The sequence below is a fragment of the Micromys minutus genome (genome assembly GCF_963924665.1).
Source record: "Micromys minutus genome assembly, chromosome: 1".
Taxonomy (NCBI): domain Eukaryota; kingdom Metazoa; phylum Chordata; class Mammalia; order Rodentia; family Muridae; genus Micromys; species Micromys minutus.
In genome coordinates, this window is record NC_137969.1 from 77,992,368 (window position 1) to 78,136,546 (window position 144,179).

At 39.1% G+C, this 144,179-nt stretch overlaps 2 protein-coding genes across 2 annotated transcripts; both read left to right on the plus strand.

Annotated features, from left to right (window-relative positions):
- Nucleotides 1–26,467: 26,467 nt before the first annotated feature.
- MROH9 (maestro heat like repeat family member 9) lies at nt 26,468–84,241 on the plus strand (the record flags this gene model as incomplete). Its single annotated transcript, XM_080931275.1, has 21 exons — nt 26,468–26,492; nt 27,267–27,313; nt 38,119–38,198; nt 38,798–38,933; nt 39,540–39,626; nt 43,073–43,177; nt 51,186–51,321; nt 58,457–58,578; nt 60,076–60,225; nt 63,367–63,521; nt 64,573–64,738; nt 65,747–65,892; nt 67,720–67,857; nt 69,725–69,845; nt 70,081–70,218; nt 71,097–71,273; nt 75,267–75,419; nt 75,513–75,629; nt 76,401–76,503; nt 82,218–82,280; nt 83,976–84,241. 21 exons carry the CDS (start codon nt 26,468–26,470, stop codon nt 84,239–84,241), a joined length of 2,631 nt encoding a protein of 876 aa, XP_080787401.1.
- A 31,337-nt stretch (nt 84,242–115,578) lies between these two features.
- Nucleotides 115,579–138,797, plus strand: LOC308427754 (flavin-containing monooxygenase 3). The gene is made up of 9 exons (XM_080925958.1): nt 115,579–115,628; nt 116,981–117,118; nt 124,529–124,717; nt 125,403–125,565; nt 126,290–126,432; nt 129,538–129,737; nt 133,790–134,145; nt 137,179–137,251; nt 137,907–138,797. The coding sequence occupies exons 2-9, from the start codon at nt 116,987–116,989 to the stop codon at nt 138,247–138,249; spliced, it is 1,599 nt and encodes a 532-aa protein (XP_080782084.1). The 5' UTR covers nt 115,579–115,628; nt 116,981–116,986; the 3' UTR covers nt 138,250–138,797.
- Nucleotides 138,798–144,179: the final 5,382 nt, after the last annotated feature.

A 144,179-nucleotide genomic window follows, 5' to 3' on the forward strand; every position in this document is an offset into this window, starting at 1 on the left:
ACTAGTTGCAATAAGCGTAAAGTACATGCAAAACAAAACGCAACATGGAAATAGTCAAAGTCTTCTTGTTTTGTGAATATATGTATAGTTTTTGTTTTCTTTATTTCTTGGACTTCATACAGTCTGTGAGTTGAGAAACTACCATTTTATAAACTCTAACACGATAATGGAGGTGATCAAAGGTCATCCATTAAAACATGAGCTGCAAAACTCATGGAGAACCTTGTAGTAGACGGCTCAGAACGGCAGTGTCCCTGCCTGTCCTGGAAATTTCTGTGCAGATCAGGCTGGCCTCAAACACACAGAGAGTACTCTGTAAGCACTGAGATTAAAAAATGCATGCACTGCTGGTGCCTGGCAGAATAGCAATATTTAAGTTCATGTCTTATCGTGCAGAAAAATTACTAGGCATTTAGTCACCACAGTCTAATCATGATCGAATCTAAATCCAAACCTTTTTAAGCTTCGAATATATATGAATGTGAGGTCCAACGCAGCTTTGGAGATAATCATTCATAATATCACAGGAAATGGCGAGAGTTCCCCACATGTGACCTCACTCCAGAGAATGGCCACAATTTCTGTGGTACATAAAACACCATTGCTTCTGATCAACTGGATATGAATTGGAGGCTTCAGAACACTTTTGGGTTCCACAATTCACTAAAATGATCCTCCAAACAAAGGAAACTGCTACATGTATAATTCACATTTTATAATGAAGTATACAACTCAGGAACAACCAAAGAGAGCCAGCCAGAGAGGGAGGTGTGCTGGGGCCATAAATGTGAAGTGTCTTTTTTTCCTCAGGATTTGTTAACCTCTTAGTCTATCAGTGCGCATCCTTAGTCAGGAAGCTCGCCCTACCATGACCGTTCAGAATTTTCATCCCCTAGGCAAGGTTTATGGAATCATTACTCTTTCGATCAGATGTTATCCTTATCCTTCCGTCCCTTTCCAGAAAGATAGGTGATAATCTCTATCTCTGATCACATAGTCAGTCTTTCTGAGATGGCCAAAAATTTTGAAAACGACACTAGGAATTTATTTATCACAGGTGCCTTACTTAGATTTCAGCTGCCTATCATGAAGAAGAATAAATAAATTTTATAAGTTAGGAATTTCCAAGAGTTTTAGAAGCACCTGTTCAGAAAGCAAGGCAGAAATGTAGCCATTTAAAGTGATGACTATATAATCATTAAACTGATATAACCATAGGTAAGCTGAATTTTGTAAGGGTGTGACAATCCGTGAAAGAGAACAGGGCTTACAGAAAAGGTGACTGGGTGATAATGTTTGTAATGGTACCAATCACAATAGCAAGGCTGTGAAATCAAATAAAATCAATGGAATATAGGATAAAGAAAATGTAGTATATATAGAAAGTGTGGAGTAGTATTCATCCATAAAGAGGAATAGAATCATGTCATTGAAGAGAGATTACCATGTTATGTGAGACAAGCCAGATTTTGGAAAGATACGTAGCTTATTTTTTCCTCGTGTGTATAATTTGTAGCCAAAGTAAAAAGAAAACAGAGATAGAGTATTTGAAGAGGCAGGCACTCAGCCATGAGAGTAGGGAAGGGCAATGTAGAGACAGAAGTTAAAACAACATAAAAACCATTTCTTATAATTCATCTTCACTAAGCAAGCTTTCCCCAAAAATGTTAAGTGTGTTAATGTTTAAAATATGCTCTCTATTTGATCTGCCCACTTATTATAGGAGAAGACTAAGGGGTTTCATTTAAAATCTCATTGCCTGCTACCTGACTTTGGAGGTGAACTTTTTCTGTATCACTGAGATTGATGCTCCAGTTGCTATCCAATGCTGCAGATTTTTACTCGTCTTAAGTAAGGAATTGTCATTTATACACTATAATAACTTAGACTATTTTCTCAAATTTATTCAGTGAAATGTTAAATTAAGTCCTTTTCATTGTTGTGGGGAGAATTTGTACTTTAGATGCAAATTTCTTTTGTTAAGTTTTAACATTAGTCTGTACTTGATTTTCCTTTATAGTATTCCTTTATTTTATTAATGAAATAATATGCTGGTTAGTTTTGTCCGTCAATTTATCACAAATTGAAAATGAAATAAAACTGGGAAAAAAGTCTTAATGAGTAATTACCTAGATTAAGTTGACCCAGGGGCATGTCTATGGAATATAGCCTTTATTGTCAATTCAATAGGAAGATCCAACCCACTGTGGGTAGTATCATTCCCTGGGCAGGGACTTCTGCACTGTGTAAGAGGATAGAACTAGCTGCAAGTGAGTAAGAATAGTAAGAACAGATGCATTTGTTCTCTTTTACTCTGGAAGTGGTGTGACTTGCTTGAGTTTCTGCTTTGACATTACTTGAATGATAAGACTATAATTTTTAATTGTAAACCAAGCAAATCCTTGACTCTACTATATTGAAACTAGAAGAAGAGAAAAAAAAAGTCATTTAAACATACTCAAAAAAAACCTTTAAATATTTTCCCACTAAAAGTTGTTTTTTACATAATTCAGGTAGATTAAGATTCTCTCCTATTTGAATTCAAGCTAATAATTTTCTTCTCAGTGCTTCTGTATTTTTTATCACTTTATTCTTATTTAAAAAACATATATAGCAGGAAGTTAATATAAAATCAATATTACCCTATGGGTAAGCGTTTTCATAGTGTTCTCAGTAGAAACCTAGGGACCCCAACATTTTACCAAGAGGTCCATGAGACCAAATCTTTTTTTCATACTCAGCGCTGATGGGAAAACCAGAGCCGATGTATCAGACTGTACTAGCCATAGTCTTTATTGTCACACATGAAAACCAACAACAGACAGATGTAAGCAGCCCTGAGTCTAATAGTGTCCTTAGGTAGAACAGCAATGGGATGCATGCCGACTGCATGGGGAAACACGACAGCATCACACACTTTCAATGGAAAATGCTAATAAGATTGTTTAAGTTGTGAGTTGAGCTCTCTGCTCCAGCCATGAAACATCTTTTATTACTTGGAAAGAGTGACAGACTGTGGTTATCCAAACCAGACTACTTGGCAGATGTTTTCTCAAAAGTGAACAGAGTCTGTTACTGCAGGGAAAACAATTACCTGTTGCCAATAATAAAATGAATGTTTCAAGAGGGTCTAGGAAATTTTTATACACCACTATGAGTTTGAAATTTTTCCAATAGTTAAAGACCTTTCAGGTGATATTGGTAGTCATGTTGATAGAAGTGGTTGTGTGTCACTATCTGAAAGATACATGAAGTAGAGTAAGCTAATATGTTCCAAATTACTAAGATGTAATGTTATAATATGGGCAAGGTAGAAAATTAAATTTTAATGTAACAAAGTGTGGAAGGTTAACTGGTATAGTCTAAAGTTGCACATAGCTATTAACTATTGATAAATTATGGCTTATATTTTTGTGCAATAGCTAACAGTAGCCACAAATATAGGTAAGGATGAGGTATTGAGGAGACAAGGGACAGATCAATAATTACTACTATAGTGGAAGCATCCTTCCTTTCAAAACTGTTTCTGGTTGCAATAAATACTTAGTTTATACAAACACATTTTTAGAGGTATAACTGCTTCTCAGTTGTTTCCTATCAACAGTTTCCATGATGAGGAAGGATCAAAAGGTGTTCACAAACTTACTTGCAAAGGCCCATTTGACCAAACAGTTTTTAGAAGCTTCAATTTTTAATTCCCTGAACCAGTCTATAAATTAGCTGCTGAAATATTCTAAGGAAAACAGGGCAATTGAAATGAGTTTGAATATGGTATTGAATGTTCTTTGCTTCCCCAGCTTCTCCCAGGTGAAAAACTGTTTCGTAGGCAATTAAAGAAACAAAAAAGGACAGTCACTGGAGGTGGGTGCTGGAAAGAAAAGTGCTTGCTTTGGATGTTCCTCTGGGTAGTCAAGACACAAGTAACACATTTCCTCATTTTAAATGCTTATTAATGGCAGTTTCATAAACCTCCAAAGAGACCTCAAAAAATCACCCATACTACTGTCCTTCATTATGGACTCATTGGTGTGACCACTCACAAGGATCACACTGCACATGAGAAAGCATATGAAAAGATGACCTGGAGAGCTAGATGTGTGATTCTAGGAACCACTGGTGAAATACTCACTCACAAAGTACTCTGGAACACTGACTCTGGTGAAGTCTTCCTCTGAAGAGTGATGGAGAATGACTCTGTTTACCACTAGCCCGGGATTCATGTCTAACTCTTGCTCCAACTGTCCTCTACTAACTACATCAACATCTTTCTGTTTCTCAAATGTTTTAAATCTCAAAAGGATGTACTTCACATTTGTAATCATAATTGCTTTCATGAGTGAACAGAAAGAAACTCGAGGGAAAGGGAGGAAAGTAAATGATTGTAGCTATAAACTCCCGCAATTTTGTGTGTACTGCTGAGTGATTGATTTAGAGGTTCTGTATAGATTATTCCTGAAAATTTGTCCACACATCCACTCCCCTAGTCCTTTCATGCCTATATGCATGCTGCATTCTTCTGTGCTTGCTTGTAACTCTGATTTTGTTCAAGTATATTTTATATGTGATGCTATGAATAATCTATGAATAATCAGCAATAGGTCCTCCCAATATTGGACATTCATATAAAATTTTGGAAATCTTTGTATATACAATAGATTAATAATTTTTACACTACAGATGCTCTGTGTAAGCAAAGACTGCATTGGGATGACTGGTATTATTCAGTCCCATAGCATGTCACAATGTGAATAACAGTCATATAGAAACTATGGGTTTGCTTCTATACCTGGGAACACACACTATGCTATCTCTCTGGTTTAACAAACCAGGTTTTACTATATCAGAGGAGCTATGCACAATATAGGGAATAAAGCTCCTCAGGAAAAAGCTTGACATGGTTCAGATTTGTATGAGTCCTGAAGGAGATCTTCCCAGAGTGGGTCTCAGTGAGAGATCACATGACAGGATATGCCTTTTGGTAAAGAGATGACTTGAGGTTCTTTTCCAGGTAGTTTGTGGTCTTTGCTAGAAGTACATCTGATTGGACTCAGCAAGTCAAGAACTGTCTCCTCAAAGCATTGGATGAGTAAGCAGGAACACTGGTGACCGAGCTACTGAGCCATCTTGAGGATCTGCCTTCCAAATTCTCTCTTTTTTTTCTGGTCCCAGATCCTGTCCCATGGGATACCAACAGGAACCCTGATCCAAAGCCTGACCACAGTTAAATGTATCAGAACAGTCATTTCCACACTCTCTTCCTTTATGATAAGTATTTTATTTCTAAGATTCTCAGCTATAGTATCCTCTGCTGGTGCACCACACAGAGGTTTGGGTTTCCCTGAGTCATAGTTCTTGCTGGCTTCAAATTACTCAACCTATAGGCTACAGCTTAAATATTATATACATCAGAGTCCTTCACCCATCCACATAACAACAAAAAGTTCTCTTTTCAGCCTCTGAACTCCGAGAGAGATGTGTGTGCCTGGTGTTATCACTTTACCAAAGTGACACCACTATATTGAAATATTGACATATGAGTACACTGTAGCCCTCTTCAGAAACACCAGAGGAGGGCATTGGACCCCATTACAGGTGGTTGTAAGTACCCATGTGGATGCTGGGAATTGAACTCAGGACCTCTGGAAGAGCAGCCAGTACTCTTAACTGCTGAATCATCTCTCCAGCCCTTAGAAAAATGGATGGAACTAAAAAATATTATCCTGAGTGAAGTAACTCAATCACAAAAGAACAGGCATGGTATGCACTCACTGATAAGTGGATATTAGACCAAAAGCTCAAAATACCCAAAATATAATCCACAGACCACATGAAGCTCAAGAAGACCAAAGAGTGGATGCTTCAGTCCTTCTCAAAAGGAGGACCAGAATATTCACAGGAGGAAATGCAGAGACAATGTGTGGAGCAGAGACTGAAGAAAAGGCCATCCAGAGACTGTCCCTCCCTGGGATCCATCCCACATGCAGTCACCAAACACAGGCAATATTGTAGATGCCAAGAAGTGCATGCTGACAGGTGCCTGATATTGCTGTCTCCAGAGCCTGACAAGTAGAGTGGGATGCTCTCAACCAACCATCGGACTGAGAATGGGACCCCAATGGAGGAGTTAGAAAAAAGAACTGAAGGAGCTGAAGGAGTTTTCAACCCCACAGGAAGAACAACAATCTCAACCAACCAGACCCCCCACTCCAGGGCTCCCAGAAACTAAACCACCACCAAAGAGTACACATGGAGAGACCCATGGTTCCAGCAGCATATGCAGCAAAGGATGACCTTATTGGGCATCAACAAGAGGAGAGGCCCTTGGCCCTGTGAAGACTCAATACCCTAGTGTAAGGCAATGCCAGAGTGGAGAGATGGGAGGGAGTGGATGGGTGGGGAGCACCCTCATCGAGGCAGAGGGAGGAAGGGATAGGGAGATTCCAGAGGGGAAACCAGGAAAGGATAACATTTGAAATGTAAGTAAAGAAAACATCCAATTTTTAAAAGTGAGAATGCACCCCACCCCCCAAAAAAAGAATATACATGGAGGGACCCAGGGCTTCAGCTGCACATGTAGCAGAGGATGGCCTTGTGTGGCATCAATGGGAGGGGAAACCTTTATGTGAAGATTTTATGCCCCAGTGTATGGGAATACTAGTGTGGTAGGGCAGGAGTGGGTGGGTGGGGAGGCACTCTCATGGAGACAGGGGGTGGAATGGGGATTTTCCAGAGGGAAAACCAGGAAAGGGGGTAACATTTGAAATGTAAATAAAGAAAATAGCCAATAAAATTATATAAGCCAGGGGGAAAAAAAAGAAACATCGATATAAAAACACTTGCCATGAATAGAAACCTTGCCTTCTCCTCACCTTACAAAGATGTTAACATCCCTATGCTCTCAGTGAGGTGTTTATCAAGACAATAAGGGGTGGTCAGATACAGCTTTATTTAACCCTTCGATAAAATAACTTTCACGTGTTCATAATCTTTGAAGTAAAATGGTCATGTAAAGATATTTTAGTTCTGAAGGAATTGAAGCAGACCCCTCAGAGCTCCCAAAGACTAGACCAAAACCCAAGAAGCATACATGGGCGGGTTTGTAACCAGGGCACACGCGCAGCATCGTCTTGTATCGCCCCAGTGGGAGAGAGAGTATGCAACTTAATCCTCTGGACACTTGATGCCCCCAGAAAGAGGCATGCTGGTGGGGGTGAGGTGGGGGTAGGCAGGCAGCTGGGGGAGCACCATCTCAGAGGTGAGGAGAGCGAGAATGGGTTGAAGAGCTCAGGAGGGGGGACTGGGAAAGGTGACAACTTTTGGAATTTAAATAAATAAAATAACTTAATAAAGAATTAAAAAGAAGTGCCACAGTCTCCTCCCACCCGTCCTTCCATCTGTTTGGGATGCCCTCCCCTCAGTAATGTGCATGGCTCATATTCTCCCTAGTGTAAGTGCCACTTTCTCACTGAAGCACCTACCTGTGCACACACCTTAAGATTGCAGACTCCACCTACCCCTCCATGCTTACCAAATCTCTCCCACCAACTACAGAACACAAGGTTCTCCAGCATCCTATACTTCCTCTGCCAGTCTGTTTTGTGTCAAAGCTCCAAGGGCAGGCATGCCATGCCTTCTTCTCACTGACTCCTCTGCCCCAGCTTCTGTTCTTAGTTGCATCAGAGCATCCCCTGAGGTCTCCACAGCATCCACTGTCATAAAATACAAGTGCAAGCATTAGCCTATATCATACAGCCTAAGCACTAGAGCTGATCATGTGTTTAGAGGGTTGTTTTTGTTGCTCATTTTCTTTAAGTGGGATTTTTATCTACTTTTGAAATTTGGTAACGGGAAAGTCCAGAAACGTTATTATACATCCTTGTCCTACATATCATATGAGTCTTTAAAAATAACTTGATGACAGAGTCCTGGGACCATTACAGATGTTTTCTATTTGAAGGCTGCCGGAGAAGAATCTTGAATTTCTTTGCAGAACTTCTCAAATTTTACTACAAAATATAACGTAATAAAGTGCATTGCATCGTTATTTATAGATGGTCCTCTCTATTTCTATTTTCCATTATAAGATTTTTATTTTAAATTAAATAAGTTATCCTAGGACTCACCATGTCTAAATATAAATTCAATACTTCTAGTCTCCTCCCTGCTAAAGTTTCACACTTCAGAAGTGTGACTACTTGGAAAATGTCCTTTAATGTAAGGGTGAAAAATTTAGGGCACAATTATTTAACTGTAGTTTTAAATAAATTTTAATGAAAAGGTACAAATATATCTTTTAATTGTATATCATTAAACAATAATCATAATTACTCACATGTTTTAAAGTGTAAAATAATTACATATAATTAATGATTGATTTTATATGCATATATGATTTAATACAATGGGAATACATTTTAACCGATATGTAGGAAGTGGTCCAACATCCTGCCTCCTCCCAGGGTTTTCCATCAGTTATGGCTTCCCATTAGGAATTGCTTCTAGTGGTGTATACTCACTGTTAATTTTCTTAACTATTAGGTAATAAAAGAATAACCATGGTCCCTACTCATCCCAAACACACGCTTAAATTTTAATACATAATGAAATAAGAAAAAAGAAAAAATGAGCAGCCTTGGTTAGACAGTTCTGTAGAAGAGAAGCTGCCTAGCATTCACATGGTCCTGGATTCTATTCTTAGCCAAAAGGAAACAAATGAAGGATGGGAGGAGGAGGAAGAGGAGGAGAAGGAAAAGAAAAAGAAATAGCTTCTTAACCCATACATGGACACATAATTTTAGAGGAAAGGGAAATGTAAGAGAAAACAATATGCTTTCTTTTTTAAAAAAGATTTACCGCTGAACCATCTCTCCAGTCCCTAACAATGTGCTTTTTTTGGAACAGTTCATCAATGTAGGAAACACAAACAGGCCAGTCCTTCTACTTCTCTGATTAATACAGCCCTGGAGACTAAGTAAGTTATGAAAGAAAGACATCTGTTTTGGTCTGTAGTTCTGATTCAGGGCTATGAGGCCATATCCAGTGCTGACTAAGTCTTCAGGCCTTCTTGAGATTCACAATAAAATGAGTCAAACATATGTTAACAACAGGCACAAGAGTAATTTTCTAACAACTATGGGATACCATATATGTAAATACAAAAACACAGCCAAAAAAATCTTATCTTGGAAAAAATTTCATAAAAGTGTGTGTGATTTTCTGTTTTTAATTTTCTTTTCACTAATAATTCTTATCATTGCTTACTTATTTTGTCAAACAGACAATCAATGGCACTGATCTGCAAGAAAATATTATGAGTGAATAGTTTTAAAGAAGAGAAATTCCATTCATATCACTGTTATCTGCAAGCTTAGACAAGGTTTCCATTCTCAGTGATACTGAGGTCAAGCACAGAGATCCTGGCCACAGGAAGCTGGGAGAAGCCCACTACCCAGGATGCAACGGGTGCTCCGTCAGTACCTTAGGTTAGTAGCACAGCATCACTCCATGATCAAACTGGGATTGGAAAATTATAAAATCCCTATACTAAGTAATACAATGTCCATTTCTTTACTTCGGGATAGTCAGCCACTTGGCAATATAATCCTTTGAAATATGCGGTCAAACGGGAGATCGCAGGAAAGCATTCTCTAGTCACCCGAGAACAGGACTTTAGGAGAAAAATTACCCCATTATGTTTTTTTTTTTTCATAATGCAGCATATGTAAATAAATTCATATAAACAAAACAGGTCTCTAGAAATTTAAGCCCCCAAGTTTTATTTAGAGTGACACCTAGTGGTTCCATGTTATAAAAGAAATCTCTGGAAGATAATATGTAAATTCTTCCAGCCCTTGAATGATACTGCAGCTAGCTCCCTTCTCCTCAAAAACTAAAAAGGGTTACAATGCAACCCTGGGCAGTGAGGAGTGGGGTAGATGGGTAGCGGGAGATGCTGTGGGCAGTTCCTTCCGCTGGCTGGAGCACAGAGACCCACACTGTGGAGGTTTCAGAGGAAGAAGCCAACAATTCACATTTTTCTCCTCTGTTTTAATTTATGGTTATTTTTATAAAAAAGCAGAGTGAAACCCAGAATGTAGCATTCCATATTGCAAAGCCGTTTCAAAACCATCGCTCGACAAATCCAACTGTGGTTCATCAGTCATGTGTCTTATTCCACTCTCTGTTTTCCTTCCACTCATAGATCATAAAAAAAGAAAAATTGGACAAAGTCAAAGGAATTCCCAGAGAACAGAGGGCGTCAAGCCAATAAAACTTTCTTCTTACATTTTTATATACTGAAAATAATACAGCAAACATTCATGTGTCAAGATTTTCTTCACTAAAAGAATGAAAATATTATGCTCAAAGTTGATCCTGTTTGGTTTTGAATTTTGTCTAACCCCATCAGCATCACCAATATCTATATTGTTTACTTCCAACTTAATTTTGACAAAGTAATTTATTTCATACAAAATTTATTATTTTGCACCCATATTATTTAGGATATATTTTAATTATATGCTCTATATTACTATACAGTATGATTCTTTTGCCTGCTGAATTTTGCTGTAGAGAGAACAGTTTGTCTCCTGTAGAATGCTTTTTCAGTGATGTTTTCCAATCAAAAACCATGAAATACCTACCTCCTAGTGGCTAATGGTCTTAGTGCTGTCCTTGTTTGGAAATATGGCTCCCTGTGGCTCCCTGGCTTTGAGCAGGCCCACTATCATTGTTACAGGGATATTCTGCCCTTATTCAGAACAAGATATTTGATCCCTCCACACTCTGGTCCCTGGTGTATCAAAGTAAACATTTGTATAGTCAACGCATGCTACTTTCCTCTGTCACTTTCTCCCTTTCTTTCTTTTTCATTGCTGATGGTGACATTGGCTAATCCCCTGACCTTCCCCCTGAAGAAGCAACATTCACATCATGTGTCTTTATCTGCTCTGTCTCAGAGCTCATTCCATGCAACAGTTCTGTTGCTACAGAGTTTGTTAAAGCAGGCCATGAGAACTGCTTGGTTCAGCAAAGGCCTTGGAAGACATGACCAAGTGCATCGAGTGAGCAACTGACCAAACACAAAAGTCAAAGGATGGAGTGTTCATAGGATGCCATGAAACTGATATAATCTCAGGTATCCCAGGCTATTTACAGGCACAGGGCTGTACACACACCAAAGACATACCTGAGAAGGCCCAGACTCTCACTACATTCTGTTCTTGAGACTCTGCATCCAACAAGGAAAAGTCAAAGCAGAGTTATGAACTGCTAGAAATCTTAAGAACATTTGAATATTATAGACAGACAGACACACAGACACTTACACATATATGCAAACACTCACCTACAGATACACATTCATACACTCATATACTCACACACACACACATACACACATGCACACTCAGCAACTTCATGAAGGCTGGAAGACTACTGATTTCAAGCCCTTTGAGGAAGTCTGTCTATAGCAACAGAGGTCTACTAAAGTGAAGAGAGACTTCAGTAGTCACATATGACAAGTATTTTTGAATCAGCAGAATAAAGTGAGGAAATTTACTATGTTTATAAAATAAAAATTCATCTACAACAACAGCAAGTACAACAACAGACACTGCATTATAGTCTTTAAAAAAATCCAGGTTTTGGTGAAAATTTTAAGCCTGACAAGAAAAAAGTCATACACAGAGAAGAAGTGATTAAGTGTGTGAGTATGTGGTATGTGTGTGTTGCATGCTTCTGTACATGTATGTGTTGTATGTTTGTGTACATGTTTGTCTATGTGTGCAAGTCAACGTCTTCCTCTATTTCTCTTTTCTTGAGTTCTCGATACTAGGTCTCTCATTGGACCTACAGCTCACTGATTGACCACACTGGCTCCCACCAGGCTCCGAGGTCCATTTTGTCTTTGCCTCTCCAGCACTAAGAAAACAGGCAGATGTTATCGTGCCCAGCATTTTATGTGGGTGCTGGAAATTCAAACCCAGGTTCCTATTGTTGCATGCCCCTAAGCAAAGACTTCTCATAAATTATTACACGAATAGTCAACAAAAAGCATGTATAAAGAACTGAAAGTACAAAGACGATATCCAACAAAAGCTATTAAATAATTAAATGCTACATGAGATCCTGTCTATGATAATCAAATAGAAATCATAAAACAGAGAGGCCAGCTAATGTAAGTGAAATGTGCTGAGGTTCTCAACAGAAGATTTGAGTAAGAGGAGGTTAAAAAATCAGTAAGCTTGATGGCATGTTTATTGCTAGCCGACTAAAAGAACAGAAATAGAGAAAAATGAATAGAAGCTTATTACTGTGGGGTACCATGAATCACACTGACTTATGCATAACACAAAACTCAGAGAAAGAAGAGAATGAAGGATAGAGAAAATATCTGTAAAGATAATGACTCAATACTCCCCAAATCTAATGAAAGTCATCAATTCTAAGAAGCTCAGCAAACTTCAAAGGGAATCTCTGATGAATTCTAAAGGATCTCTTAAAGGAACAAGGAAAAATCACCATATTAGAACAGGATATCATCAATCAAGGTAACCTGATCTGTGATCAGAAACCATGGGGGACTGAAGACAGTGGGATGCCATTTTCAAAGAACCAGGGAAAAAATCAACCAGCATTTTTGAATATAGCAAAATCACTCCCTGAAACTGGAGTACTGAAGACATTTGGACAAAATCTTTGCTTGCTTGATTTGGCAGAACTTCTTATAATAAAACAATTATAATAGATCTATGAAGGGATACTATCCAGTAACTCAGTAACATGACAAATACATAGAATGCAGAGCTAAAATTTGTAACAGCCAGTGTAGTTACCAGGAAAGAAGATGGCTGGTTTGTTGGTGCAGACCTGCAAGTCCAGTTACTCAGGATGTTAAGGCAGGGTGCCACAAGTTCAAGGCAAGCCTGAACAATTAGGAAAACCTCTGTCTACAGAACGTAGATATATAGGTAGGGAGACACGTAGATGATAAGTGATAGATAGATAGATAGATAGATAGATAGATAGATAGATAGGTGATAGATAGATAGATAGATAGATAGATAGATAGATGATGGAATGGATAGATGATAGATGATAAATACAATAGACAGATCGATTGATTGATAGATTTAATTTAAAAAACTTAAATTTTAACTTTCATTGTTGAAAATTAGAAAAATAAAATTTGGTAATGTGATGGTTTGTATATACTTAGCGCAGGGTGTGGAACTATTAGTAGGTATGGCCTTGTCGGTGTAGGTGTGAGCCTCTTGGAGTAGGTAGTTAACTGTGAGCACAGAATTTAAAACCATCATCAGCAAAGCTGCCTGGAAGCCAGTGTTCTTCTGTTTGCCTTCAAAACAACATGTAGAACTCTCAACTCCTCCTGCACCATGCCTGCCTGGAAGTTGCCATACTTCTGCCTTGATAATAATGGACTGAACCTCTGAACCTATAAGCCAGGCCCAAATTAAATGTTATTCTTATAAGAGTTGCTTTGGTCCATGGTGGTCGTTCACAGCAATAAAACCCTAACTAAGACAAGAAAGATAATGGCCAAGGAAGACCCTCCAGTGAGAATCTTTCCAAAAATTTGAACACTGTTCACATACCAACCTACATTAACAATAGCAAAAACAACCACGTGAGAGATCACATTACCTGATTTTAGCATGGTCCAATAGTTTCATTAAAGATAACAGGGAAGAAAGAACTATCCATGTGATATTTTCCACAATTCCAAGTTCAATATGGAAGTAGACACAGAAGAAGGAACAAGAATGAACAGCAGGCCTTGGAACCTAGTATGAGGGAAACTACTATGAGGCCTGACAGGATGCAGCTCTCATAGCTCCTGGCCTATGGCTTATATGGGGGACATTTATGCCCAAGTTAGCCTGGTACCCAAGGGATATTTTCACCACCCATTATGCGAGCTCAGATGTTGTCATGTGCACAGGAGAATCCCAGGCAGGAGCTATGTGGAATGCAGAAATGAACAGAAGACTTTAAGAAACCCAGTGTTAGGTTCACCACTGTGTAAGGAGAACCAGAGCTGCCGTGTAAAAGGGCCAAGAGAACACAGCCCAGAAGGCTGCTCAATTAGGTCAAGAGTAGCCAAGATGGAACATAGAAATTAGGAAGTAATAATAGGGTTATGGATAGAAAATAGATCTAACAGCGTGGAGGTTAGGCAGTTGCCCAGCTATTGTACTGCTCACTGCTCAAAGCATATTAAAATATAAAGGCCGTGTGTGTGTGTGTGTGTGTGTATGTGTGTGTGTGTGTATGTGTGTGTGTGTGTGTGTGTGTGTGTGTGTGTGTGTGTGTGTTTCATCTGGGAACATAAATTGTCTAAGTGGAAGAAACCCTGCACCAGGATTTAAAAATATTCTTACTACAATAGGCTCCATTTTGCCATAAACTGCTGCATGACTTGTTTATATCCATTTGTGCTCCTACAAATTACTTAAGAAGCCCTGCCAATATTTCAAATGAACCATTTTTAATGTTATTTTTAATTTTATTTTTAATTTGCTGGAAATTAATAATTAATTGGTTTGTATTTCCGCAAAATCAAGTATGATCAATTCTTATGCCATATACTTATTCAACACTCAGTTTTCAGTGAATCTTCTATCAAAATCTATCTAACTTCTATTGAACTGAATGGAGAACGTCCTTTTAGTAATCAGAAAGTTCCCCTCCTCAGAGGAGACAGTGCAAATCAGCAACCCTATGCATGCATTAGCACAAGGTAGCCAGGTGCCACATACATTCTAGAATGGAATCTTTGAAACTCACAGTTGCCATGACAAGTGTCAACATTTCCAAGGAATTTCTATGGTTAAAAATGATCCAAAAGGACCTTCGTGTGACATAGTTTTTCTTTACTACTTCATGTCATCAGAAACTACAGAGAAATTGTAGAGAAGTAAGTGGCTGTTTTATTATTTCGGTATGCTGCTAAATGTCTGCTCTTTCTATATCTTCTCTTAAATTTACTTACTGCTATTGCTTTATTACAAGAAAACCAACTATAAATAAATTAGGAAATTACTTTGCCACAGATTAGTGACAGAAAAGTCATACAATCTGCAGTCTGGACAGTGGGAATACAGAAAACCAAGGTTCAGCCAATAACCGGTTATTTGAAATTCTGTGAGCCAGAGAACTGATACCATACAGTCCAGCCAAATTCTAAATGTGTGAGACCAAAAATGTTAACATGGGAGAATACCAGTGCCCTAGCTAATCAATCAGGCAGAAAAAAAAAACTGGAAACCCTGGGTTTGCTGTGCTCTTTGCTGGCCTTACAGACTGAGTGATGCCCACCCACACTAGCAACAGCCGTTTTCCTATAGAGTTTAACAACTGATATGGCAGTCTCTCCCAGAGACTTTCTCATGGTACACCTAGCTCCAATTCCAGTAACAGGCAAATCAGCATACAAAATCCACCACCATGATACCTATCTTCTTTATAGTTTCAGTCACTTATCTCTTCCCTTGCAAACATGTGGGGCCATTTATGTTAACTTCAAATTAAACCACCAATAAGCAGGTACCCACCAGAAAATGTCTTCTCTAAACAGCTCAAGTTCCAAAATTGCATTTCTCTTCAGAAAACATCTTTTTCTCAATATAGCTATATTTTAATAAGTCAGGAAACAGAGAAGTTTCAAGTAGAGAAAAGCTTGTAAGTCTAGATAACACAAATAATAAAAGAGCTAGGTATGGCAGTACGTTCCTATGATTCCAGCTCTTTGGAAGCGAGGATGGAAGGATTCCAAGCTTAGCACCAGTGTAAGATGACAGAGACACGTTCTCAAGAAAATCAGTGACTATACAGGTCATTAATTATTAAAAGTAAATCATACACATAAATAGGATAGCAAATATTATATCATGGAGAAAATTCTAAACCTATACTAAAATTTCTTTATGTGAAAATTTTGGGGAACAAAGTGTTCCTGAAGCAAAGTCTTAATTTGGAACTAATTTCTTTTATTGAAACATGGAACATTTGGAAATAAGAAATGCATACATTTCTGTTAGAGGAGGTAGAAGGGGATTTGAGAATCAATATGACATGTTTAAAATGAGACTTTATCCACACAGAGGTCCATGGCTACTGCCTGTAAATGGTGACTTTACTTTGGATGATGGGAACAGTGAGGAAAAGATGAACAGCTTAGACAGAGAAATTAAACAAAATGAAGTCATTAGAAGACCATCTATGGCTCAATACTGAACTAAAGGGAAGCCAATGAGACTGGACTAAACAGAAAACACCAGACAAGTTATAGAGACAGAGAATGGGTAGGGAGGCCAATTCTCTAATATTCTAGGGCTGCCTGTAAACTAGCAGGAAAACAGTAAAGCTTGAAGTTATGAAATAAGACTAGTTGCCCATTAATAAATTAATAGATAAAAAATTAAGACAAATACAGTGTAAAGTATTAAGGTTTTGTTCTGTAATATGGTATTAATTATGTTGTGTACAGAAAAATCTGTAGGACTAGAGATGTTCCTGTTAAGCAAAGTAGGGCAGACTCAAAGACAAATATCCCACAAACCCTCTCATGAGCAAAGCCTGGACTTTAAGACATGAAAGTAGGCCACGCGGACCGCCAGCTCGTGAGGGTTGAAAAACTGGGACCAGGAACAGAACTTTGGAACTTCTGGTTCCACCCTGCGGCAACTTCAGGGCGCAGAAGAGAGCCCGGCCCATCTGCCACGCGGACCGCCAGTTCCTAAGGGTGGAAAAACTGGTGAGTAGGAGATCTGGGCAGCCAGGGAGCAGAGAGATCTCTGCGGAGTGTGCGCGCGCGCGGGGCGCACCCTCCGACCTGCCTGATCCAGGGACAAGGAGCAAAACTTTGGAGCTTCTGTTTCCATCCAGCGGTGACTTCAGGGTGCAGAGCAGAGCCCAGCCCGTCTGCCATGCAGACCACCAGCTCCTGAGGATTGAAAAACTGGGACCAGGAACAGAACTTTGGAACTTCTGTTTCCACCCGGCAGCAACTTCAGGGTGCAGAACAGAGCCCGGCCCATCTGCCACGCGGACCTCCAGCTCCTAAGGGTTGAAAAACTGGTGAGTAGGAGATCTGGGCAGCCAGGGAGCAGAGAGATCTTTGAGGAGTACACACAGAAAGCGCACCACCCGCCCTGCCCTCCCTGATCCAGGAGGCAGGAACAGAACTTTGGAACTTCTGTTCCCACCCGGCGACTCTGAGGCATAGAACAGAGCTCGGCTCATCTGCCACCTGGATCAGTGGAGATCCAGGGACACAGACCAGATACAAGGGAAAGGCGAGAACATATCACTGACAGCAAAATGGCAAGAGGAAAGTGAAAGAGTATATCCCAAGGAAACCCAGACAACCTGGCAACACCAGAACCCAGCTCTCCCATAACAGCAAACATCGGGATGCCAAACACTCCAGAAAAAGAAGACACAGACCTGAAATTATACCTCAAGATGCTGATAGAGATACTTAAACAAGAACGGGCAAAAAAGCAAAAAGATTCAGAAGCTTTTAAAGAGGAAACAAGAAAAACACTCAAAGAACTCAAAGAACTAGAGGAAAACAGAACCAAAGAAATGAAGGAATGGAAGAGGGAAATTAAAACGAAAATTGACACAATAAAGAAAACACTAAAAGAGATAACCCTAGAGGTAGAACACCAAAAAAAGAAATCAGGAGTCACAGAAGCAAGCATTTCCAATAGATTACAAGAGATCAAAGAGAATCTCGGGGGCAGAAGACAACATTGTAAACATAGACAAAACAGCCAGAGAAGATGCAAAAAACAAAAAGCTCCTAACCCAAAATGTCCAGGAAATCCAAAAGACAATGAGAAGACCGAACCTAAGGATAATAGGAATAGAAGAGGGAGAAGAGTATCAACTAAGAGGCACAGTAAATATCTTCAACAAAATTGTAGAGAAAAACTTCCCTACCCTCAAGAATGAGATGACCATGAGCATAAAAGAAGCCTTCAGAACTCGAAATAGATTGGACCAGAAAAGAAATACCTCCCGACACATAATAGTCAAAACACCAAGTGCCCAAAGCAAAGAAAGAATACTAAAAGCAGTAAGGGAAAAAGGTCAAGTAACATATAAAGGCAGACCAATCAGAATCACAACCGATTTCTCAACAGAGACTATGAAAGCTAGAAGAGCCTGGACAGACATCATGCATACCCTAAGAGAGCACAAGTGCCAGCCCAAGCTGCTATACCCAGAAAAACTATCAATCACCATAGATGGAGAGATGAAGATATTTCAAGACAAATCAAAATGTACACAATATCTGACCACAAACCCAGCACTACAACGAATTTTAGGTGGAAAACCCAATACAATGAGGGAAAATACAGCCTAGTGAAAACAAGAAAACTAAACAAGAATACCAAAAGAAGAAAAAAACACAGACACAACTCAACCCACAAAAGCTATAATAGCAGGAAACAGAAACAACTATTCCTTGATATCTATTAACATAAATGGTCTCAACCCCCCAATAAAGAGACATAGGCTATCACACTGGATACATAAACAAAATCCAGCCTTTTGCTGCATACAGGAAACTCATCTCAGAGACAAAGACAGACACTATCTCAGAGTAAAAGGGTGGGAAAAAAACTTCCAAGCAAACAGCTCCAAGAAGCAAGCTGGAGTGGCTATTCTAATATCGAATAAAGTAAATTTCCATCCAAAAGTTATCAAAAAGGTAAAAAAGGGCACTTTTTACTCATTACCGGGGAAAACTGTCAGGAGGAACTCTCAATCCTTAACATATATGCTCCAAATAAAAAAGCACCCACATTCATAAAAGAAACCCTACTAAAGCTCAAAAAATACATTTCACCCCAAACAATAATAGTGGGAGACTTAAATACTCCATTCTCTCCAATGGAGAGATCATGGAAACAGAAACTGAACAAGGACACTGTAAAACTAGCAGAGACTTTGAACAAACTGGAATTAATTGATATCTACAGAACATATCATTCTAAAGTAAAAGAATACACCTTCTTCTCAACACCTCTTTTCGAAAATTGACCACATCATTGGACACAGAATGAGCCTCAATTGATATAAGAAGATTGAAATATTCCCATGCATCCTTTCAGATCACCATGGTCTACGGCTGGTCTTTAACAACAACAAAGACAACAAAAAGCCCACATAAACATGGAAACTAAACAACGCTCTGTTAAACGATAGCAGGGTCAAAGAAGAAATAAAGAAAGAAATTAAGGATTTTCTAGAATTCAACGAAAACGAAAACACAACATACCCAAACCTATGGGACACAATGAAAGCAATACTGAGAGGAAAACTCATATCCCTAAGTTCTTCCAAAAAGAAACTGGGGAGAGCTTACATCAGCAACCTGACAGCACAGCTAAAAGCCCTAGAACAAAAGGAAGCAGATATACCCAAGAAGAGTAGATGGAAAGAAATAATCAAAATTAGGGCAGAAATAGACCAAATAGAAACAAAAAGAACCATTGAAAAAATCAACAAAACCAAGAGTTGGTTCTTTGAGAAAATCAACAAGATTGATAAACCCCTAGCCAGACTAACTAGAGGGCAAAGAGAGAGTATACAAATTAACAAAATCAGAAAGGAAAGTGGCGACATAACAACTGAAACTGAGGAAATTCAAGAAATCATCAGATCCTACTACAAAAACTTATACTCCACAAAATTGGAAAATCTGGAGGAAATGGACGAATTCCTAGACAGGTACAAGATCCTAAAGATAAACCAGGACCAAGTAAACCATCTAAATAACCCTATAACACCTAAAGAAATAGAAGAAGTCATCAAAGCCTCCCAACCAAAAAAAGCCCAGGTCCAGACGGGATCAGTGCAGAATTTTATCAGACATTTATTGAGGATATAACACCAATAATCTCCAAACTATTCCAAAAGATAGAATCAGATGGAATACTACCTAACTCATTTTTTGAGGCTACAATAACCCTCGTACCTAAACCACACAAAGACCCTACAAGGAAAGAGAACTTCAGACCAATCTCACTTATGAACATTGATGCAAAACTACTCAAAAAAATCCTTGCAAACTGAATCCAAGAACACACCAAAACGATCATTCATCATGACCAAGTAGGCTTCATCCCTGGGATGCAGGGATGATTTAACATAAAGAAATCCATCAATGTAATCCACCATATAAACAAACTCAAAGAACAAAATCACATGGTCATCTCACTAGATGCTGAGAAAGCATTTGACAAAACTCAACACCCCTTCATGTTAAAAGTCCTGGAAAGAACAGGAATCCAAGGTCCATACTTAAACATAATAAAAGCAATAGACAGCAAATCAACAGCTAACATCAAACTTAATGGTGAGAAACTTGAAGCAATCCCACTAAAATCAGGGACTTGACAAGGCTGCCCACTCTCCCCCTACCTATTCAACATAGTACTGAAATTCCTGGCTGGAGCAATTAGACAGCAAAAGGAGATCAAGGGGATACAAATCGGAAAGGAAGAGATAAAAACATCACTCTTTGCCGATGACATGATAGTGTACTTAAATGACCCCAAAAATTTCACCAGAGAACTCCTACAGCTGATAAACATGTTCAGCAAAGTAGCTGGATACAAAATTAACTCAAACAAATCAGTAGCCTTCCTATACTCAAAGGACAAACATGTGGAGAACGAAATTAGGGAAAAGATACCCTTCACAATCATCACAAAAACTATGAAATACCTTGGGTGTGACTCTAACTAAGCAAGTGAAGGACCTGTACCACAAGAATTTCAAACATCTGAAGAAAAAAATTGAGAAAAATCTCAGAAAATGGAAAGATCTCCCTTGCTCATGGATTGGAAAGATCAACATTTTAAAAATGGCCATCCTACTAAAAGCAATCTACAGATTCAACGCAATCCCCATCAAAATTCCAACACAGTTCTTCATGGAATTGAAAAGATTAATGTGCAATTTCATATGTAACAACAAAAGACCTAGAATAGCGAAATCCATCCTCAACAACAAGAAGACATCTGCAGGAATCACTATCCCTGACCTCAAGCTATATTACAAGGCAATTGTGCTGAAAACTGCATGGTACTGGTACAGAAATAGGCATGTGGATCAATGGAATAGAAGAGAAGATCCAGAAATGAGCCCTCATGTATATGGTCACCTGATTTTTGACAAAGGAGCAGTAAACATTCAATGCAAAAAGGACAGCCTATTGAACAAATGGTGCTGGTCCAACTGGCACTCAGCATGCAAAAGAATGAAAATAGACCCTTTCTTATCACCTTGTACAAAGCTCAAGTGCAAGTGGATCAAAGATCTCCACATTAAACCAGATACACTGAAACTATTAGATGAGAATGTAGGGAAAACTTTAGAACATATAGGCACAGGAGAAAATTTTCTGAACAAAACACCAATGGCTCAAGCTCTAAGGTCAAAGATTAACAAATGGGACTTAATGAGATTGCAAAGTTTCTGTAAGGCTAAGGACATTGTCAAGAAACAAAATGGCAGCCAACAGAATGGGAAAAGATTTTTACCAACTCCACATCAGATAGCGTCCTAATATCTAAGGTATACAAAGAACTCAAAAAGCTAGACACCAGAGAATCAAATAACCCTATTAAAAATGGGGTAGAAAGCTAAACAAAACATTCTCAGTTGAGGAATATGGAGTGGCTGAGAAATATATGCGGAAGTGCTAGACATCCTTAGCCATCAGGGAAATGCAAATCAAAACAACCCTGAGATTCCACCTCACACCAGTCAGAATGGCTAAAATCAAAAATTCAGATGACAGCAGATGCTGGTGAAAATATGGAGAAAGAGGAACACTTCTCCACTGTTGGTGGGGTTGCCAACTAATACTACCACTCTGGAAATCAGTCTGGTGTTACCTCAGAAAATTGGACATAATACTGCCTGAAGACCCAGCTATTCCACTTCTGGGCATATACCCCAGAGACACCTTAGTACACAAAAAAGATATATGCACCCCAATGTTCATAGCAGCTCTATTTATAATATCCAGAAGCTGGAAAGAACCCAGATGTCCTTCAGAAGATGAATGGATACAAAAATTGTGGTACATTTACACAATGGAATACTACTTGGCCACCAGAAACAATGACTTGACCAAATTCTTAAGAAAATGGCTGCATCTAGAGAATATTATTCTGAGTGAGATAACCCAGTCACAAATGAACAGATATAATATGCAGTCACTGATAGTGGGATGCTAACCCCAGAGGCTCACACTGCCCCAGAAACAACTCACAGACTGTATGAAGTCCAAGAAATAAAGAAAACAAAACAAAACAAAACAAAAAAATCTTTACACAACAAGAAAACTTTGACTATTTCCATGTTACATTTTGTTTTACATGTACTTTATGCTCATTGTAACTATTAAGTTTTCAATGCATACTATCAAACCTTTAAAAAAAATCAAGTAGTGACTAAAAAATATATTCATATAGTTTTATGTAAAAATTATTTTTAAATCTGAAAAAAATTACTGACAAAAATGTATTGTATAATTTTAAGCAAAAATGCTTAAAATCTGTACATTTATCTTTGTTTTGTAAAATAAAGTTGTTAAAGAAAAGACATGAAAGTAAGAGGAACATTGTAAAGAGAAGGATCATCAGGAAGGCATAAGAGCATGGGTAACGTGGGGGTGAAGACAACGAAAACATGATGTTTATGCATGGAACACCACAGTGAAACCCCTTATTTTATACAACCAGCATATACAAATCAAAGATAAGCTTAATTATCAAATTCCCATATTCACATCTGGCACAGAAGTATGGGGACTCTCCATAATGCAAAGCATTTAATGTGAGAGTACCATGTCTTCATTATGAATGTGTAATAATTACAAAGAAAGCAAGATAAACAGAAATTCTGTTTTAAAATGGAAGCATAACAAATGTCAATTAAATAACTTGAAAAATATTGTTAAAGAGTAAATAACCTAGATCTCTACATTTAATGAACAAATTTTATCTATATAAAGTGGGTTTCAAAGTAGAGATGGAAGAATTTAGAGAACAAATGTTGCAAGTTGGGAAAGCAAAGAAGAAAATACAACAAGGATCATGCTAGAAACAAACCAAGCACAACCCATGCTCCTAGAAAGATGCTAAACATGCAGGAAAAACTGGGGAAAGCTAAAACAACCTGCAGAATTTGCATTACCAACAGAAAAAAGTATATGAATTTAGACACTTAACTAAAATCCACCATAAATAATAGGCTGCAGAGCCCACTGTGCCTCTCGAGAAGTTAAAACAACCAGTGCTGCCTCAAACCCTCTTAAAGCTATATACGTACTTATGTGTATACCACATACAAGATAAACAAGTAACTCTTTGAAAATCCAGAGCAAAGTTCTATACAAAATTAAATGATAAATGAAGCCATTCTTTACCTCTTCCACAGCAGAGCTAGAGGACAACGGAGTAGCATCAAGGAACCCCTCCTGGAAAATATGGTACCCTGTGTGTGCCACAAACCACCAATATTTTTGTTTAGCAAAGTAAAACAAACAGTTCTGAACATGAGAATAATTAGAGGAATGTAATTGCCAAGAGTTTTTCAATAAGCTCATAGAAAAGAAACTTTATTAGCCAATAAGAAACGGCCAGAGAAACCCTGGTCCTGTACAGACTTCATTTAAATATATAGCTGAGCATAAAGGAAAGGGGAGGGTACCATTAGCAAGCTGTATGAAGATGATTATATAAACGACTCGCTAATAGTGATTGCTTCCTGTTAATACTTGAAGATTATTAGTTAATCAAAAACTAGAAACACAAGGCATAAATATTTTATAAAGTAACTTAGTCAAATATAATTTTATGAGGAGTGAAGAAGAAAAAATACAAGTGAGAGTTTTTTATATTTGCTCCTATTTGAGGAGCAACAAGTTCTGTCTAAAGTTTATTTGACTTAAAACGTCATTGTATCAAATCTAATTGAACCAAAAACTAATCATTGTATCAAAAATATAAACCCTACTAAGAACCAGCCCCAGCTTAGGAGAGAGTTCCAAGGAAAAGGTGTTTGGGAGCTATGGATAAATGACTCAAGTCAGTGATGGATGGAAGCTGATACCTCTGTGTGCAGCTCTCTGCTCAAGATAGCTCTCTCCTGCAGACCAAAGTCAAGTCTTTATTTTGTATAAGCTACTTCCTTAAAAATTGCATAACAATTCACTCATCCCAGGTTCCCTTTTGATGATCCCATTAATCAACATTTAATGACGTTAGCTCCTGTCTCTAGAGACATTATCATATCCAAAACTACCAGTTGCTGAAGATAGAACATGGAACCCATTGTTCTATTACTTTATTACCTGTTTTCCAACTCCTTCACTGTCCAATCTTAGCTGTTCTGGAACTTGCTCTGTAGACAGACCTTGAATTTGGAGCTCTGCATGGCTCTCTTTCCTGAATGCTGAGATTAAAGGTGTATACCATCACACCTGGACCTAAGCTTTGCTTAGGTTAGCCTTGAACTCAGAAATATGCTTGCCTTTGTCTTTTGTGAATAAAGGAGTATACAACTATGCCTGGGCCTAAACTTTTCATGGTCACTATTTCTCAAGATCCAGATCAAAAGCCTATGTCTTTCAACCTCAAAATCTGGATCACAGGGATGCCCTCCATTTCTGGATTGCAATTCATTCCAGATTAAAAGTTCAAACTATTTCTTGTTCAACTGCAAATACAAACAATAAGCTGGGTAAAATCTTGCCCTGAGATCACCACTCCCTAAATCTCTTTATCTCTTTCTTTAATATCTTTCTGACAAAGCTCATTCATTAGTAAAACTACCTGTTATTTCAGGTCCTCATACAATTCATATTGCATCCTTATAATTTGCATAGTTGAGAAATCCTATAAAGAACAGTTTTACATTGATTTATATAGTCTTGAACTCATGTTTTCAGAGTTGTTTCCCACAGCCTTAAAGGTTGTCCTGAGGACTACACCATTTTGCTAAGAAACATGATCACCTTCTCAATTACTGGAATCATGTTTCTGATTATCTTGGAGTCATTAACCTTGGCAGGAAGAGCATCCCCCAATGTAGGAACATAAAGTAAAATATATACTTATTATACAAACAAGTCTTGTGCCTACAGCAATTGTCAGCACTCAAGACCCATGGTCCTGATGACTCTGCTCCAGTAGCAGGAACTGTGCCATACCTTCCCTTCTAAGCCATGCTGGGCCTGGCACCTTTCTATTAAAATAGCTCATGAACACTGTCTGTCTGTCTATCTGTCTGACTGACTGACTCTTTCTCTCCCTCCCTGCTCCCTCTCTTTCCCTCCTCTCTTCCTCCCCCCCCCCTCACACACACACACAATGTAAAAAGCATAAGAAAAAATTTTAAAATAATAAAAAGACATAGCCTAAGCTGTGGGGACATTCTGCTGCATTAATAAATGGGTATGAATTGGATATAATAAGTAGGTGTGAATTAAATAGCTTTAAAAGACATGAATCTGGTTAAATCATAACTACATTCCAGCAATACAGTTTACAGTGGTAGCATTTACAAATGAAATATTTCAAAGAATTAAAATTAAACAGGTTGAAAATAAAAAGACAAGGAAAACCCAACTGGAAACAGAACAGCAAGGACAAGACTGAACAGAAGAGTTGAGTTGAACTAAGGAGTATTATATATGGATTTTTTAAATTTTATTTAAAAAATTGCACATTGGGAAAATACAGATTATAATGAGTACAATTATAAAAAGCCTGTCTATAAAAAAATTTAAAAATAAACCTTAATATTCTTGACCCCAATGTTTCTGCCTCATAGTTAAAATAAGAACTGAGCCTCTGAACACAAAGGCTTTCATTTTTATTACATATTGAGGTAAAAAAATTTCATCTATAATTAAGGGTGATAATTAGTTGTCTTTGAACTAATCTAGAGAGAGATTATCTGAATGAGCCTGGCTGAACCTCAGGAGCCCTGTAATTCCATCTCTAGTTTGTTGGAAACAATACAGTGTGATCAGCCCATGGACAGGGACTTATGATGTGAAACTGTGGGTGGGTTCTAGAAGATCAGGAATGGCCTTGTCCTAGAGTGACAGCGAATAATGCAGAAGTCTGATGGGCTCACAATGTGTTATACCAAAAACCTAAGTGATCCTGAGAGAGGATGCCCAATATTCCTGGCCCACATGACTGTGGCTGGGGAAAAGGGCCTCTGAGCAGAGGGTATAAAAAGCCTATGCTCAGCTTTGCACCTACAGAAACTAAAATGACAAAGGGTAGGTGTTCATTAGAAAATTGAATGTGCAGTACTTTGGAACGTAAGAAGGAAAATTAATTTTGCATTAATGCCCCGCATTCTCTTGTAGCATCATCGGAAGACTAATTTATGTGGCAGTATGGCCCAAGAATATTCAAACACAAGTAAGAATTTAGGGTCCATATGTGTATGTGTATCTCTCTGTGTGTGCGTGTGTATGGGTGTGTGTGTGTGTGTGTGTGTGTGTGTGTGTGAGAGAGAGAGAGAGAGAGAGAGAGAGAGAGAGAGAGAGAGAGAGAGAGAGGGGAGAGAGAGAGAGAGAGAGAGAGAGAGAGAGAGAGAGAGAGAGAAGACAGACAGACAGATGATTTGTTCTTGTTTCCCAGTAAAATATTTACAGCACTTCTATACCACTATATATTATGATAGATGTTTTTGTATAAGTTCCATAAGAATAGAAATAACACAATTTTTTTCTGGTCATATAGAAAAAATAGAAGTGAAAACCTCTAATATACAATAACATTAGTTGTATTCAGGATAGCCAACAAGAATACATTGATGGCTTATCAGGAAATTTTGTCATAATAAAAATTATTATGAACATTTTTGTTTTATTAAAGGTAATGCTGAGATTTGAATCATAGGTTTGATCTTAGGCTCCAGAACACCCTCTACTTAGAATAAATGCCTTTCAGTTTTGGCACATTGCTCCTGCATGAGATGACCTAGTGTTTGCTACTTTCTGTTAAGTGTTGCTCTGGAATATACATAGTGTGTGTGTGTGTGTGTGTGTGTGTGTGTGTGTGTGTGTGTGTGTGTGTGCCATCTAATTCAGTACAACTTGAATTCTAGAGATAATATCTAGCTAAGATAACAAGAAAAAAGAAAATTATTTTCATTGGTCTTTACATATTCTTTTTTCTCCTCCTGCCTAGTGACTCGTCTCCAGACTCTGCAGTCCTCTGTGACATGGTACCATGTGGTATGTGATGTTCTAAAAGTGCATCTGAACTCTCATCAAAGGGAAACATTATACTCACAGTCTTATTGCAGATTAAAATGAAAACTTACCAAAGAGCAGGGAGGCAACCTAGTGGGAACCCAGTTTTTACCATAGTCTCCCTACAGCATTACAATCTCATTCATTTAGAAATTGCCTTCACTAAAGACACTTTTAAGAGAACAAAACGGCAGCTAACAGAGTGGGGAAAGATCCTTACCAATCCCACATTTGATAGAGGTCTAATATCAAATATATACAAAGAACTCAAGAAATTAGACACCAGAGACTCAAACAATTCTATTAAAAGATGGGGCACAGAGCTTGAACAAAGAATTCTCAATTGAGGAATATTGAATGGCTGAGAAGCACCTAAGGAAATGCTCAACATCCCTAGTCATCAGGGAAATACAAATCAAAACAACCCAGAGATTCCACATCACACCAGTCAGAATGGCTGAGATCAAAAACTCAGATGACAGCAGATGCTAGCAAGGATGCAGAGAAAAAAGAACACTCCTCCACTATTGGTGGGGTTGTAAGCTGGTACAACCACTCTGGAAATCAGTCTGACGGTTCCTCAGAAAATTGAACATAGTAACACCTGAAGACCCAGCTATTCTATTTCTGGGAATATACTCCAAAGAGGCTTCAACATACAATAAGGACATGTTCTACCATGTTCATAGCAGCCTTATTTATAATAGCCAGAAGCTGAAAAGAACCCAGATATTTTTCAGTAGATTAATGGATACAAAAATTGTGGTATATTTACACAATGGAGTACTACTCAGCTATTAGAAACAATGACTTTATGAAATTCCTAGTAAAATGAATGTATCTAGAGAATATCATCCTGAGAGAGATAATGCAGTCACAAAAGAACAGACATAATATGCAGTCACTGATAATTGTATACCAGCTCCAGAAAGCTCTAAATACCCAAAAAACAACTCACAGACTATATAAAGCTCAAAAAAAAAAAAAAAAAAAAAAAAAAAAAAAAAAAAAAAAAGAAAAAGAAAAGAAAAGAAAAGAAAGAAAGAAAAGAAAGGCCAAAAATTGGAAGCCTCAGCCCTTCTTAAAAAACAAAACAAAACAGAAAGTGTGTATCACCCTCTCAAAGTGGGGTACACCTAGACCTTAAAACATTACATAAAAAATAACTCAAGAGCTAAGAAGATAACCTTGTGTCAATTTTTGGTATTTAAAAATCATTATGTTTAATCTTTACACACCAAGATAACTTTGACTATTTCCATGTTATGTTTTGTTTTATATGTACTTTATGATTATTGTAAATAGTAAGATTTCAATGCATACTATCAAACCTTCAAAAAATTCAAGTACTGACAAAAATATATTCTTATGGTTTTCTGCTAAAATGCTTTCAATAATCTGTACATGTACCTCTGTTTTTTTTTTTTTTTTTTTTTTTTTTTTTAAAGTAAAGTCTTAAGGGAAAAAAATGAAATGGCCTTCAGCATCAAGTTGAAAGGATCTAGCCCAATCCTGCTGACTCTCAATGTCTCCCACACCCTGATGGTTCCACAATTCTCAGCACCCTGATACCATTACTATGCAAATCACCAAACTGTGCCACCCTCCCTTAGCTCCACAGCCTATGACGTAGTTTCTCTGTTCGGAAGCCACCCTGCTTTTCATCTCTCTTTTTTTTTTACTTGTCTTCTATGTTTTTCCCTCAGGCTTTTTTTTGTCTCTTCTAGAGATCAGAGAACTAATTTTGTACTTTGGTGCTCTTCAAACTGTGTAAGATACCCATTGTTTTAAGTTGTTATTCATCCATCAGTTCATTTTTTTATAAAGATGGATTGAAATATTGAACCTTCAACAAATTCTATCACCATTTTACTATCAATATTTAATTTAAGTCAACATTGGTACCAAAAATTAACACTACAATAAAATGTGTAATATTACAGAAGTAAATCAGAATAGTTATTAGAACATTTCTAGTTAGTTTTATGATGTCCTAGGGATAAAAAAATACTGATCATTAAAATTAAAACATTGGCAACAGTTGATGGGCGAGTATAATTTTGCCAGCTAGGACATGAGGTCATTTGCCAACATCTGTAATTCAAAGGAAGGAAAATTTAAAAAAGAAAGTGTTAGTATTTTATTCACTCACTTATTCATTCATGTATCTAAAGGTAGCTTTTAAAGTGTCTGTGATATTCCAATATCATGCTGGAGCTCTGAGATGCAAAACAACGAAATGCAAAATCTAGTTTCAAAATGCCTATAATCCAGTAGAGAAGTGAATTAATTAACACTAAGAAATTTCTATAACTTATATAGAAGGTACAGCAGGTGGGATAAAACAGGCACATGCTTGAAAGCAACTTCAAATTTGCCCATGGCTAGAGAAGACTTAGACAAACTTTGTAAGATGGGTGAAATATCCAGTTGAAAGAAAAGTTCATCCCAAGAAGAGGGTGGAGCATGGGTATGAAAGAAAGAAAAGCAAGCAAGAAAGCCAGGCAATTATGTATTTTGGGTAAAGGTCCTTAGGACACAGATTCTAAATTGTATTTTTACACCTATCAGATATTTGAACTTTCAGATTATAGCCCTGAGGATTAGAGTTGGGTGTGGCTGGAGCATCTGAATTGGGCAGAGGAGAGAGATGCAATGCTATTAGGTTGAAAAATTTCTCAGCTGGTGGAAGAAGGAAGAAAAAAATCACTTCTAAAGCTACAATGAGTGAAGGGAACAGGGAAAGGGAAAGTATAAGACCTACAGACAGAGACAGAAAGAGAGCAAACTTCCCTGTTCAAATAACAACTCCAGCTAATATTTAACACTTTGGGCATATCACTAGACATCTCCAAGTGCTTAAAATGAATAATAATCATTCAATCATCATAACCATGCTATAAGGGAAGTTCTACTGCTATTCCCACTTTGTAAAGAAGCAGATGTTGGCAGGAGATAACTTGCCTGTTGAGATATAATTATTTGAGGGACAGAGCCAGTATGCAAACTCCAAGTCTGGTGGTAGAGTTGGTAGCCTAGCACTATGACTGTTGGTACTAAAATAAAACTACTTACCTGCACGGGGAACTGAGAAAAGTTATTGAATGAATAAATTATGATGTTAAAGAATTTAAATAAAATAGACTCAGAATTAACAATGGTAATGCCATTTTTTTATTACTGAAATTTTTTTCATGCAATATACTGTTGGTTTGCCCTCAGCTAACACTCATACACACACATGTAAAGAACCTAGCATCAATGTGACAAGAGGCCGTTAGTCCAAGGAGGGCACATTTTCCCAATTTAGGGGAATGCCAAGGTAATGGGGTGGAGAGGGTGATTAGGAAGGAGTGCACCTTCATGAAGAAAAGTGGAGGAGGGAGAAGGGATGGGAGTTGGGTGGGGGAAGGAGATAACATTTCAAATGTAAATACAGAGAGTATCTAATAAAAAAATAAAATTGAAAAAAAAATTCCAAATGAAAGGGAAAGAAAGCATGGCATGGGGAACAAATGCTCAGGCCATCTGCCACCAGGAAAAGTGGAGATCCAGGGATACAGGCAAGGTATACAAGAGAGACAGGAACCAATCACTGACAACAAGACCGCATAAAAGCACAGACAAGAAGATGGCAAGAGGAAATCAAAGAACTTGCCCAGTGGAAAACAAGACAACCTGGCAACACCAGAACCCAGCTCTCCCGTCACAGCAAACAGCAGAATGCCAAACCCTCCAAAAAAAAGAAGACTCAGACCTGAATTCATACCTCAAGATGATGACAGAGATCCTTAAACAAGAGCAGGAGGAAAAGCATAAAGAAATAGAAGCTTTTAAAGAGGAAAAAAGAAAAACACTCAAAGAAATCAATGAACAAAAGGAAAACAGAACTAAAGAGATGAAGGAATTGAAGAAGAAAATTTAAATGGAAACAATAAAGAAAACACTAAAAGAGACAACCCTGGAGGTAGAAAATCAAAAAAAAAAAAAAAATCAGTAGTCACAGATGCAAGCATCTCCAACAGACTACAAGAGATGGAAGAGAGAATCTCAGGGGCTGAAGACAACATGGAAAACATAGACAAAACAGTCAGAGAAGATGCAAAAACCAAAAAGGTCCTAACCCAAAATGTCCAGGAGATCCAGGACAAAATGAGAAGATCAAACCTAAGGATAATAGGAATAGAAGAGGGAGAAGAATATCAACTAAGAGGCACAGTAAATATCTTCAACAAAATTGTAGAAGAAAACTTCCCTACCCTTAAGAATGAGATGACCATGAGCATAAAAGAAGCCTACAGAACTCCAAATAGGCTGGACCAGAAAAGAAATTCCTCCTAACACATAATAGTAAAAACCCCAAGTTCCCAAAGCAAAGAAAGAATACTAAAAGCAGTAAGAAAAAAAGGTCACATAACATATAAAGGCAGACCAACCAGAATCACACCCGACTTCTAAACAGAGACTATGAAAGCTAGAAGATCCTGGACAGACATCATGCAGACCCTAAGAGAACACAAGTGTTAACCCAAGCTGCTATACCCAGCAAAACTCTCAATCACCATAGATGGAGATTCCAGAACAAAACTAAATTTACACATTATCTGACCACAAACGCAGCATGCTCTACAACGAATTATAGGTGGAAAACCCAATACAAGAAGGGAAACTACATCCTAGTAAAAACAAGAAAACTTCTAAGCAAGAAAACCAAAAGAAGAAAGACACACAGGCACAATTCTACTTCTAACAGCAGAAATAGCAGGAAACGGCAACCACTATTCCTTAATATATGTTAACATAAATGGACTCAATTCCCCAATAAAAAGATATAGGTTATCAGACTGGATACATAAACAGAATCCAGCATTTTGCTGCATACAGGAAACTCATCACAGAGACAAAGACAGACACTATCTCAGAGTAAAAGGTTGGGGAAAAAAACTTCCAAGCAAATGACCCCAAGAAGCAAGCTTGAGTGGCCATTCTAATATCAAATAAAGTAGGTTTTCAACTAAAAGTTATCAAAAAAGATAAGGAAAGACACTTTTTATTCATTACAGGGGAAATTTGTCAGGAGGAACTCTCAATCCTTAACATATATGCTCTAAACACAAAAGCACCCATATTCATAAAAGAAACCCTACTAATGTGCAAAAAATACATTGCACCCCACATAATAATAGTAGGAAACCTCACACCCCACTCTCATCAGTGGACAGATCATGGAAACAGAAACTGAACAAGAATGTAGTGAAACTAGCACAGGTTATGAACCAATTGGAATTAATAAACATCTACAGAACATTTCATCCTAAAACAAAGAATACACCTTCTTCTCAGCACCTCACTGCACTTCTCCAAAACTGACAATATAATTGGTCACAAAAAAAGCCTCAATAGCTATAAGAATATTGAAATACTCCCATCCATCCTTTCAGATCACCATGGGCTAAGGCTGTTCTTTAAACAAGGACAACAGAAAGCCCATATATACATGGAAACTAAACAATGCTCTATTAAATGATACTATGGTCAAGGAGAAAAAAGAAATAAATAAATAATTTTCTAGAATTTAATGAAAATAAAAACACAACATACCCAAACCTATGGGATGCATTGAAAGCAGCACTAAGAGGAAAATTCATAGCTCTGAATGCTTCCAAAAAGAAACTGGAGAGAGCATACACTAGCAACTTGACAGCACAGTTAAAAGCTCTAGAAAAAAAGGAAGCAGATACACCCAAGACGAGTAGACAGCAAGAAATAATCAATCTTAGGGCAGAAATAGACCAAATAGAAACAAAAAGAACCATTCAAAGAATCAACAAAACCAAGAGCTGGTTCTTTGATAAAATTAACAAGATTGATAAAACCTTAGCCAGACTAACTAGAGGGCAAAGAGAAAGTATCCAAATGAACAAAATCAGAAATGAAAGTGAAGACATAACTGAAACTGAGGAAATTCAAATCATCAGATCCTACTACAAAAGCCGATAGTCAACAAAGCTGGAAAATCTACAGGAAATGGATGAATTCCTAGACAGATACCAGATACTAAAGTTAAACCAAGACCAGGTAAACCATTTATATAATTCCATAACACCTAAAGAAATAGAAGCAGTCATCAGAAGCCTCTCAACCAAAAAAGGCGCAGGTCCATATGGGTTCAGTGCAGAATTCTATCAGACATTTATTGCCAACCTAATACCAATACTCTCCAAACTATTCCACAAAATAGAATCAGATTGAACACTACCTAACTCATTTTTCGAGGCCACAGTAATCCTCGTTCCTAAACCACACAAACACCCTACAAGGAAAGAGAACTTCAAACCAATCTTACTTATGAACATTAATGCAAAAATACTCAAAAAAATCTTTGCAAACCGAATCCACGAACACATCAAAATGATCATTCACCATGATCAAGTAGGATTCATTCCTGGGATGCAGGGATGGTTTAGTATACAGAAATTTATCAACGTAATCCACCATATAAAAAAGCTCAAACAAACAAACCACATGGTCATCTCACTAGATGCCAAGAAAGCATGACAAAATTCAACACTCCTTCATGTTAAAAGTCTTGGAAATAACAGGAATCCAAGGCCCATACCTAAACATAATAAAAGCAATATACAGAAAACCAACAGCCAACATGATACTTAACGGTGGGAAACTTGAAGCAATCCCACTAAAATCAGGGACTCAACAAGGCTGCCCACTCTCCCCATAACTATTCAACATAGTACTGGAAGTCCTGGCCGGAGCAATTAGACAGCAAAAGGAAATCAAAGGGATACAAATTGGAAAGGAAGAAGTAAAAACATCACTATTTGCAGATGACATGATAGTGTACTTAAGCGACCACACAAATTTCACCAGAGAACTCCTACAGCTGATAAACAAGTTCAGCAAAGTGGATGGAATATTAAATTAACTCAAACAAATCAATAGCCTTCTTCTACTCAAAGGACAAACATGTGGAGAAAGAAATTAGGGAAAAGATACCCTTCACAACAGTCACAAACAATATGAAATACCTTGGTGTGACTCTAACTAAGCAAATGAAGGACCTGAATGACAAGAACTTCAAGTCTCTAAAGAAGGAAATCAAGGAAGATCTCAAAAAATGGAAAGATCTCCCATGCTCATGGATTGGAAGGATCAACATTGTAAAAATGGCCATCTTACCAAAAGCAATCTACAGATTCAATGCAATCCCCATCAAAATTCCAACCCAGTTCTTCATAGTTTAAAAGAGCAATGTGCAATTTCATCTGGAATAACAAAAGACCTAGAATACTGAAATCCATCCTCAACAACAAGAAAACACCTGCAGGAATCACTATCCCTGACCTCAAGCTATATTATAAGGTAATTTTGTTAAAAACTGCATGGAACTGGTACAGAGATAGGCATGTGGATCAATGGAATAGAATAGAAGATCCAGAAATGAGCTCTCATGTATATGGTCACTTGATTTCTGACAAAGGAGCTGTAAACATTCAATGAAAAAAGGACAGCCTATTCAACAATTGGTGTTGGTCCAACTGGCACTCAGCATGCAGAAGAATGAAAATAGACCCTTTCTTATCTCCTTGTACAAAGCTCAAGTGCAAGTAGATCAAAGATCTCCACATTAAACCAGGTACACTGAAACTATTAGATGAGAAAGTAGGGAAAACTTTAGAACTCATAGGCACAGGAGAAAATTTCCTAAACAGAACACCAATGGCTCGTGCTCTAAGGTCAAAGATTAACAAATGGGACTTAATGTGATTGCAAAGTTTCTGTAAGGCTAAGGACACTGTCAAGAAAACAAAACAATAGCCAACAGAGTGGGAAAAGATATTTACCAACCCCACATTTGATAGAAGCCTAATATCCAAGGTATACAAAGAACTCAAGAGGTTAGACACCAGAGAATCAAACATCCCTTTTTAAAAAATGGGGTACAGAGCTAAACAAAAATTTCTCAATTGAGGAATATCAAATGGCTGACAAGTATCTAAGGAAGTCATCCTTAGCCATCAGGGAAATGCAAATCAAAACAACCCTGAGATTCCACCTCAAACCAGTCAGAATGGCTAAAATCAAAAATTCAGATGACAGCAGATGCTGGTGAGGATATGGAGAAAGAGGAACACTTCTCCACTGTTGGTGGGGTTGTAAACTGATACAACCACTCTAGAAATCAGTCTGGCGGTTTCTCAGAAAATTGGACATGGTACTTACTACCTGAAGACCCAGCTATTCCACTTCTGGGCATATACCCCAGAGACACTCCACCAAACAACAAAGACACATGCACCACAATGCTCATAGAAGCCCTATTTATAATAGCCAGAAGCTGGAAAGATCCCAGATGTCCTTCAGTAGATGAATGGAAACAAAAATTGTGGTACATTTACACAATGGAGTACTAGTCAGCTATCAGAAACAATGACTTTATGAAATTCTTAAGAAAATGGATGCATCTAGAGAATTTCATCCTTAGTGAGGTAATCCAGTCACAAAAGAACAGACATAATATCCAGTCACTGATAATTGGATACTAACCCCAGAAAGCTCCGAACATCCCAGAAACAACTAACAGACTATATGAAGTTCAAGAAAAACAAAGGCCAAAAAAAAAAAAAAAAAAAAAAAAATGAAAAATCATTATGCTTAACCTTTACACACCAAGAAAACTTTGACTGTTTCCAGATTACATCTTGTTTCATATGTACTTTATGCTCATTATAACTATTAAGATTTTAAGGCATACTATCAGACCTTTTAAAAAATCAAGTACTGACAAAAATCTATTCATATGCTTTTATGCAAAAGTGCTTTTAAAATCTGTACAATTATTTTTGTTTTTTAAAATAAACTTGTTCAATTAAAAAAATAAAGAAAGGGAAAGCATACTAAAAATGTGGTAGATTGGCCAACTACTCCTGAGCATGAGGTCTACTCTAGAGTGTCTTGATATACCAAATGATGCTCCACTGAAGAAAACTGATTTTCCCTTTGCCAGGAGTTATCAACTACGAATAACTCCTTGGTTAGGTGTTGGACACTGTGTCTACTTCCCCTTCTCACTGCTGGGACCCCATCTATCTTGAGCCTGTGCAGGTCTTGGGCTTGCTACTACAATCTCTGTGAGTTCATATGTACATCTGTCCTGTTTTGTCTAGAAGGCATTCTTTCCACGATACTGTTAGCAACCAAAAGTGGTAGGTAAATCTTTGAAATTGAAACACTCAGTAAGGAGACAGCCATCTAGTCGGGAAGGATGTGTACTTTAGAATCCCCTGGAAGACTTTTAAATCCACTAGTGTCTGTACTTGGTGACAGGTATCTAGAAGTGTAGCTCAACAGTCAAAATCTATCTTTTTAGCTTCTTAATGCACCACAGAAAATTTTTAATATTTCTAACTGATTTTCCAGGGCACAAGGTCAATTGAAACTTGATTTATGAGAAAAACCCTTGACTTCTCTAAAAAATAACTGTTCAAAGACAGACTATTAGGTTGGCCAATGCTAAAGGGACTGAAGCCAATAGATTTTTGGCCCAGTGGAAAACAGCTTCATATTATAGTGAGGGTTGTCTTCAGGGTTAGATATTATGTCCTTCCAGAAGTTTGTGGTATGCTAACAATACATTTCACTAAGAATCATTCCTTAATGTTTAAATTTAAATCATAGTTGATACTGCAGGAGAAAAAAAGTATTTTAGAGAAAGAATAATAACTTCTCTGTATCATCCAGTCTGAGCACTCTCTAGAGAGGTGGGGCTAGAGAATGTTTAATGTACTGTGTCTGAGACAGAGTGCTAGGCCTGGAGGGGAATGCACTTTCTTAGTTCACACCCCAATTAGGAACTTTCTCTAGTTCTAATAAAGAAACTTTTTATTCTAATTAAAACTTGACTGGTATTTTAATGCCACAACTAAAAGAATCAATGTCAGGGCCAATTTTGGGGGAACTATTTTCTTTTCTCCTCAAGAGTCTATGCTTTTTATATTACATTTAATTCTCTAGTGGATTATGACTTAATTTTCATATACAGCACAAGACAAGGGTCCAACATTGAGGACTCCATTCTTCAGCCATTTCATGTTCTTGGTACCATAGCAAGGTACCATCTCTGGGTAACAATATTCCTGAAACCTCCCTTGCACTTTGCTGATATTTGGGTTTGTTTCCCATCCTCCCTCTCATCATGGTATAATGGGTGATACCTCCACTCTTCTCTCTCTGCATTAGTTTGGCTACTTGGAAACTAGTTTTCCATTTTGGAGGAGTATTGCATATTCCTAAAGAGCTCTTTAATTCTCACATGTAGCAGCCACACGATTATGTCTAAGAACTGTGCACTAAATGGCTCTTGGTCCTCATTCTCTACTGTGACCTTAGGTGCTCTGTAGTAAGACTTGATTTCAATTACCCTGCTGGCATTTTCCTCAGTTGACTCTCCACCCATGAAATTGCCTTTGTCTACATCTATAGATTGCACTCAACTTTTCAGTGATATATAGACATATACCTGGTAAGGACAGTCAGACAAATTTAGTCTGAAATGCACCGAAAGTGTAGTAGCTGGCTGCAAAAAGCCACTGACACTGTGGGTTGGACCACAAAACCTATAGCTTTAATCGTATGAACCCTGCCACTACAATTCAATTTATTTTATTCTTCCATTATTTTCTGTTTTGGGAGATCATCACATGATGTTATGAATATCACTGAACTGTGATTATTGATTTCTTGGGTTTTATTTTTTCTGTGGTCCTTAGGAGTTTAAAGCTGAAATCCTATTGGATACATACTCGGGCCTGTTAAGTGAACAATCCATGATTTTGGCCATGAACTCCAGGTATGTAAACTATAATGTTCCCTGATTTCACTAAATAAATAATCTTGCAAATGTTACATATTTAAAACATAATGACAAGGAGTTAATTATTCACAATTCACTCAGCCTAGTTCATCAGATATAGTTTCTCTCTTAGGGTCTCTCTTAGAGCTTCTGGATTGCATGGATAATTAGATAATTTTTAGCCAATGGTGGTCAAGTTTCCTTTACAATCAAGTTGAAGATGCTTATTATTATTAATACCAGAAATATTGACATGTGTAAAACATAGTACCATTGGCTAAAGAAATATAGTAAGAGTACTACCCAATTACCTGAGGCACAGTGTGGATTTGTAGATTTGTCTGGACATGTAATCAGTCTACAACTGTATTTCTAGGGAAACATATTCTGATTTCTAAACAATTGCATACCATATTTTCAAAGAACTTCATTCTGTGGTACTTAAAGCATCATTGTTAAGAGATTATTGAAACTCGTGTACCATATAAAATCCAAAACTGTATCGCATGCTTAGTATTTTTATTCTAAGAAAACTCCAGTGAAGTTAGGTTGCATTTGAAATCTCACTTAGTTATTCTATTCCTTTTTCTTATCAGTTTTGTTGATCCTCTGATGCAGTTTGAGTCACAATTGAGGATAATAGAGCTATCTTTCAAAAAGGTATTTTCCATGCCAAGTCTTAGTACAGTGAAAGCAATGGGGCAGACCTCTGAGGACATTGAGGACCTGGAGGTAGGCTCTTTCTTCCTTTATTAATGACAAGGTCTTGGCATACACTGCAGTAACCAGCATAGTGTACCTCTGTGCTTAGAATTTTCCGTATCTTCATTGTTCTAACATGTAATATTTTCTCTCACTTATCTGTAATTCCTGAACTCTTCATGCCTACAGCCACTGGATTTAACAGATAGTACAAGACTTATAGGAACAAATGAGTGAAGACAGTTTGACTTAATTGGCTTAGCAAGACGAAGGAGTTTGTTAGGAATGACTGAAAACAGGAAGGGAGTAGACAGAAAATGCAAGTAAGAAGCATCCTAAGATCAGCAACACTTCTGGTTTCTGTCTTGTCTACATTACTACATCATGCATGTGAGCCATAAACTGGAGCTGCAACTGATGAAATATGCTAGTGAGAGACAGAAGATGCTAGTGAGAGATAGAAGATGTTAGTGAGAGATAGAAGATGCTAATGAGTGAAGTCTTAGCATCAGAGCCACTTGCCCCTTACCTTTTTCACACTCAAGTTTATAGGGAGAAACTAGGACCCTTAAATGCAAAATTTGGTAAAATTTTATTTTAAGCTGGCTGATTACACATTTTTGTCTTGTATTTCAGAATTTATACCAAAATATTTTCAACATATTTGAAGACACTCTTCTTATTTTAGTGTCTAAAGACTTCTACAAGATACAAATCTTAAAGGTAAAAGCAAAGCACATGGTTTCATTACAGATATAAACACCTTAGAGCATTCCACTTGTCTCTTCATCTAATACTGGAATGTTGAAATCTTTTATTTCAAGATTTCCAATAATGTGAAATTGCAGAGTTAACCATTTCCTTCATTTAAGTTGTTAAAAGAATAAGTTTTATGAAATAAGATTGATAGTCAATAGACTTCAACTGAGAAGTCAGGTCTTCTGCAGAAATTTGGGGGAGCAGTAAAGAACAGTATTGATATAAGTTCCCTTCCAGTCTATATGACAAGGGCAACTCTGTGATGATGCCTGGTTGTGTTATGTTGACCACTGCTGGAGCTAAGGACTCTGTCATAACTTGATTTCTGTTGCTGTGCTAAACACCTTAACCAAAATCATCTTAGGAGAGGAAGGGATTTACTTGGTTTACAATTGAAGGTTATAATCCATAATTTCAAGGTAGTCATGCTGGCAGGAACTCAGACAGATGCTTACACCATATCTGCAGACAAGGGCAAAGAGAAATAAATATGTCCTGGCTTCCTGCTTGCTAGGATGCTTGTGTTCAGCTAGCTTTCTTCGTTTACATAGTTCAGGACCAATTGCTCAGGGGATGATGTCATCACAATGGATTAGACCTTCCTGTATGACTCATCAATCAGATCAGTTCCTTGTAGACACAGCCAGAGGCTTAGGAAACATCTCAGTGGGGTCCCTTTTCCAGGTGATTTGAGGTTGTGTCAAGTTGACATTTAACAGGAACCAGCACACATGTGCATGTACAGCCTGTCTTCGTGTAACCCCTTCCTATGCCTTACTATATCTATCAACATTCACATATTAGCATCTCAATTCTCTGATGCAACAGGGTTAAGAGCTTTAAAAGTTGGATGGATCATGAGAAGTATTTCCTCACCAATTAATTAATACCAATATCATGAGACTGTGCTCTGGATTAAAGCAGGAACTTGTCTGCTTCCTTCTCTTTTTCCTTTATTCTCTTCCACTTCTGATTTCCTCAATAGGATGTGCAGCCAGAAGGGCTCCTTAACCCTGAACTACCTCATAGCCCCAAGAATTGGAAGAATTTCTAAGCATACTTTATTTTTAAATCACCTAGTCTCAGGTATTCTGCCATAACTTGAAATGGACTTAAACAGAAAATTGTTACGAAAAAAACAGGATTGTTCTTATAACAGTACATGAATATATAAAATCAATTTGGAAGGTGGGTAATAAAGATGAAAGAATCTGGAGACCCGGGATATACATAGAAGTTTAGTAGTCATTGTGAGAGCCAGAAGATAAGTTATAGTGGAAGCCTACATCTAAATTTTCTTATGGACTACTTTTATGGTCTCAATCCGGACACTGGTAGAAAGATGTAAAAAAAGACCATGTGGATAATGTCTCAGAAAGGAGGAACAAGTGCTGGAGTCTCACATGAAGGATAATCTTTTAACACATCTGTTGAGACTTGGGGAAAATGTGCCTGTGTTTTAGAACTTCAGGAAATGCAGACTTGAATGTTAAAATTCTCTTTTGGAAGAAGACGATACCAGTAACTCTATCTTGTCTGTTTCCATTCTAGAACTAGGTTATCCAGAAGTTTCTAAGTTACAAAGTATCCATTCCCCCACATTGTTTCTTTTGGTCAGTTACAGTAAAATGAGTAAAAGGAAACAAATTTAAATATTAAATGTTTAATTAAAAGTGTTGTGCAATACATATGTATGGATAACTCTCACCCTGCCTTGTAAGCTGTGGCAAGGTTTGCCTGAGATGGAATGCTAATGAACTGAAGGTCAGTCTGCACTTACTCAGGAGATGACTTGCATAGAAGAGAGCCAGGTTCTGTCAGCATTTGGTCTAAGCTCTGCCCCACAGTTACCTGGCAACAGCTACGTATGCCTGACTCACTATAAAAGGGGTTGTTTGCCCGGTTGCTGCTCTCAGCTCTCTTGCTCTTGCCTTCTTGCTCTTGCTCTGTCTCCTTCCCCTCAGCCTCTCTCTCTTCATTCCCTTCCCTCTCTCTCTCCATGTGCTCATGTCCAGCCTCTACTTCTCTTCTCTTCTCCTCTCCTCTCCTCTCCTCTCCACTTCTCTTCTCTTCTCTTCTCTTCTCTTCTCTTCTCTTCTCTTCTCTTCTCTTCTCTTCTCTCTCCTTCTTCCTCTCCCTCTCTCTATCTCCTTCTCCCTCTCCCTCTCTCTCTCTCCCTGTCTTTTCCTCTACTACCTTCTCAACTCCCCTCCCCATGCCCTGAATAAACTGTTCTGTACTATATCACTGTCTGTGGCTGGCTGGTCTCTCAGGGAGAAGGGATGCCTCAGCATGGGCCCTCGGAGGCACTCCCTTCCCCCATATCTGACTACACATCCACCAAAACATATTTCCTCTCTCTTTATCTTGTTATAGACAGAACACTGTCCATCAAGTGGACAATGAGAAAAGGATCCTGAAATCATTTCAGGGACTTTTTTGGGGCAAGCTATGTCCTCAAATACACAAATACATGGTTTCTGGAGAGGTACTCAAAGAACCACAGCATTAGCTGATCTGCAGCATTTGGACACTGCTCATGAATCCCAGCAAATAATACCTCCACTGTCCTGTCTATGACTCAAGCAGGTCTGGGTGTAGCTCCCCCAAGACTTAGAATGTACAATCCATAAATCTTAACAGTATCTTCTGCCATGGTGGCAGTTAAGTGGGTACACAGACCTCATGGTGCTGTCTCCAGAATATATAGATCAAGAGGTAGAATAATTCTTGGGTAAGTGGACATTTCTGAATCAGATACATGTTTAGTTCTCTCTTAAAAGCAAAATACAAAATCTATGCCTTTTAAGGGGAAAATATAAACTCAAAACAAAGAGGTGACATAGCATCATAGCCTCATACATTTAATAATACCCAGAAATTTGGATTATAGTGAATATCAGTAACTGTTGAACAAAATTAGTAAAACATAAATGCGTAAGTATAACAGTAAAAGTTGTACAATTGTTGCAAGATTGGCATTTGTTATAACTTTAGATAAAATGAGATCAAGTATGGATTAGTCAGTAAACAATGTTGCCTCCTGGGTAAAGTCAGAAACTACAAAAGGGAGCCTTTCAGAAGTGAAACTACGGTGGTTCGAAAGCAGCTGTTATTACATGTACTGTCTGCTCATTGTAACAAAAAAAAAAAAAAAAAAAAAAAAAATCTTTACACACCAAGAAAACTTTGACTATTTCCAGGTTGCATCTTGTTTACACGTACTTTATGCTCATTGTTACTGGTGGAATCTTTATCACACTATCAAACCTTTAAAAAAAAAAAACAAGTACTGACAAAAATGTATTGTATAATTTTATGCAAAAAGTGCTTAAAATCTTTACATTTATCTTTGTTTTGTAAAATAAAGTTGTTAAAAAAAAGAAAGCAGTTGTTAATGTTTCCAACAGGAAATGGCCACTTGGATGAATGAGAATAGTCTGTACCAGCAAGAACGAGCAATGATGGTCATCACCAGGGTGTTAATCTTTGCATCCAAAAGAGTCAAGAAATACGTAAGTCACTGACTTCAGTATTACTGCCAACTCAAGACTGCATTTCTAGAGAGCTGTTTGACAGGTCTTAGGTCTTGAGATCACTGATGTTGGCTGAGTACTAATGGACTGGGGGAGGGTTTTATGGGGTCAACGGCCTCCATGACTGTAATCAGTGAGAGCAGTGCTTTATCCAGTGATTGATTCAACTGTATTCTGTTTCACACACAAGCAATGGGCATGTCAAAACCCAGATCTTTGCTGACTATTTAGACTCATGTCTGCTGACCCAGTGTTATTTGTAATATCACAAATATTTCATTCTTACCTTATTTCCTGTCTTCTAAAATACTCGATTTTTTTGTTTTAAATGCATACAACTAATTGTGAGGGTTCTCAGCAAATGCTGTGGCTTACAGAGGAACAATCCTCAAGGGGTTAAAAGGAAATCTGGTTCAACACAACTCAGTAGCCAGAGTTGGTTTAAATTTCTAGAGTCTGACCCTGGGTAGTGTATTATAAGCATATTTAAGCACAGAAAATTTTGGGAGTCTTCTGGTATAATTCGTAGGATTATCTAGATAATTTGTATCTGATTATCTTCTGTGCACGGGAGGCATAAACACACCGAAACTCTTCTCAAAGTATCATTACCTCCAGGAAGATGGGTTCTAGGAATAAGCTATATGTGCCATTGTAAAGGCTTAGGGAATTCTGTGTGGTCTGATCACACAGACTGTAAAGGTCATTTATGCTATTAGCCATCTCTGGCCCTTGTTTTGGGAGCTTGGGGCAGCTCCTGGCCAACACAGATAACACAGTGGTCACCTAGTCTATTATACATCTTCCTCTAGTTGTACTTGTGGAAGCTTGAGGGAGCCTCTGGCCATACAGAAAGCACCAAAGTCACCTAGACCACTAGCCACCGCACTGTATCCCTGTAAGTGTGATATGCTTTCTGTTAAGTTACATGTTCATTACCCTTTCTTTACTAAAATTGCATCCTGTTTGCCTAGGTATCTTCATTGGGATTTTAAAACACTGTGTCCCGTTGATGTCTCAACACATGTAGCTTTATTGTACTCTCCTAAGGGAGATTCATGTCTCATAATTCTGTTAAGTTATGATCACCATTTCTACTTCCCAGTTGATTTTAAGTTTTCTGCTTCACAACACAAAGTGATCTGGACATACATAGGGAAGTCACTTTCAGAAGAAAAGCATGAATAGCTAGGGTTCATAAACACATGGTCTGCAGTTTTAAAGTGTCCATTTTTCTACAGCTTCACAAATACTGGGATATCACTACACTTGACTGTTAAATTTCTTATGGAAAGTAAAGAGATGTCCTATTTGTAAAGTTTGGCTGAAGCCTTCTGCTTTGAGTACATCATTGCTCTCTTTCTCAGTAACCTTACACTGTGAACATTTCCCTCCTGTAGATGCTTAAATCAAGAGTTGCTTTTCCAATTTATTCTCTAAGTAATTTTCAAATGTTCCCAACTAATTGTTCATTTAATTACCTAGCGGAAGCTTAGAATTAAGAATAGTTCATCTCTGTTATATTTTCTGTGCAGCTCCTAACATGTTATCCACCCAGCAATCATTTGATGCCAACCGCTTGTCTGCTCTCTGCCTAATCACACACTTCACTCTAAATATATTGGTACAGTCTACTAAGTCAGACATTTGAAGTTTTGTCTTATGTGACCAGTTCCTTCCCTCTCCCTTACTGTAGCCTAGGACATGCGCTCTTGTCCACAGGACACTGCAGGTGTGAAAAACACAATCTCACACATTTTGGTGTGAATCCAAAGTCATACATTGTTACTTTCAACACTGGAGAAAACCCGCATGGTTCGATTTATTCTTTAATAGTACGTAGCTCTGGGGTGGTTTGCAGTGGTTACTTGGGCCACAAGGTGGCAGCCCATCAGCATTTTTTGGAGCATTGCTAGTTGTCCTGGGGCTTGTCCTGAACATGAGGACATAAACATCCTTAAGTCCGCTTTGTTTTAAAAGTAATGTTGTAGAAAAATGGTTCAGTCAGGGAAAAATATAAATCATATCATGTGTATATAGCTACATAATCCAAACTACTGATAATAGATTAAAACCTGGACTTCCTCCAGGTCTGCTATGTCCGTCTCAGTATCTAGCACAAAGAATATTTGTTCTGTCCTCTGATTAAGTTATTAAGAAAGCTACACCTTCTGTGTTACAGTGCTTTCCAGACACTAGACATATACTTTATTTTATAAACCACCCTTGCCTAGGTCATTCCAAGTTTTAGAGGCTCTCAGTCTGTTAAAGAGCCTTGACTACCATTTGTCTTTTACTAAAATATTTTTTAAATGGTAATTTCCCTCACATGACGATGTAGAGAATACCCTACACTCCATGAATTCCTGTTCATTCAATTAAATGGAGCAGATTCCTTCAGGCAGAAACATGTCATCCTAGATCAGCTACGACTGTCATATTGTGCTGTTGATAGAAAGATTGCTCCGTTTTTGTCCCTTTGGCACATTGAAAGACGGATGTGTTGCTACTGGCCTCCTAAAGGGATAAAAATGAGAGAACAGAAGATAAGACTCCAGTGTGCAAAATGGCCAATGTAAAGAGCAGGTCCTCGTCAACTTTAAATGGAGTAAAGACTGTTCTGGCAATGATCAGTCAGGGAAAGTCAAAAGATGAATTAGGGCTAGGTTTTATATATTTGTTATTTCTTGATATCTAACACATTATCCTATTCTCGGTATTGTCTATAAACTACATAAAATTGCATATTGGCAGTTTTAGACAGCAGATATATTTATCCAACAGTTTCTGTTGTCAAGAGTCTAAGTCTAAGGACTAGATGCCTGTGGTTGGTAAGGTTCCCATGGGGTGGAAGTTCAGTTCTCAGCCTAAAGGCTGATTGAGGTTAAAGGGAACTCGATGTTTAGCTCACTGAATTTGTCCTTTGTAGGCCTTCATTATTGCTGATTTCTTTATCTCTCTAACACTGCCAATGTGGATTTGCCAACGTGGATTTTTTTATCCCTCTAGAACCATAAGCCAAAATAAACATCTCTTTCTTTAAAAAAAAAAAAAATGGGATCAGGGTTTTGAGTTCCTGTTGGCACATTGTCCGTGTAACTTCCTTCTCTCTAGCACCCTCACCAGATGTCTGTGTGCTAATCAGTCAGTTGTATGTATACACAGAAATACAAGGAACTGATGAAGGATTTTCCCTGCTGAACTTCTCAAAGGCAGAATAAATAGAAAGTGATGACTAGTGTTCTGGAGAGAGGAGCCCAGTGGCCGTAGCAACGGGTCCTGAGATTGCACAGTTGTAAAAGAGTTCAGGAGGGTCTAGAACCAAGAAATGTATGTGCTGATTGAAAGGAGTCAATGGAAACCTATGCTGAAGACCAGTCTTGGCACAAAATGAAGCTTACCAACAGGCATGTGTTAGGACTCCCTTTTCCCCGAAAATATTTGCTAAGCATTCTGAGGAGAAGTCATTCCTTAAACATGCCTAAGCAAAACATCCAGGTGATGAGTTTTGCTTCTAGTTAAACCCCACATTATGAATCATCATTAAGTTCATTTATTCAACTTTAGAATTGTTTGACAATTTTGTATACATATACAGTGCATTGCATATATATGTATATATGTATGTATGTATGTGTATGTATATATGTATATATATATATATATATATATATATATATATGTTTTCATGTTTGCAACATGTTTTCATATTAGCAACAGCCATGACATGCCAAGGAAACAGTCCTCTGGATTTTGTAATCACTCCATTTCATCATCCAAGAATTCTTGGGGCTTCAAACAGGGGAGGGAGTAGATACAAATGTCCCGTTTAGGGCAGGGTTCTCAATGGTCATTTGTTAGCACTCAGGCCAGTTAAGATATTCCATGTTTACTGTTGCCTGATGCACAAAGAAGGTCCTCCACTGCACAAGGCTAAGAGCAGCCCCCTGACATGGACATACACATAAATGCTTAGAAGATGGTTTGGTTATCGTGTATTTAGCGATATATCAGTGCTGAAGATTCTACATAGGGTCTGCAATCTCCCTCACCATTTGACCTGATTTCTAGCACTAGGCCTATATTCCCTCCTTTTGGGGTCTGGGGGCTCAAACCCAATAAAAGTGTTTGGTTACCGACTGCACCAGGTAGTATGTCATAATTTCACCCATAGGCTCATCTTGCCTAATAGATCAGTACCAAAGTGTGCAGGGTCCACAGATTGGTAAAATATCGAATACTTTTCTCCTCCAGCATCTTGTATCATGTCTTCTAGCATTATGGATGCTAGCCAGCAGGGAGAAAGATTCTCCTCCAGTCCCGACTTGACTTCTCTCTGTATTGTATCCAAAGTATGTGGGGTCCTCAATAAGAGAGTCTTATATTTTAGTTACTATTACATTCTTAAATATGACTCGCTAATCAAAAGTGACCAGATATTTGAGAAAACCCTACAAATAAAACAGAGAAATTAAAGCAAATAAAGAGAATTTTTTATCAAAATATATCATTCAGTGTACAGATGAGAGCCTTCCTCCACCCCAGGGATGGTGAGGGCCTATGTATGTGTCGAGAAGAAACACCAGTAAAGCGAGTATAACTCTGCAGCAGACGTTTTACTTATTCCCAGACTACATTTTAATTTTAAACTTTAAGGTCAAACATTAAAACACTGAAACTGCTTGCTGAATATGATATAAATGCTATGAACTCAGCAGAGAAAAAAAGAAATGCAATGTCCATATCAGTTTTGCCTGAAAGAGTTCATTGCAGGAAAATTCAAAATAGCTCTGTAGAACCAACCCCAACATCACCAATTGATGAGTGGACACACAAAGTGTGACATAGTCATACAACAACATGTCACTCAGCCAAAGCCTCACACCAAAGGAGAGGCGACGAGCCGGGAACAGCAGCGTCATATGGAAGATCCCCTCTCTGTAAACAGCATAGCACGGTATTGTTAGACATAAAGTAGGTAGATGGATGCTAGAGCCCATGATGCAGGAATATGAATGGCTGCTCTGTGGGTGAAGGATGCCTACATACTTGAAAACACTGTGGTGCTAGATGCTTGCAAATCGCTGTCAGTGAAATTCATGCCACTAAATTACATATTTCACAAGGGTTAAAATAACAAGTCTCACATACACACATTTTGCCATAATGAAGATTGCAAATGTGTAGTTAGCAGAAGGAAGATAGAAGTAGCAGAGAAAAGTTGGGGGAAAATAGCAGGCCTCCCAACTGCTTGTCATAAACGAGATGATCAGCTGAGCATCTCTGTCACGTGAAACAGGAAATAAAAGTACAAGCAGAAGATACAGCTTAGTGGGTGAACGATGTTTGCCTCCAGGCCTCATGGCCTGAGTTCTATTCCCAAGACCCATATGGTAGAAAAAGACCCAAAGGCTATTTCCTGTCCTCCACACATGTACTCTCTCTCTCTCTCTCTCTCTCTCTCTCTCTCTCTCTCTCTCTCTCTCCCCCCCCCCCCCGTTTCTCCTTCCCCCTCTCCCTCTCTTTCATCCCCGTCTCTCTCACACATACATACACACACAGTGGGTTCTGTACCTTGGGCACTCTGAGCAGCACAGTAGGGCTGGCCCAGATCAAAGGGTTATGGGTGAGGCAGCCCTAAGGATGAGTGTGCCTGAGAGCTCTCCCCAACGTCCCACTTGCAATAGCCTGGAGAGCCGCTCCTGGGGTCATGAAAGTGGGGGAGCTAGCCCTGCCCCCTCACTGGCTGTAGCACTCAGGGCAGTGGGTCCTGAACCTCACCTGGGAAATGCAGCAGAGCTGACCATGATGGAGAAAGCACCGGTGAGCCAGCCCCCAGGGTGTGAGAGTGGAAAAGCTGGCTGAGGCACTTAGGAGAGTGGGTCCCACCCTTGACTGGGAGGCATAGTAAAGCCATCTCTGGAGGCACAGATGTAGGTGTAGGCCCCAAGGGCATGAGAACAGGACAGCCAACCCTGCCTTCTGCAGATGGAGATAATGGGTAGCCTAGCCAAAGCTGTGCTTACCCCAGTGATGCAGATAAGGGAGAGCCAATGGGCTGAGCAGCTCAGCTACCACCCAGGCCAAACTCTAGAATTCTGAATTGCCCTATCCCTAAATCTATATAATCTGAAAACAGATGGGATACGTGAAAGGGCCAATCCTGCTGTCCCAACGTCAAAGGACCTTCAAGACACAAGGCAACAACAGGATACCTGGGAGAAACCCTGATAAGGACTCAATATTGATGGTGTCACAGAGGGCAGAAACTCAAAGAGTCACTGCAATGAGCATTTATAAGTGAAGATGTGTAGACAGACAGTGTACACTGTGGGACACACTGTGACATACTCCAGTTTCAATGATGAAATGTTTTCTGTGCTTTAGTTTTTGATGTTGTTGTTAATGTGTGTGTGGGGGGGGTGTTATTTGGAGGGGCTATTTGTAAGGGCAAAGAGTGGTTACTAGGGATGGCAAGATGAATAGGACCAAAGTACATGATGTGAAATTTACCAAGAATCAATAGAAGTTCAAAAAATATATATAGGCTTCTGCTATATACTTGTAGATTATGGGTTAGAAGACTCCTGAAAATGGAATGTCCTAGGACAGTATCATACAAAAGTGTAGGAATAAAGGCTGCCCAAAAAAGGAGATGCATTGTCTCCCCTTCTCCCACTGAGACCATCTTGCTCAGCATCTCAATTCAATTATGGCCACAGGTCATGGCTCAGGTAATATCACTAAGATTGCAGAGAACAGAGGCAAAAAAAAAAAAAAAAAATGGCTTAAGGAATGCTAGAAAGAATTTTTCCAGAAGGTGCATTTGGAGTCTAAGTTCTTCCATCAATCCTTGCTACAACAGACACCAAAACCAACTTTCTATGCTAATAACCACTCATCTTAGTAACAGGAATATCTCACCAGCTCTGCAAGATGGAGGTTGATGAGCAGTTTATCCTTAAACCCTATCCCACAGGTATGAAAAAGGGTACTCATGTCTTCACAAGTAACTTCCATCTCCCTTTATCTTTCTACCCACTTCTGTAATTGCATTTAGTCCAATCAGATACATTATTCAAGACAAAAGTCAAAATATTCAATTAGCTAATGTGTTAAAGGAAGTATGGGGAGAGATACAAAAACTATAACAATAGTTTGAAAATTTATTTTTTTGTGTATGAGTACGCTGTCACTGTCTTCAGATACACTAGAAGAGGGCAGCAGATCCCATTCTAGATGGCTGTGAGGTACCACGTGGTTGCTGGGAATTTAACACAGGACCCCTGGAAGAGAGAGGTTTGTTCTTGCGGGGTTAAACTATAAGTTTCTCTGGTAAGAGTCAACCAACTTTAGGAAGAAAATAGTTCACAATTTATTCATAGATTTATTTCCAGTGCTTTGCACAGGGAAATCGAAGCTTTACAATAGTTTGAAAATCTTCAAAGTTTTAGTCCTGAGCTGAACGGCAGCAGGAGATCCCTGTGGGTCTCTTGTTGATTGGTGTCTCAAGTCCTCCACAGAGGCCTTGCTACCCAACTATTTCTACTAGATTAGAAAATATAGGCAAAGGTTCAACTATTATTACTTCAATAAATTTTCTAGAAACTTATCCCAACATTATCTCTTGTTTGCTTCCTTTCATTCTATAGGACAAGACGTTGAGAGTCATTAGCGAAGCCAGGATCTGAGTCCTGGTTTTAAGTCAGTGGTTCTGAACACTGCAACCCTTTATTAACACAGTACCTCATGTTGTGGTGACCTCCAACCACAAAATTATTTTCATCGCCACTTCATAACTGTGATTTTATTGCTGTTATGAATCATAATGTAAATAATTTTGGAGCTGGAGGTTAGCCAAAGTGGTGGCAGCCCACAGATTGAGAATGACTGTGGAGTGTTACTCTCCTACTTCGGAGAATCCAGTGTAAACTTTTAATGCTGATTACACAAAGCTAATGCACTTTGCCTTTTGTTTTCCAATTAGCCGAGTATCGATGCTCCGTGTTTGGGTCTCCTGGCTGCAGAGCTCTCCCTCTTTTGTTCCCATGATGACCCTGAAATCGTACAACAAGCAGTAGCTGGGATGAATTACATCCTCTACATCGCCTTGTGTCAGAACTGTAAGAACAGATCTCCATCTTTTTCTTCTATTAAGAACTTGTTCAAATTATTGGGCTTTTGAAGAATACTCTATGTCTATGTTTCATTTGTAAATCCTACTTCAAGATCCATGAGCTCGTTTTCTAAAATATGGCTTTAAAAATTACTTAACTATTGTCAAGAAAAATTTGTAATTAAAACGTTGGTACTTCAAGATCTTTACAGCTTCAGATACAACTACACTTCTTTGTTACTGTCAAATAACGGTGGAGAAAAGAATGCTGGGTAGTGTCAGGAAGAGAGGGGAAGGAGAAATTTTGCAAATGAAGCATTTAAGACAGGCATGATTCCCTCCTCATGGCTCTCATAGAGAAAGATTCAAGGATCTGACAGAGGCCATACTGAGTGCCCATACAACTATAAGCCAAAATCTAAAATCTAATAGCTCACAAGAAATTTGGAAAGGTCTTACTGGAAAGGAAAAACTATCCTTAGATTGTGTTATTATTTAAGAAACACAAGCTAATTGGAGGAACTAGTTCCAAATACTTTAATTGTATATCAAAGCAAACCTGAAGACAGCTTCTAAGAGTAAAAACAGCCCAGCATTTAACAAGGCAAATATAAGAATGTCTGGCAACCAATAAAAATTACAGTCCATCCAGGTGCAATGGTGCACATGTATAATCTCAGCGCTCAGGAAGCATAGGGAAGAGGATTTTGAATTCAAGACCAGACTGGGTTATGCAGTCAGATCCTGTCTCTATGAAAAAAACAAGTAAGAAAAAAATATATATGCACATATATGTATATACATACATATATATGCACACACACATTTCATGCATGAAAAGAAAGGGTAAAAATACAACCTACCACTATGAGAATAAAAAACAACCAAAACTAATTTTTAAAAAATCTAACAGATAATGTAACTAGTAGAGAGGAATGTTAAAAACAATTATTACAAAAATTTTAAAAAGACATGTAGTGTCCCACTACTAAGAAGTCTGAAGCAGGAGGATTGTGAGTTTGCTGCATACTAGGTTGTATAAAACGGAAAGAAGAAAAGAGGGAAAGAAGGGAAAAGGATGGGGGGGAAAGAGGAAGAGAGGAATCCATGAATGCATACTGAACTTTTAGAGGATAATGGGTTATCTAAAATGAAAAAAACTTGGGTAAAATTAACAGCAATTATACAATGCAGAAAACATAGTCTGTGACTTACTGCAATAGTGATTTTCAATTGTTAAGTGCAGAAATAAGACTAAACAATGCACAATGATTAAATTATAAATTCTATAAAAGCTACACCTTATATACTCCACCTAAATTAATAAAGTAGAAAATGTAAAGAAGGCACAATAAAGACACATCAGTTAAATTATTTATCATTAGAGATAAGGATTTGAGTTTTAAATTAGGAACTAGGAGAAAGAAATATTTATTTACCTATAATAGATTTCTCATTAGAAAGAATGAAAGTCTGAGGCAATAAAACAGAGAAGAAACAATTAATATCTTATCATTCTCTAATTAAAAATTCCTTTCAAAAACAAATTCAGTAAAGATATTTTTCATATATACAAATGTTCTTTATCAGCAGATCTTCATTGCAAGAAATGTTATAAGAAATTCCTCAAGAAAATAAACCCATGGTGTGGAAATTTAGGGGTTTTTTCTAACTAATAAAATGAACTACTAGAAATTAAAACTACATAAATAAACAGTTAACATAACACAAATTTATATTTTTCTCTTATTTAAATCTCTTTGAGTGATACCCAATTATTTATGACAAAGATAAAAATAATTTAAAAGCCAAGTGAATAAGATTAAGTGAATTAAAGTTTGAAGGAGATAATCATATTAATACTTTTAAAGATTTTCTTCTAGGCACAAAAGCAAGAAAAATCCCATGGAAATAAACTATGGTATGTTAAGATGTATCATATAAAAGTTAACACAGCAAGTTGGATAATATAGGAGTTATATATAACTATAGAGGAGATAAAGTCAACTCAGAAGATATCCTTAATCCAAATAAAGTCTATAAAAAAAATAAAAAGAAAGTAGAACAAAAAAAACAGAAAATTCCAATTAACTCAAATAAAATAAATAAAAATGTTTAAACTATCCCCAAATAAAAGGCAGAGATTGTTGGACTAGAAAAAAATGCAAGACTCAACTATATATTGTCTACAAGAAAGTTGTTTAAATAGAAAAACACAAATAATTGTTAAAAATAACAGAACATACTAATAGCGATAAAAATCAGTTAGGGGTTATATCAATATTAAGAGAAATTTCAGAGCAAGAAAAATGTTTCTGGAGGAGAAAGAGCTATGTCGTAATGATGAAGTAATGGAATGGTTAACAGATATAATAGCTCTAAACATGTGGGTGCCTGAAAACACCAACAAAATTGCTTTATCATAAAAATAGAAATAAGCTTACCAAAAGTAGAAGTGTAAGAATAAGCAAACAGTTCCATAATTTCAGCAGAGAATTCAACAGCCTTCATTCAGCAGTCTTTAAGCACACAGAAAATTACTAAGGGTATAGACTTCAACCATCATGACTTATCTGACATTAACAGAAGTCTGCACCAGCAATAGAAAAATGAACCATGAAATAGACCCTATTTTAAGCTAAAAGAAGAGGAGGAGGAGAGGAAGAATGGGGAAGAAGAAAAAGAAGGAGGAGGAGGAGAAGAAGAGGAAGAGGATAAAAGGAGAAATTATTTCCTGAAGAAAAAATGGTCCTACGTTAAAAGTCAAAATAACAACAACAACAACAACAAAAAAAAAAAAAAAAAAAAAAAAAAAAAAAAAAAAAAAAGGAAAGAAAAAAGAAAACAAAAGGAAGTCCCAGAGCATTTGGAAGCAAAGTAGTGTGCTCCCAAAGAACCTGCAGACCAAATACAAAAGCACAGGAAATGCATTAGAGCTAAATGAGAATTAAAATCTAATGTGCCAAAATGTGTGGCATGCTGATAAAGGAGTCCTGAGTAGCCCTCATCCAGAAAAAAAAAAAAAAAAAAAAAAGAACAAATAAAGCCAAGGCAAACAGGAAAAGGAAATCATCAAAAACAAGAATAAAATAAAAAATACAAGCTTGCAATCCCTCCAACAATGGAGGAGTGTTTCTCTTTCTCCACATCCTCAGGAGCACCCACTGTCACCTGGGTTTTTGATCTTAGCTTAGCCATTCTGACTGGTGTGAGGTGGAATCTCAGGGCTGTTTGATTTACATTTCCCTGATGACTAAGGATGTTGAACATTTCTCTAGGTGCTTCTCGGCCATTTGATATTCCTCAGTTGAGGATTCTTTGTTTACCTCTGTGCCCCATTTTTTTTATTGTCCTAATTATTATTCCAGAATCTCACACCATATGTGATTCCCCTGGATTTGACAGTCATTTGATTAATGAATACACACCATAACCTAACTTTACCATGTCTGAGTTTAGCAAAGCCTGGGCATGAGTGCTGTCTGTAGTCTAGATTAGCCCTCATGCCAGATGTGGTACTTTCTTGGATTAGGCAACTTGACTTAATGACATATTTTTAGAAGACTAGAGTTATAAGTCAGATGACCTCAGATAATCATAGATGTTCATGTATTAACTTTGCTGAGTGTGTTATTTACTTCTATTAGCATCTATCTGATTTTCTTTCTCATTAGACACATTTCACTTTACCTTCAATTTAAAACTGCATCAAAAGAATATTGATAAGGGATACAAAATGTTTACTGCACTTCCTACCACATAATAATGTATAAATTAATATTGAGCTCTTATTTTGCACTTCTTTTTAAAATCTATTTATTGAACATTTTATGCATTTACATTTCAAATATTATCCCCTTTACCCACTCTCCCATACCTTTGCTTCCATGAAGGTGCTCCCACTCTTACCCACCCACTCCCACCTCATTGCCCTGGCATTCCCTACACTAGGGAAGCAAGCCTTCACAGGACCAAAGCCTCCTCTATTGATGCCAGACAATGCCATCCTCTGCTACATATGTGGCTGCAGCCATGGGTCTCATCTACTTTTTAAAAAATTTATTAGATGCTCTGTATTTACATTTGAGATGTTATTCCTTTACCCGGCCCCACTCCCATACTCCCTCCCCCTCCATGTGCCTTCACAAAGGTGCATTCCCTCCTGATCACCCTCTCCACCCCATTGTCTTGGCATTCCCCTACATTGGGAGAACATACCCTCCCTGGAACAAAAAGCCTCTTCTCACATTGATGGCAGACACTGCTATCTTCAGCTACATAGGCAACTGGATCAATGGGTCTACTCTTTAGTTGGTTTAGTTCCTGGGAGCTCTGGGAGGTCTGGTTGGTTGATATTTGCAAAACCCTTCAGCTCCTTCAGTCCTTTCTCTGACTCCTCCATTGGGGTCCACATGCTCAGTCCAATGGTTACCTGCAAGCATCCTCATCTATATTAGTATGGCCCTGGTAAAGCCTCTGAGAAGGCATCCATATCAGGCTTCTATCAGCAAGCACTACTTAGCATCAGCAACAGTGAATGGGTTTGGTGGCTGCATATGGAATGAGTCCCCATGTGAGACAGTCACTTGATGACCTTTTCCCTGATCTACTCTTTGTCTCTGTATTTCCTTCTGTGAGTATTTTGTTCTCCCTTCTAAGAAGGACTGAAGCACCCATATTTTGGTCTTCCTTCTTTTTGAGCTTTATATGGTCTGTGAATTGTTTTATTTGGGGGTTGGTATTCCAGACTTTTGGGCTAGTATCCACTTATCAGTGAGCTCATACTATGTGTGTTATTTTGTGATTGGGTTACCTCACTTAGGATGATTTTTTTTTGTTCTATCCATTTGCCTAAGAATTTTATGAAATCACTGCTTTTAATAGCTAAGTAGTAGACCGTTGTGTAAATGCACCATATTTTCTGCATCCATTCCTCTGTTGAAAAACATCTGGGTTCTTTCCAGCTTCTGGCTATTATAAATAAGGCTGCTATGAACATAGTGAAGCATCTGTCCTAGTTATATGTTGGAAAAACTTTTGGGTATATGCCCAAGAGTGATATAGCTAGGTTCTCATGTAGTCCTATGTCCAGTTTTCTGAGGAACCTCCAGACTGATTTCCAGAGTGGTTGTACTAGCTTGTAATCCCACCAGCAATGGAGGAGTGTTCCTTTTTCTCCATATCCTCTCCAGCATCTGCTGTCACCCGAGTTTTTTTTTTTTATCTTAGCCATTCTGATTGGTGTGAGATGGAATCTCAGAGTTGTTATGATTTACGTTTTCCTGATAACTAAGGATGTTGAACAGTTCTTTATATGCTTCTTAGCTACTCTATATTTCTCAGTTGAGAATTCTTTGTTTAGCTCTGTACCACACTTTTACTAGGGTTATTTGATTCTTTGGACTCTAACTTCTTTTGTTCTTTGTATATATTAAATATTAGCCCTTTATTAGATTTAGGATTGGTAAAGATCTTGGTTGTCATTTTGTCCTATTGACAGTGTTCTTTACCTTACAGAAGCTTTGCAATTTTATGAGGTCCTACTTGTCTATTTGTTTTATCTTAGAGAATAAGACATTGGTGTTCTGTTCAGGAAACTTTCCCCTGTGCCCATGTGTTCAAGGCTCTTACCCACTTTTTCTTTATTAGTTTCAGTGTATTTGGTCTTATGTGAGGTTCTTGATCCACTTGGACTTGAGATTTGTACAAGGAGATGAGAATGGATCAATTTGCATTCTTCTACATGCTGACCACCAGTTGAAAATGCTGAATTTTTTTCACTGGATGGTTTTAGCTCCTTTGTCAAAGATCAAGTGACCAAAACTGTGAGGGTTCATTTCTGGATCTTCAATTCTATTCCATTGATCTACCTCCCTGTCTCTGTAAAAATAACATACAGGTTTTTTTGTTTAAAAAAAAATCACTATTGCTCTGTAATATAGCTTAAGGTTAGGGATGGTGAATCCCCATAAGTTGGAGTACTACTCAGCTATTGAAAACAATGACTTCTAGAAATTCCTAGGAAAATGGATAGAACTAGGAAATATCATTCTGAGTGAAGTAAACCAATCACAGAAGAACACACATAGTATGCAATCCACCGATATGTAGATATTAGCCCAGAAGCTCAGAATACCCAAGATATTATTCACAGAGCACATGAAGCTCAAGGAGAAGGAAGACCAAAGTGTGGATGCTTCAGTCCTTCTTAGAAAGGGGGAACAAAATACTCACAGGAGGAAATATAGAGACAAAGTGTAGAGAAGAGACTGAAGAAAAGGCCATCCAGAGACTGCCCCACCTGGGCATCCATCTCATATACAGACACCAAACACAGACAATATCATGGATGCTAAGAAGTGCTTAATGACAGGAGCCTGATATAGCTGTCTCCAAAGAGGTTTTGCCAGAGCCTGACAAGCACAAAGGACAATTGCAGCCAACCATTGGGCTGAGAACAGGGTCCCCAATGGAGGAGTTAAAGAAAAGACTGAAGGAGCTGAAGGGGTTTGCAACCCCATAGGAAGAACAACAACCAACCAGAATGCCCAGAACTCTCAAGGACTAAACCACCAACCAAAGAGTACACAGGGAGTGACCCATGGCTCCAGCTCCATAGGTCAGCAGAGGATAACCTTATCTGGCATCAATGAGAGGAGAGGCCCTTAGTCCTGTGAAGGCTTGATGCCCCAGTGTAGGGGAATGTCAGGGTGGGGGAGAACCCTCAAACAAGAAAGAAGAGGGGGATGAAACAGGGGGTTTCTGGAGGGGAAACCAGGAAAGGAGATAACATTTGAAATGTTTATAAAGAAAATATGCAAAAAAAGAAAAAAAAGAAATAAAAGGTACCAGAAATCAGGAAAAACAGGTAAGGAGGAAGGAATGACAGATTCTTCTGGGGGTGATTATGGAAACAAGAAGAGAGAAAACTCCAATTGCCAGAGTTAAACACAGTCTCATTTAAGAACTTTACAAGCTTTGGATCTATGCCCCCTTAAGCTTTTATGAGAATTGACTGTGAGCACAGTGTTGAGTAACCAGAGTACGATAAGCATCCAGCATTGGGTGGGAAACTAGAAGTACCATCACTGTCTGTGAGCGTGGTCATCAAGTAAAAGCTTACACTCTTTCTTTCAACACAGCCAACACTGTAAACTTCAGATCTTCATTTCTGGTTGAGGAAGAAAACAACCCCAATATTATAAAATCTGATGTTGAATCGATAGCCAAGATCACACAAGGAGAAAAAAACAGAATTGTCCAGGTACCCTCCCTCCAGCTCCACCTCCATTCTATGTTGCTTGTCAAAAATGTATCATTGCCTTTAGTAGTCATTTATTTCCTCAAAGTTAATGTTTTCAACAAGGAAGTTGCCTTTTCTTAATCCAGAAAGACAAATGACTGGAAGGTTCACACACTGGTTCTCTATGTCTTACACCACTGAAGAATCATGTTTCCTATCCTCAAACGTAGCTGTTTAAAATATAACTACTTGTTATAAAGTGAAAATTAATAGGTGTTTCTTACTTATACTTCTATATGTGGGTAACTTCCAAATTTTTGACAAAATTAATAGAGTCAACAATTAAGTCTTTTCTAAAATGTGATAAATTCCCCCCCAATATCAGAATGACATTATAAGTTAGATTTTATTTTAAAAACTATGATGTCTTCACATACTTATACATGCTTATAATTCTAGCACTCAGTTCAAGGACAGCTTGAGTTGCATACAGATAGCCTGTTCTCAAGGTGAACAGAAAATAAAACCTGTTTACGTGATGTACTGTTAAGGCTTAGTATCAAGCAAATAATATTTACCCTATTCTACTATAGAGAAAACATTAAGTTCTATAATTCTATATACTCTTTCATTATTCACAGTTCACACTTTTTACCTAGAACCTTGTGAGGCTCCCCAGCACTGGGGCTCCTCATAACTTACCTCCTAGGATAAGAAGACTGAAGACATTCCTTCTTCCAAACCCCATATATAGAGCAGTGGTTTTCTTCCCATGACTGACACAGTTAGAACTGTGGAAGTCTAGGGACATGACAAAGCAATGCACTTAAATGATTATATTCTCAAAGGATACACAGGTGTTTGCCTTATCTATACACCTGATGGTGCATCTTTACAAAGACAAGAGGTTTTTCTACACACATAGCCTCACAAGCTATGTGATTATGAATATGTCTATTTCCACAAGGAAACTGAGAATCTATGTATGTAAACCCGTCTTCATTCACCCACTCTCCCTTCCAGTGCAATGTCAGTCAATAGAACCAACTGTTCCTCTGCAAGTGGCTATCAAATGTCAATAGCTCCTCAGCTAGTGTTGGGACTTCCTGCTAACAACCCCACTCCATGGTGGAATTTTGCGGAGTTAATTCTCTCCCTCCCTCCCTCCCTCCCTCCCCTCCCCTCCCCCCTCTCTCTCTGTTTCCTTCTACCCTAGCTCCTTCAGCATCTCCTCTGAACCATATTTGCTTCTTACAATGATGAAGATGTTCATGGTAATATTTGGACACAGAAATTATCTAAATTAAATGCAGAGGATAAGTTTTGTATAATAATACCTGTGGCTTCTATCATCATTCCACTGACATTACCACAAACACACTTTTCAATCATTTTTAGTAGAGAAAGTAGCTTCCATAGTTCACCTGGTGCTCCTGCCTGGTCCAGAGCATCTTCTGAAGTCTCTAAGCTTTGCTGTCTTGCTTACACTGGTGGTCACAAACATTCTTTTGGTTTCAGACTGTGGGACAGATATTACTGCCCCAATTGCTGACTGACTTTGTGTGGGTTCTCCTGAAAAAGCTCTCCTCTCCTAACCAGAAAGTGGCAGTCGAAGCTGCATCCTTACTGAAGCTGACTTTGGAGTACCATGCCCAGAAGATCACCAGGGTAACGTGCGTGGCAATGAGCTAAGAACAGAGTGTGCTCTCAAAAGTCTGATTTTCGGTTTTATCTCTTTACCCACCCTGACTCCTGCTCTTATTCCAAGTCACTTCAGTCAGATGAGGCTTTTCTGAAATGTTTCAAATGGGGGGAAATTGTAGAGATTGTTCTTATGAATATTCCTTTACCTATCACATTAAATCAGAACATTCTTCCATGTTCACTTTGTTGGCTTTTTAAAAGAGAAACATATTAGGAAAAATGCCTCTGTAATTGAAATCTCCCATGTGGCATTTAAGGAGCATTTTCAAGGACTCTCAGCCAGAAGTTGCTCTGGCGAAGGCACTTGTGCAGCCCAACAGAACACAACGTATGGAACTATGTCTCCTTCAAAGTTTGAAAAGATGAGGGTTTTGTTAGTTATTCCATTTACTCTATGACCTCCTCTCAAGTCGTTATATCATTCTCATCTGCTATTAGATGTCTAAGTGAAAAGAAATTTTATCTTTTATTTGTACATTTTGTCCATACATACATTGTACAGTGGCAGAGTTGTGAATATAAAAGTAATTATGCTAAATGCAGAACCAACAAAATAATGTGCTTTGTATTGTGTAGTTTATACATGAATCTGTATGTCATTACCAGGAGTTACACAAAACTAACTCAACTGTTTTTAATTCAATTCTTGTCATTCACATATCTTATTAATATTTTCTTTTTTAGATTTTAACAGCTTTATTTAAAAAAAAACAGAGATAAATGTACAGATTTTAAAAGCATTTTTGCATAAAATTATACGAATACATTTTTGTCAGCACTTGGGTTTTTTAAAGGTTTGATAGTGTCCCTTAAAATCTTACTAGTCACAATGAGCATAAAGTACATGTAAAGCAAGATGTAACCTGGAAATTGTCAAAGTTTTCTTGGTGTGTAAAGATTAAGCACAATGGTTTTTCATTTTCTTTCTCTTTTTTTTTTTTTTTTGGCCTTTGTTTTTCTTGAACTTCATATAGTCTGTGAGTTGTTTCTGGGGTGTTCAGAGCTTTTTGGGGTTAGTATCCAATTATCAGTAACTGCACATTATGTCTGTTCTTTTGTGACTAGGTTACCTCACTAAGGATGATATTCTCTAGATGTATCCATTTTCTTAAGAATTTCATAAAGTCATTGTTTCTGATATCTGAGTAGTACTCCATTGTGTAAATATACCACAATTTTTTTATCCATTCATCTACTGAAGGACATCTGGGTTCTATCCAGCTTCTGGCTATTATAAATAGGGCTGCTATAAACATTGTGGTGCATGTGTCTTTATTGTATGTTGGAGCATCTCTGGGGTATATGCCCAGAAGTGGAATAATTGGGCCTTCAGGTAGTACTATGTCCATTATTAATATTTTCTACTTTCGATGCACTGACAAATAAGAAAAGATTGAAAATAATTAATAGGTTACCATGGTATCACTATAACATAAACTATCCTTAGAATGGATAGTTTACAGTAAGTACATGTTCATTTCTTGCAGTACTTAATTAGGGGAAGCCCAAGGCTTGTATCTAGCAAGAACTTCCTTGCTGTATCTTCTTGTGAGTGAACACTTGCAAGAGAACACTGAATAAGAAAGAAGGGGCCAAACTCATTCACTTATTACAAACTTACCCCCACAATAATAAGCCCACTCCTAGGGATAACTATCCTAACCACTCATGAGCAGTGACCACCCCGATCAGGATCTAGTCACCTCTTAAAGGCTTCATATCTGAGGCTGAAAAATGACTCTGTGGGTAAAACACTTGTTGAGCAATCATGGAGACATGAGTTTCATATCTAGAACCCATATAAAAGCAAGGCCCAGTGGAGTATGTCTGTAATTCCAGCGCTGGTGGGCTGAGACAGGTGGATTCCTGGGGCTCCTTTGCCTAGCCCAAAAAACAAAGCTTAGGCTCAAACATATCCTATAGCAAAACATAAGGTAATGAAATGGTGTTTATGACATCACTCTCTGCCTTCTACATTCACCTGCACAGGCAAAGACACACACACACACACACACACACACACACAGAGAGAGAGAGAGAGAGAGAGAGAGAGAGAGAGAGAGAGAGAGAGAGAGAGAATTACATTTGAGAACTGAGTTTCTAACATGATATTTGGAAGACATACTTACACCATAACACCTTATTTTTTTTCTTCCCTTCTGTTTCATTTTCCAGCTGAGTGGTTAGAGTTTCAGTTTGATGTCTCTCATACCCAGCTTGTTTTCCTATTGAGCTTTTCTCAAACATCACAGCAATTTTATGCACATGAAACACCTTAAACATTACATGTAATGGAGCTACAGAAAATATGCAAGTCTCATATATTATACAATTTCTGTGTTCCATGGTACTGTTAGGGCTCAAATTCCAAAACTTAACCTCAAAGATCGATAACTTCAAGCTGACAAATCCAAGCTATAGTCAACCGTGAGAGGACCTTCTGGCTAGAGATCCTTGGGTCCTCGAGCCATAATACAGTCTTGATGGTGATAGACATACAGGACTACAGTTCCCTCTCATGACACAACTGTGCACTGTGGAAGAAGGCAATGGCAACTCATTCAATCACAGAAAACGAGTAAGGCAAAGTCCACCTCATAGAGAGTTCTAATTGCTCCTCTGGGCAAGACCATTCACTCCTCACACCAATCACAACCTAATGAAAATGAGAGGTCTGTGCTCATCTCCTAAACCAGAGTTCCCAACAGAATAGGAAAGACTCCAGAGGAAGCCATAGCACATCAGTGGAGGCAGGAACAGGGGTCAAATAGAAAACTGGAGATGTGAAACTAGTGTTTATTATAGAAAATCAGTAGCCAAAGAGAAACTGAACCGAAATGGGGCTCAGCAATTTATCACCTCAACCAGCCCCCCTTTTAGAGCTGGTTGTCCCAACAGCCATAAATACATGACTTTACCTCTGACCATTAATAAATATTTGCCATTGCAATCATGCAAGTACACTTTCTGTTACTGCTATGTGTATGCTAATTGCTGGGTTGGTCATTCCAGTAAAGGCTGAACTCCTGTGACAGAGAAATGGCTCCTTTTAAAGGTGGACAAGGAACTTGACATCTTGCTTGACTGTGGAAATTCTTCTTTCAGGTGTCTAAAATCGTGAATTACATTTATAAGCAGCTCTCTGGGAATTCCTCCCAGACGATGAAGGGTGTCATGCTGCGCGTTATCAGCCTGGTGACACGTGCTTTCCCTAAGAAGGTCATCTTTCAGCTCATGGAGTTCCCAGTTCCTGCAGACAAGTAAGGCCTCCCTCAGACAGTCCCCTGTACATGCCGGCCCACTAGCTCCACAGTCACATGGCCCGAGCTGGATTCTTTATTCTAGTCATCCTGATTTCTTTTTCTGAAAAGAAATGTATATTTGCATCGTCTATGCCAGCTAGATAAGTTTTAAGTAAGATTGTATGTTGCCTGTAACTTTGTGCAGTGCTTAGCAGAGAGTAAGACCTCAAGACTTGTTGATGCCACAGTTGGGAGAAGGAGCTAAATTGTATTCTGTTACAAATCTTACTCAAACAAACAGTCCTTCAAAAAGATAATGCATTTCTGTTCATTGTTAACTTACTCATTTTTTTTTTATAAAGACTTCAAACATGGAGTTTTTCTTATTTGTGAATTTTGTTTTGCTGTACAAGTGTTCTGTCTGCATGTACACCTGCATGCCAGAAGAGGGTATCAGATCCCTTTATAGATACTGCTGAGCCACAATGTAGTTGCTATGAACTGAACTCTGGGACCTTTGGAAGAGCAGTGTTCTTAACCACTCGGCCATCTCACAAGATCAGGTTTTTCTTATTTATAAAGGATAGACATAAGCTCCAAATTAAGGGCCAGAGCAATGACACAGTGGTTTAGTGCTGTTTTGACAGAGGGCCAAAGTTAAATTCCCAGCACTTATATATTGAGTAATTCACAACCAACTCTGGATCCAGGGGATTTAATGCCCCCTCCTGTCTTTTACAGGCACATACAAAATCAAAATTAATCTGTTTTAAAGAAATCACTGAAAGCAATTGAGAATTTTATGCCCATTAATGTTTATCTGAAATTCATGCCTACTGAAATTCATCTGAAATTCATGACCTAGGATCACAAGAAATATTGAAGAACAAAAACCTTGTTAGTTTGAGTCTATGAGTCATTATAACTCTAACAGGTGTGTTTGAAGAGATTAGAAACATCATATGGTTCTATTTCTAGAGTTCATAAGTTGGAGAGATGGAGGCGTCACCTACCTTCTGCTGGCCGTACAGACTTGGTAAACATGCTTCTCAATGCCTTGTGTTTGCAGAACGCTAGTGCTGATGTGGCAAGCGGCGAGCATGGAGTCAAGTGTTGCATCCGAAGTGCTGAAGACCATCTTGTTAATACTGAAAGGAAAGCCTGGGGAGATGGAGGGAACCCTGGTAGAAAGACGACGCTTCTCCATCGATGCCACCAACATGATGCCTGTGGCGGTAAGTGACACCATGGGTGTTTCGGTTCTGTGTTGTCTTCCTGATCATGAAACTCCTCCTGTCTGCACAGATTAAGCCTGCCTCCTTTACACACCCATCCATCCAACACGTATTCATTGTGTGCCTCATCTTGATCAGAGCAGGCATTCTGCTAAGATACAAAGAACAAATGTGTACATTTGAGATCAAAAGAAATATCAAGATGTACATGTAAGGGAAAGGTGACTGTGATGGTTTACCATAACTTGGGCATGGTACACACACTTATTGAAGAGACTCAAAATCAGAATCCTGGGCTGATTCGAGGCAATACTTATATGCACTCGGAAAGGCAGAGAGCAGAGGAAAGGCCTGTTACAATAGAAGTGGGGCCAGAATAGCAAGAAGGCTGAGGAATCAGAAAGAGCTGCCAACTGACAAAATTGTATGTGACTGTAAAGAGATGACCACCAGCTAAGTTACATAAACTTCTCGGGTCACATGAGGAGCTGACATCATCTGTATCTATCACGTTTCTCCCAGGGACCAACATCATCGAGCCCGAGAGGCAACTGAGAGAAGTTTAATGAAAAGGAGTGCATTTGTTTATTAATGTGGGGTGTGTATAGATGAGAGTAGGGATAATGGGGGTCACTAGACAGAGGGCAGGAGATTCAGGAATGACCTGCTGTATCTCCTGTTGACTGTATCACTTCCCTGGGTTTTTAACAAACCTAAGGGAGACTTTGCTTACTAGTAAGACTATTCCTCGTGGCCACATAGGAAGTGGACCTTGGGATTTATGCCCTCGTTGAGAACCAGATTTCTCTCCACAAATCTGACAGCTGGAAGGGATCCACTCACAGTGCCTTCCTGCTTGACAACAGACTGAGTGAGCGTGTCTGAGTGAGCACACATGCATGCTGAAGGAGGCTGGGAAGGCTTGAAATCATTCTTGCATTCTGTATAACTGACACGCTTTGGAGGGAGACAGTTGCCTGCTTTAACTCCACATTCCTTCCCTTCTAGGCATCTCAGGCCCTGTGCACATTTCTACCTGTGACTTCTTATAAGAAAGTGGTGGCCACGTTATTCCCCGAGTTCCTGATGGCCCTCTTGCTTCAACTCTTCTACTGTAGTCAGCATTTAAAAGACACGGCCCAGGACCGACCTCTGTAAGAGAATCAGTTCTGATTGAGTGGGGGATGGGCATCCAGCAGCTCCCTTGGGTCAGGGTGGGACCAGCTGTACGCCTGTGGGAGGTTCGTTCTCGTATATTTCAGTCTCCTCTCCTCGAAGGGTAGAGTGTCTTCAGAAGAGTAACCCTCCTGAGGACAAGATCAGTCACAAGGTTCTACCCTTCGTGTCTGGGTCACGTGGATAGCACAGAACAGCATTCATTCCCACTGTGCCTGCTGTCATGGCGGGGAGAGGCAGCAGCAGCTCGATACAATCAAGCTCTTCCATTCTTATAGTCCCGATAAGTAACCGCTCAGAGTTAGTACGTATACAAACAACAAACAGAACGGTGTGGGTAAATATTCGCTGTAAAACTGCAAGTCATTTCACAATTTGATATGGGGATGGTGTGGGGGAGGGCAGTATGGCATCTGTCCGTCCTCTGTTTCAGGTCAAACTTCACAATTTCTTTTGGAGCAGGAGAGTCAGTTTTCCTGCCCTGAAAGGGAAGTCTTAGGACAGCTGACATCCATTCACTGTGTCTACTATGAACATCTAAACCAAACAGAACATAACTACTGATCTCATTTGAAATATTTAATCCTGCCCCTAGAGGTGTTGCAGGTGTGACTTCTGTGCTGTGCTGTGTGTGTGTGTGTGTGTGTGTGTGTGTGTGTGTGTGTGTCATTCCGTGGCAGAGAAAGACTATGTCTATTCTCAGTGTGTTCTGGCCTGTGAACATGTGATCACTTAGTAGCCCAACATTCCCAGAAAATAGCAAGTGTGAGACAACCAACCACACGCCTCTCATAGTGTGGGCACAGATGAGTTCTCAGGGCAGGGAGCTACTGCTCTGCAGTAGTACAGATGACGAAGAGACGCCCGCTTCGCCTCTCTAGCCCCTCACCACGTATGGCAAGCATGAGAGCTAGCACTGGGGTCATGAGTGGGGGAGAACTGGCCTTGTCCCTTACCAGCTGCCACACATAGGAGAGCTGGCTCTGTACCTGGCCTGGGAACAGGGTACCCTGAGAATTGGGGAGAGGGAGATCCAGAGGACTGACCAGCTCAGATAATCTTCAGCCACAGATGCAGGACTTTAAGCTGGCCCGCCTGAACCTCTACTCCATCAATGAACTGCTGGAGCACATGAAGGGACCCATTCTACAGATTCAGAATTACAGGATCTCCATGACACAGGGCAACAACAGGATATGAGAAGGGAGTTCCAGTGAAGTTCCAGTATCAGTGGAGTAGCAGAAGCCATAGGCCTCATACCAAACCAATGACTCATTGCAATAAAAAAAAAAAGTGGGCAAAAGGGTATACCATGGGACATACTGCATACTACAGCTTCCACGTTGCAAGGGTGTGGAGAATGGGTAGATGAGTGGTACTGGGGTGCATGATGTGAAAGTCACAAAGAACCTTTATTGGTAAAAAAAAAAAAAAAAGTTGAAAAAATAATATATTCATTGTACTTTTTAAAGACACACACCAAGCCACTCCCAAGAAGATAAGAACCTATTCTGATTACTTAGGACATCCCTCAAAGGAAATTGATAGGTCTACCAAGCCATTGCCTTCCTGGGTAGGATAGTAAATTCCTACTGCTACTCTAACTACATTTTATATGTTACCATTTTATTTTAACTTGTGTAGTCTGTGCACTGTTCATTGGGAAAGACAAAAATCATTTAACAATTACTTTCCCCTAAAGTACTCTTCTCTCTAAAACTGTATGCTTCTCAGGATAGACAGGAATGGAAGGTTATGTGTAGTTAGTCACTGTCCTGAAATATCTTCTCTTTTCTGGGCCTCAGCTATGTAAGAGACGCTCTGAAGGCTCTGCTGAACTGCTCTGGACTAGAGGAAGTGAATGAATCTCTGGAGAGAAAGAATTTCTGGGACCAGTTTTCTCAAGTCATGGATCACCAGTATGGGATCCATCTCATCACGAAGTAAGAACAGGGAACTCTGGGTAGAACTCTTGTTCTCTGTCTCATCATCCTCATCTTTTCTAGGGTGTCTTATATGGAAACATTTTCTACAGCTTTTCTAATAGTCTACTATGCAACTTAATTTCTGACATGTTTTTGTGATTTGAAGATTTATCCCGAGATCGCCTTTTAGCCTCCCCCTTCTTTTCCTCTTATTCAATGATACAGAGACACCCAGCCCCACTCCCTTCAATGGCACATCAAAACCCACCCACAAATAGAATAGTGTTCTCTTTTACATACTAATAACTGAAAGATAATATGATATTTTCCTCTCTGATGTTACTTGCTTCCTGTTCTGAGGACAATTAAAAGTGCCCATTGCCCTTTAGCTTTAGAGAGGTCTAGCAAAGATAAATACTCAATAAGCCAAACATGTTCTGGATAATATAATAGACAAGATTTTTTTTAAAGTTTCCTGAACCAGAAATGTTTGGAGACTGTTTAGTTTGTTTTTAATTGATTCTTCTGATGATAGAGATCATATTTTCTGTACAATAACAACAATGAAGACAAGAATACAGGGCCTTGGTGACATGAAAGACACTTTATAATTGGGACAAACTCGGAGGATACTTATTATGTGGTCCATGGGCTTTAGATGCAGTATCATGTTGGCATATGAACTTTGAGAATATATCTACTTAAATAAACACTATACTTATCTAGATATTTTTAAATTGGCAAAACCCAAAAGATAAAAGTCATGTCATATGAATTAGATCATTTCCAAATACAAAGAATTAATTAATTAGTATAACAAGTAAATCTTATAGGTTTATTTTGCTCTTCACCAATTTTGACTATATGGATTTCTGGGGGAAAAAGGAATGATAAGAAAAGTCCCACAGCTACATGAGCACCTACAACATGACAGTGTGGGGAAATTTTTTCTATCCTTATAGATTCTAGAAAACTAGACCTTTGTGACTTCAAAAGTAGCCATTTTTCATAGGTGGGTAACACAAGAAGAATATAGACAGAGTTCATTAAAGCACAATTCAATGCAGGTGCAGATGTTTTTCAGGTTTTCCAATAAGACTATAAAATGAGGCCCATCACCTTCCTGGCAGTCCGGCAGCCACTAACAGCTAAATAAACAGTACCATCCCACACTGTGCCAAAAGTGAGATTAAATATTCATTAATTAATCACAACCCTGTTCCTAGTACTACGCAAAATGCAGCCCATGGACCTACAAGAACATCAGCTGGAAGGCAAATCTTTGTATTTGTGAGTTCTGTGGTTTGAATGAAGAGTTACATGTTTAGAAAAAGGACCTGAAGTTTGAAACAGAAAGTTATCATATGCTCCCCCAATATCTTGTCTCTATCGATTAGATTCAGGACAGTGTATGAAGACAAGTTTAAGCCTGGCTCCTGTCCAAGGGTTTCTGGAAAATGGCTTAGTTAACAAGAGGTTATCATCTTTTCTCTGGAGTAGCTCAAGTATCCCAAAAGGAAGAGTGACCCGAAGCCATAAAATGGCCTATCACCTTACCTTAGATTGCTGTTTTGATATATATTTCTTCACTCTTTGGTCAGGGACTGATGGAAGTTTATGTAAAAATGGGGCTTCTCTTGGTGTGGAAAAAATAGAGAAAAGAAAATGGGTAATGATAAGGGAAGAAATATTGTAGAGATCCAGGCTTGCATAATTCTTCAGACCCAATACACGGGCGGTGCTGATGCTGCAGCTCACCTTACTCAAGGGAATAGTTTAGAATAACTCTAGTCTGGGTAGTCAGTAGTAGGCAGGTAGTGACTGATTCCTAACTTGGTCAACACTTTTCTGCTTGGCTAAGCTGGTGCCTTATACTTCTTTACAGAACTCTCAGTGAATGTAAGTTCCCACAGTTTCCAGAGACCCTGCATTGTGTCTACAAGGTCGCAGTAAAAGGTCCTAGAAGGTCAGAAGACAGCATCGTCACCATAATATTCTTTGCTGAAGTGAGTGTCAATAGTAGAGTGTAACCAGCTGAGTTCTCGTTCTCATTCCTAGAGTAAATTTAAAACTTCAGCACCTAATTATCCTAAGTACTTTTCTTATAAAAATTTAAGAAAGTAAAAGACATATGAAGTCAAATGGGGAGGCAGAGAATAATCCTGACTCTACCTCTTAATTTAATTTTTAACTGTTGTTTTTTCGTTTTCTTTTTCTTTCTTTCTTTATTTCTTTTTTAAGCTTTTGAACAACTTCTTCAAAGAATCATTGCCTGAAGAATTTTTGGTCCTCTTCAGAAACTGGATTAATGATTCCAATCCTTCAGTTGGCAAAATGAGCCTTCAGAAAATTGCCAGCATGGCACCAGTTTTCAGCGAAGTATGTGTGTATGTGTGAAGTATGGCACGGCGTGTCATAATTGGATGTTTCCCTACTGCTCAGCAGCTTGTAGTGAAACCTTTGTGCTTTTTCAGTTTCTATACACCTAAAAGTATCAAAGACTGAAACTCAATCGAACAGAGAGAATGTGAATCAACTTAGGGATTCTATCACCTTACTCATCATTTCTCCACAAAACCATGGTGTGCTCAGAAGTCACCTGGAAATTTGTCAGGAATGCAAAGGATGTCCATTTCAAGCTGCAGAACCAGAAATTCTGAGTTGGGGGTCCACTGGTCTGTTTTTCTCAGTCGTAAAGTAGCAATGAGAGTCACTAAGTCATTCCGCATGAACTCATGTATTTCCATGTCAAGTAAACTTCATCAGGCCCCAATGTCTTAAACCCCCAAATTTCAATGTATTTTACTCAATCCCGAAACAGTTTCTTCACTGCTCAGATCCGCTTCTGGGGCTTTGTCTCTATGTAAACATGTTTAGAGACCACACCACCAGATATGTTAGTAAGTATTAACTCCCTAAAACTCAAGATCAAAATATTCTTACCATGGCTAATTTCAAGATACCAACTGCATATTATTCAAAACAGAATTGGGTAGAAGTGCATAGAGTGACTTTAATATTTTAACTATTCAGATACCAAAATAGCCTTAAGAATGTAGAAAATAAAACATACATCATCAAAACATTTAGAATTTATCACCTTTAATACTACTTTTGATTTTACTTAACTGTAAGTTTATGTAATTAGGTTTTGAGATTTAGATTTGAAGAGGACTTGTCAGTTGGCATGCTAAAGTCAGGAATGTACATACCAATCATCACCAACTCTCTTAGTCCCGATGTTCTTTCTTTTACAGATAGAGAGCGTCTGCAACCTCTTACTCCCAGTCCTAGACGCTTTCCTTTCCAAAGAGCACACTGTCATCATCCGGGCCATGCTTACCCTTCGAAATATTCTGAGCAAGCTGGACAAGACCATCTACTCCACAGTGTGTGTCAGGATTGCTTCCAGCTACTGTCCTCTTATGGACCATGTGAGTGACAGATGCGATTAACTGTGTAAAACTATGAGTTTTGGTGGTTCAGTTAAGCCTCATCTGGCAGGAGGATCTTTTATCTTAGAATAAGCCAGCACAAGACTTATCTCTGTCCCTGGATAAATCTCAGCTTAGTAAATACATTCATTAACACTGGACCTGGGCTGGGTGGGTGTAAATTCCTCTTCTACCTCTGATATCATGGTGACATAGATATTTCTTAAGAGTCTTGGCAAATCAGTTTCCCTTTCTATAGAACAGACACAGAAGTGCGTTTATTATAATATTAAGAGCTTATATGCTCACCAGTCCAAGTCTTAGAGAATTCACATAGAAGAGTGCCTTTGTTAGAGTTTTCCTGCTATGAACAGAAAAAAATAACCAAGGCAGCTCTCCTGTAAGGACAACATTTAATTGTGGATGGTTTACAAATTCAGAGGTTCAGTCCATTATCATCAAGTTGGAAGCATGGGAGAGTCAAGGCAGGCATGGTGCAAGAGGAGCTGAGAGTTCTCCTTCTTCATCTGAAGGCCTCTAGGAGAAGATTGGTTGCCATGTGGCTAGGAGAAGAATGGCAAAGCTCATGCCCACAGGGACACACCTGCTCCAACAAGGCTTTACGTTGCTATGAATTTTCCTCTTACACTGCTTTCACTGTGTCGTGAAAGTTTGAGTATGCCTGTGTTCGTTTGGGGTTTGTTGTGGGATAATAATTTTCTAGTTTTGTTTTTGGTGTAGAAACCCTCCCTGTATTAGTGTCTTCCTTATAGTAACCTCTGCAGGACTAGACTAGGAGATATACATTGTTTAAATATTGTTTTGTCATGGAATATTTTGGTTTCTGCATCTATGGTAATTGAGAATTTTGCTGGGTATGGTAGCCTAGGTTGGCATTTGTGGTCTCTTAGGGTCTACATGAGATCCGTCCAAGATCTTCTAGCTTTTAGCATTTTTCTTAAGAAGTCTGGTGTAATTCTGATAGGTCTGTCTTTATATGTTACTTGACCTTTCCCCCTAATAGCTTTTAATATTCTTTCTTTGCTCTGTGAATTTAGTATTTTGATTAATATATGGTGGAAGGATTTATTTTCTGGTCCAATCTATTTGATATTCTGTAAGCTTCTTGTACATTTATGGCCATCTCTTTCTTTAAGTTGGAGAAGTTTTTGTTTATGATTTTGTTGAAGATGTTTTCTGGTCATTTGAGCTAGGAATCTTGGTTCTTTTCTATTCCTATTAATCTAGGAATCTTCACTCTCTTCTATTCCTATTATTCTTAGATTTGGTCTTTTCACTGTGTCTTGAATTTCCTGGGTGTTTGGGGTTAGGAACTTTTCATTCTTTGTATTTCCTTTGACCATCTTCTATGCCTGAGATTCTCTCTTCTATCTCTAGTATTCTGTTGGTAATGCTTGCATCTGTAGCCCCTAAACTCTTTCCTAAGTTTTCCACTTACAGGATTGCCTCCATTTGTGATTTCTTTATTGTTTATACTTCCACTTTTAAGTCTTGAATCACTGTGTTCAATTCCTTTACCTATTTGATTGTATTTTTCTGTATTTCTTTAAGGGATTTATTTATTTTCTCTTTAAGGGCTTCTACCTGTTTTTACCTTTTCCCCTGTATTTCTTTCAGTGAGTTCTTAAAATTCTCTATTATCTTCCTGAGGTAAGATTTTAGGTCAGGGCAGCTGGAGGGATGGCTCAGCAGTTAAGAGCACTGACTGCTCTCCCAGAGGTCCAGAGTTCAAATCCCAGCAACCACATGGTGGCTCACAACCACCTGAAATGGGATCTGATGCCCTCTTCTGGTGTGTCTGAAGACAGTGACTGTGTACTCATATACACAAAATAAATAAATCTTTTTAAAAAAAAGATTGTAGGTCAGCACCATGCTTTGCAGGTATGTTGGGGCATCCAGGTCTTGCTGTGGTGAAAGAACTGAGTTCTGATGGCGCCAAAGTATATTGGCTTCTGTTGCTTATGTTCTTGCACCTGCCTCTGCCATCTGGTTATTTCTGGGGTTAACTCACCTGGGTGTCTCTGTGTGTAGCCTGCCTCTTGTGTTGCTGGCCACAGATCTCCTGGGAGGCCTGCAGACTGTAGGGTGTTGAGAGGGGCAGACAGGTAAATCTTCCCTGGAGGATGAACAGACCAGAAATAAAATGGGGTTCAGGTGAAAGGGAGGGGTCCCACATCTGCTGGTCTCCTTTGTAGTCCCAGATGCTGTGGTTATTTGGGTGGGTGTCTAACCTGTTACCCTGGCTGCTACAGTTCTTCTGGGAAACCTGCAGACTGTAGCATGCTGAGAGGGGCAGACACGTCAATCTGCTCTAGTGGATGTGCAGATCAGAAGAGAATGCCCATAAATTTGATAGAGGGTTAATATCTAGAATAATGATAAAAAACTGAAAAATTATTAGAAAAACAAACAACTTTTAAAAATTGAGGTATGGGACTAAATAGAATTCTCAAAAAATAAAAAAATAGTTGAGAAACATTTTTTAAAAAATATTCAACATTCATAGCCATTCAGAAAAGGCAAATGAAAACAGACTTGAAATGAAATCTCACCAGAAAGTTGTATGTCTTGAGACTTCTCATTTATCCACATACATGTAAAACACTGAGACAAAGAGATTTTAATATTCACAGAAGGTCACATGACTGATAAACTTGTTGGTATATTTAAAAAATATATTCAAGATAAAATCATAAATGCTTCTTTAACATAAATTGATGTGATTTTTAAATTAATTTAAAATTATATTTGCCCTCTGAGTTGCCATGGTACAACCCCATCCTATTTTCTGGCTTGGCACAAATGCTTCTTGGAAACCAAATTGTGTGCCAGGGAGCAGAATTCCCATTGAAATGTAGGGCCGTGGGCACAGAGCACAGCGTGCTCACATGACTCTGCGTGCTCATAAAATGACCTTATCGTACACATATTATTCTGCTTTATACTTTCTAAGTGTTATTAACTACTATCTCCCTAAATTTAAGAAACCCACTTTGTTTTGTTTGTTTTTTCATCTTATTGGCTTTCTATTTCTAAATAGAATACTTAATCTGATTCGTGTCTTTTTATTTAAAATATGTTATACAATATATTTTGCTCATATTTTACTTCCTCATAACTTCTTCTACATATTTCCCATGCCCCTACTTACCCAGCTTCTTATTTATCTATCTACCATCTATCTGGCTATCTAGCTATTTCTCCCCCTCTCAAAATCAAAATAAAGTGATAGAAAGCCAACAAGATTTTTAAAAATATCAAAAAAAAAAAAAAACCCAAAATGAAACAAAAAGACCAGAAAATATGGAGTTGTTTTATAATTTCTTTTTAAGTAGAGCTTAAAATTTTATTAAGGTAACACTTTAAGGTATATTAAACAAATAAATCTTTGCATATTAACCATGCACGGTATGGTGATATTAAATTATGACAAATAATACATTTGTCACCTAGCATATGTTTGAATGGTAAACACCTTTATATGACCTCAGCAAACCTTTGCCCCGTACAACTCTGAGCGATGCTCAGCCTCTGTAACTATGAGTCCAAAAAATGAGACATGTAAGTGAGATCGGGAAGCACTCTCTGTATGCCTGGCTGAGTTTTACTCAGTATAATGCTCTCCTGATTTAGCTAGATCATTGCGATGATAATCTTTATGCTTTTATTATGTCGTAAATTGTGTGTGTGCTCATTCATCTATTAATAGGCACTTATATCTTGGCTATAATGAATAATGGTTAGTCAATTACTGTCATTAAATTAAAAGAAGCACTAACAAGCCCAATGTTTACTAAAAATTTTATGTGTGTGTGTGTCTATGTATATATCATATAAACACTTAGTGTATATCAAATATATCATATATAGATATGATATATACAGTATCATGATATAAACCAGCATTAAAGAAAGTAACACTGGTATGGTCAACTGAAAACCTGAGCTTGTCTTGTGTGCACATTGCAGGTTAATGGTGGCATTCAGTGCATGGCCATTCGGCATTTTGGTGAACTACTTGTGGACATGAATCAATATAACAGGATGCTGCGGCATATAGTCCTAGGAAGCCTTGTGCCCCTGATCCTGTTTCTGGAGTCTAAGGAAACAAGAATTGTGAATGTAAAAGTCTTGATATTATTTCTCTTCATTAAAAGTATCACAGTGTTTTGTGTAACAGAAAATCAAGCCTCACTGATCTTTTCTATCGCTCAGGCTTGTAGATATACACTGACTATTTGCGTTACACAACTGGAGTGGTCAACAGCACATCTGCTCCAAGAGGACACTTACAATTTTGAGTCCGTGGTTCTTGATGTTTGCAACAACCTTGTAAGTGGCACCTCTGTCATCAGAGGTGTTAGCACAACCTTGAAATCCCACAAATGGTGAGAGATGCCATGGCAAAAGGGAAGATCTTGTAGAAAGATACAAGAAAATAATACTTATCATGGATGTAAGGGCTTTATAGCAGTGGCTCTCAACCTTCCTAATGCTTCAACCCTTTAACACAGTTGTGTTGACCCCCAACCATAAAATTACTTTCATTACTACTTCATAACTATAATTTTGCTACTGTTATAAATTACAATGTAAATATCTTTGTTTTGTGATGGTCTCTTTGGGGTCTCAAGCCTCAGGGCAGGAACTGCTGTTAACAACGAAAGAAAGAGAATTTTTACACCCTCAACATTGATCATTCATTCAATTTGCCTCCTCCTGTTTTGAGCTGTGATTGTAATATAAACTCGAATAGAACATGTCACATCACCGAAAGGAAAATTAATTATTATGTCATGACTTTGTGAACTGGTCCTTTGAAACACAGTATAAACAAGGGTAGAAGCATGGAGATGAGAAAATAACAGCCCAGATTAGAAATGCAAACATGGGTTAGAAGCACAGCACTGGTTTCAGAATAATGTCAAAAACATACTAATCCCAGTCAGCAACCAGAACAGTACAATTCATACAAGAAAATCTTCAAGTTACAAATTGGTCTTAATTTTATATGAGTAGTTAAGTAATTAATGTCCCTTGCCTTGACACTTTTCTAGAGGAAGCAAGTTTATTAAAAAGTTTATTTTCCTTTTTTATTCTCAGATTTCTTCTTATGAAAGCTACATTACAGACTTAATATCTGATACTTTAGGGTTCCTGGGGAGCTCGCGAACCTTTCTAAAGAAAGGAGCCATTATATTAGTAGGTAAATAATTTCCATTATTACCCAATTTGTCTTTGAATGTACAAAATAGTGTTCAATTCAGAAATATTTATTAAAACATTTACAAATCTTCATGATTGTCAATACCTGTCATGATAAAAAGGATGTGTAGAGGTTGATATGTGTGATTGACTTAGAGTTCTGTTTTATAACTCAAATTGTGTATATCTGTATTACTACTAATTGTATAAAATGTGTTCAACAAGATGGATAATAAGATTTTATAATTTAATTTTACTCCCTTGTCTGCCTAAAACCACTATCAAAAGAACAAGAGTAATTTAAAACTTCATACAAAGATCATGTTCAATACAACCTGAATACCTAGAAGTAAAACTATAACAAATAAATAACAGCTATCAGATTCAGTGATGTTTAAATATAGAATGTATATAAAATGTATATGGGAAAGCCCAGGAAGACACTAAGAGAGAAGAAGGCAACTGAAGCTTTCGACCGTGGACAAATCTGACCAACAGCAGTTTCCCTCGGGACTCTCTCACTATGAAGATGAAATTAATAATCCTGTAGTTTAGGATGCCCAGTCTTGCTGATAGTTGAACTGTGATGAGCATTAGAGATTCTGATCTGTGATGTTTCCAGAGAAGAAGAGAGGAGTGAGGAGTGAGGAGGAAGAGGATTGGGGAGGGAGACAGAGACAGACACCAGCACAGACAGACAGAGCCATATTCTATAACTTTGCTTCAAACCTGGAGCTTTTCGTCTCTGTGTTAAAACTGGGAACCCTCAATAAATAACTTTTTCATTAAAAGCAGCAGGATTTTCTGTAAAGGTAATTCAAGGGGAGAAATGGAGGAAAATAGAAGGTATTTTTATCAAATTGATGACTTGCACAGTAAATAATTCTGCAGATCTAAAACCATAAAGAGTGAGTGTATCTAAAAATATACAGAATGCATCTGATAAAACAAGGCAAAGCCCATGGAAGTAAGACTTTGTAACACAGGGACAAGTGTGAGGAAAGACACATAAGCATCACAGAAAAGGAAAACAACTGTAACCAGAAAATGAGTAAATCCATTTTACTCATTAGTAGTGATGATTCAATCATCCATGAACGAAAGTCATACAGAAGAGGTGAGCCAATCATCAACAAGAATGAATGTAATACAGGAGAGATCAGCCATTCATCACCAAGAATGAATGTCATACAGGAGGGATTAGTGTCCAGACTACTGTGATGCTTTAGAATGTACTTTTTGATGTGTGTGTGTTTGTGTGTGTGAATGTGTGTGTGCTTAAAATGTAATTTAAATCTCATAAATCTTATACAACAATCATTGTTCTATATATTAAAGGACAAATGAATAACCCAATAGGAAATGTACGAGAAGAAATGATCCCATTTATAATGGGTAGAAAGAAAGAAGGAAGGAACAAAAATGATGGAAGAAGAAATGAGAGGGAAGGAGAAAGCAAAGAAACAGGGTGAGATTAGGAGGAGGAGCTGGGAAAGAGAGAAAGAAAGGAGAAATGAAAGAAGGAATGGTAGGTTGATAGAGGGAATAAAAAACTTTGAGATATGTGCACAGCACACATGAAGACGGCGTGTGAACATTGTCAAAGAAAATGAAATTGAAGAATGAGTACAATATAAATTCTATTTTGAGAATGAAGAGATAAAGTTTAAAGTCAATGATTTTTTTGAACTTCATACATATATTAAGTTTGTTTTCAAAGCTGATACATTAATTTTTTAAGTTAATATAAAGAAGTCATGTGAAGGAATAGTAAAGATTCTAAACCAAAGCATCCCAAAAGACAAGTAGCCATGCCAGATGTCAGCGTAGCTACAGTAAATAAAGTTTACATGCAATGGACAGGAAAAAAATAAAAATAAGAATATTCAGAAATAGCCTCCAAATTATATAAGGATAAGCCACAAACTTTAACTGATGAAAATATGAAATATATGCAATATTCTTTAAATGTACGGTATATTATATGAAATATATTATTTGCTCTGGCATTAAACAAATTCCAGATGGTCAAATATTCAAAGAGCCAACACTAATACTGAAACTATAATTTAAAGAATACTTGACTAACATGGAAAATGTGTACTTGATAATCACAGGGTAAATAAGTTTTCTATGTGAAATTTACAATAAAAGCCATAATAAAAGACTGCCAAGACTGTAAAATCAAGACATTTTGCAAAGAAAATTCTATAAAAGAGGGAGAATATTCCCAGTTCAAAGGGAAACATGAAACATCTTTAACTCTTTAACAAAACATCTCTAATAAAATCACAGAAGAAAACTTCCTTAGCCTAAAAAAAGAGATGACCAAAAATATATCAGAATAGTATATAACACCAAATAGATTGGACTGGAAAAGAAAATACTCTCACCATATGATAATCAAAACACTAACTGCACAGAGTGAAGAAAGAATATTAAAAGCTGTAAGGGGGAAAGGCCAAGTAAAATATAAAGGCAGACTTATCAGAATTACACCAGACTTCTCAAGAAAAATGCTAAAAACCAGAAGATCCTGGACAGATGTCATACAAACCCTAAGAGATCACAGATGCCAACCGAGCAAAACTCTAAATCACCATAGATGAAGAAACCAAGATAGTCCATAACAAAACAAATTTAAACAATATCTTTCCATTAATCCAGCCTACAGTGGATACTAGACAAAAAATACTCCGATACAAGGAGGGTAACTACACCTAGAAAAACACAAGAAATTAATCATCTCACAACAGACTTAAAAGAAGAGACTCTCTCTCTCTCTCTCTCTCTCTCTCTCTCTCTCTCTCTCTCTCCTCTAACAAAAAAAAAAAAAAAAAGAACTAACAGTCATCGGTCTTTAATATCCCTCGACATCAAAGGACTCAATTTCCCAATAAAACGACACAAGCTGACAGGTGTGCAGAAAGGATCCACCTTGTTCTGCATACAAGAAAAACACCTAAACTGCAAAGACAAACACTACCTCAGAGTAAAAGGCTGGAAAAAAAGTTTTCCAAGCACATGCTCCCAAGTTGTAGTTGCTAGTCTAATATCCAATAAAATAGACCTTCAACTAAGTTATCAAGTATTTATCAAAGAAAAATTCCACCAAGATGAAGTCTCAATTCTAAAATCTAAATTAAAACCCATAGAAAAGAGTCTGGTAAAAAAATAATATTTATCTTTGTTTTTTAAAATAAAGTTTTTCAATAAAAAAAAGAACCCTGACATTCAACCTCACACCAGTCAGATTGGCTAAGATCAAATATTCAAGTGACAGCAGACGCTAGTGAGACTGTGAAGAAAGCAGAACACTCCTCTATTTTTGGTGGGATTGCAAGCTGGTACAATCATTCTGGAAAAAAATAATGACGTATAAATAACATTTTAAAATGGCAATTAAATGTAACATTTTCACAACTTCATTTTTTAAAAGGGAATGTAGGATCGCACCTTATTTCCATTTCCTTGGAGGACCCTCCTCACCTGTGTGTTCTTATTCATCCTCTGAGGATTCTCTAAATGCAACACAGTATCTAAAGTATAAGGGATAACATCCACACACAGGAGAAAACATTCAACATTTGTCTTTCCAGGTCTGAGTACCTCACCCAGGATGTTGCCTCTAGCTCTATCCACTTACCTGCGCGTTTCACAATTTTATTTTTCTTAGCAGGCAAGTAGGGTCCCAGTATATAAATGTACCACATGTTTGTTGTCTGCTCATAAGTCGGTGGGCATCTAAGAAGTGGAAGGCCCAATCGTTTTACTGTGTTGTTCTACACAGCCCTGTCCCTGCCATAGGAAAATGGAAATGAATTTTCATCATGGTGGCGCTATGAATCACCATACCTAAGATGTGGTAACAGCCATCGAAATGTAGAGAAAGTTTTCATTATTGTTGCTGTTACCTGTGGTTCTGGAGATCATGTTATACACTTGTTTCCTGAGCTACATACCCGACTCTGGCTTATTTTTTATTTGATGGTTTTATGCTTGTGTATAATGAGGTTTATCCTACACTTTCTCTGTAACTCTGTCCTATGTCTCTATCTCTCCCTGAAAGCCTTTTCCTGACATGCTCACCTCCTACTTCCAGACCTTTTGTATGAGGGTTGAAAAGTGCTGCTTGCATGAGCATGGATGGAAAGTTGTTTTCAGAAACACAGACAACTTATATGTGGTTATAACACCAAAGAATGAAGTCCTGTGGGAAGACTTCTGTGTGGTTGTTTTAAAAACGACAACACAAGTCCCCCCCAAGAAGGCAAGATGAGTCTTGTGAGCTCTGTTTCTTAAAAACAAACAAAAACATGAAATTGTTGTTGATTTATGCTTTTGTGACCATCCTAGATGTGGATTGGAGTGAGTTTACTTCAGCTTACTCATTACAACTGGCCATTACTACGGGTTTCTATTCCTCTGTGGAAAAGATCATTGGCTGACCTTTTTCTGGTCATATTTGGTTCTATTTTAGCTCTCTGGGCTATTCAGACACTGGTTCCTGGCCTATCAGGCAGTTCCAGCCCTGAGCTTGCTCTCATAGCATAAGTCTCAAGTTGAACCAGTCATTGGTTGGCCACACCCACAAGTTCCGTGCCACCTGTACTCTACCCGTGCACATCTTACAGGCAGGACAGGTTGTGGGTTGAAGGTTTTGTGGCTGTGTTGGTGCCCCAGTCCCCCACTGGAAGACTTGCCTATTTACAAAAGATGGCCAGTTCAGGTTCTGTATCCCCCATTACTAGTAGTAACCCTCTCTAGGGTAACCCTCATAGATTCCTAGGAGTTTACATTGCACTAGGTTTCTACCATGCCCTGAAATGCACACACACCCAGTGCCAGTCATCTCCCCCAATACTCTCTTCCTTCCAGCCCCAACTTGATCCCACCTGTTCTAATCCCCATCATCCTCCCCCAGGCAACCAACAAAAGCTATGCTCTTTCCTGCTTCCCAGAGAGATCCATGCATTCCCCCAGGTCTTTCTTATCACTTAGCCTTTCTGGCTCTGTAGCATGGTTACTTTATGGCTAATGTTCACTTAGAAGTAAGTACATACTGTGTTTGTCTTCCTGGGTCTGGGTTACCTCACTCAGAATGATTATTTCAAGATCCATCCAAATTTTATGATGTTATCTTTTTTGACGGCTGAGTAATACTCCATTGCATGTGACTGTTCTTAGCTCTCAGAGTGTCACTTGTCTGTTGCTCTGAATAAAGTTGTCTATTGCATGAGATTTTGGTTCCTGACCTCACTCTACCGGGTCCCACCACAAACCAGCGAAGTCGATAATAGATGACATGTAAACAAAATGAGCCAATAGCCCAGCTGTTTTAAGAAGTCTCTACTCTGCACGGAACAATGGAAATGCATGTGCTATTGCAACAAGAAAGAGCATGATCTCATTTTACAAAACTATGCTGAATGAAGATAATAGAGCCTAAAATATGTTCTGTGTGAGGGAACATACACATTTGTATACACATATGAAAGAAATTGCAAAAGGTTTGTAGGGCATGAACCCACATGAAAGCTAAGGTGTGTTCACTTTCTGGTCATTCTTCATATGTACACTTTAATTTTTCATTAAAGCATAATTGTTTTAAATCACTAAAATATAGTTTCAGGAGACTCTAGGATATAGCAAAATAACAGGGGATATGTGTTGAGAGTTTATTTTGGTCTAACTTTGCTTATATCTTACATATAGGTTACTTGGGGAAATCAGGAGAACATTTACTACTCAGAGACGAAATTGACATCATGATTGAGGGTAAGATGGGGGTTTTCATGTATAAATCCACATAAATTCACTACTTTGATTCTAGTTAAATAAGAGTCCTATATAAGGTTTACAGAAGAGAAACTAGGTTAAGGGACATTTTTTCTCTTTCTCTCCCAATTTTATCTCTCTGTCTCTATTTCAGTCTCCAAATTTATACCAGTTATTATCTGAAATCTTATGATCATGCTAGAACCTCTTACATATCCTGTGACTCTTTTCAATATGCCCTGTATAATAGCACCATGTAGTTGTTAGGTTACTATAGTAAGCAAAGCAGGCCCTTTCCTCATGGATTTTAGATTCTAGTGGATACTAACATCATTGCATTCAGGACGGGGAAGAGAAAAGTAATGTTATTCCTGCAAATGGCTGGATCCTGGGAGTGGATCTCTACACTGCCTCATTAGAAAATAGCAGGTAACAGGGAGACTGGAGAGATGCTTAATCACCAGTCAGAAGCATTTTTTCTTGCAGAGCACCAAAGTTCAACTACCAACACTAACATGGGACTCACAGCCATCCACAAGACATTTCCAAAAGGTCCAACACCCTATTCTGACCTCCTCAGGCACCAGGGACACAAGTGTTGCACATATATACACTCAGGCAAACCATTCATGGACATAAATAAATAAACCTAAAACAAAAAACAAAGAAAATAACTAGGATAGCTTTCTGCTTGTCTCTTCTTCTTCTTCTTCTTCTTCTTCTTCTTCTTCTTCTTCTTCTTCTTCTTCTTCTTCTTCTTCTTCTTCTTCTTCTTCTTCCTCCTCCTCCTCCTCCTCCTCCTCCTCTTCCTCCTCCTTCATCTTTCTCTTCCTCCTTCCTCCCTTCCTCTCTCCCCCTCTCCCTTTCTCTATCTCTCTTCCTCTTTCTCTCTCTCTCTCTTTCTGAAAACTACCATTATTCACAGAAATTTCAACAAACTGCAGAAGTTCATGAGTTTCCCATGAACTTTCACACTGTACTACTCATAGGATGCCCCCCTTGTCAGTGTCTCCCACCCAGGGTTCAGTTGCTACATTGTTTCCAGTTGACCCATCATTATCTCTCCTTCATCCATCCAGTCCCTTTCATTCATTCAGCACTTCTGACTGCCTGATCAATGCTGAGCACTACACTCAATCCTTTAATTCCTCCTCAGATCTTTGTCTTTTTCCTTTCATCTTCTCCTCTCCTTCCCTAAAACCTTCCTCTTTGTTCTGTTTCTTTTATTCAAAAGATTAGATAAGATTGCTCACCCTATGGTCCCAGCACATGGAAAGTTGAAGCGGAATGATTGTGGCAAGTGTAAGGCTGTTTATCATAAGTGTATTTTCATTCCAGAGACTATATCATGACCTTCTTATAGTAAAATACATGTGTTATTTTATTGTATGGTAACCTTACTTTGAATCAATTTCCTATTTATTAATAATCACTTAGACTCATTCCAATGCCTTACATGATTATCACCAATACAATATACACGAGTCTTTCCTTACAATACTGAGTAGAATGCTTTGTACATATGTTTGCCATAAATTTGGCAACTATTTTTGTTTTTCTTTAATAACTGATATTAGTCAAACAAAGAGCAAGGGAGAATACAAGGGAACGTGACTTGCTGAAAAGTGACTGCTTGAACTTAATGTTGCTTGAAGTCAGCTAGACCTTGAACTAAGAGCCCCTCTGCTGTTACAGTTATTGAGCGGTTGACCCGGGAAGAAGACTTTGTGATCAAGGAGTTGGCAGAAAAAACCCATAAACTTTTTAAGGAAATGGCCAATCGAATGACTGCTTCAACCATCAAACAAACCTTCCGAAAGTTCGCTAAGATGCTCCATACCAAAAAGCTGAAGCTCATTTATGATGTGTCCCATATTATAGCCCCCGAGGAGCAAAGTGAAGAGAGCACTAAGGAAGATAGCCTGGCAGGACCCGGTGTGGAGAAATCTGAATATTCTTAGAAAGAAGTGCATGCCCTTTGCCTCTTAACCCCTGTCTCTGCTTAAATCTTTTGCTGAGAAATATTTAAAGTTACTGCCAATCCTTTTAATTTTCTATTAAAATATATAAATCTAAACAGTCTACCACCTGTCTGGCAATGAACAAAACCCCAAATCATGTGGTATGATTTCATACCACACTGGTAAACCCGAGGTGCATTTTCATACTTTCTGAATCTAAGTGGGTAGGCACTGATGCTGTCATGTCCTAACATTCTGATTGAAAGCACCTCTCAGTACCCTGTCTCCAGGGTTTCATCTTCCAAGTCACAACGCTGCCTGTTTTCCACCAGAGACAACCTGGCCCCAAGACCCTACCCCAAGTCCTTGTCCCCTTAAAGCATACCAGTAGCCTTAAACTGCACCCTGCACCTGGATTACCTGAAGCACAAGAAAATAATCTTAAATATTATCTCTTCACTCATTAATTAATTTATTTATTTATTCACTTTATAACTCAATTTCAGCCCCCCTCACCTACCAGTGCCCTCTTTACATGACCCTTCCCCCACCCCCTTTTCTTCGGCCGCTGAGAAGGGAAAAGTCCCTCCTAAGAACCAATCCACCCTACTACCTCAAGTCACTGTAGGACTTGGTATATCCTTTCCCACTGAAGACAGACAAGACAGGCCAGTTAGAGGAACAGGATCCACAGACAGGCAACAGAGTCAGGTTTAGTCTCCACTATAGTTGTTGAAAGATCTACATGAAGACCGAACTTCATATCTGCTACGGATTGCATGGCCTAGGCCCAGCTATTGTATGTTCTTTGATTGGTGGTTCAGTCTCAGAGAGCCCGCATGAGCCCAGGTTTGTTGACTCTGTTGGTTTTAAGGAACGCCTGTCCTCTCCAGGTTCCTCAATTCTTCTCCCCAACTCTGCCGCAGGACTTCCCTAGCCCTGTCTAATGTCTGGATATGGGTCTTTGTGCATGTTTTGTTTATCTGCTGAGTGGAGCCTCTCAGAGAAGTTCTTTTCCTGTCTCTGAGCCCAGGATGACAGATATAAACATAGCCTGAGGCTCCAAGGTAGTTGGAAGAGAAAGGCAGGCTACCATATAGATCTTCCGAGGACAGCACGTCACATTCTCTCTCACCCACTCCCAATCAGCAGAGATCGCTGCTACATTTATTTATCCCCATCTCACCCACAGCATCTGTGTGTATCCAGGTTAGCAGCAACACATGTAGCTGTCAAACAGGGTCTTCACGTGTTGTGTCATCATGACAAGGCTTTGATCAACAGTGAGGCATCAGAGTCTCACAGTGTGTCCCTGTGAAAACACAGTGGGAATTATCCCCTCCATCCACACAGACCTCTGTGGAGACATGGCCGACTGGCACATTTGTCAAAGTTGAGTTAACAGTGGTCTCCAAGGAACCCAGGTGTATAGTCACGGAAGTGAGCCCCAAAAGCATCCTGATATGTGGTACCATGTAGACATGGCTGAGATCCATATTCATCAATTTCCAACTTAAAGTTCACACCAGAATATACTTGAGGGCAAACACATGTGCATCTTCCTTTCTCGTGGGTGGACAGCCTTATTCATGCCGGGATCAGAAACACATTCATCCACTTCCAAGTCACAATGCCTGTCTTGGAATCCAAGCACACAGAGGCAGGAAAAGCCTTTGATCCCATCCTGATACACAGCCCCACTGTGGCAAGGGCTTGGAAGCATGCTTTGTAATCTGACTTACAGAAGTGGCAAATATGAAACAAGGCAGACACGGACAGAGTGCTCAGGGTGTCCATGGCAGGAGCCTCCATGTCCACAGGAGTTCCCTCCACAGGAATTAGTGGTAGTTTCACAGATCAGTCCACCGTACCCAGGAGAACATTGGCATAGGTAGCCTCTTTCTTCTGGGATGTTCATATACGCGGCATTCTTTGGAAAGGACTAGATTAGCAGGGTTCGTTTATATCTTCACAGTCTTTATCCAAACCATTGGCTATGATAAGCAACAATTTTCTATAGAAAGACAACAGTTCCATTGTTTTTGCAAGAATTTCAGAAACTTCAGGTACTTTAAAAAAAAAATTTTTTTTTAATGGATCCTGGCTCCTCAATTTACTGCAGGGCTAGGTATAACCTCTCCCACCGAGGACAGAGCAGACAGCCCACTGAAGGGAGCAGGATCCACGGGCAGACAGCATAGTCAGGGTAGGTCTCCACTACAGTTGTTGGGGTACCCGCATGAAGACTAAGCTGTATATCTGCTACATATATGTGGGAAACCTAGGTCCACACACCCTTGTGTGCTCTTTGGTTGATACTTTAGTCTCTGGAAGCCCTAAGGGTCCAGGTTAGTTGATTCTGTAGGTCTTGTGGAGTCCCTATCTCCTCTGGGATCCTCAGTTCTTCCCCCCAACTCTTCCATAAGACTTCCTGAGCTCTGTCTAACAACTATCTGTGGGTCTTTGCATCTGTTTTGGTATGCTGCATGATGGAGCATCTTTGAGGACAATTAGCTAGGCAATACAAAGTGATGGAGGCCTTTAAAGAGGAAACAAGTAATCCTCCTAAAGAAAAACAGAAAAATACAGTCAACCAGGTGAAGGAAATGAATAAAATTGTTCAAGACCTGAAAATGGAAGTGGAAGGAATAAAGAAAACACAAACTGAGGCAGTCCTGGAGATAGGAAACTTAGGAAAGAGAACAGGAACTAGAGACACAGTATCACCAACAAAATAAAAGAGGCAGAAGAGAGAATGTCATGTGTAAAAGATAGAATAAATTGATAATGGGTCAAAAAAAAAAAAAAAAAGAAAATGCTAAATCTAAAAAGTTTCTAGCACAAATATCCATTAAACATCTGAGGATATTATGAAAGTACCAAACCTAAGAATATAGGGAAAAAAGAAGATTCCTAGCTCAAAGGCCCAGAAAATACTTCCACCAAGATCTCAGAAGAACAATTCCCTAATATAAATAAAAAGATGCCTATAAACATACAAGATGCTTACAGAATAGATTGAACCAAATAAATTGGACCAAGAAAGAAAATCCATCTACCAGTCAAAATTGCAAAAATACTTGATAAAATACTCACAAAGCAAATCCAAAAACACGTCAAAAACATCATCTACCATGATAAAGTTTACTTCATCCAAGAAATGCAGGGATGGTTCAACATACAAAAGTCCATCAATGTAAATCAATGTAATTTACCATATTAAAATGGAAGAAAAATGCATAACCATGTTGTTAAATGCTGGAAATCTCTTTACAAAATTCAATACTTCTTAATGATAAAAGTCTTAGAAATATCAGGGGTACAAGTCACATACTTAAACACAATAAAGGTAATATAGAGCAAGGTGATAGCTAACATTAAATTAAATTGAGAAATATTTAAACAAATCCACTAAAATCAGGAACAAGACAAGGATGTCTCCCAACCCCCTCCATGTCTCTTCAATATAGTATTTGAAGTTCTAATTAGAGCAATAAGACACCTAATGGAGTCAAAGGAATACAAATAAGAAATGAAGCGAAAGTGTTGCTGTTTGCAGATGATATGCTAGTATATACTTAAGTGACCCAGGAAAAAATTCTACCAAAGAACTCCTACAGCTGATAAACACCTTCAGCAAACTGCCTGGTTATAAAATTAACTTTAAAAAATTTGTAGCAATCACATCTACAAACATTAAATAGGCTGAGAAAGAAATTAGGGAAACACAACACCCTTCACAATAGCCACAAATAATAGTGAAATATCTTGATATAACTCTACCCAAGCAAGTAAAAGACCTATGTGTCAAGAACTTCAAATTTTTGAAGAAATAAATTAAAGAAGATATCAGAAGATGAAAAGATCTCCTATGCTCAGCAGGTAGTAGGATTTGTTGAGGGCCGAAGGCTGCGCCCTTACAAGATGGTGCTGGTTTCAGGTGCCATGAATCAGCTAAAGTGTGGTAAATAACCACTGGGCACATGTGCAAAGAGTGGTGCGAGCCAACTCACCGCCCATCTCGGGGCGTCACAATCAGACCACTGGCGGGCAGCCAATCACACAGCGACACACCACCCTTGGGGGGTATAAATTAGGGTGCCTTTTCCTGCCCAGTGTCTTCCTCTTCAACATACAGTAAAGGTTGTTCGAAGAAGAATCCTGTTGTTGCACGCCTTTTCCTGCTGGCGGGAAGTGGGGCGTGCGACAAGTGGTGCCGAAACCCGGGATCGAACAAGTGGTGCTGAAACCCGGGAGCGCCGAGGGGACCCTTCAGTTCGCTGAGGTGGATTCAGAACTACGAAAAGGTAAATAGTAAGCTCCGAGAGACATGTCTCTCTTTGGATTTTACGGGGTGCCAAAAGAGCGTGCCAAAAACTTAGGCATGTCTCTTCTTGGATTTTCTCCGGAAGTAGAAGGGTTATTGCTTGCATTTGTGGTAACTGTTGTAACATTACTGTTATGGAAGTTAGCTAGACAGAAAGTTATTACGCAGCACCAAGAGGGCAGGTCAGAAACGGAGGGGAATGAGATAGAGAGCGCGCAAGGAAAAAGTAAAAGAGGTAGGCTCCGAGAGACATGTTCAAAACAAGTCAGAAACGGAGAGATGGCGGAAAAACGCCGAGAAAAGAAGGGAGCGCGCCAGAAAAAACTATAAGTAGTAGTCTCCGAGAGACATGTTCAAAACAAGTGAGAAACGGAGATATGGCGGAAAAACCGCTGAGAGAAGAGAGGATCTCGTCCAGGGAAACAGAGTACAAGTTTCTCGGAGAGAATGTTTTGTATCCGCTAAAGGAACAAAAGGCCTTTTAACTGGCAGAAGAAAAATTAGAGGATGAATTATTTAAATCTGTGGAGAAAGATTTAGAGGAGGAGGCAGCAGAATGTGAAGCCCGGACGGAGGACTCCTGTAGCACAACCGGAAGCTCTTAAAGGAGCCGCCGCCTCTGTTCCTCCGCCTCACTCAGAGAGGAAGTGCGAGTTCTTGAGTTCTTTTGTACGCCAGAGACATGCCATGCCCTCAGGCAAATGTTTCCGGTGTTTGAGGAAAATAACAACATCAGCAGTTATCACCCTCTAGAACATAAACAAGTCAAAGAGTTGGCGGAGTCAGAGTTTATAGAATCACTGCTAATTATATAAAAAACCTAGATAGGCTAATGCCACCTGGATTACCAGTTGCTGGCCTATTTCCCAGCCAAAGGGTAATTTGTTTATTCCAGCCCAACCTAAGTGGTCACATTTTTGTGTAAGAAAAAGAGATTCAGCCCTGCATCCTTAGACTGGCTGTCAATCTCGGGGAGTACGATGGGCAGTTAATGGCCTCTTTAATTTTTCTCCTAATATAAAAACTGTTTATTCCTGTTCCAGTGAATGCCCCCAGTAGCTTAAGTTTGTTTAGGAAAAGGAGAGATTTCAGGATTTCTGCCGTCATTGTCGGCTTGATTGTCACAGCTGTGGTGGCTGTCTTGGTTACAGCCTCGGCTCTTGCACTCTCAACATCAGTACAAACGGTGCAAACTATCAATGAGCTTTAACAGGCACAGCCTTAAATCAATTGTCAGCCACAGTGGCAGATGCTGTTGATTTTCATACCTCTGCTAGTGCCCAGTTAAAGGGCTGATTAATGATTGTTAACTAACACCTCGACCTGGTAGAGGAAAGATTAGATTTTCTCTTTCAATTGGGCCAATTGGGATGTGAGAGAAAATTGGGGGCGCTTTGCATTACCAGCGTACAATATGAAAATTTTACCCAAGCAGCTAATCTGTCTAGATTGTACCTTGCAGAAAATTGGTCAGCAGGATTTGACGAGACTCTCGAGTCTTTGAGGGCAGCAGTGTTGGCTATCAACTCAACACGAGTGGACCTGTCTTTGACAGAAGGCCTCTCCACCTGGATCTCTTCGATTTTCTCCTATTTTAAGGAATGGGTGGGGGTGGGTCTTTTTTGTGCAATATTTTGCTGTGGGTTGGTGTTCCTGCTGTGGTTGGTTTGCAGACTCTGGTCTCAACAGAAACGTGACAAGGTCGTTATCACTCAAGCACTTGTGGCCATTGAACAAGGGGCCTCCCCTAAAATTTGGTTATTTATGCTCAAGAATTAGTCGGCTTCTGAGTTCTCTGCTTTTGCACCCCACGGATTTATAGATTCATTGCGCTGGGACAAAAGAGACTCAGCGGTCATTGATCAGCCCTTGCACATCGCTGAGGTTTCCTCATTGCACTCGATAGGGTGATCATGACTTCCCCACTAATTCATTTTTTGGCTGGCCTCTTTTGTAGAGTTCGCCCTAGGCCATTTAGCAGTTGTTGTCGCACAGCACTGTGGTATCCAGAGACGGGCAACTTTCCTCCTGCACAGACCAATCTAAGACCCGGGGCCCAGTGGCGATAGGGTCACCCTATGACGGATAAGGCTGCGACATTGGAGGAATGACCTAAGACAGGAGCCACAGCAGATAGACATAACTACAGAGGCCTAGACCAGCCTTGTTCTAGTAAAACAAAAAGGGGGAAATGTTGAGGGCCGAAGGCTGCGCCCTTACAAGATGGTGCTGGTTTCAGGTGCCATGAATCAGCTAAAGTGTGGTAAATAACCACTGGGCACATGTGCAAAGAGTGGTGCGAGCCAAGTCACCGCCCATCTCGGGGCATCACAATCAGACCACTGGCGGGCAGCCAATCACACAGCGACACACCACCCTTGGGGGGTATAAATTAGAGTGCCTTTTCCTGCCCGGGGTCTTCCTCTTCAACATACAATAAAGGTTGTTAGCAGAAGAATTCTGTTGTTGCACGCCTTTTCCTGCTGGCAGGAAGTGGGGCTCGAGACAGGATTAACATAATAAAAATGGCTATCCAACAAAAAGCAATCCACAGATTCAACACAGTTCCCACCAAAACACCAATACAATTCTTCACAGACCTTTAAAAAAACAATACTCAACTTCATATGAAAACACAGAATAACTAAAACAATTGTGTGCAATAAAGGAACTCCTAAAGGTATTATCATTCCTGGTCTGAAGCTGTACTACAGGACAGTATTAATAAAAACTTCATGGTACTGTCATAAAACAAGACATGTTGATCAATGAAATCACATTAAAGATACAGAAGTAAATCTACACACCAATAGACACTTGATTTTTGACCAATAAGCTAAATTATAAAATGAAAAAAAGAAAGCATCTGCAACAAATGGTGCTGGTCTAACTGGATGTCTGCATGTAGAAGAATGTAAATAGATCCATATTTATCACCCTGCATAAAACTGAAGTCTGAGTAGATTGAAGACCTTATCATAAAACGAGATACATTAAGTCTGATAGAAGGGAAAGTGGGGAATAGTCCTGAATGTCTTGGTACAGAAGACAACATCCTGAACAGAACACCAACAGCTCAGGCTCTAGGATCAGCAATTAATAAATGGATCCTCAGGAAACTGAAAAGCTTTTGTAAGGCAAAGGATGCTGTCAAAACTGCAGCCTACAGAATGGAAAAGATTTTCAACAACTTCACATTTGACAGAGAGCTGATATCAATAATATAGAGAAAAAACTGCAGAAATGGGACATCACCAAACCAAGTAACCCAAGTTTTAAAATGGAATACAGATTTAAACAGAAAATTCTCAAAAGAGGAATCTCTAATAGCCAAGAAGCACTTTAGAAAATGTTCAACATCCTTAGTTATCAGGAAAATGTAAATCAAATTTAGACTCTGAGATAAGATTTTTTTCTTATACACCTCAGAGGGGCTAATATCAAAAACTCAAGCGACAGCTCATGCCAGCAAGGATGTGGAGCAAAGGGAACTTTCTTCCACTGCTGGTGGGAGCACAAACTTATACAACCACTTTGGAAATCTTTTGTTTGTTTGTTTGTTTTGCTATCTAAGAAAATTAGGGATAGATCTATCTCAAGAACCAGCTATAGCACTCCTGGGCATATACATAAAAGATGTTCCAGAGTCCCACAAGGACAGGTGTTCCACCTTACCAGCTTTATTTGTTATATCCAGAAACTGGAAACAACTTGGATGTCCATCACCCAAAGAATGACTAAAGAAAATGGGGTACAATTACACAATGAAATATTACTCAGCCATTAAAAACAATGACATCATGAAGTTTACAGGCAAGTGGATTGAACTAGAAAAGATCATCTTGAGAGAGGGAGCAACCAAAAAGGACAACCATGGTTTATACTCACTTGTAAGTGAATAGTACTCATAAAGTACAGGATAACCATGTTACAAAGCAAAATCAAAAGAGGTTGAGTAACAAAGAGGGCGCAAAACAGGATGCTTGAATCTTATAGAGAAGGGGAAAGAGATTGGACATCGGGAATAGATGAAGAGAGTACTGGTTTGGGAAGGGGTAGGGAAAAGAACAATAGGGAAAAGTTGGGAGAGGACAGAGGGAGAGAGTACTGGGTAAAACAGCTGGGTTGGGGAGGGGACATGCATCACTGGGACAAGCTAGAAATCTAGGACATTGGAAATTCCCAGGAATCTATGAAGGCAGATTTTAGCTAAGACTCTTAGCAATGGAAGATATGGAGCCTGAAGCAGCCATCTCCTATAACTATGCAAGATTTTATGAGGGACTGGGACACCAAACCACCCACAAAATGTTAGACTCACAATTTGTCCTACCTGCCAGATACTCAGGGGTAACAGGTGGAGCAGAGATTGAAGGAAAGGATAACTAACAACTGGCACAGCTTGAGACTTATCTCATGAGGTACCCACCCCTGACACTATTAATGATACTCTGCTATACTTACAGACTAGGAGCCTAGCATAACTGTCTTCAGAGAGGCTTCACTCAGCAACTGGAATGGAAACATATGCAGGGACCCACAGCCAAACATTAAGCAGTACTTGAACCACTGTGGAAGAGAGGATGAAGGATTGAAGAAGCCAGAGGTGTCAAAGATACACCCCCCCAAAAAAAAAACCCACAAAATCAACTAACCAGGGCTCATAGGGACTCATAGAGACTGAACTTCCAACCAGAGAGCATATCTGCCTAAGATGCTGAGGGTCCCTGATCCCAGTTGGCTTTGATTGATGAAGTAAAGTTGCCTTTGGCCAATGGCTGGGTAGGAAGAAAGAGGAGGACTTTAGAATTTTCATGGCAAGGGGGTAGGAAAAGGAAGAAGTTTCAAGAATCACCACAACAAGAATGGGAAGCAAGAAGAGATCAGGTTTTAGGAAGCAGGAGAGAAAGCATTCAGCCATGCAAGTCAGGGAAGCAGCCCAAAGAGCCACTCCCCTGATTCAGTCTGGGGTTGGAAGAGTGGCCCAGAGATTGAGCTGCTTAAGGCATATTAAAAATAAGGCTGGTGTGTGTGTGTGTGTGTGTGTGTGTGTGTGTGTGTGTGTGTGTGTCCGTGTCCGTCCTTTATTAGTGAATTCAAAACGTTTGGATGGTGGCAAGAATCAACCACACATCCACTGGGGAATTTAGAGCAGATTAATTCACTACCACTTTGGAATCCCTTTCCTCTAACTGGCTGTCTTATAGCCTCAATAGAAACGATATTCCTAGTGTTACTGCAACTTGATATGTAAGGCTGCTCTATATCCATGGGCGGCCTTCACTCTTCTGAGGAAAAGAGGAGGAGGAGTGGAAGTGGGGCAGGGTAGGGAATCAAGATGGCCTAGGAAGAGAGGAGGAAGAAGATCCAGATGTAAAGTAAATAAATAAGTAATTTTTTGAAAAATATCTCCCAAAAAGAAAAAAATATTTTCATTGTATTTATCAGATTGTATTAAAACCATTTCCTCTTCTGTCTTACAAAACTAAAGTTTATTGACCACTACCATCTTATCGTATATTTTGATACTTTGATGTGTGCTCTATGACTCATAGTGCCTGGCACCTGATAGACAAAAACCAGGAGAACACTTGCCAGATGAGTTAAATGCCAATTGAAAGTATTTACCTTTATACTTTGGTGAATTCTCCACATACTCGTCCTACTTAGCAGAAGTAAAAAACTACTGGTTATGTGAAAGAGAACTGACAGATACAGTGTGTGTTAATCACACCTGAGCTATTTCACATGCCTCTGGCCATCTCTAACGCCCATTGTGATGTTTTATGACAAACCACATTATGCCAGGATTACAGAGAAGGAAATCCCTGTAAGATTTGACAAAGGGATGAGCCAGGCAATGTATACTGACAAGCAGTCTTGCTAAACTCCACAGAGCTGTCTCTTCCCAAACATAGATAGAATTTGCCAGACTTTTTCCTATCTCATACCTGTGACATATCTCATTCCAAAGTCTGAACTGCAGAAATGATTAATGTGTTTAACCAGGTCTATGGTATCTGAACTCTGTCTAGAAGATACTTACATAACAATATATTTTGAGAGTTTTTTAAATTACTATAAAATTGAATGTAAATGTGCACCAACAGATGAATGATTAAACTAAACATGGAATTATCAATAGTGGTATATTGTTAAATACTTTAAAAATAAGTGAGATACTAACACATCAGCCTGAAAATATTATGTCAGTAAGTGATGAGATCACACAGTGTATGATTCCTTATACATGAAATATCCTTAATATTTAAACTTATAATATACCCCATAAAATACCAGCAGAAAGTATGTTAGTGGGGCCAAGAATTATGGAAGGAATTATGCAAGGAGAAAAATATAAATAAGGTCTTTATAGGAGATTTCCTTTGGGGGAAGTGAAAGCATCCCATAACTAGGCAAAAATAGTCAAAATACAACATTCTAAATGCACTAAATCCTATCAGATATAGATTTCAAAATGGTTAATTTTGTGTTGTATGAATGAATCTCAACATCAACTTTCTAAAGAGTGATAGAACACAGGTCCACTCTGCCTGAGTCATGGGAATCCTGACCCGACATGACTTCCCAACTAAGCCCAAACTGGGTGAGAGCCTTTCAGCCTCTTCTGGAGAGTGATCCATTCCCTTCCTCTCAGGGGTGGTCATGGTCCAAGAGGACTCATCCTGAAGGTTCTGGTATGTAACCTTACGTGACCTTAGACAAAAAAAAAGAAAACTGTTTGTAGTCAGGTCTTCTCTGTTCATAGTGACCTTACAATGTTCCAGGAAGATCAGCCTGTGGATATATTTTTTAACTGACATCAGTATGAATTAATGAGAATTGGAGAGCTCAAATCCACAAACAACTCCTTCCCCATGTCATTAGTTGCCCACACCCCTTAAGGCCAAAAATGTTTGTGGTCCACAGGACTAGATGTGACCAAAATTTCAGCAATGGATACTAAGCAAGAGAGAAAGCTCCAACTTTATCAGCTCTTAACTGAAATGAAATCTGGTGCCCCATGCCCACAGGCTTGCTTTCTTCTGCTGAACTCAGCCTACCAAGGCAGACAGAGGGTCCCTGGAGCATGCCAGAGATGTCCCATCCCATTGCCAGCAGGGACATCTGGATGGCTTCTCACAATAGTCCACTCCTATCAAGGTCTGGTAGATGAAAGAGTCATTTGTCTTGTTTGCATATAAAGACTTCATGGAAGCCAATCAGTCTCCATATATGCATCCTGTTCCTCCACAAAAAAAAAAAAAAAAAACATATACCTCTTTAAAACATGAAAATACACTATTAAAGTTTGACCTTTGGCTATGAAACATCTCTACCAAAATGGAAAAAAAAAAAAAAAAAAAAAAAAAAAAAAAAAGCATGTGCCACAGTTATTCTTATTTGTCAACTTGGCTGAATCTAAAACCAACTGAAAAAAAAATCAGTAGAGCATCTTTATGAGAGATATTCTTGATCAGTTTAACTAAAATTGGAAGGTCAACTCTAAAGGTGACAGCACCTTCCAGTGGTAGGTCAGATAAATGGAAGTCCAAGCAAGAGAGATTAGCTTTGATTTTGCAACAGTGAAAAACTTAACTTTTGCCTTGTTGCCTTCACAATGTGATGGCAAGCTCATCCACCCTATGCTTATTTTGCTGCCACTGCTGCCGCTACCATTCTTTGCTGACATTAGAACCAAATGCCTATGGCTTTCCAACATGAACTGAAGACTAGGTATTCTTCAGCAAGACTCTAAATTTGTAAGACTACTGAGGCAGCTAACCTCATGAAAGGAGCTCATGGCCTCTCCATTGTATCTTCAGCCACTGTTGGATGGCCTGTTTGCCCATTAAGAAATCCTCTTGTAATATTCATTCTATCAGTCTTAGGGAACACTAGTATGGAACCTTTCTTGAAGAGAATGAAGAATATAACTCAGTTTTTCCCACATAGTTTCCCCCACATTGCCATAACATTTCACTGGCATCGTTATCGCAGTTTCAGTACTGTGGCCTCTCATGATATGCATACTCCTTAGTCATGGGTAGCTTCCTGCAACCTTGCCCACAGTTCAGGACCACTAACACCACATTAGAACAGCATTCCAAATGCCTCAACTCCATTTAATACTATTGGTTTTCACTTTTATTATTTTCAACCTGAAAGGTTTCCTGGTACTGTGGTTTTTGTTCTCATAGCATAATCCTTTTTTTCTTTGGCTAGTTCTTAAGTTCCGCCTGAATTTTATGTGCTGAAAAGTAAGAGTTTGCCAACTAAAACTATACAATGGCATTGTTACAAGACATGTCTTTAAGAGAAGTTAATGCATGATTCAGTAAACTACACTGAGTTTAATACACCTGTTTTTTAAATGACATGCATATTTACAGAGTTATTAAACATATGAGTTTAAACATATAGACAATAAATCACTAATAAGTTTCAAAATATGAGCAGAATAAATGAAATTTATAAACACAAGATTTTTTATTTTCATTCTTCGCTTTTAACCTTCTCTCTCTCTCTCTCTCTCTCTCTCTCTCTCTCTCTCTCTCTCTCTCTCTCACACACACACACACACACACACACACACACACACACACACACACACACACTTGCACATGTTATTCCAGGTCAGAATATAAATACTGTAAGAGTGAAACCAAATTTCTTGACCACTGAACCCACATCCTACAGTCGAGACTATGGTTTGAGAAACATTCAGATGTACATTGATTAAAAGAATCAAGAAAAAACATGTCAGGGTCCTTGAAGAAATGCAAAGCCATCTGCAGAGGGGTATATTGGGAAGGTTAGGAGAGAGGGAAAGAAGTTTTGTGATTTTATTATAATCTTAAAAATAAAAATCCATTTTAAATGTCTTCTGCTTTCCGAACATTCATCTCCAAGTTCACTGGTGCTATGCGCTGTGTCATATTTGCCCCTGAGTTCCTGGACCTTTGCAGAATGGATAGTACATAATAGAAGCTCGATAAATACATTTGGAAAACGGAACTACAATGTGCAGAGAATTTTAGGTTCTGTAGACTGAACTTAAAATAGTGATTTTTAAGTGGGGCTGTGAGTAACCGAACTATAGGGAATAATTGGTTTGCTAATCTGCTGGAGCTGGCAAAAAAAATAGTCAGAAAAGCTAGCCAGGATGTCACTGTGTTACACTTTTTCTTGGTGGGGGAGGGGTTCTGTCAAGACTGTGATGGTGAGAAAGAGAGGGTAGGAATAGGCTTACACTTCTAAAGAACCACGACTATTTCTTAACACAATGTTAGACCCATCATAAAAGTCAACATCCATGTTAGATTCCAGCTCACTAAACACAGAACAAGACCTAAAACGTCAATCCCTGCAAGTTAGACCACTTCAAAGCACCTTAGACAACTAGGTGCTCATACAGATGAAAGAGAATCTAATTGTTTTGTCCTGATTTTCAGCCAACTATCAGGTTCTTCCACTGGGAACTCCCCTCTGCACCCTTCCTTTGTCAACTTACCATAACATAGAGAAAAATTAATCCAGATGAACTTTTTTAAAATTGGATATTCTCTGTATTTACATTTCAAATGTTATCACCTCTCCCCCTCCCTTTGATTCCATGAAGGTGCTCCCTCTCGCAACCACCCTCTCCACCTCAGTGCCTTGACATTCTCCTACACTGGGAAAACAAGCCTTCACTGGCCTCTTCTCCATTGATGCCAGAAAATGCTATTCTCTACATATGCAACTGGAGCCATGGGTCTCTCCATGTGTACTCATTGGTTGGTGTTTTAGTCCCTGGGAGCTCTGGAGGGTTTGTTTGGTTGATAATGATGCTTTTCCCATGGGGTTGCAAAACTCTTTCAGCTCCTTCAGTCCTCTCTCTGGCTCCTTCATTGGGCTCCCGGTGTTCAGTCCAATGTTTAGCTGCAAGCATCCTCAACTGATCTGTATGACTCTGGCAGAGACTTGGAGGAGGGCAACTATAACTGGCTCCTTCCAGTAAGCACTTCTTGGCATCAGCAATAGTGCTTGAGTTTGTTGGCTGCATATGGGGTGAATGCCCAGGTAAAGCAGTCAGTCTCTGGATGATCTTTGCTTCAATCCCTACTCCTTGATTTCCTCCCATGAGTGTTTTGTTCTCCCTTCAAAGAACCATAATATAAATTTAAAAATTTGTATTATGGACGGGTAATATAAACAAAAGTCATTCTGAGAGTCAAAGGGTATGAGAAGTGTGAGAAAGGAGTACTTCTAAAGTGGGATTAGGGAGCCTCTTAGACAAATATCTATTTTTGATCTCAGCTGTGCTACAGTCGGAAAATCTCACTCCAAATATTTTCAGCTGCCTTATCTTTGCAGTGTGATTTCCCCCCTCACATTTGCTCTTTCTCCTTATACCTACAAGCATGAAAAACATTTCAGAATAAACATTTCCTTCACATCAGACACTGCCAGACACAGAGCAAGTCACTCTTGAAAAGAGGAGGATGGAAAAAAAATGCAATGCTGATGTTGCCTGGGCTGACAGAAGCTAAATGAAACATGGCGTCCATTGCATAAACTAGCGAGTTAATTTTACAGAGCACACCACAGAAACACAGGGAGCATAAACCAAGATCTAAGTACAATATTACAATGTGGACACACAACATCAATCATATAAATAACTAGATAACATTTTAGAATTCATAGACCTTTAATTCGGTTTCCATTCATAACACATCCATCATTCCACAGATGCATTGACTGATAAAAATCTATAAACTTATTCCAGCAAAGAAACGCTCTCTACTTAGAAAAGTTTAAAATAAAGGAACACAAGCACTTATAAACTGACAGAAATTTCAAGCATCAGTTATGCCCTTATTAAATGAAGAAATTATTTTTTAAAAAAGATACCTCAGATTGCCAGGTTAATGATACCTCTAAAAACCTTGGAAAAACAAGAACAAAAAACTTTCTCAAAGAAATAAATAACAGGATTGACAAACCTTTAGCCAATTTAACAGGAAAAAAGAGAGTGTAAAAGTTAATTAAATTAGAATTGGAAAGGAAAACATTACAACAGACACCAAGGAAATTAAACGATCTAAAAGGAGATATTTTAAAAGTCTCTATTCTGTCAAACTGGAAAGAAGTATGCAATGAAAGCAAATGCAGTGCGCTCATCTTGCCCTAAACAAACTAATGCAAAATGGGGATGTGAACATATTCACTAGCAAAATTGGAAGCATTACATAGAGTTTTATCATCAGAAGAGTTGAAGAAAATCATGAAGTGCTGAGAAAGGTCATATGTGAGGGAGATTCAGATGTGGTAAAGAACTACACTCTGGTCTGCAAGACAGACAAACCACACCAACCATGATAGACAAACCAAACAAAGCTCAATAAGTCCAAATAGTATACGGTTCATCTTCTCCATAAATCCCATCAATGTGTCAGTCAACACAGAGATGCTTATGTTTGCAAGAAAAGACTAACAAATCCTTCCACATTTAGAAGTCTGTCTAATACCATGCTCTCTTTGCTTTGCCTTAACCATCCTGTGGTAACCAAGCCCAACCTTGTCCACATTCCTTTCCTTTGCCTCAGATTAAGAAAACAGACTCTCTGCCAGGTACTTGTCTGGCTTTACATGGTCTATAACTTCTCTTTATGCCCTTTTATAATAACTCAAACTGTGGTGAAGCCAGATAAAATTGAAAAGCAAAGTCTTGTATCTTGGACATAGATTCCCTATGTCTTAAACATTAAGTATAATGGATAAAGGAAACTGAGACTGGCTTCAATCTCAGTGTTTTATTATATTGACCAAAGATAAATCCTGACGCACTGGTGAAATGTTTAGGAGCAGAAATTTTGGCCTGAGTGAGATGGAGATTAATCATGTAACCTAGCTGTTACATAAATTATTCATTTACCTCAAGGGTTAGAAATAGAAGCCCCATCTAAATACGTAAGATTAAATAAATTAGCATAGTCTTTAGAGTCTATTAAACAATAAATGTTACCTGCTGGGCTGGAGTTTTTTCATATGTAATATAAAAGATATTTCACTTTGTTTGCTATATCCTTTTTATAACTTTTTATCATAGGTCATTTTCTGCCTAGTGACAGAAATTTCTCAGTCATTTCTGGTTCCTAAGAGGCTCAAGTGACACCAGTCTTTCAAATAAGAGGTTGAAAGGTGTATGGCTAATGTAGCTGATCCTCAGTCATCATCAAGGATCTACAGTGATATTTATTTATCCCAACTCAAGCCTGTTATCATCAACCCATCAGGTTAGAGGAGAACCTCACTAACCCCATGTAACAGGAGACCTCATTTACCCCATGTTTCAGGAAACTCCATTTACTCTACAACACAGGGACACCATTTACATCCATCTCAAGATATGACTGACTACACTTAGCTCGCAGCCAACCAACTTCCCTGACCTTGATAAATTTTTTTTTGCAAAGCCTGAAACTTGGGAAACTAAGTAGTATTACTTACCTATGATGTTGTATCCTCTCTATTGTTATTCTTGATGCTACTGAGGAAACTTCTAGCAGTTTACAAGCCTTTATGTGCTTTTCTGTTCTGAAAAAAAAATTCTACCAAACCTTCAAAGAAGAGCTAATACAAATACTCCTCAAACTATTCCACAAAATAAATAGCAGAAGGGACACTTCCTAATTCATTCTATGAAGCCACAGTTACTCCTTTATCTAAACCACACAAAGACCCATTAAAGAAAGAAAACTTCAGACCAATCTCACTTATAAATTGTGATGCAAAAATACTCAATAAAATTCTCACAAACTGAATCAAAGAACATATCAAAAGTGTCATTCGCCATGATCAAGTAGGTTTCATCCCATGGATGCAAGAATGGTTCTATATATGAAAAGATCCATCAATACAATACACCATAGAAACAAAGAAAAAAGCCATATGATCATCTCATTAGATACTGAAAAAGTCTTTGACAAAATACAAAACCCCTTCATGTTAAAAGTCTTGGAGAGATCATGAATTTATGGCACATACCGAAACATAATGAAAGCAATACATAGCAAACCAACAGCCAGCATCAAATTAAATGGAGAGAAACTAGAAGCAATCCCACTAAAATCCAGGGCAAGACAAGGTTGCCCACTCTCTACCTATCTATTCAATATAGTACTTGAAGCTCTAGCCAGAGCAACTAGACAACAAAAGGAAATCAATGGGATATAAATTGAAAAAGAAGAAGTCAAAGTATTACTATTTGCAGATGATATGATAGCAAACATTAGTGACCTCCAAAATTCTACCAGAAAATTTCTACATCTGATGAACAACTTCAGCAAAGTGCCAGGATATAAAATTAATTCAAAAAAATCAGTAGCCTTCCTTTACACAAATAATAAACAGGATGAAATATCTTGGTGTAACTCTTACCAAGCAAGTGAAATATATGTACAACAAAAACTTCAAATCTCTGGGGAAAAAAAAATAAATCAAAGAAGGCCTTAGAAGAAGAAAAGATCTCCCATGCTCATTGATTGGTAGGATGAGCATAGTGAAAATGACTATCTTACCAAAAGCAATCTACAGATCCAATGCAGTCTCCAACAAAATTCCAACATAATTCTTCACGGACATGGAAAAGCAATTCTCAATTTCATATGGAAAAACAAAATCTCAGGATAGCCAAAACAATTTTAACAATGAAAGAACTACTGGGATAACCACTATCCCTGACCTCAAACTGTACTACAAAGCAATAGTGATAAAAGCCAAATAGTATTAGTATTAGTATTAGTAGAGAAGCAGGCAAACCAATCAATGCAATATAATGGAAGACCCAGAAGTAAACCCACACATCTAAGGACACTTGATCTTCGACAAAGAAGACCAAAACATACAGTTTGTGGAGGCGGGGGTCTTCAATAAATGGTACTTGTCTAACTGGCAGTCTGTATAAAAGAATGAAAATAGATCAATATTTATAAATCACCCTGCACAAAGCTCAAGTACAAGTGGATCAAAGACATCAACATAAAATCAGATACACCGAATCTAATAGAAGAGAAACTGGGAAAGAGCCTGGAACTCATTGATACAAGGGAACATTTACTGGACAGAGCACCAATGGTTCGGGCTCTAAGATAACAATTAATATATGAGACTGTGGTTGATGTCTTTATGCAGGTGAAAGTAGGCATATGATAAAGCAAGGCCTGTGATTTGACAGAGAAAAAGTAAGGCAGGCATAGAGTTTTCAAAAGGCAGAAGAGATAGGAGAGGAGGGGAAGAAGAATATATGGAGAATGAGGAGGATGACCCAGACCCATGTGGCTCTAATAAGCTATAGGTAGCTATAAATATAAGGGATGAATTATTACAGAACAATTTGTCTTATCTACATGGGCAGTTTATATCAATATCAATTGGCTCTAAGTTTATTGTGTGGATATTTTGTGGGGTGAGAATTTACTGATATAAATCTGATTGACAAATTGCAAGCCTCAAGAGTTTTGATTTTGTTGGGTTACTGGGAATTATGATTATAACCAACCACAGGGGGCAGATGCTAGAAATGTGAGCAGAGTCCACAGTGGAGAGACTGCCAGGAGCAGAGACTAGCCAAGAAGGTGGCTGCTTCCAGGAACAGGAAGTAGCAAGAGGTAGTGTGGTGTGGTGCCTGGAACCAGTTTGCTGACTTTTAAATATTTACTGCTATGTAAAACCTCATGAAACTGGAAAATTTCTGTAAGACAAAAGGCACCATCAATAGGACACATCAGCAACCTACAGATTTTGGGGGGAGAGGGGCTTCACTAACCCACATCTGATAGAGGGCCAGTATCCAAAGTATATAAAGAAAACTGGGTACAGAGATAAGTAGCCTCAAGGGGTAGGAGATAGGAAGACTCTCTAGAAAGTACCAGAGACCCATGAGGTCAGAGGACATTAGCCAAAATGCCCAACACTGGGGAGAGGGAACTTGAAGAGTCCACCTCCAGTAGATATACAGGGCCTCAAACAGAGGGACAGGGTTACTAACCCACAGTCAAAATATCTGACCCAGAATAGATCCTGTCTAAAAGAACTGCAGGGACAAAACTGAAGAAGAGACTGAAGGAAAGGAGGTCCAGTGACAACCCCAACTTGGAGTCTCATGCAGAGGCACCAAGGCCTGGCACTGTTAGTGATGCTGTGGTGTTCTTACAGATGAGAGCCTAGCATAGCTGACCTCTGAGAGGCCCTACCAGCAGCTGACTGAGACACTCAACCACTGAACTGAAGTTGGGGACTCGATGTTGAATTGGGGGAAGAATTTAAAAAGCTGAAGGGGAGAGCAACCCCATCAGAAGACCAGCAGTCTCAACTAACCCTGACTCCAGGGAGATCCCAGAGACTGAACCATCCACCAGGACCATACACAAGCCAATATGAGGCTCCCTGCGCAAACATAGCAGAGGTCTGCCTCATCAGGCCTTAGTGAGAGAAGATGAGCCCCAAGGAAAGAGGAGATCTGATGGGGAGGATCACCCTCTCGGAGGCAAGGGGGAGGAGGAATAGGATAAGGAACTGTAGGAGAGGGGACTGAAGGGGGCCAATGACTAGAATGTGAATGAAAAATGTTTATAGAGGGAAAAATGGCATCAGGACTAAGTTCTCTCTACAACCAAATCTGCAGACCTTTAGGGTGTGGCTGTCCTTCAAGCAAACATTGAGCACAAATCTTTCTCTCTCCTCTATGAGTGATAAGCCTGATTGTTATGTTACAAAATGCAATGCTACTCTTTTGTACCTATTGTTTGTCCTACAACCTACATTTTAACCAGTTTCCTGTTGTTACTTCGCTAAGGTTACTAAATTAAAGCAATTTTATAAAACATACTGATGTTACTGGAAAAATAAAACATCAAAATAATCACTTAATATATCAAATTATTGTCCCAATGTATAGCTGTCCTTATAGACTACCTTAACCTTCTGGGTTTGTTAATATAAAGAAGTCTTATGAAGTAGTGATCAAACATTAAGTTCTGAAGATGGCTAACTTGAGTTCAAATGCAAACTTCATCACTTCAAACTCTGTATCCTTGGGAGAGAAGTTATACATTCGGTGCCTCAGTTTCCCCATCTGCATCATTAGGCTGACAGTAGCAGTTCCTTTTTCTGAGTGACTCTTTTGTGCTCAATAAAGTGAAAAAAAGGTGAACTATCCAGAATACACACAGCAAATACAATGTGTTTCCTGCTAGGGCTACTATGTAGCTATTACATTTCCTAGTATATTGCTGGGTTCCATTGCTAAGCACCTGGAAGTTGGTCTATAAAGATTGGGAAAGGCAAACCATGTTATCCATTGCAATAGAAAATGAGTTTTTACCCATACAATGTTACTCAATTGTCTATCCTTAATCAGCAGAGTCAAATATACAATGAGTTGTAGTATTTACAGTGAGTTGATACAATAGAGTCAAGTTTTATTAAGTGTATCCTCAGTGTCTACTTACATGAGATCCTTCATTGGATGTTGGGGTACACTTCTGGATTCATGGTCCCCACCATCTCCTAGGAGAAAAGAGATGTATAAGCAAACCGAAAATGGACAGATAACCCTGATAGCTGCTCACAGTTCATAGTGTGCAGTTGCAGACACCAGTTTGATCATGGGCTATGCATGGGAGGGGCAGAGACACAGGATTACACTTGATCAGGGGTTTATACTAAAAATAATAAGATTCTATAAAATGCAAAGAATCATTTTCCTAAATTTTTTATTTTAGTTGAAAGAAGAAAAAAATTCCAACATAGCTATGTTTTAGTGGGTAGGATAAAGAGGCACTATTCTTTTAAAAAAGTAGATTTTAAAGGTGATAGTAGAATCTATACATTCACTAATGAATACTTTGGTGCACCTTGTGATCTAGTGTGAGTTGTTACCATTAATCACTATCTAGTTTGCTAATTAAAGTCAGTTCAGTTAGTGTAAATTATCTGTGCTGAATATGTTGTCAGTATTGTATGGCTTTGAAATCAGCCTCCTATGAGCTACAGTTAGCTTTAGTAAACCAGAAAAGATAATGTAAATCTCATAGGAATATACTGAGGACTAGAGGCACTGCGTTGACAGTACTTAAAATGATAACCAGTAATATAATATGGACTGGAAGTGTTATTCTACACTGAGTACGGAATCCCACGTAATGTCACATATAGTCATTTACTCCCGTGACAATGATGTAGTATGAGAATCAATGTCATTATTTTGAATTAAAAAAAATTCTTAGATTCTTAGTGAACTGTCCCACCAACTACAGCACATCCACAAGGTCATAGACCAGCTCTTTGTGCTTTTGCTGTCTATGGTCTACGGTATCTTCAATCCACTGAATACTTGACACATAAATTTAAAAAATATGTCAGTAGAGTTCTCTAGCTTCCTAATCAGTACAAGTTAGTAACTGTCAGTCCAATTAAACTTCAAAAAAAAAAAAAAAAAAAAAAAAAAAAAAAAAAAAAAAAAACTTACCTGGTTCAACTTTCTCAGTTCCTTGGGAGACACAAACCAGAGTTCCCAACCCAACTTTCCATGGATGAACTGAAACTGGACTCTCAGATTCAGGGACAAAGTGGTGCATTCTTTACTAAGGGTTTCAACTCGCAATACTAGCAAGGGTCTATCAACTGCCAAGTATTATCGAGCAAAGGCACTAAAGTGAATACAATTCTTAAACACACATTGCATTTATTGACATTTGATCCTGGCAGAAGATAAATAACAGGAAATAAGAATTAAATAATCAGGTGGTCATGATGGCTGGTGGTAAGCAGGAACCATGAAGAACAAGGCAAGAAAAGAGGAGAGGAAACACCAAATGTTGGTTCTCATAGTTCCGGAAACTAAGAGTCTAAGAGAAATCTGTTACTCTGTAGTTTCTCCTGGGGCTTCTGCCCTTGGCTGCTAGGTAGTTCCCATCCTCTGAAAGGGTCTATGTTTCAATCTCTCTTCTTATATGGACCTGTATAGGATTGGCTGCATCCTAATGACATCATTTAACCATAATTAACTCTTGAAAGACCCTCCCGGTAACTATACTTACAGTTTGTACTACTGGGGGTTGGTAAGAATTGAGAGGGAAGAGCATTCAGCCCATAATTACCTTGATTTCATCACACTTCATCTTCCACACAACTGGAACTTGCTCTCCTTTCCTCCTATGTTCATTTCTTCTTTCCAGAACTTTTATCTTTCACCTCAGCCACCCTCACAATAAAGACCACAGTCACAGAATTCATTTAAGGAAATAAACACTGCTTGGTATAACGAACATTGCTTTGATAAGCTGTCATGTGCTCTTTAAGCTCACCGAGAAGCTGACTCTAGCAAGGAAGTGGCCCTTCAACTTCAGTCTCAAAAATGTTTATTATGTTAGGTGTCTTTCAACAGCCTTTGTCTAGGGCCAGGCTGGCTGCCCTAATGCTGTGATGGAGCAGGAAGAGGAGAGAGCAGATCCAGAGTGAAACCTTGTGTACTTGAGAACAGTTACAGAGTGTACTGTTACCATCAGAGGATACTGCTGCCAAGCCCACAATATAAAAATGCCTACAGTAGGAACAAAAAGCCAGAAGTTCAGCCAAGGCTAGCTCCAACCATGAAGGGTGTCTTAGTTAGGCTTCCATTACTATAAGGAGACACCAAGACTAAACCAACTCTTATAAAGGACAATGTTTAATTGGGGCTGGCTTACAGTTTAAGAGGCTCAGTTCATTACCATCACAGCAGGAAGAATGGCAGTGTACAGGCAGACATGCTGCTGGAGGTGCCCAGCGTTCTACATCTTGATCCACAGGCAGCAGAAGCTGACTCAGTCTTCATAGGGCAGCCTAGAGAAGGCTCTCTTCCACACTTGGTTGAGCTTGAGCAACAACTTCAAAGTTCACCCCCATAGTGAGGAACTTCCTTCAACAAGGTCACACCTAGTGAGACAGCAAGGCCATACCTCAATAATGCCACTTCCCATAGGCTAGGCATATTCAACCACCACAAAGAGAAAGCTCAATTAAAAACAGCAGACCTCCTTAATCTCCCCTACTTCTCTCTGCTGATTGAATGAGGGTCATCTAGCAGCTGTAAACTCCTGATTAATGGTAGTTGCTCACTATCTGCTACTTGGTATTTATTCTTTTATCTGTACTTCCTATTTCCTTACCAAACAGGCTTAGGGCACTGTTTTAAAAAGTCTATGTGTCACATCAGTGTTCTACTCTGCTGGCAGTCAGGAGCCTGACACCTGTCCAAATTCTGCTCTTTTAACCCTCCACATCTTGTAAAGAAGACAAATATGGGCCTCAAGTGTTGTGGATGGGTTGATATCCCAATTCTTCCATTGGAAGTCTTGCCTGGTTATAGGAGGTGGTCAGTTCAGGCTCTGTATCTCCCATTGCTAGAAGTCTTAGTTAGGATCACACTCATAGATTCCTGGGAGTTCCCATTGTCCTAGGTTACTAACTAGTTCCAGAGAAGCTGCTTCCCCCAACCCCCAAGCCTGGTCAAGGACACCACAAGAAAACTTACAGGATCAACTAACTTGGGCCCATAGGGGCTCATGGAGGCTAAACTGCCAACCAGAAATAGGCCCTCTATAGATATGTAACAGTTGTGCTTCTGGATCTTCATGTGGGACTCCTAAAGTAGGAGCAGAGGCTGCCTTCCAAATGCATTGCCTGCCTTTGGATCCCTTATCCAATATCTTTCTATTGAGGCTGCCTTATCTGGCCTCAGTCGAAGAAGATGCTCCTAGTCTTACTGCAACTTAATACGATGAGGGTAATTGATATCCAGTGAAGGTCTCTCCTCTTCTGAGAAGAAGGGAGTAGGGGTGGATAAAGTAGAAGGCAAGGTGAGAGGGAGTAACTCAGAGAAGAAAGAAGCCACGATTGGGATGTAAAGTAAATAAATTACGTAATTTTAAAAAAGAACATACCATTAATAAAATGATAATAAATTGCAGCTTATTGCGATTAGGGACTTTCAATGGTATAATTTTACTAGGGTGTTTATAATAATAAATTCAATGTTGATTGGGCTTTTAAACTACTGTGCAGAGGAGCACAAGGGATGTGCTTCCTCCTGGGAGGGTAACTGCAAGAAAGCAGGAATGCCCTGAGCCCAGCAGGAAGAATCCCTTACTCCAAATGCAAGCAGGTCTCCAGCACATATTCCTCTGTCCTGGGCTACAGGAAGGCTTAGGCACCTCTGTTTGCTCAGCTTTATTTTGGGGTGATTATCCCACAATTCCCCACACATGGATGACTACAGTCAATGTCTGTAATTCAAAACAAGGTTACAGACTACTTTGCCTTTATGACCACTGACTGTATGACCACTGCTAGGCAATCTTCCCAAAAGCTTTTTCCCTTTTCATAAAGGGCCACTTGAGCCCAAGAATCCAAAATCGCTCTGATAGAGAGGTGCAAACTTGCGTAGGGAGGGAAGAGAGTTGACTAAAACACACCTTGCTTAGAAGTATAGCACAGGGCTGGGTTGAAGAGATGGTGTAGTGGTTAAGAACATCAGTTGCTCTCATGGAGGACTCAAGTTAGTTCCCAGCCCCACATAGAGCAGCTCACAGCTGCCTGTAACTCCACTGGCGACCTCCACACCCACTGCACCCACAGATACAAACCCACACAATACACATACACACATTTTCAAAAGTAAAGCCTTTGGGGAAAAATAAAAGTCATAATGATACCTAGTGTTTCACATACCAGTTGTCAAACATAAAACTTTAAATAAGAAAGTTGAATAAAGAGAATAATTCAAACCTCAAAAACATTTTTAAGCCAGGCAGTGGTGGCTCATGCCTTTAATCCAAGCACTCAGTAGGCGGCTTCAGTGAGTTTGTGGCCAGCCTGGTCTACATAGCAAGTTCTTGGACAGCCAGGGATACACAGAGAAACCATGTCTCAAAAAAAAAAAAAAAAAAAAAAAAAAAAAAAAAAAAAAAAAGCCAAAACCAATCAAAATTTTTTTAAAAGGAAAGAAAAGAAAAGGATAGAACTGAGTTTCAAACCAGTTCTATCTGCTCCTGAGTCATTTTCTCTTGAGTTTTCTGACCTGGTCTTCATTTCGTCTCCTGCATGGTTCCTCCTTCCATTCTTACACATGTATAATACTACATTTATGAATACCTCCCTTATCCCTGGCTTATGTGGTGAGGGAGTTCTCAGTTTTAGGACTCAGCACATTTCTGAAAGTTCTATGCATAAATGGAGTTTGTGCAAATCCATCACCATGATGCCTACAGATCAAACCAACAAGATGGTTCTCTGGTAACTTCCAGTTTCCTGTATACATTTCATATACATCTGCCCACTCATCTAATTTTTTTTGCCCATGCCTGTCATTATATCTCAGCAAGCTGGGATATAAAGGTTCCTGTTAGAAACAAAATGTTTTGTGCTCTGTTAGAGTTTCCCAAGCTTGGTTATCACCCAAGTTAAGATGCTGAGATATTATTTATCTCAACAAAAAAAATGAAAGAAAATGAGAAACAGAATAATGGTGTTAGATGAAGTTTCTTAAAGGTAAGTGGGCTTGACTGAGGACAAACAGCTAAAAATGTGCCCCTTATACAGCACAAGGTCACCGACTACTGACTGAAACAAGTCACTCAGCAAGACCCAGCTGATAAACAGAGCAGCACTCTGGGTGTTAAAGAAAATCTAAGTGAAGATAAAAGACATGATTCCTCCACTCTTCAAAAACCTGTTGCCTATTTTTAGGGTTGTTTATGCAAGCTTAACAATGATTAAATTGTTGATAATGGGTAGACTGAAAATTCTGATGTCAAAGTTAGGTCTACTCTTAGGCCTAATTCTCAGGCAGGAAAAACTCATTTCACTGCACACTAGAGATAATATTACAGCTTCAATTCCAACATCAGAAGAAGCTGAATTACGTGCATAGACATGGTGCTTTTTGTTATCAAATGAAAAGATCAAAGAACAGTTGGATATCTTCCAGGACCTTCAGAAGCCAAGCCAGAAAATCAAGCTCACAAATGTACTATGTAACAGGACTTACATAAACCACTGCCCTCTGTCCCTCAAATCAACTTGATTAATCAGTAGTGACGCACAAAACAACAGCTAGAACAACAGTTTATTCCAGCACACAGCATTTTCACACGTTCTGAACTTTTAAAGCTAACTTCAAACCACCTTATCTTTGAGATGATAACCTATCTGCCTGAGTCAATAAATGGTATATCTCCTGCTTTTGATGGCAGTCTGGGGCTAGAGAGACAGCGAAATGGACTAACAACTAAGCCTTATGCTTTATACATGAAATATTGTTGTCAGACAATTAGGAGTAAAGTTGGAAAATGATTTGGAGAGTAAACAGTTATTCACTAAACTAATATATAAAAAGTCACGTGTGTGTGCATGCACATGTGTGTGAATGTGTTATGGTAGTGTTGACTGTTTATGTCTGTCTCATTGGCCAAACTCTGTGCTACATCTTATAAATTGTTTTGTCCTCAGTACCTCCTCCAGTGTTTGACACATAACACATGTTCATGAAATATCTATTGAAGTAACAGGCCACAAATAGAATAAATCAGTTAAGGTCCATTTTTCTCTAAACATAAAAATATAGTTGACCTATAAATAGTTCTCAGAGATAGCAAGACTTCTTCACTAAAATATCTGGAAATCAGTAGGCATACAGGAATTGTTTGTTATTTTTCTAAATGCCAGGCAAGCAAAATTGGCATTTATCAACAACTATATTCCAGAATGGATAAATATCCAGAAATTCCAAGAATAGGTCAGTAAAATGAAAAACTGTCTTGCCCAACTTATCTAGTGGTGTTAGACATTTAATATTAAAATCCAGTAGTTTATCTTGGCCCCAACTGCCAGCCCCCAACCAAGGCAGGAAATCTTCTAAGCCAAAGTGTAAGCTTTCTCACTCCATGGGGCTCTTGCTCAGGACCACTTTGAGGATGACTGCCACCCTAGTGTCAGCTCAGGGACAACTGTGGAAACTTTAGGTGAGAACTCAGAGTTAGAGATTCCCACTTGGTTCTTGTTTGTGGGGTAACATTGACAGTGTGAGGATCAGTGGGTGTCCCCTTGGCAAGGAATGTTGAGTAAAGGAAGCCACAGCCCCCGAGGTTGGATCCCAGTCTCAGCCAAGTCTTGCTCAACAGTGTACTCTATGGTCAAAACTCACAATGATTCACAACCAGACGTTGTCCAAGACATGTGTTTAAATTTTTACTGGCATGTTAGCTCTGGAATGAAATCTCCCATTCAGTTAGTCTTATCATCTAAGTTCTAGAACATTCTGTTTTATTTTTTCCCATTGAGAATATTTTTGTTTGTGTTTCATGCTCTGTTTGTTTAACTGTTATTCTCTCTTGACTCTTTCATTCATTCACTGTCTGGTACCTTACTCAACTGGGTAAAGCATACTGATAACTTGGTGAATATATGCATCCAGATAAACGTTTATTACACACAATGTAAGTGTGCCTATATGTGCTTGTGTACACATCTGAAAGAATTTCTTAATTGCTATCTATTTTTCTTATTAAATTGTGATAGCAATTTGTCCACGCTGTGCCTGCTGTCCGTGCTATAAATGCCTCTCTGAGCCGTCTATTTTAGCTGAAATAATTATACATGGTCGCTTTTCAATACCCACAGACTATCTCTCAATTAAATAATTTATTTCTCCAAAAATAAACATTTAACAAAGACAGACATGTGGTTTCAAAAACATCAGCATCAGTGAGACTCATTACATGTAGCATGACCACCATAAGATTCAGGAACTGCAGGGTGGCACTTTCCAACAGGCTCAAAAGGAGAAACCTGCCAGGAAAGCAATGACAAAAACACTAAAGGCATTTTCAGAGCTAACAAAATCTGAGAAAGCTTATCACTAGACCTATCTAATAAAAAATGCAGTTTCAACTCCCGGTTGAAATTAAAAGCTCAGAAACAGTGCAGAATCATAAAACCTACTGTTAACTATGAGTGAAGTAGACACACAAGGCACCCTAATAATGAGACAGTAGACAGGTGTCTTCTAATGCTAGTGTAAAATTTAAAACATAGCTCTGGAGACATCTCAGTTGGTGAAATGCTTCTGGGGAATCGTGAGAACCTGAGGATCCTTAGGATCTATGTAAAAATAATGCAAACATGGTGGTACACATTTCTAATTCCAGTACTGGGGTGATGGGTGATGGAGCTGGGAAGATGCTTGAGGCTCACTGGCTACAGAATAGCTGACTCAGTGAACTCCAGGCCACAAAAAGACCCTTCCTCAAAAAGAGATGGGTAGTAGTTCTAAGGATGACACCCAAGGTTGTCCCCTTGGTACACACATGCATACACACACACACACACACACACACACACACACACACTCAAGCATGCATGTGTGCACAAGCACACATCTCTTTTTGAGGAAGCGTCTTTCAGTGGCCTATGAACCTCAAGCATATTTCTGTCTGCATCACCCCAGTACTGGAATTAGAAAGATGTAGCCCCATGCTTGCATCATGTTCATATAGATTCATGCATAGATAAATTTTAAAGATGTGCAATATTAGCTTGTTAGGTCTCAAAAAAGTTTGAAGTCTGTGCTTATTGTTCAGGAGGTAGAAAAAGATTGACAGGACTGGATATGGCACCATCTTGACCTATCAACAGAGGCCAACTTGACAATGTTTCTAGTCCAACAGTATGGACACTGGTCTCAGTATTACTGATGCCCTACAGGAGAATCTAAGAGGTGAGCCAGGCATCTCACCTACATTTTCTCCAGTGTCCAGCTGCACATGTTGTTGAATAAACCAATTTGTGTTCGAGCAAGACACTGTGTCACCGTCACCCACACAGCAGCACAGCATTCCGCATTCCATGGTAGGAAAAGTAACAATGAAGTGGTACAGCTAGCCCTCCAATCTCAGGGCCCAGTGCACATTTTAAAACACATTTTGATAAACTATTTCAACTGAAATGAGATGTGTGTATTGCTACCTTCCCATGCAATTAATGGGAATAAAACTCAAGCACTTTACAGGTGGTCAATATTCTACATTCAGCTAATTTTTAACATGACCCAGCACTGCCCATATGTCCATTTTTTTCTACTCATGCCAATCATTGCACCAACTTTCTGCTCAACAGAGACTAAAGCAAAGGCCATCCAGAGACTGCCCCACCTGGGGATCCATCCTGTATACAGTCACCAAACTCAGACACTTGCTGATGCCAAGAAGTGCATGCTGACAGGAGCCTGATAGAGCTGTCTCCAGAGAGGCTCTTCCAGAGCTTGACAAATACAGAGGAAGAACAAGATCAACCAACCAGATCTCCCAGAGTTCCCAGGGACTAAACCAACCAAAGAGAACACAAGGAGAGACCCATGGCTTCAGTCACATATGTAGCAGAGGATGGCCTTATCTAGCATCAGTGGGAGGGGAGGTTCCTGGTCCTGTGAAGGCTGGATACTCCAGTGTAGGGGAATGCCAGGGTGAGGAGGTGGGAGGGACTGGGTGAGTGTGGGGGGAGGGAGCATCCTCATAGAAACGGCGCAGATGGGATGGGATAGAGAATTTCTGGAGGGAAAACCCAGAAAAAGGATAATATTTGAAATGTAAATAAAGAAAATATCCAATAAATGAAAAAAATGAAAAAATTCAGTATATAGTCCTTTGTGTTTTCAAAACAATAAAAATAATATAAACTAAGAAGTAAGTCTCTGCTCAAAGCACAGGTGCTTCCTCTTATCCTGGATGGTGAAGCAGTCTGTAACCGTGCTCACACCAGGATGGGTCTTTTGGGAAGTGCATAGTCAACAAACTAAGTCTTAATTTTTCAGAGATATAAATAGTTGAATTAAGCAGACAATCATGTGTGCATTTAAAGTTATAAGAAAAAATAGATAACTAACAGAAAACAAAGCTCGTAGTGTTACTTTTTAAAAGGTAACTTTGGTTCAACATTTTTAAGTGCTGGTTTGTTCTCCACTGCTGTCAGAAGAGCTGAGCTTGATTCTGCTGTCTTCTGACACCATAGGTAAAACCCTTTCCTGTGACTATAACCTTACCCCATTTTAACCACGTGGCAGACAGTTTTGGATGTAGACAGAGAGGTTGACTGGTGGAGATGACAGCTCCATGATGGGCCTGAACAATGTGTACTGTCTCCTGCCAAGTCTCTTACCTGACTGCCAGTCTCTCCCTTCTGAGCAGAGGGAGTTCAGTGGACACCTCTTCCCCTTGGAGGGCCATTAGGAGGGTGAATTGTGTTGGCAAGAGACATCAAACTCTTCCCTGTGGAATGCCTTTAAAATACAGTTGCAAGCTATAACTTTAAAGCTGCAGAACAAGATATCACAGAAGACCCACAGCACACTCAGTGTGATTCACCTTAATAATACAGTATTTCTAAATTAGGGGGAAGCCCATGACCAGATCTCACCTACTTGTTATATCTGTCACTAGTAAGCCTAGGATATTTTCTGTCTTGTTTTGTTTCTTTTTGTTTGTTTGTTTGGATGGTTTTGTTTCTTTGTTTTTCATAGAACAGAAATACCATCTTTGCTACTGGCATACCTCAAATTGTGATTAGTTTTAATAGGATTTAGAAGGCCACATGGGCCACCACAAAAGACTTACAAGTTAAAAAATTAAGGTAAACTTTAGGATTATACATAAAGAAATAGAATCCAGTGCCTCAGCAAACTCAAGAGGTTTCCACCACTAAAGCAAGGACAAAGGAGTGGACCTGGAGGTTACTAATGCTGCTAGAGGGAAGCAGGTCTGAGTTACCAGAGAGGTGGCCCAAAGACCAGCACATCAGAGGAGTGGGGTGTGTTCTCACTTGCTACAGGATGAAGGGATACTGCTTTAAGAGAAGCTCCTCCCTGTTCCAGGGACACTCCTGCACACACAAACATACAAGGTGCCCAGAATTTTCTCTTTCAGAGTCCCCAGAAGACTAGGGGTTTGAACACAGAGAAGAAAGGAAGACAAAGAAAAGGTAAAATTTAAAAAGCTATTGCAAAGGGCTGAGGGAGGGAGAGTCCTGTGTGTGGATTGGAAAGAAGCATGGAGGAGTTGGATGAATCTACTTCTAGTGTAGCTGGAATGAACATATTATCATTCAGTAAGTTGTCAGGTTTTTATTTTTCCTGGGAATCATACAACATGATTCTCAACATCTAAGTATTTTGTTTGCAGAGCTAAGGACTTTTCCTTAAGAAGAGTAAAAAGGTAGTAGTAAACATAGGGATAGGAAAAGATTGGAAACATAATTCTCTTGGAAGAGAAGGAGGTTGAGAATGGGTAATAGTGGGAAGGAGTAGTTTTAAGGCAATGATTTGACTTTTGTTAAAGAAGGAAGTAAGTGGCCTCCTGAAATACTGAGACATAGGTGTTATCAGTCTTAGGTCAAGAAAAATAGATACAGGCATCCAGGGATGCCATATGTACGTGTGTGTGTGTGTGTGTGTGTGTGTGTGTGTGTGTGTGTGTGTGTTACCTTTGAAGATTAAAGTACCCAAGAACCAATGATGATGTAGTTAGGCCTATGAGGGCTGCATCTATATTGACTAAACACAGGCTTTTTATTCCCTCTTTTGATACTATTCTTTAAGTGATAAGTAACACGTTATAAATAATGCAGAGATACAGGAAGAGATACAATGAAGGATACAGGAAAATTGCATGCATTAGACAAAAATACTAGACCATCTATAGAAGGGACTCAAGCATCTGCAGAGATAATCATGAAACCAACCCTCTCACACAAAGAGACCATACACATCTATACATACATCTTCATATGCTTTTTCACATAAAACATGTTTGTACGGAGGTGTGTGTGTATATAACTTAATGGTGAATGTGTGCTGTGGGTGAGTATTGGCACAGATTAGTTGTGAAACTCTGAATTTGGGGAGCTTCCTGAAAACAAAATACTTAATATGCTTTGTTTTCACATGTTCCTGCACATGTGTAGACATGCCCTACCCCCCTACACACACACATACACATAGACACACACACACACACAGACACACACACACATACCCACATAAACACCTCAAAACCAAACTTTTAAAACATGAGTTTGCAAAAGGTAGTGTTTGTAATTCAGATCACAGATCTCAAGATTCTGGGTGACTTTGTTCAGCTTTTTTGTTTTGTTTTGTTTTGTTTTTGCCAAGAATCAGATAAGTGCAAAATGTGCTTTGGTAGCTAACAGGTGTTCTGAATTATTTTGTAAATGTTTCCTTGCATGCTGAAGTAAAATTCCTTATTAGACCAAAAGTAAATACCAAAATAAGTTCTCAGAAATGATGCTGGAAGCGACTCTGCACCTCTCCACAGGCACCCATGAAGAGGAAAGTGGCCATCATTGGAGCTGGTGTCAGTGGCCTGGCTGCCATCAGGAGCTGTCTGGAGGAGGGGCTGGAGCCCACGTGCTTTGAGAGGAGTGATGATGTTGGGGGCCTGTGGAAATTTTCAGTGAGTAAGGCATCTGAGCAACTGGCAGGGAAGGGGTGGGACATCTGTACAATAGGTAGGGAAGGGAGGATGCTCGTACCTGCCTAGGGGAGGCTGTGATTCCTAGCTGGATTGGATCCCACAAAATGCAACTATGGAAGCCAGTCAGAAGTAATGTCCTCGGGAGTTAGCAGAAAATCTAATAAATCATGACTAAGATCACTTGTAGATAAAAATCCATAGTTAAGTTTCAGGTAAGTTTATGTAATTCAGATGTGTCTTCCATATTCAAAAGCAGCCAGGTAGGGCAGGGAGATGGCTCAGTAAGCACAGTGTTTGGCCCCATAAGCATGAGTATCTGAGTTAGTATGCCCCCACCCCCAAAAAAAGACATAAACATTAGGTGCACATCTATGATACTTTTACCATCTGGCCAGACAGTCTAGCCAATGAGCTCATGTTCCGTGAGAAATTCTACCTCATAGAATAAGGTGGAAGATGAGGAAGACATTCTGCTTTTGTGCCAGTGATGTGCTGGTTTGGTTTCTATGGCTTTGAAGCCAGGTAATATGATCACTTCCAGCTTTGGTTTTCTGTTTGTTTTGGTTTGGTTTGGTTTGGTTTGATTTGGTTTGGTTTGGTTTGGTTTGGTTTGTTTCAAGCCTACCATGTCCATTTGCAGTCTTCTTTACTTCTGGGGGAATTTCAGGACTTCTCCTCTTGTTTTAGGGCATGTTGATGGATTGCATGATAATGTGCAGTAAATCTGAGGGTAGTATGGACAAAGTAACATTAATAGTAAATTCTTCCTATCTGTAAACATCAGAGGCTTCTCCATTTGCTGATGTCTTCTTTATTATCGTTCAGCTGAGTTTACAATTTTTATTAAAAAGTCTTTCACTTCTTTAGTTAAATTTATCTCTTTCTAATTTTTTGAGGGGAGTAGATTATTGCTTTGGTGCTTTTTGTTTGTTTGTTTGTTGAAACCGGGACTCTCTATATGGCCCTGGCCCTGGCTGACAAGAAACTCACTTTGGAGACCAAGCTGAACTCAAACTCAGAGAGATTGGCCTACCTCTGCTTTCCAAGTGCTGGGTTTAGAAGCATACATCATGCCCAGCTCCTTTGTAGTGTTGTACTAATTGTGAATCCAGTTCCTTTCATGGTATCTTTCTCTTTAATTTCATCAGTTATAGAAGGGGAGAAAGATAACATCTTTGGTAAATGGCACTGAAAAAAAAACTTGGATATTCACAAATAGAAGATTAAAACTTGACCCCCATCTCTTTCTCACACACATACAAAGATAAAACAAATAATGGTTGAAAGACTTAACTTTAATATCTAGAACTACAAAAGTAGAAGAAAATGGGGAAGGAACTCCAAGACATTATTAATACAGGTGGAAGAGCAGCTAGATGCAACCCCTGCAATCCAGGAGAGAGTGGGTGAACAGATGAAGAATGTGTGGTATGGAGTCTGGACACAAGAGTGCTCCACCTTCAAAAGAACAATCTCCATTATTTTCAGTGAAACAGATGGAAACGGAAGTCATTGTGTTAAACAAAAATGTGTTCTTAAGTAATTAAATGTGCAGCAGAGGTACTAAAGGCTCGGAAAGATAAGAGATGGAGAAGCCCTGGGAGCTTAGAGAGCAGGCACCCAAACACCAGAGGATTGAGGTAATATCTATACTATAGCTTGCAGTAACCAATCACATATCTTTGAATAACTACAAGAGATTCACCCACGTGCTGCAAACACAACTTGAGGGCAAGGGATATGACAACCCAGTTTCTTAATCTGAACAATATGTATTGCACTAGAGCATCACAAGTGTACCTCAAAATATGCACAATTATTATGCATTAACATGTAATTTCTAAATGCTCTGGTGTAAGTGTCATACAATACATACATGTACATAGTTTCTATGTGATAGCCTACAAGTTAGCACAATTAAAGTAGCAATGTTGGCAGTGTGGGAGGGCACTGTGCTCAACAGAGATATGCACTTCGGAGATAGTGCCTTGAGGTAGCACAGTGCCATCCACTTAAAAGGCTATATACGATGAAAAAATATGGTTATTTTTAGATCACAAAACACATCTTATGTATTAACATATGTAGAAAGTAGTTATATCTATGTTAAATTGAGAACAACTTGAATCACACAGATAATCTCTCTGTTCTTGCTTCCTCCAACACACTTTGCATTACTGATACAATATTTAAATTTTCTATATTATGTATGCACTCACAAGTCTTAGTAGCTTTTGGTTTTGTTTGTCTGTTAGCTTGTTTTAATTTATTTTATTTTTGAAATTATGATATAATTGCACATTTTCCTCCCTTTCTTCCCCTTCCATATTCCCCTCCTTGATTTCTTTTTTTGCATTAGTTGTTATTAATATAATATTAATTATATCATTAGTTGTTACTATATATATTACTAAATATAATCTACTCAGTATAATGTTACTGATCTTTTAAATTTTTATTTTAAAATACTTCTTTGGTATTTATACAGGTTTACTATTTACTAATGATAAAATGTACATTAAATAATAGTAATAATACTAGCGATAATAACAATGTCAAAAATGAGACACTGGGCACATGGGTCAGTTGATAGAGTTTACAAATTGGTACAATTCAGACTATATTCAGAAGCCTTAGGTTCAATTCCTAGCACCATCAACCAGGTCATAGTGGCTCACACATCTATCTCAACATTCAGGAGGCTGAAGCAAGAGGGGCTGGAAGTCAAAGACAGTTCTCAGTTATGCAGTTTCAGGCCAACCTGGGATACATGAGGTCCTATCAAGGGGAAGAGAGGAGAGGGGAGGAGAGGGAAGGGGGGGTAGGGGAGGGGAGGGGATATTAGGACAAAAAGCGGGGGATGGAGAGGAGAGGAAATATTTTTAAAGCAGTTTACAAGATTTGAGTATGTAATTTTTTCTTACAATACCCCAAAATAAAAAGATGACTGAAAAGGGCAGCATAGGACACACTTTAAAGTTCCTTGATGCTGTTTGTCACTGTCTTCTTATCCTAAGGAGCCAACCAGCATATGTGCGTGTATGAGCTCATTAAGTCATCTCCTAGTTCCTGGGATCTATAGAACTTACTATATGGGGCTAAGGCTAAAATATAAATCTTGAGCTGGAGAGATTTTCCTGGATTATATGAGCTGTCTGGGAATGCTATGTTGGGTACCCTTCTGTGAATAGGAGGGAGACGTACAAGGAGAGAAAAGTGGTGTGTTTTGTTTATGATCTTGAAAATGAATGTAGAATCCACCTGGCAATGAAGGCAGATATGTTTGACACCGTAAAGCTGATATGCACTGAAAAAGGCAAGGAGTGCTTTCTCTCCACGGCCTCTGGGGTGAGCACACCCGGCTAACAGTGTGTCTGGGCTCCCATTGCTGACCTACAGAACTGGAAGAGAACAAGGTCATATGTCTAGTTGATCACACTGTAGTAATCTGTTACAGAGGCCATAGGAAAAACATATTTGGCTATTCAGCATCTCCAACTCTTTCACCAATGTGAGATGGGTTAAAATTACAAATGAGGCCAGGAATATATGTCACTCGGGCCCCTGGGAGTCGGCAGCCACAGACAAATACTCACTTGAGGAGCTAATCATAGAAGTATATTAATTTTGCATTTTTGTTGGTTTTGGCTTTTAAAGTCAGCATTTTACATTCTCAACATTTGTTCACCTTTCATGGGACTCTAAACATTATGCAAGTGTAGGAAACTATGCATTCAGACAGCTTGCTGCTTTGTAACTCTTTTGTACAACACACTCTGTGCCCGTTGGGTTATTACTCCTTCCCTGATCCAAGTCCAAAGTGACGTACTGTCCCCACTACTTACTCACAGAGTAAATAAGCTACTGACCAGGTCACAGGTTTAGCTGAATTTCTCTTTCGAAGAAGTGCCCCACCCAACAATTAATCAATATATTGCATTGACTTATAGGAAGTTTAATAACTATAGGCTCATTTTCTGCACATAACTATTTTTATTCTTTGTTAGGATTTGAAATTTTTTATACATATATTCAGTGTAACTTGATGTCTCATGATCACCCCCATTTTTTCACTCCAGTTTTCTCCCCACTCACAGACACACTGCCTTCTCTACCTCATGCCATATATATGTAATATATGTATTTATATATGTAACTGAATTCAATTAGTACTGCCTATATGTTTATAGCTGTGGGTACTCTACTGGGGCTTGGGCAATATACCAGTAGCCACATCCCATAAGAAAAATAATTCTAGCCTGCTAGTCTGTGCTAGGTCCTATGCATATGTGTTATGGTTGCTAGTTTGGTATTTTGTGGGGTGCCTAACAGTGGGTGTGGATATGTCTCTGACTCTTTCATCTGCTCCTGTGACCCTTTTCCTCCAGCTGAGTTGTTTTTCCCAGCCTTGGTATGAGGGTTTGTGTCTAGTCTTATTATGGCTTGTTATGTGGTATTCAGTTGCTGTCCCTTGGAAGGACTGGTCTTCTCTGAAGGGAAGTGGAGGGTGAGTAGGTCTGGGGAAGAGGGGTGGTGCAGAGGTAGAGGGGTGCTTGGAAGAGTAAAGGGAAAGAAAAGTGAGGGAGATGGGGATGAATGGAGGAACAGAGGGAGGGAGGAAGGAAAACAGACAGACAGAAAGAGAAACTGCCAATATTTTCAGGGCTTGGAGCCCCTTCCTGGTCCATGTTTGAATTTTTAAGTGGTTGATCTTAGGCACATCCTATTCAGTTAACCACACCTACTCTGAGTTAATGTGTGCAGCAGCCACATCCAGAGGCCACCTTTCCACAGCGCCCTTCTCATACTCTAGCCCTTATATTCTTTCTGTCCTCTTTTTTTTTTTTTTTTTTTACAATGTTTCTTGAGCCTTGTCCCACCTACAGCCAAATTTTTCTACTTGCACTTCATGTTGGTACTCATAATGTTTCAGATATGGACTTTTCAAGTTGAAAGGCTCTATATGAATTAATTTTTTCCTTAATCCCTTCCTCTTTTCTTGCTAAATCATTTCTATTAAACTTCCTAAACTCGTTAGAAGCTTCAAATTTCTTCACCTGCTCAAATTTCATGTGGACTAGCCAGGCGCATGAGTCACATGAACAGAAAGCTTGGGTTCCCTTTCAAGGGCACATTCTTTTCTTGAAGCAAACACAACAGCTAACCTGCCACTTGAAAATAAGTAAATTTTAGTCTTGCTAGTGATACTAAATGGCATGATGCAATATTCCAGTGTTTACTCAAAGGTCATGACCCAAGTACCCATCAGTTTTGAGTTACATGAAATCTAATGAGAATTTTCTAATGGTTTACATGTTTCTCTACATACTTGCAACCATTCATAGAGATCTGTAATTTAATCTTTCATCATAAAACTTAAAGTCAAATCTAGACAGCATACTGATTTATTGCTTATGGGCTGCTGAAAAAGATATTTCATCTAGACCTATAGAGCACTCAAAGTAGGCCTTGGTGGTTTCAGAGGGCCAAATAAAGTTTCAGCTCTTTCATCATGGTCTTTACAGTATTTTTCTCGTAGTTTAATGTCTTGGCTAGAAAGATGATTCAGTCAGTAAAGTGGTTTGTAGTATCAGCACTGGGAAGCAGAACTGAAGGGTTCTGGGAGCTTGCTTGCTAGCCAGCTTAGGCTTATCAATGAGTGGATGGCACTTAAGGAACACACACTTAAGGTGGACCTCTACACACACACACACACACACACACACATGCACACACAAATTCTATACTTACTTGAGAGATGTTTGAAACTGTAAGCCAACTAAAACAAATTCTATAGGAGTAACATCTAACTCTGGATTGCAGTTAGGAAGTTTGTTTGTTTGTTTGTTTGCATGGTTGGTTGGTTGGTTAGTTTGGGGTTGTTTTGTTGATGTTGTTGTTTGTGATGGTGGTGGAAGTGGTAGTGGTCGTAGTGTATGTATGTACGTGTTTGGTGTGTGTGTGTATGTGTTTGGTGTGTGTATGTGTGTGTTTGGTATGTGTGTGTGTTTGATATGTGTTCAGTGTGTGTGTTTGGAGTGTGTGTTTGGTGTGTGTGTTTGTGTTTGTGTGTGTGTGTGTGTGTGTGTGTGTGTGTGTGTGTGTGTTTGGTGTGTGTCTTAGTCAAGGTTTCTATTCCTGCACAAACATCACGACCGACCGAGAAGCAAGCTGGGGAGAAAAGAGTTTATTCATCTTACACTTCCATATCGATGTTCATCACCAAAGGAAGTCAGGACTGGAGCCCAAGCAGGTCAGAAAGCAGGAGCTGATGCAGAGGCCATGGAGGGATGTCACTTACTGACTTGCTTCCCCTGACTTGCTCAGCCTGCTTTCTTATAGATTCCAGGGCTACCAGCCCAGGGATGGCACCACCCACAATGGGCTGGGTCCTCCTCCCTTAATCACTAGTTGAGAAAATGCCTTAGAGCTGGATCTCATGGGGGCATTTCCTCAACTGAGGCTGCATTCTCTATGATAACTCCAACTTGTGTCAAGTTGACACAAAATCAGCCAGTACAGTGTGTGTGTGTGTGTGAGTGCATGTGTGTGTGTGTGTGTGTGTGTGTGTGTGTGTGTGTGTGTGTGTGTGTTTGGTATTGATATGTTTGGTGTGTGTTTGGTGTATGTATGTGAGAGAGCAAGAGAAAGAAAGAAAGAGAGTGATCAAGAGAGTGTATGGCTACAGATGAGAACTAGACCACAGTGTCCTGGTCTGCTCTATTCAGAGAATTTTTCATGGATCCTTCTTCTTTCAGCATCATTAATTCCTTCTCAAGTTCTTAGCATGATGCTGTAATTGTTAATTTTACTAGTGCAAACATTTCTACATTTCTAAAAGTTAAAATCCCATTACCTACATAAACATGGGTAGGCAATGCCCGTAAATTCAATATGCTTGGTTCAAAAAAAGGTAGTAGAAATTTTACAATTCATTTAAAAATATTAGGTTTTTTAATGCTCACATTTACAAATCTTGTAAACAGTGTCAATCACCTAGCACTGTTTTACAATTCAAATCAACTTGTAGTTGCTGATGCTTATGAGTTGGTGACACATGAAATCCTGTAAAGTTGAACTATGGAAACCTCCATCACCATAGGTTACAGAAGTAAGAGCGCTGGTTGCAAATTTGTAAATGTAAACCAAGAAGAGGTTCCTTAGAAAATAAACCATACTGAGTCCATGCTTCTATACCCTAAATGACCTTGATAAAGTTCTGTGGTCAGCACCAGTTGTTTAGGGGATGTTAATATTTATTTGTTAGCTTATCAGAGTTAATCTATGGGCAAAGTTTAACTCAGATTATTACAGTGATTTGGACCTAAATATGGACAAGACCCATCTACTCATTTGCCAATTTTCTTCCATTAAAACTGTCATTCACAGGATCATACAGAAGAGGGCAGGGCCAGCATTTACCAATCGGTCTTCACCAACTCTTCCAAAGAGATGATGTGTTTTCCAGACTTCCCTTATCCTGATGACTTTCCCAACTTCATGCATAACAGCAAGCTTCAAGAATACATCACTTCATTTGCCACAGAAAAGAACCTTCTAAAATACATACAGTTTGAGGTAAGATGTTATGAGAAAAGTAACTTCAGACATGGTGATGAGGAAGTCTGAGGCTCCTGCTCTACTTCCACATTTGTTTGTTCGTTTGTTTGTCCTGGAACACACTGGCCTTGAACTCACAGAGATCCATCTGCCTCTGCATCTTGATTGCGGGGATTAAAGGTGTGTGCCACCATGCCCAGCCCCTTTAACTTTCTCCAATTGTAGATTTGTGAACAGTCTTTTTCTCAGGAATCTGTCAGAAATATGCAAAACATGATCACATGCAGATCTCATAGCAGAATAGCACCAACTCAGTAACAAAGAAATAGATACAGGTATCCATGGGTTTGTAAATGTATTAGCTTCATTGTCTAAATAATCATATGTCCCAAAGAAATTTAATGAAAATAATACAAATCATTTAGAAATGGATATTAGTGAGACTTTTTGTGCAAGGCATAGAAAGCCATACTTTTGTGAGACCATAAGCTCAACCATTTTCAGTAAACAAAAAATAATTAAAAACAAGGCAAAAATAATACATACACTATATTAATGTATGCATAAATATGTAATCTAAAGTATTCATTTCTTCCAAGGGACTTTTGAATATCCATAAGAGGTACTTTGCTAATTAAGTAATTTTATTAAGACGAATCTACTATTACAATATTAAAGAAGGCTTTCTCTCTGCATTCCTTAGACACTTGTAACCAGTATAAATAAATGCCCTGATTTCTCAACTACTGGCAAATGGGAAGTTGCCACTGAAAAGAAAAGTAAAAAAGAAACTGCAGTCTTTGATGCTATAATGATTTGTTCTGGGCATCATGTATATCCTCATCTACCAAAAGACTCCTTTCCAGGTAAGGCCGCAATTTAGGAAGCCACCTATACATCTGTCGAGAATACACATGCTAATGCTGTCCATTTTAGTGGGTTTTCTGATGCTAGTAACAGAATACATGGAAATTAAGACATTGTAAATGAAGTTTATTTGCCTCATAATTATGGCCACTAGAAAGACTAAACAGCATGATGCTAGCATTCTAGCAGTACATTCTTTCATTGCAACACACACATGCACACACACACACACACACACAGACACACTCACACACACACATACGCACACGAGTGCACACACACCAGTTGCATCATAGCATGATAAAGAAATGGAGAAAGGACAGGTCAATTCCAGCAGGTGGAGATTACTACGTGAGCTGGGAAGCTAGAGGAATTCAACACCAAGGCTTGCTCTTGTTGAGAGTAAAAAAGCATCTGCTCTCATCTAGCTAAACCCTCCCTACCATCCTTTCCAAGGGCAATGTCTTAAATGACAAAATCACTTCTCAGTTGTCTCCGACTCTTAAAGGTTTTCATTCACACTTCAGTACCACTATACTTGGGACCGAGCTGGCAGTACCTGTACCTCTGGGCTTAAGCCATCCCCAATCTACAAACCATCAAATTAAACATGTTTCTGTTTTATATAAATGTTAGGATTATTAAATTGTCTTATCTCATGGCCACTAGAGTTGCTTTATTTTAATAGAAATCACACTGATTCACTCCCTGCTTTTTACTCAGGGCTGAACCGTTTTAAAGGAAAATACTTCCATAGCAGGGACTATAAGGAACCAGGACTATGGAAGGGAAAACGAGTCCTGGTGATTGGCTTGGGGAACTCAGGCTGTGACATTGCTGCAGAACTCAGCCACGTGGCTCAGCAGGTACCGTATCCCATGTACTCCACAGACAATCTTTTTTTTTCTCATTTTTATCATTTGTATTGAATACTCTCTGTATTTACATTTTAAATGTTATCCCCTGTCCCCCTTTTCCCATATCCCCTCCTACTCCCCTCACTTCCATGGAGATGCTCCCACTCCCAACCACCCATTCTCACCTCAGTGCCTCGAAATTCCCCTACACTGAGAAAATGAGCTTTCATTTGGACCAAAGGCCTCTCCTCCCATTGATGCCAGACAATGCTATCCTCTGCTACATATGCAACTGGAGCCATGGGTCTCTTCATGTGTGCTCATTGGTTGTTTTAGTCCCTGGGAGCTATGGGGGGGTTGATAATGTTGTTCTTCCCATGGGGTTACAGACCTTTTCAGTTCCTTTAGTCCTTTCTGTAGCTCCTTGATTGGGGTCCCCATATTCAGTCTGATGATTATCTGCAAACTTCCTCATCTGTATCAGTATGGCTCTGGCAGAGTCTCTGAGGAGGCATCCGTACCAGGTTCCTGCCAGTGAGAACTTCTTGGCATCAGCAATCCATCCCATATGCAGCCATTAAATCCATAGACAATCTTAAAGGAACAGAAACTACTACTTGAAAGCCGTCCTATGGAACGAGATGGCTTGTGAACTCCAGGTGATATTTCATATACCTCGGCATTCTAGGTAACAAGTAGGGTTTGAAATGGCTTTATAGGTATCACTGGTGATGCTTCCCACCCAACTAACTTCTTAAGACATTTGATACCTCACGTGTGTCTGATCAATTCCTCTAAAGCTAAAGTGGATGTAAGGTTAAAGTTGGGATGAAGACTCTAAGACAAGTGGTTCTGCACTTCTAGGTTTCTGGTCTCCTCCTCCATGAAAGAGATTAAAACAGAACCAGTTTAGGAATGAGATTGTTACAGAGTTAAAACATGATTCAGTTGATAGAAACAGAGAGCTGCATGCTCATGCCAGGTGTGCATTCATTCTGTGGGTATTAATTGTTCCTGGCACTGGCATGGCAGTTGGAGAAAGAACGTTGAACAGAACAAAGGAGACCCTCACTCTTGAACTCCAACCCATTAAGTCAATGCTCTCAGGTATAAATCAGTGTAGAAAGAGCTAACAAAGGAAACAAAGCACACAGTCCATGTGATTAATGGGGGCGACCTATCCACGTGTGGAGGGAAAGACCCTGGAGAAAAACAAGAAGAGAACCAGAACTCAAAAAGGCAGAATATGGCAAGAGGTGTCCAGGTAGAAGGTCTTGAAGTAGGAAGCTTCGGTCGCTCAGAGACGGACACCAGGTGTCTAGGCTGCATCTCACTGGGGCTGCATAAGAAGGATGTGAAAGGAGGATTAAAGGAAGCTGGAGAGAGGGTCATGAAGGTCCTTTTGATGTGTGACTTTAGACAAATATTAACCCCTCACTCTAAAAGATTCAAGGGTTCATAAGCACAAAGGCAGACACCAGTTTTCAGATGTTATGCCTAATGGTGTCATAAAAGGCCAATATAGTCCCTAATAAGGTATCTAGGCATCCCTAGCAGATGTCTAGTTTTGGGGGAGATTGTTGTTGTTGTTTGTTTGTTGCATGACACCAGTAGAAGAGCTACTACTAGTGAAGGATAAAAGGATAATTTTGTCACTAAATCCCTAAGCGATAATAGAGTTTGAAGTCATACCAAGGAGATGGACCTGAACCCATTCTTAAAAGCGAAATATGAACCATATAGCTGAAGTGGTATCAGAAAGTGTTCTTAGAAGAGGGAAAAGACAGCAAAGCAGGAAAGCAGGAACCAGCACTGTGTACTTGGTGACTTCTGACTCACCTTGCTGAAATGGAAGTTCTTAATAGCAACAACAGATAAACTGCATCAGGGTGCTTTAATATGCCTACATAAGTGAGCGTCTTCAACTGTACATAAAAAGTCCTTAAATCCTATTTTTCCCAATGGAGAAAAAATTGAAGGCAGAGGCATCAACAACTGCTTAGACGACTCAAGGGAACTGAAACTCTGAGTGGGAGATGTAAGAAAAATAAAAAACCAGAGTTTCAGATTTCAAGAGCAGAGGAGCTCAGAAACTGAGATAGGAAAGAAACGTTGGAGTCCCCATAAGTGGTCTTTCCGAAGGCTTCAGTGGGGGTTGAAGAATATGGATTCTTCATGAGTAACCATTCATAACTTAAGGTATTGAACTAAGAACAGTGCAATAAACCATAGTGCTGAGATAGTTATATCTGCATGTGTGCTGAAATTGAGGGAAGAGCGCACATCTCTGAAGCTCCCAAGGTTCGCTGTTTCTCCTCTAGCTAGCTTCCCTTATAATAGCATTGCATAATTTAAAAACAGAAAAAAAAGAAGAAACTTAAAACCTACTGTGTTAGGAAGTAAAAGAGAAAGAAAAGGAAACTGACATTTACTGATTGTATATTATATACTAGGTGATGTCAGCCATTTTGCCCAGGTTAGCATTTTCAATGGACTCTCGTGCAAACCTGAACTGATAGATGCCATTTCTTTCTGGTTTAGGAGAAAAGAAACAAGATGATTGCTAATGTAATCTTTCCTACGTCATAACCTTTAGAGGTTGGAGGGCCAAAATTTGTGCCTGTAGTGTCCTGGTCATCGTGCTTGCCTTATTTCACACCAACACCTATTTTGAGATAATAATTTCTGTTTTATAGACATCAGTAGTTGGGTGAGCACTGAGATAAATATAACTGGAATTCACATTGGTGGTCAGCTGTGCTAAGGATTGAAATAAATTGGTTCTAGTCAGCAGAAGCAGACTAGACCTAAGGAAGCGCCTGTGGAAATGCTCTTGGCATCAGTGTCTCCCAGGAAGACAAGCTAGCTTCCTTTTGCCTTCTGTAACAATTTAGGGAGGTTCTTTAAGGGATTTCTACTTCTTCCTGGCAAAACCAAAAGAAAACAAACCACCACAACAACAAAACCCTCAAGAGCAAGAGTAACAAGCTTATTCCTAAGTAGAGATGTAGAAGGCATCTTCCAATGAGTACTACACTCACTAAATTTAGCATCTGTGGGTTTGTTTATTTGTTTATTTGTTTGTTTGTTTGCTTGCTTGCTTGCTTGTTTCAGGTCACCATCAGCTCCAGAAGTGGTTCTTGGGTGATGAGTCGGGTCTGGGACAATGGCTACCCTTGGGACATGGTGGTGATCACACGATTTCAAACGTTCCTCAAGAACACATTACCCACAGCCATCTCTGACTGGTGGTACACAAGGCAGATGAATGCAAGATTCAAGCACGAAAACTATGGCTTGATGCCTTTAAATGGGTAATGTGGACTAACATGTGGCATGCCTGCTGAATTTGATTTCTATGTCAACAGCCTTTTGTGTGTGGTGTAATCTCAAAACAAATCAAAAGTATTCATGAAGTAATCACATCTCATGTATCAAAGGAGAAAGAACTGCAAATATTAAGACTGATTTCAACACATGCCCCTTACCAGATTTGTACATCTAGAAAGTTAGGTAACACTGAAGCAACCAGTTCCCTCAGTAACAGTAACAAAAATAAACATGTTTTATAACTTCATATATTAACAGTCTTACCTAGTCTCCCCTTTAGGCTCTGGAATGTATTATGACATGCACCCTCACAAGTATGAAAAGGGCTCTGTTTTTTCTCCTGCTTTCCAAAAAAAATATATAGAACAGAATTAATAATCTTACCAAAGTCATAAAACTAAGAAGTAAAAACAGTACAAACAGATCTGATGATTCTGGGTCTGTTGTTTTTTAATTATTATTATTATTATTGGATATTCTCTGTATTTACATTTCAACTGTTATCTCCTTTCGTCCCACTCCCATTCCCCCTCTTCTTCCTCTTGTTTCCATGAAGATGCTCCTTTTCCCAATCACCCTCTCCTTCTACATCAATTATCCTTAGGTTTGGTCTTCTCACTGTGTCCTGGATTTCCTATATTTTTTGGCTTTGGAGCTTTTTGTTTTTTGCATTTTCTTGGACTATTGTGTCAATGTTTTCTATGGTATCGTCTGCACCCGAGATCCTCTCTTTCATCTTTTGTATTTTGTTGGTGATGCTTGTGTCTATTACTCCTGGTCTCTTTCTTAGGTTTTCTATCTCCAGGGTTGTCTCCCTTTGTGATTTCTTTATTGTTTCTATTTTCATTTTTAGATCCTGGATAGTTTTGTTCAATTTCTTCACCTGTTTGCTCATGTTTTTCTGTAATTCTCTAGGGGCTTCTACTTGTTTACCTGTGTTCTCCTGTATTTCTTTAAGGGAATTATTCATGTGCTTCTAGAGACCATCAGCCATCAACATGAGGTATGATTTTAAGTCCAAATCTTGTTTTTCTGGTGTGTTGGAATATCCACTATTTGCTGAGTTGGAGAACTGGGTTCTGATGATGCCAGGTTGCTTTGGTTTCTGTTGCTTAGGTTCTTGTGCTCATCTCTTTTCATCTTGTTATCTGTGATGCTAGTTGATTATGTTGTCTTTGACTGGAGCTTGTCTCTCTTGTGGGCCAGTGGGCCCTTGGGCTCAGAAGGAAGATCACTCTTGGGTGTTCAGCTCTTTGTGGGCAGGCTGTGAGTTCCAATGGCAGTGGGCCAGCTCTAGCTCTTGGCACAGATATAGGCTGGAATAGTCCATTTCCAGGCAACATCATGATACCTATACACTGAGCATTCCCAGTGGTCTTTTCCTGGTAGTCAGTGGAGAGAAAGTGGGGACTCACCTGTGGGCTCAAGAGGGAGAGCAGTCCTGGGCAGCCAGGCTATAAGTCCTGATGGTGGTGGGCCCGTCTTTTGTTCTTTTGACCTCATGCTTAATATCAAAGCTGATGCTTACAAGATAACTTTCCTGTGTGTACTCTCTTTTTCACCCCTTCAAACAAGGCTCTTACTGAACAAGACCCACCACAACCAAGTTCGGCACCCCCAGTTTTCTCCTTAATTTTTTTCTACAACTCTCTTAAGCCTACTACATTGAAAATGACTCCAACATTGGACACAAAACCTAAATTAATTAGCTAAGCTAATGTCAATGGAATATTTACTTAGTCAGATCCTAAGTTAAGCCTTTGTGGATGCATCACCATCTAAAACAAACAGAGCCATACCCTACTGAAATAAACTCTTCTTAGCTGTCAACAGACACTATGCTTAGCAGAAGGCTGTATGTTGCTATGTGTCAGGTAAAACAAAAAATGCAAGAGTCATGGAAAACGCCATCACTACGGTTTTCAATGGGGTCCTTGAATTAGGTCTCAGAGGAAAGAGTGCTTTTTAAAGCAAAACCCCTAAAGGAGATGCATGAAAGAACTGCAGGGCCATGTAAAGAAGAGGGTTACAGAGGATACAGTTGGGTCCTCCCTTCAGAGTAGGTCTGCTGTAATCAACAAGCAGTGTGAGCTTCTTTTCCTGGAGAGAAGTAGTGAGCATAGAGAAGAAACCAGAGATACTGAAACATCCAGTTGCTGTTTAATCTTATAGGCACTGTGAGAGCCTGGCTTTTACACCAAAGGCAACAACAATCCAAACATCTGGAAATAGTAGGGGCAATGTCTGATTTAGTGCTGGGGGTACTGAGCTACACTAGTCAGTCATCATCACTCAGTGAAAGGCAGAGCATAGACAGAAGTTCAGAGTGTCCAGTTCACACACTTTTGTCAGAACTGGGGTAGCGTGCACACCTAGTATGTGGGTGATCATCATTTCAATCCTAACTACCAATAAATAAATAAATAAATTGTGTTTCAAAAGTATTTGTCAAAAAACCAATATGACATAGATTGGTGTCCAGGATTATAGCCTACTATCAGTGTTCATTGAAAAGAAACATACATAGGATTTTCTGATAGACATCATAAAGAATGTGATAGCAAGAAGAGCTTTAAAAGTATCTTTAAAACGTTTGACCAGAGAAAGAATATAGTCAGTGTTTACTGAGATAAAGAAGCTTCTGGAACGAACGGAGTTTTAGCATTAGCCAAATCAAAACTAAAATGCCATGATGCAGAAAAAATATGCTGAATGGCTATGAGACACACAGACAGAAAAGAGGTTCAAACACTTATGCCTTCTCCTGAAAGATGAATGTAGGTGCAGAAGGCAAAGAGTATAAGGGCTGAGTTCTAGGGTATACATTATTTCCTCAGTAGTCAGCTGGGAATGGAAACATCAGCAACACACACAGAGAGAGACAGAGACAGACAGAGAGAGAGACAGAGACAGACAGACAGACACAGAGTAGACATATTAGAAAAGAAAGTAAGAAAATGATGATCTTTGGAGATATGTAGTATTTCAGGAGGGAAGATACAATCAACTAAGCCAATAGTTACTAATAAGTTCGGCAAGATAAGTGAGATGAACCACTGGATTTGTCAGCTTTATTTGAACAGCCTTGGAAAATGCAGTCACAGTGAGGTTGGAATGCTTAAAGACATATTTAATGAATTTAATACAAGTGGCGGGAAGGAAGTGCAGTTGAGTCTTTCCCAACCAGAGTTTCAACTGATCTATCTCCAGAGGAATCTTCCTAACATTTCTTCTCATAGCTGTCTTAGCCATACCATAACAAATCCCTGTCCTTTCATGTCATTCAAGTTCAGAAAGAACTGCAAGCATAAAGATTTTATTGTCCAAAAATAAGGATCTCTTTTCAGATCTCCAAGGGCCAGTGCTTTAAACTGCTCCCCCTTCTTCTAACTGTATCTAAATTCCTAGGAGTGCCTGACTTGCCTAAGTTGTGCAGTTCCTCCATGTGGATTCCATCTCACTACTCTATAAAAACCCTGCTGTAGCTTCCTTATTTTTTTCTTTCACCCACCCATGTTTATCTTACCATGGCCAGTTTGGAAAATATGAATCAAAATTAATTCTGTTAGCACTTTATCTATGCTACAGATGACAGCATTCTTCATTTTATTTAGATCTCCCTGTGACCTAAGACACATAATATTGACATTCCAGAAGGGAAAAAAGATGAGACACAAGGAATTTAAGAGGACTTAACTCTCACAGTTTCATGGGTAATAAGAAGTAATGGGAAGACTTTAGATACCAGGTACCTAAGTTAAAACTTTTCTTGACAAATGCTTTGCTAGTAGCTGGGGATAGAAGTTCAGTTCGAGATTTGGAACAAGCCATATGGATGAGAAGGAATCAACCAAAAGCACCTTCTCTTACTTCCTACACACCTCATGTCTGTTTCATTCCTCTCGTGCATCAGCGAGATTCCATAAGTTAGGAAAGACCCTTTGATTATATTGTTCCTTCTTTAACAACTTGTATAGCGACTAAGGCAAAGTGGAAACATTACTGTTACAATGACCAGTATCTGTTCTCCATACAGAACACTCAGGAAAGAGCCCGTGTTCAATGATGAGCTCCCAGCCCGCATCCTGTGCGGTACCTTGTCCATCAAGCCTAATGTGAAGGAGTTCACAGAGACCTCCGCTGTGTTTGAAGATGGGACCATGTTTGAGGCGATCGACTGTGTCATCTTTGCCACGGGCTATGGTTATGCCTACCCCTTCCTGGATGACTCCATCATCAAAAGCAGGAATAATGAGGTCACCCTGTACAAAGGCATCTTCCCTCCTCAACTAGAGAAACCAACCATGGCAGTGATTGGCCTTGTCCAGTCCCTGGGTGCGGCCATTCCTACAACTGACCTCCAGGCACGCTGGGCAGCACAAGTAATAAGAGGTAAGTGGGCCAAAAGTATTTATTAATGGAATCTAAAGAGAGTATTTTTCAGAGTCTAAGCAATAACCCTAATTACAAGGGACCTTTCAAACTTTGAGAATCTGTAACTCTCTGTCCACTGGTGCTGTACTCTATAAGCAATTTGAAATATGTGTCACTAGGTTACCATATGCAATAGCAAGAGATCATTAGGAGATTGTTGCTACTTGTGATTCCTAGAAGCTTACAAAATTACCTGAGTCCCTTCATTAGACAAGAACTCCAAGAGTTCTAACTGCATCACAACTTTATTAAAGTTTGGTTTCAAACTTAATAGAATTACATCGCTTGAAAGTGGGATAAGGAAAGACAGTTTCAGGCCAGTATCCAGCCATCCTTAGATATCTACATCCATGGAAAACACACTTTCTGGGAAGGAAATGGTTTTTCCTGTGCTCTTTTTTTCTTGGCAATGTGTTATGATGGTTAAGGACAAGCAGTGGTTGATTACAGACAGGAAGTACTGGGTGTGAGAAATGTTTAATCCCTAAGATATGAGGGTACATGTTATTCACACTTTCAAAGGGAAAATGAAACAACATACTTGTTTGGGGTCAGGCAAGAAAGGAGCTAGCATCCTCTTATAATAGAGCTGGGATCAGAGCCACAGAAACGTCTGAATGAAGGGCATAGCTGTGAGCAACCACAGACCATAAGGCTAAGTAGAACCATACTGAAGAAAAGACAGAGCTGTCAAAGTATATTGGGCAAAGTTTGATTGAACCTTGAATTATGAAACTTCATGATAAAGGAGTTTTTGCAAAGGGAGCTTATTTTTGAAGGCATAGCAAAGGTTTCTAGTCCTACTGTGACTTGCAGGACTTAGACACATCCTTCATGTCAAAGCCTAGAATGTGCCACTATACACCCCAGGCAGGACATCAGGCTGTGCCCATACCATATTCCTACTCAGCAGTGTGCTCTCTGAGTCTCAGCTGCCTGTTCAGACAGAGATTGAAGGTGGTCTTAGGTAAAAGTTGCTCCAGCAAAGCAGAAACAGCCATTCAGATATCAGATTCTGTCTCAGGGAAGTTGGAGCTAAAGAAAGGTCACTAATCCTCTGTAAGGACAATAGTTGTAACTTGAACTCTGAGAAATGAAAATAAGACAAAAAATCAAAAGTTGAACATGGTAAAATGGCTCAGTTGACATTGGTGTTTGATGCCAAGACTGATATACCTGGAACCCACCAGGTAGAAGAAAAACACTGAGTTCTACAAGTTGTCCTCTGGCCACCACACACATGCTATGAAACACGTATGCATACACAGATAGAAAGCAAATAATAAATAAATGAATTTCTAAGCATAACCTTGAAGGAGGAAATGCAAAGTTGGGCATTTGACAGGAAACTGATGGACTTACAAGAAATAAGCTATTGAGAAACCAACTTACTTTGGGAGAATCTGAGTAACGGGTAAGGGCCAGGGATGTAGTTCAGTGGTCAGCACCTATGTGATGAGCACAATGCCCTACATTTGACTCCCAGCACCTAGAAAAGGAATATCAGAACCCCAGGACAAAGGGATCAGTTACAAGCAGCCCGATGGTGAAAGTGAGTGGCCATATGAACACAGTTACCAGCTCCCAGTTTCCTCACTGGTACCCTGGACAAGACACATTCCAAAGGCTATGAGGCCATATTGACAAGAGCTGTTTAATGACACTGTACAAATTACAAAATCCAGGAATCAAATAAGTCACTGCAAGGGGTGAGTAATCCCCTTTTTGTAGATAAATTTTAATCTCATTCAAACTGAATCTCATCACCCGGCATTCTCCATATCCTTGGTGGATTTGATTGGTCCATAATCTCAGTCACATTTAACAACTCTTGTTTCTTCACCAAGAGATTTGGGGGTTCTCCAAGTTGTTAGGGAAAGAATTTTCCTTGGGTCTTGAAAAAATCAGACCAAAGAGACAGTTCAGTCAGTAAAGCACTTTTCCCAAAGGCAGGACAGCCTGAGATCAGAGTCCCAGCAGCCATGTAAAAACCCCAGGGATGTCAGAGTATGCCTGTAACCTTAGTTCTAGGAGCAGTGGGTAGATATAGGAGAGATCCTGGGACTTGGCAGCCAGCTTCTCTAGACAGTCTGTGAGCTCCATGTTCAAAGACAAACCCTATCTCAAAAACTGAGTTAGAGAACCAAAAAGAAGGACACTTGAGGTCGACCTCATTCTCCGTCTCCTTTCTCTTATATCTGTGTTTCTCATCTTCGGTCTATTTCTATCTCCCTATCTCTCTCTCTCTGTGTGTATCTATCTATTTGTCTATATACCATATCTATTTATCTTATTACAACACATACATGTGCAAATAGGTATACACATGTCTAAAACACACACATAAAAAGAATTCTGAAAATAATTGCAATTCACTTACAATAGATACAATTTATATAAAATATTCTTTAAAATATGAGTGAAAGTTTAGAGTATAACTCTTTAATTTTCATTAAATTTCTGGTATTTTTAAGAACCAAGACACAAAGATAATTACATAATAGACTTTTATTATGCTGATGAGATCATTTCTGAGAAGGGTAGGACCCCTACCTACATCATTCTGAAAATAGTCTCCTATTCATTTGCCCAAGATTTTGTTTTGCTGAACAGTACAAAGCCAAAATGAGAACAGATGAAATAAGATGGTTCGGTGGCTAAGAACACTTGCCACAAACGCCTGACAACCTAAGTTTGATTCCCAGAACTCAGTAGAAAGAGAGAAGTGACTCCTGAAAGCTGTCCTGTGACCCCCCCACACACACCTATACCATGCCGTGCATGCTAGCATACACCACACACACACACACACACACACACACACACACACACCACACACACACACATACACACACACACACACACACACACACACACACACACAGCAGACATGTGTTTATACACAAATGATAAATACTTTTAAGATAAAAATGTAATGTGATTCCTAATACACTGAGAAGAAAATAAACCAGGCTCTTCCTTCTTTTTCAGGAACTTGCATTTTGCCTTCTGTAAATGACATGTTGGATGATATTGATGAGAAAATGGGGAAAAAGCTCAAATGGTAAGATTAACCAGTGTAAGGTAGATCTAAAAAATCAGAATTTGTCAATATTCAAAACTGATTTTGCCTTAAATGATCTCTAATGACAGCAACACATCCAAGAATCATTAGCTGAGGTTTTTCTCACTTGCCATTGCAATATGTCCTACTAAGTGCAGCATGCAGCATGAACAATAAGACTGAGGATCCTCATCCCATCATTACTGTATCCCTGTCTTCTACAGTACATCTCAAAAAGTTCATGCAAACAAGATGAACTCAATGTAATTAAGGAGATAGATCAAAGCAGAATTCTATTCTCTAGCCCAGAAATCTTCCATGAGTAGATAATACTTAATGAAAGCAACTACTCAGTATTAGGAGAGTGAACCTAGAAAACTAGGCTCTATCCCTGGTTCTGTCACTAATCACCTCAAGAACTGTGAATGAGTAACTTCTCTTGAGCAAGAGGCAATTTTCCACTTGCTAACAGGGGCAAAAAAGTTCGCAGCTGCTCTGTAGTATTGGGGCATCTCCAAGTGAGATATGAGATATTCTTTTCAATAACACAAGAGGATAACAGCCACTGCCCCTGATAAGACGACATGAGTTCTTTTCCCGTTCTTGTCCTGCAAAGCCTGGTTATGACAGACTGTCTCTTTTCTCTCATCTCTAGGTTTGGCAATAGCACCACCATCCAGACGGATTACATTGTTTACATGGATGAACTGGCCTCCTTCATTGGAGCAAAGCCCAATATCCTATGGCTGTTTCTCAGGGATCCCAGGCTGGCCATAGAAGTGTTCTTTGGCCCTTGCAGCCCCTACCAGTTCCGGTTAGTAGGGCCAGGGAAATGGTCAGGTGCCAGGAACGCCATCCTAACCCAGTGGGACCGGTCCCTGAAGCCCATGAAGACGCGTGTTGTCAGTGGTGTTCAGAAGCCTTGCTCGTATTCCCTTTTGCTCAGGCTCCTGGCTGTTCCAGTTCTACTTACTGCTTTCTTCCTGATGCTTGTCTGATTCCCTCTAGAATTTCTTGGAATCACTGACAATAACCAGACAAGAACTTTGCTATTTGAAAACTCAGATTTTTATACCCTTTCCCGTTCATGATCATCTGCCAGAAGCCTAGACATTAATTAGTAAGCAAGACACTGTTTTGCTCTGGCCTCGTAATCATGCTGATCTGCAGCGAGCATAAGTCATTTCTCTTTAAGTTCCACTAACAATTTGTAACAAGAATGGCATTTTTATGGACAACTTGAATCATCTCCTGAAACAGTTGGACATAATTCCTTGTTTTCTTTTAAACAATGCTTGAAAGATGTACTTCATATCCAGTGTATAAAGTAGAGCATTTAGAATATGATCTTCTTGAGGCCACTTCTATAAACTCTTTCTGAGGTTGAGCAGAGATTTTGACCATTATATTCCATTTTTATTTTATTCCTAATGCTCCAGCAATTATCTCTTGCTCTCTAGCTAAGAAACACAGTATAGAAATTGGACTCACACTGCAAGTTAGCACAAATTGACTCATTTCCATGATAATAAAATCAGTAAAATAGAAAAAAGACTCCAACACAGACCAAATAAATGGTGGCAGTGATGAGTAACATGTGTCCCTTTGAGTTGCTACAGAAGGCATTTTAGAAAGTGGGATTTCTTAGTGCTGAGACTGGGGAAGTGTTCTCTAGGGGGTCCCAAGGTGATGGAGGAGTCCAGAAGGAGTTGGGGATCCAGCTGGCAATCCTTGGATCATTTGATGGAGCAGGCCATTAGTTTCTTCTCTCTGGTCCTGAGTATTGGCTTGGTATGCAGTGACATTTGATAGTTCTCCCCTGTGCTCCCACTGTTTGGTCTACAAAGGGACACAACAAAAGCCAGCACTGGTGACTCACACTCTCAAACTCTGAAGTGCCTCGAGTAGTTCAGCATAGCAACAAAAACCTAAACAATTAGTTTTCAGGAATCTCAAAGCCAACAGGTCAGGAAAAGACTGCCACTCAAAGGCCAGCTGGCTGTACACACAGATCCCTCTGGAGACTCAGAAAGATGAGAAATTCAACAGCATGCTCCAAAAATCACTGACATATTACAGAAAAAAGGAAACATGACACAAACAAAGCAAAGTGAAATATATCAAAAGCAGTCTTGAGATAGAAATTTATTATGATAAATGTCAGTATAGAAACAAGAAAAGATGACCAAAAAATTGAAGCTAGGAATGGTAGCTCATGTCTATAATCCTAGCATGGAGGAACATGGGGGGAGTTGGGGTTAAAGGATTTCAAATTTAACCCTTACTGAGAAACAACAAAAATCTATGCCATACCTAAAGGAAGTAGGAAAAGGACCAAGCTTAAGGCTATCCAGGAGGAACTAAACGTCAAAGAAAATCGTGACACTCATAGAAGAAAAATCAACAAACCAAGATTTGGAGTTTAAAGGGATTAGTCAAGTTAGGTCTGGCCATTCAGCTAGACAAGCTGGGATGAGAAAGTAAGGAAAGAATATATTTCAGTAAGATCAGAGCTGAGAGAACATATTAAAGGTAATAGCTTGCTTTTAAGAACTCTAGGAGGCTACTATGAATAATTACAGATCAACAGATGGGCACATCTAAAAGAAATGGATCGATTCCACACAAACATACTTCCTCCCAGGAATAAATAGAAAAGGGGGGAAAAACACAACATATAGCAAATAAAGAAATTAAACAGGTAATGACAGAAAGTTCTGAACCAGAGGTGGGTCATTGCTGAATTCTTCCAAATATTTGAGGAATTAATATCAAAATTTCTCAGGCTCTTCTAGAAATATCAAAGAAATGTTTCCAAACTGGTTTTACTGGGATAAGAGTATACTGGCAACAAAGTCGGACAAGAGATTACAAGAAAAAGTAGAAAACAAAAACAACAACAACAACAAACAATATCACTGACAAACACAGATTCAAAACTCATCAACAAAATGTTAGCAAACTGAATTCAAGACCACATAAAGTATCTAAGGAGAGTGGTGCAGGCCTTTAATCCCAATACCTTGAAGGCTGAAACAAGAGTACTGAACGTCTGAGGCTACCCTGGACCACATAGCTAGACCCTGGTTTTATTGAAGTGTTGTGTTGTGTTGTGGTTGTGGTTGTAGTTTTGGTTGCGTTGGTGGTTGCTGTTGCTATTGCTGTTGTTGTCTGAGGAACAGAATTATGAGAGGGAGTGGGGCTAAAGAGATGATTTGGCAATTAAAAGCACTTCCTACTCTTGAAGACGACCTAAGTTCAGTTCCTAGAAGATATGTGGTAGCTCACAACAGCATGCCACTCCGTTTCCAGGGTATCCTATGGGGTATCTTCTTGCCTCTGCATGTATGTGGTGCACATACAAAAGTACAGGCAAAACAATCATACACACAAAATATAAACGAACAAAAAAATAAATATTTTAAAAAGAAGAATAGAGTTCATGGGCCACCAAGTCTGATGGACTAAGTTCAATCCCCAGAGCCCACATGATGGAAGGAAAGACATCATCCCCAGGCCTTCACATGCACTCCATAGCACTATGCATATGCACATTCCATATGCACATATATACACACAAAACAAATACATGCAAAAGTAAAAAATTCAAACTAAAAGCATAAGGTTTTATCCGTGTGATGCAAGGAATAGTCAGCATATGCAAAGCAATAAATATGATACATCACGTTGGCAGGGTGGCATATAAAAACCATGCAACCACGTCAAAGAGGAAAATACATTTGACAACATCCAGTGTCCTTTCTCAATAAAAACCTCAACATATTATGAAAGGGGAATGCACCTCATTACAAGAAAGTCACACATGGTGGCGGGCATAAGCCTTCCTCACATGTCAGGGGCAAGGGTGTCTGCTCTCTGTGCTCTTCAGCACGCTGTGGTATGTTATAGTGCAGCCACTAGACAGAGAAGTGAACAGGTGTGCAGACACGGTAGGAAGGCGTGCAATTGTCTCTGATTTGTCTATATGCATTGCACCACGTGACCTTACACGTATAAAACCAAGACCTTGACGGCTCCACCAGTGAGAAGTGACAATTGTGAAATATAAAAACAATGGATGAAAATCAGCATTATCTCTCTATTCTACTGAAGTGTTCATAAAAGAAAGTAAGTGCTTTGGGGTATCAAACTGAAAAACTTTTGCAAAACAAAAGAAACAATTACAGTTATGAGTCAAACTGAAGAACAGGAAAACAACTTCAATCCACCCATCCAATAAAGAAATAATATCCAAACTACATAAAGAACACAATGCAATGGCAAGAAAGTAAATAACCCATTTAAAGACAAAGAGAGTCTTACACAGAGATAAGACTTTTAAATGGCCAACAAACTTGACACGTCATGGAAAGTAATAATCCCAGCATCACTAATTATAAAGAAAGGTATATAATATTGTGTCACCTCATATTTGTTTCAAAAAAGGGTACAATAATGTTTTGGAGAAGGTGTGGTGAAATGGGAGTTGTTATTCACTGATGGATAAAATAAGAGATTAAATTTGAAATGTTTCACCACAAAAGATGCATAAATGCAGTGATGTATCAGTTTAATCATGTTACACTGCATATGTGTAGCCAGACATTACCTTTTGGACCCACAAATGGAGGCAGACAATTGTGATTTATAGGCAGGAATGGAGAGAGGGAACAAGCAAAGGAGGGAAATAAAAAGGTGTGATGAGTACAACAACCAGATGTACCACCTACAGAGTGGGGTGGGGTGAGGTGGGGAAGCTGGAGTCAGGCTGTACTAGAGGAAAGAGAAGCTGAAAGGTAAGAATGAAATGAAGCAACAGAGCTCTCAGGTGGAGGCTGCCAGGCAGCAACAGCAGCCGCATGTGCACATCCTAGGGTACTTGCTGTGCTATGCCATATTCTTAGTACAAATTTGCCTGACCTTAAATAAAATCGCTTATTCTGACCTATCACATATGCAGTGTTTGCACTGAATCCATGAGGACTTCCACGCTTTATCCATAAAAGTAATTATCATCAATATGGATAATGTGTTTATAACCCTGCTCATTTTCTAAATATTTTCAAAAGTATCATTTATTTCTCACTGATTTTTGTCTACTGTAAAGTGTCTTTAGCAACAACATGTTGGAGATAGCCAAAACAACCAAAACGAGAAATTAAAAATATCCTCTGTATTCCATCCCACACTTAACACCCCACACCCCAAAGTATCATCCTCTGCTCTCTGAGTGATTGTGGTTTTAGAATTGTTGCTTCCTGGGTCATAAGGAAACCCCTGGGAGCCACACTTTGCACTTTAAAATCAGAGTTCTTTTAACATGTGTATGAAACACATCTGTGACACTTTTTTTGAACTGACACTTTTGGTACTTCTCCAGATAACCACCAGGAAGGGGAGACCAGACACGAGTTTGTCCTTTCATTCACTTCTTTTAGATGGCCCACACCTCTGGGTGATATATATTTATTCTTAATAATTCTTTTTCCCTTCTCACAGAAATCTGCTGTTGGAGCCTTTGCTCCTGGTCATTATTCAAGGCTGAGAGCTGATAATATTACAGTTCCATACTCTAGAGTCTTGATGCAATGTGATGCTCTTAAGTCTGTGTACCGTTGTTCTCAGCAACACAGGACAGATGGCCAGTAGTCTGAACATTCAGCTCCCATTGACAGTCCCCTTGGGTGGTCCCAACAGTAAGAAAGGAAATGCTGACCACCCATTCTAATTCTGAGCTTTTCCTTCAGTAATCAAACTATTTATTGTAGACTGCTTTAGCAACCTCGTTTACAGCTCCCTTCCACAGGCTGAGTTACCAGGTTCTCCTGTGAATGAGGACCTGTGTAAAAAGGTAAGTTGATCAGGCATTTAACCATCTGTGACTCTGGAAAGAACTAAGCTGCAGTACTATTTCCTCCATGGAAATGAATAGCCTCCTGTTCATTATGTAATCATGTAGGTATTTGGTAAATAACGGCTTAGATTCTGTATTGAACTAAGACATGGGTGTGTAGAGAGTCCAAAGTTCTCCCTGACACTTGCTAGTTACTACATTCCCTTCTGGCTTGTGAAATCTTCAGGAGAGTTTGCTGTCACTGAGTATACACTTACATTTAGATACCTCTGCTCTCACACTAACCTCAGCAAAGGACCTGTAATTTATTGCCACTAATAATTACTTATAAGAGTGGAAATGCCTCTTTCCCTAAAGAGAAGTACATTTCCGCATCTCACATAGGTGATCTGTGCTCTAAGTTTTGAGGACATACAACATTTTTGCTGTTCCAAGACTGATAATACATACAGATGGCCAGTTGTACTCACAGACATTATCAAAGAGGAAGAAACACTGGTGGAGGATAAGGCTGTGTCTAGGTCACAGAATTCTAACCATAAACACTTTGAAGAAAAGCCCTAGCACATGAGTGTAGAGACAGAAACACTGCTAAGAACCAGCTGTGGTCCCAGAGAACTAACTCCCAGGAAAGTGGCTTAAACAACAGGATGGGGCTCAAGCTCTGATAAGAGAGGCCAAGGAAGCACAAGTCAAGTCAGAGAGAATAAGTTTACTCTTAAACACAGAATCCTCCAGGAAACATGTTGAGATGCACTAGACTAGGGCTTTACTAGGAGAAAATCTGTCAATAAATGTAAGCTGGAATACCTAGGAGAGCTGACAGTCAAGCAGATGAAGCCAGTCTGATACCAGATGAAAGACAAAGGGGCAGGAACATTCTAGACTTCCAAGCAATCTAAGAATGATTGGACAAAGCCATAGAGAAAACTCTCAAACCAATAACTAGATACTAGAGAAGTCCTGGGGTACAAGGAACAGATTTGCTTACCACCCCTAACAAACCAGCCATTGTCTGGTTGTACCCAGGGCAAAAGTGGCCTCAATTCAGAAGCTACAGCAACCTTGGGTCCT

What these genes read in the sequence shown, in the direction of transcription:
- LOC308427754 (XM_080925958.1), top strand. Translation starts at nt 116,987, where the DNA reads ATGAAGAGGAAAGTGGCCATCATTGGAGCTGGTGTCAGTGGCCTGGCT. An exon ending in TCAGCCACGTGGCTCAGCAG is followed by an intron (nt 126,433 to 129,537) that starts GTACCGTATCCC and finishes TGCTTGTTTCAG; the next exon opens with GTCACCATCAGCTCCAGAAG. An exon ending in ATGGGGAAAAAGCTCAAATG is followed by an intron (nt 137,252 to 137,906) that starts GTAAGATTAACC and finishes TCTCATCTCTAG; the next exon opens with GTTTGGCAATAGCACCACCA.